We start from the raw sequence: 144,179 nt of genomic DNA on the forward strand, positions 1-144,179 counted from the left end.
CCATATCCAACATCGGTTATATTTCAATATCAGAGGAAAATTTTTTGTTCAGTTCAAACTTCAGTCACCTAGTTTTCAATTTCAAACGCTTGTGAAAATGGGGTCTTATGGTATTCAATCCGATTTTATGACAAAAATATTGACATTAATATTATTGTTGATGATTATTTATACTTCAACTTCTTTTAATAATTTTATTAAATAACAATATTTAATTAAAAACAAAGAGCGTAATATACTTTTATTTTTTAGACGAGATTTGTTTTCTAATTTTATGTTTAATATAGTATTTTTTTTCTGAAATAGATATATTAACAATCAATTGCTACGAAAAAAATTTAAACTTTATGCATAATATTAAATAATTTATAATATATTAAAATTTATATGTTCGGAAAGATATTTTAATTATTTAAAGATGGTTTTATTTACACTATGATACTTAATATTAATTATTATTTAACATCGATGTATATTTATTTATGTATGAATATATAAACATATATATTTCTATTTAATGACTTATTTCCAAAATTTGGCGTATAAAAGTATAATTATAAAATGAATTCAGAGCTTTTTTAAATTATTTAAGAATGGTTTGATGTGCTTTAAATGTTTCCCTGTTATATATATAAATTTAATTCTACTTCACACTCATAAACAAAGTTTAAACTATATAGGTCTTAGTACATGTTCACACTCAACTTTAATCTTATAGTAGAAATATTTAAAATCCAAAATGAGTTTCAGTAATATTTTAAAAAGTGATTTATACCACTGTAAACTAGTTTTAAATACACATATGAATATAAACTTTACTAAAATATAGACGTATTTATAACCTTTATTTTTAATCCCGATATTTTTTATTATTATAAAAAATTCATTAGAAAGACTTTTGATAATTAATTTTTAATTTTACAAATAATATCGACTGAGTAAAGGCTTAATAGTCTAGTCATAAAATACATAAAATTAATAAAAAAAAAAAAATCGCATCATCATAAATTACTTAAATACATAATTTTCTTAAGAAATTTTTGTGAAAAAAAGATTCTAAATGTCTTCAGTTAATGGACTGGTAAGTTATTTATTTATAAATCACGAAACATTATATTTTTTGCTAGACATTTTGAGTGTAATATGTCACATTGTCACTAAATTAAAAATTTTAAATGAAAATTTAATAATAAATCATTACATGTAAAAAATATATTGTGAATGGAGACAGTGTGTTAGAAATTAGGAGTCGAACTCTAATTCTTAGAGTATTTTATTATATTCTATGTTACTATAATATATTGATACAGTATTATTTACAGTATATTGTTAATAATTATAATATTGTTATTCACTTACATAAGTGAATATAAATATTATGTAAATAGGTTTAAATTCCATATAATTATCATTGTATGTTAATTGTAGATGAAATAAAAAGTAAAGACGTTTTATATTTGTCATTAACTTCTAAAATGACAGAAAAAAGTTTGAAAACTACGATTAATATTGTTTTAAAACAATAAATTAAAACGTATTTTTCATTTTAAACTTTAAGTGCATATAAAATAATGTACCTATCTAAAATCGATATTATAAAAAATTTGCAAGAAGCTAGTATTAAATATTTAAAGCTTAAGTATTATAATTGTACACTTTATGCATTTTTAATTAAAAATAATTTACACAGTTTGTGATTTTGACGATACCATAAAAATTTAAACTTTAAAAGCTTATAAGAAAATTTTAATATTTTATTTCGATAATTTAAGTTTGTTAAGAGGACAGTTTATAAAAAACATTGTTTGACAATTTAAATTTAATGCTTTTTGACCAAGAAAAACATATCTTCCTTCAATCAATATCCCGGTTATGCCACTGTTAAGGAACGTATTCAATATATATATTTTAAATTGTGATTTAAATTAGTCAATTTCGGTAACAAAACAGCACTTTATTTAAATCAACTAACGATATTTTTTCACTAATGGTTCGTTACTGACAGATTTTTTTACGAAGTACAATTCTTTTTTGCTTTTGTATTTAATTTATATCTTTTATTTTGCAGTATTTATGTGATTTTAAATTTGATTTATTTCATAATTTTTAAAAATCAAGATAACCAACAATAATGTTATTTTTTTTTTTTATTTATTCTTTCATACCTTGTGTTTCTGTTTCAGAAGAAAAAAACAGCAAATAAATATACAAAAAATAAAATAAACACTTAACACAAGTACACAACGTCTTTTTTACATTATAGCTTAAGTATATAAAATTACTAAACACGATTTATTGCGTGCAAATTCGTCTTAGTTATTTTAATTTTGAACATATTTTTAAAATTTCGCTTCATTATTTAAGGTTAATGAACTTTACCAAATGTTTATTTTACTCAACACTGAGTTTAATAACATAACCATCCATTACTTAAATTTATATCTGCATATTTATTATAAGACTTTTAGATTCTGAGCAGATCAATTAAAGTATTAATTATACAATAATATATATAAATATTGTTTGTGTCTATTAATACTTTTTGAGACAGTAAAAATGATTTTATTTTCAAAAATAGAGGTGGCATGTAATAGAAGATTGAATATAGTTGGTATATTAGGGATTCTAAAGTACAAATAAAAAATAATCGGAGGAAAAAACACAAGTTAAGGAAAAATAGGGCTTTTTACGCAAATCCGATTTTAACAAAATCTAATTTTTTTTTTTTTTGGCAAAACTCAAAAACAAATAAATATATATTGTTTACTTGAAATTTTCACCAAATGTTTAAAATATAATTTTTGAAATATTTTAACTCTTTTTGAACTATTCATAATATTGATGAATTTTTTATTTATTTATAATTGTTAATACGTATAAAATATATTATATACCTTACTATACATACTGAAATTTTTGATTTTTTAAATATATTTTTACCTATTTATATTGTGAATCTAGTTTTACTGATTTACGATATTTACAGAACGAGGCTATTGAATTATGAATTATATAAGTTGAAAAATATGGTATAAATATATATTTTTTAAATACTAATAACATAATAATAAAATTCCAATACTTTTGGAAAAATGACATTGAATTACTGCAATAGTAATAATAATAAAAAAAATAAAAACTACATCAAACATATATGATAATGTTTATAGAACTATTAGTAAGATTTTTAAACGTTAAAAAAACCTCATCACAGTTTTACAAATATGCGTTTATAACAATTTATGCAAACAGAATATAATTTATATTAATATAGGATAATACTGGAAGGAAAATATGATATATTATGTGAGAATGTAGTTTTTAAGAATTTTTAAATCTTTACAATATTTATTATTGTAGGCTGTCGTTTTACAGAAAACATATAGAATTCGTCTTCCAGTAAATCATCATTTGGGGTCCTATGTTGATGTTGGAGCTAATTGAAAGTATGATGTTATGATGTAGTACATTGTGTTTTTTTTTTCATTTTCTAAACCTAAAGGAAGTTTAATAAAAAATAAATGCTAAGATTGAATAATATAGCGTAGGCATTTAACTTCATGTCATGGGTAATTGTCTCTTTTTAATACTGTGAATCGCATGCTAATATTTAGTCTAATATCAACTTTGTTATCATACACAAGGTTGGAAAAAACAGTTAATTTAAAAAAAAAAATAGGAGACAAACATTTTATTCATTTAAATTGTTGTTTCTTTAATTTATTTTGTTTTGTTTTTTTTTTTTTGAACCATTTAATAAATTTAAAACAATATTTTTTTTCAAGTGTGATATATTGGTTCTTTATAAAGTTATATTATTATTTACACTGTATATTTGCATATTATATTGTGATCTATTAACAAAATGTTTATTTTATAGAAAAAAATATGTTATGATTTTATGATTTTATGTTTTTTTTTCTTTTTTAACGTCAATTCAAACGTTTTAAACATGGTTTATTACATATTTTAAAACATTTATGTATAATACATTTTAAGCAAAACCACTTGTTTAATGTTTTTTTTAATAGACGTTTAAAACAATATATTTAAAAATTATTATAATTTTGATGTTATGGGTAACTATACATAATAAGATAGTACATATTTATTTACGGCTATTATTCTGCGAGCAAATGTAACGAATATGTGTTTCATTGAATATTTATATGTTTTGATATTTGTTAAATTAATTTCATTGGTAGAGTATAATTAATTTAAATTTTAAAGATTTTAATCAATTTTGTTATTGTCATTATTCACGATTAATTATTTTCACCAATTATTGGTGTAGTATAATTAATTTACAAACACATTTATTATATGCATTTTGATTATAGACATTTTAAAACGAACAAATTTGTAAGATTATATCGATTCTGCTAACTATAAACAATTATGCAGATTATTTGGATTATTAGGTTATATGTAAGTAAATTTATTGATAATGTTTATAATTCAGTATTGAATATTACATATAATAATTTAAAGTTATCAACATTATTATAGGTTAGACACATGTTTATTTTTTTTCATATGTGAAATCTATTTATTCTTTTTTGGATTTATTTTTTACAGAATTCGTAATACACTCGTACGCAGTGGTGTATTTTCAAATTTTTTGTGGGGAGAGTCTAAATATTAAGTACCTATAAGTTTATAATATAAAAAAAACACATACGAGTTATGATGTAGTTAAACCCAAGTTATTTATGACTTTTTAAATTTTTTTCTGGGGGGTCGAGACCCGGGACCCCCCCCCCCCACCGTAAATACGCCACTGCTCGTACGTAAATGAACATTTAAAATTAATATTCTTGTTATACAAATTCTATATAAATACAATCTCTTAAATGATCAGATTGATATCAATTCCTGTGTCTGTATTCCTAAATCCTAATGTTATTTTCTATTTACCTTGCAAATCTTTTCTCTTTACCTTTGTAAAGGAAGGACTTTATAAAGTATTTATTTTTTTACATAAATTACTAATAATATTATCTATGAAATGATTTTTTTACTCAATGTTCACACTTACTCATATAATAATACATAATATTATTCTAGAATCTAATTTATAGTTAATTTGTCATTACCATTTAATTTCTTTAGTGTTCTATACTTTTTATCTAATGACATTATATTTATTTCATCATTTATTTATTTTATTATATCCGTGTAATTAAAAGTGTAATGTATATACTATTTGGTATACAAATATTCTCACTAAAATGCATGATTTTTAATGTAATTATTAACTATTTCGGATCGCATAAGTAATTAAATATAATTGTTAAATAAATGATAGCTTTAAATTAGTAATAGAGTGGTTACCATATTTTAATACCATACATTTTTTAAAATTAAAATTTATATTTATTTATTTGTTACTATTTTAATTATTCTATAAAAACAATAGGAATATATTAAAAAGTAGTTAGAAAATGCGAATTTATGTTATGAAAACTAAAAATAAACCGGTATGAAACTCAATTGATTATTATCAAATACCTATTTAATACTTAGATTAGAGGAAAAAATATTATGGCAAAAAGTTATTATTTTTCTATCCAGATTTATAAAAATACTACGTTTCATTGTATCTTTTATTCGATCTTTTAAAATAATCGAAACACATCCGTAACCTTTTCAAAGTGCTACTTAAAAAAAAAAAAAAATCCTATGATCTGCATAATGCAAGGCGTTTTACAAAAAAATCGAGAAATATTCAGCAAAACCGTTTTTTATTATACACAAGAAGACAATAACATCCTTGTTTTTGTTTGGTAAATAGTGAAATAAAATGCAATATAACATACTTAGTTATATGTTATTTTTTAATAATTCATATGATTTGAAACTATTTTGACGAATTATTATCACGTATCACGTGATTATTTTATGCAAAGTATTTAAGTGTCACGTTAAAAAAAAAATTAAAATACGTTAAAACGGTATTCTATGTATTGGATATACCATCGTTTTTATATAATATGGTTTACGTGTATAATATATAATTTAATTCATATTATAAGTAAAAAATATTATTTATTGCAATTTTGGACATAAGAGTCGTGAAGAGATTTAAATCTCTTTAAGTAAACAACAAATCATTAGAATGTGCACATAAAAATATTAAAAATCACTTAAGTATGTTTACTCGGCAGATTGAACTTGGAATAGTGTGATAAATGTGATTTTCGTTTGTACTTGAAAGACGATGGCATACAAATATGCATACAACGAAACGTATCATTAATAACCATGTTTTGTGCTTAAGAAAACCTATACCTACTAAAAATAATATTTTTAATAAGGCCCATATATCAAAATGTATTTACATAAAAAGATAGTTAACAATGAGTTTAGATTAAATATAAAATATCATATAAAAAAGTATAATAACAACGATTCTGAAATATAGAATATATTATTGAAAATAAATCAATTTAAAATGAATTATGAATCATTTGGAAATAAAGTTTTGAAACAATTATTTCTAAACGAATTCGTCAAGATAATAATTTATATCTCTATCTAAAAAATCGTTTAAGTGAATAATCACTTTCATTTATCTTAACGATATTAAAGATAATTTCGTCATATAAACTGTCGAAGATTTAATTAAATAACTAATGTTTTTGAAGTTATTATATCAGACACTAATATTTAATGCTAACATAAATCTTCGTCTAAAATCTTTTTAATATTAGTTAAATTAATAACTAAAAGCTATTAAGTATTATTTTAAAGATTGAATTATTTGGACTAGTGTAATAATTTTGATCACTTGAAGAAAAAAAAAGTTTTACATGTATAAATATATACGGAATGTTTCACAACTAACTGACAATTGTAATAACTTTTGTTGTATTGAACATTTTGATTTTTTTTTTTTTTAATTGTCAATTGTCGTTTACACTATATTTAACATATTTTCGACTTTTTTCTAACGTTTTGTATGCAAAATTAAAAAAAATAAGACATTTTTTATTTGATATTTAAAAAAATCAAGATAGCCATTTTAAAAATTCAATATTTAAAAAAAAATTTACTAAGTTTAAGTTTAATAATTTTTAAACAATTTTTAAATTTTGCTTAAATTCAAATTTATTTTCTTGTTTATCAGTGTTACAGCAATAATCGATTTTGAATTATTTTTTTCCAAGAAATAATTTGTTATCACGAATAATTAACAAACATGATAAAAAAATAATATGAATGGTTATAAATTTATAAATAGAGTTTATAATCAATCATGACATGACTATTTCATGTATACACAATCGTATGACGTATGCCATATACCGTTATACCGATTCAGTTTCAGTAATACATGATTCATTTTTCAATGTTTGTCAAAAAATGTTTAGTGTTTGGTTTAATGGCAATTATAAGTATACAAAATGAACTTCGACAATGAATATTGTTAAAAATGACTGACCAGTGAACACTCACTAGTCTCCACCACCATTATATGTGTTGAACATTAATATTATTGTAATTATGACAGTTATTCATCTAGTAAGTAAATCATATTACCTACTTGAGTAATCCTAATAAAAAAGGCATAATTACGAACAATTCGAGAGAAAATGAAATCTTTTTAATGCATCGTATGCCAAGCAATTTTAACGAAAACAGTTGAGTATCTATACATTAATGTTTAACGGTAGCAATGTTGTATAATACAAAATTAACTTGAACTTGAAGAAATGTTTTTCAAAAATATCTCTTGAAAATTATAAAAAATATCAACTATCTAGATGATATAGTACTGTAATAAATTTAGTTAAATTAATTATTAAACCAAGAGTGATAACAAACATTGTATACTAATAAAAAAAAAAAATAAAAAATTAGTTTTAAAATGTAAGTATAGATTAATTAATCATTAATTTATTAATAATAATTAAATTGTATTTAATATTATAGGTAGCTTCATAAAATATGATATGGTCTAATTGGTTAATTCTTTAAGTACTGTACAACGGTTGTGGGCTATTGATTTGGTCCATTTCAGTAATGATAGTTATGTTTCATCAGTACATAATATTATTTTCATCAACTATTTTGTATTTGTAAATTAGATTATTAGAAAATAATAGTAAAATACCTTGTTATCTGTAAATTTAACCATCTAACCGATCTAACTTGTAACCTAGTTTTTTATAAATTTTAATATAAGTTTTAATACCATTCAATACCATTTCAGAACTTTGATCATAGTGTAAGACTAAGAATACAAAATATGATTGATACATTTTTATTAAATTAACTGCTGTATTCCAATCATTACATGAACGAAAATTAAATATGTACGTAAACATTTACATATTCTATTTTCATAATGAATTGTTTTAGTTAAAATTAATTGTTATTACACTAAGTACAAATAATACCAACATCAACATTCTAAAATGTAAGTTAATGCATTTAAATAATATTAATTTAATTTTAATATTTAATTATAATAGGTTTTAATTATTTTTAGTATATTAATTTTAATATTTGAAATAACTATGAATGTATTGATGTAATTATTCAAAAATCAATATATCGTCATCATTGAAAGTATTGATTTTGTTATACTGACAATTTAGTAAAATTAAGTAATTTTAACTAATAGGTATAGTTTTAGTTATTTTTATAGTTTATTAGGTTTTTTTTTTTTTTTAATTAATTATATTAAATTAATGTAGTGCCGTAGTGATTTAGTAATTCTAATCTAAATAGTTGAAGGGATAAATTTCGGTACTTAACTTAATTTATAGCAAAATATTTTTAAATTCTATCTTCTATACTTGAAAAAAATATCTCATTTATCCTTGTTATTTTGAGGTATAATAATAATACATGATTAATAATTTTAATTTGGCAAACCAAGACAAAAATATAGACATTCCAAAAAACTGAGGTTCCCAAATTCGAAGAAGAATAAGTAATTTATAATTTAAAATATTATTTTGAGGTTGTTTTTTTTTTTTTTGGTTTAATTAATATATACATATATACTTTATATTTAGTGAGTTATAGATTTATTTATTTGATTTATAAGTAAATTTTACATTTACACTAATACTCTGCTAATGCAATCCGTTAAGTAAACACTAATATTTGTTTAGTTTTTTTGAATAAATATAGTCAAATACTTGCAAAAAATACAAAACAATATTAATTAAACCAAAAATATCAAATATCAAAGGTAGGCAAAAGAAACAGTTTAGTAAAAATAATGCAATTTTATTAATCATTCTGTGGCCAGTATAATAAAAAAATTGTATAGTTAAAACTTTTTTATAAATAAACAATTTTTAAATATCAATATAGTTATGAATTAGTACCTACCTAGAAAAATATATAGGTATTTGATCATAAATATTTTTTACATACTTAGTAGGAAATTTTGCTAAGAATTAAAAAAAAATACTTCCGATTGGATTTAATTTATTAACCAACTCAAATTTCATATTGCCATTATTACCTACTAAAGTTTTAAATCGTATTAATTAATATAAAAAATAATAAAACAAAATAAATAACAGTTTTAAAAATAATACTCTTTAAAAGAATTATAAATAAATAATAACACCTATACATATGTATTTAAGTAAACAATTTTAAAATCTTATTTCATTTAAACTGATACAAATATATCTAATAAAATAAAATATTTACCTTTACGTATTCCACAAGGGTTGTTATGAAATAGTGAACTGTTTATTTTTTTTATGTCTAAGTATTACTAAGTATAATTTGTACTTTGTTAATTCAAAAATCATTTGAACTTTTATAATGTTTATGTTAGTTATAAAATATTTATTTTTTATTTTTATAAGTTGTAAACAATTCAGATTTAATTTTGTGTATACAATTTAATAAATTATTTGAAATTATGTTCTTGTTAATTATTGCCTCTATTTATTAATCTCGATTAAACATGAGTCTCATAGTAACATATTATCAAAAATTATCGATAGTTCTTCACCATATCTGTTGAATATTCGTATTGAATATTTCAGATTGATTACGGTATTATTTCAATATTATGCATAATAATATCACACAAACTTTATGGGTTTAATAATCAGTGATATTTTCTATTCGATATCTGGTCATAAAACGATGTACGGATATAGATAATACTACATGTAGCCGTGAATCGTGATACGATGAATTTTTTTTTTCATGGAAAACTCAAAATAGTAAATACCTAAGTCAGATCCATGAAATGTATTTGAAACAATACGAAATTCTGTAAAATTCAAAAATCGTAGAAAATAAGCAATTGAACATTTTTCGTTTTTTTTTTTTTGCAAACTTGTTTTGTAAATCATATCAACAAAATGGCTATTTTGGTTTTTTTTAAATATCAAATAGAAAATTTCCTAATTTTACAGACAAAATTAAAAAAAAAAAAAAAAAAAAAAAAAAAAAGTAGAAAATATTTTAAATGTAGCACATACGTTAATATTGTTAATTAAAAAAAAAAAAAAATTGAAAATATTCAATAGAACAAAAGTTATTGCAATTATCAGTTAGACGTAAAACACTCTGTTTATGTATATACAAATTCTGCTAGCTTTACTTTTTGATATATAAAACTGACTTAAAATTAATTTTCAACTACTTTTTGTATTTTGTATCAATACTTTCATCAAACAACTATATATATATATATATATATATATATATATTAAATGATGATATCCAAAACGACTTAACACAGCTCTATGGAAACTCAATATAATTTAACAGCTTATTTTAAACATAACACTTTTGTTTTAACGTCATTATCGATTTGTGTTTCGCTCTGGCATATTATCCTATTTATTTTTATCGTTGGAAATTGCTTAAACATAGTCTGTGCAAGAGTTGTAATCAGATGCATTTGACATTTTCTCAATATGTGAAAGCAGAATAACAATTTGACATGTGATACCCTACCCACACTCTACTAAGAAAATTCCTGATCTCCATAAAAGAGTCTCTTCTTCAATTCACCACAAAAATTTGTTTTTTTGCAATAGATTCTCCGGTTTTTCTTGGACCCACTTGCATTGTTATCATTGTTATTGCGTTTGATATATCACACTTACGTAGTAAGTTAACGCTGCGCTTTCGTAGCTGTATGATGCGTCGCTTTCGAGGCTCGTTGGTGCTGCACATTTGCGGTCAATAACCATATCTTAACCGTTTTGTCCAGTGACGCCTCAAAATCATAATTCAATATTCATTAGAGCCACCTCAGTTGCATGTACTTGGGAAAAATGGTTAATTTTAAGGTAAAAAAGAAAAACCTAATAAACAGTCGTCGTAACAAACTTGCGGAAATCATGTGTTGCAGTTCTCTCTGCGGAAATCTGGTCACGTGGTTTTATAACAGTGGCACGTCGATCGATAACCCTGTACTTTGAGATCTCTGAGAAACTGTCACGGGTCCTCGAGGGCGTCCGGATGGAAAAGCGCTATTTCATTTTAGAAAACGGCATAACGAGAATGTGAATGACTTGTGGGCGGAGTGTAATTTTTACCATTCAGGAAACGGCTGATACATTATAAAAAAAATTGAACTTTTTTTTAAATGGCTCCTTATATGTCATAAGTAATATATATTACAAGTTTGTCGACCATCCTGTGTCAATAGATCTTATTTTTTACATACAAAAGTGCTATATCATTATGGTAATTTTCTGTTTATTTTAAATAACAATTATTGTTTAATTATAATTTATGTATTATTTTTATAAACTTAGCAATGTAATGTGTTTTAATCTAAAATTAGGTAATAATATTAAAAATGTCTTTCTCATATAATGTTTATGCATGTTGATGTACATGTTATGGGCAAAGTAGAATATTGGGTAATCTTTTACATTGCCCAATAAATGTATACTTTGCCTAATGTTTTTGGAAAATGTATTAAAAATACAATTTTTGCCATATAGGGTTGTACTTTGATCGGTCTAAGTTACTTTTTCTGTACTAAATTGGGCATTGTAACTTAAGCTATAAACACAAACTTTAATTCTAAATACATTTTTTTTTTTTTTATGAGTTAAATAGTTAAGAAAGAGTAGATATAGTGAGGAAGATAGGTACTATGTTTTGGTCAATTTAGTAAGTATTATATACGCACTTTTATATTTATATTTTATAAAATAATTGGTATAAAAGTATAGAAGCAATGGTTAGATGTAGTGCAAAAATTATATTAAACGATGATTTTACATCATGATTGTATATCCAATATTAATAATTAATAAATTAAAAACTGAAGAAGATTTAGAAATGGCTATAACATCTATGATTTTTGAAAATCATTGTAAAGTTGAAGAAACATTGATTGAAGGAAAAATAGATAATAGAATAAATAAAATAATTACTGTAAGAACAGAGTCAGTTGTAAATTTAATACCTTAAGTGAATTGATTTACATTGGCCAACTTAGACTAGGCAATTCTATACAGCCCGGGCAAAGTATAATTTTGTCTACATTGTCCATCATATTGGGTAATACCATAATTCTCAGGAAATGTAAATATATTGTCCGATAGTCTACTTTTCCTCTAACATATATTATATACAGAAGCTATGTGTATTGGTATTCATTATACCACGTTTAAGTTAAGTAGGTATGTATATTTTTTTTTAAAACTGTGCAATAGATAATGTTGTATATAATGTATTCAACTCTCAACTACTATTATATCCAGTATACTATGTGTAATACGTAACTAAAAATAGAGCAGTAAGAATAAAATGCCATCATATAAAATATTTACATTTTTATACACTCATAAATATATGGTATATCCCAGACGTTTGTGTGATTTTACATTCGTTTATTTTTGATTACTTTACAAAATGTAAAATAACAATCCTTGGGCATGCTATATAATATATGTGAGCCGAAGAAGTTTCGTTTCATTGTTTGCCTTTTAAATTACTGCTATGTCACCAAAGAAATAAAATATTTTATCATATCAACATTTTATTTCACAGTATACATTAAATTGTACTCAGTATAACTAAGTATTTTGTTTAATTATTAACATCAAAATCTCGTCGTATTTTCCTATTTGCTATTTTTAATCTGTTACTATTACACTATATTATCAGAGATAAAATGTCAAATGAATTACAATACGTTAATAAGTTCCTATCTGTATAATAAAAATGTATTGTTTTTAATAAACAATAATTCGAGCAAGATTTAGCTTTGAGAAATTCAGTGAAATTTTCTAAAGGGAAACTTTCTCTAGTACTTTACGATATTTATACAGACACTGAATATGAATTATATGTCAAGGAGTCCAAAGTTGAATCACTAACACTTCACTTACGCGTTAGTGTAGAACAAAAAAAAAAAAAAAATAATTGTATAAAAAAAAAAAATAAAAAAAAAATACAGAACCAAAATATTATACCGAATGAATGTGGATACTCTCTTTTTCCGTACCGGTGTCACAGAAAATTAATACTCCCTTGATAATAATATAGGATAGTAATAATTACCTGTTACTGTAGGCGATTATTACTCCCCCTACTGATAATAATTTATGTGGGTATTAATTGCCTGCGACACTGGTGTAATATTATTGAACTTTTGAAAGGAAAAGATTATTGTACATTTTGAAAAATAAAATAATTTTCAATAATATTTACTAAAAACGAACCGAACCAAATTTAAACAAAAACTTTGAGATTATTTAACTAATTTAAACTCAATATTAGTTTGGTTTTTAAAAAAAAGTTTGCATTTCAAAAAAAAAAAAAAAAATTATGATATGTCAAACGTTGCAAAAAAAAAAAAAAAAATTGGTGTTTATTTTGCCTATTGACTATTTTATCGGCGAAAATGACATCTGTATTTTATGTTTGTTTATTACTTTTTAACAGACTCGATATTCACTATTTTTATTTGGTTTTTCCATTGAGAGGATACACCCCGTATTTAACACAGTAGGTAGTAGGTACCTTTTACTTATTCATATGTCTAAAAGAACAAGCACCGTGTTTAGAATGCTGTATCTACTATAAAATGTTTTAGTATCTAGATATTCGATAAAATTATAATACAATTTGCATTTATAATATTACAATACCGACAAATGAACAAAATATAAACAAATCATTTATAGATTATTTGATCTGGTTGTTCGTTAATCGTTACTCTATACTACTATAATATGTGACTACGATAATCATTATTTGTTTAATTTGTACATTTATTCATAGAAGTTTTTAATAATAAATAATGTATATGAATTTAAAACAAAAATGAGTAATAATAAATGTTTTACTGACAAGTTTTTTTTTTAACAAAAATCTGTGAAAAAAAATGTTTAAAATAAAACAGTTTATAAAATTATAAATATTATAATTTTCTTAAAATTAATTTTGTGCTTAAAATGAAATTAAATACTTTATACTCTTGGTTCAGAAGAAGTCTTAAAACTTTTATTTTTACTAAAATGTTTTATTAAGCCTATAATAATGAATTAATGAATATAAAATATATGAAAACACGTTAGACGATGAATTGTATTAATGAATATTATAGTGTAATTAAATTAAAAATGATAGTAAAATATTAATGACTCAATTGAGCAATAAAGTTATTTATTTATTTAATTGTTTTTGGTTTTACTATAAATTATTTAGTATACATTAAACATAACTTGTATTTATTTATACTTATTAGTCGCCATATAGTCCGTAAGTATAGGTTATTTTTATTTATTTTATTTTATACTTTCATAGTAATTTTGTTAGAACATATTCATTTGTTTAAATCGTTTTATTTATTTAAAAATAAATATTTTTATTTTCGATTGATTCGTCGAGGTCCTTAGTTATTCAATGATGTACTTGAGTTCTTTAAATGAATAAAAAGTGTTTACTTTATTTAATTTTAATATCATCATTTTTACGAACGAGGATATATTAATTATCACTATTTAGTCTATATATCAAGTGATTTCCAAGAACAATAATTTAACCTTTATTTAGATATTATAAGGTAATATATTAGGTACTAAATCATTATGTCATTACCATGCCTATATTAATATTATGGTGATTATTGATTGTTTTATTGTTTATGTCTGCAAAATGTTTAAGGTAATAATAATTTCACGAAAGTAACAATTTGTGATGATACTGTGCACATACAACAATTGTATTTTCTTTAAATTATTATTATATCTTCGTCCAGACAAACATTTAAGTTACGATTTTTATTTTATATACAAGTCAAACTGAACGTGTAAAAGAATATATTTATTTTTAATTACGGGTTTTTTAGTTTTTGATTCTTTATTATTTTTTTATTTTTTATATTATATAGTTGTGCATTTTTAGACTTAGTTAATTATTTTTTTATATTTCTTCATAAAAAATGACTGTTATCTCTCATCAATCACATATTTTTCCTTTGGAATTAAATTTGTTTAGTTTTTAATAACTATATATATATATTTTTTTTTTTATTTATTAAATAATATAAAATTTTTACCAAGTTTATCAAATGTAAATGAAGTTTTTACTCTCATGATATTTTATACTAAGTCATAGAATAACTAATAAGCTGCATTTAACGTTTTAATTACTGGTGTAATGTGGTAATTTATGGTGTTTTGATGTTTATCGAAAAATTCTTTTAAAGTTTGTCAGTTTATGATAAAGACCCGTTATATTATTATGTCAATAAAAATATCGCTCGATAATAAGTCTTTTTTTTTTCACTAATGCAATGGATGTTACAACGATAATTAGATATTTTTATATTGTAAGTCATCATTAGTCTGTGCTGACCTAAAAACGTGTACGAGAGTAAGACAACTTATAGAGTTGTGCAAACTATTCTATGAGGTTTCACAGTTTATTAGTGTCAATTAGGTGATATAAGATAAGATTTCGAGGGTAATATCAGTATACCTACTTGAAGTACTTGGTCTTATGTATATTACGAACAAAAACGTCAAACGTCTAAGTACTTACAGTGCAGGTTATAATGTACAACCATAGATCTACGTCACACTTTATACTTGGACAGACGCTATTTTATCAATGTTTACAGACATCAAATGTCAAAAAATAACGAACAATGGTAACTACAACAATCAACTATAGTATTAAGACTTGTTAAACGTTCTTTAGCAATTTGACAATCAACCCCGCTAATTACTTCTAATTGCGAGTCTTAGGTAACTTTAACACATAGCCACTTTGTAGTCAATTATAAGGATACGTTTCCCTATCTATGCTAAAATCACTACTCATTATATTATACAAACCATTTTGAAACATCCAATTCGCTTGTAAATATTGCAATACAGATAAATTTATTGTAATTATAACTAATTTTGCAGGTTTTAAAACTATAAAATAAAATTTTTATTTTTAGTTTAGAATATTGGTTTTTAGTAGATAACGATTGAGATTTACAATCGTTCTACTATGGAAATATAAACTCTCGGTTTAAAATCGGTGCTATTAAAATTCCCTTGAAAAATAATAATTTATTGATTTTGATCCATACTTAACTCGATAAGAATTAGCCATAACCTTACCTAACCTTGTAAATAAAAAGAGACGTTAATCTGATATGGCCTATTATATTTATTTAAATATTATGTATACGTCATATGAAATAAATTGGTTATTTTTTTATCAAACAACACTCTTTATTTCAAAATCTATTAACGTTTTTGAAAATATATTTTTTATTGTTATAATTTTTTTAGGTTTTTTATATTTTTAAATGAAACATTGTAAAGACATTTTTAATATTTATATTCTAAAACAGATTTTTTTTTAGAGTATTTCGATACATAAAAATCGAAATTCAGACGAGTAGTATATTAATTACTTATATCATAATTATTTAAAGCTTAAGTGACCAAAATAGTAGGTCAACATTTTTGGAGGTATCCTCATGTCACTCTACTTCGTTTTAAAGTTTAAATATTTATAACTCAAAAACTATTCGTTCTAATTTCGATTTTTTGTGAATTGAAATACCAAGAAAAATATTTCACTTCATAATATGAATTTAAAAATTTAAGTTTTCGTTCAGTTAAAAAACAATATTTAAAAAAAAAAACGTTAATATATTTTGAAATGATGATTCGATAAAATAATCACTCTTTATAATTGTGAAGCGTAATAGATAACGATAATATAGTTTAATACTTATTTTTATATAAATGTTACTTTAACAATTATCATCAATGAACTTGAATTTCTCAAACACTCAGTTAATTAAAAAATAACTTTATAAATAAATTTACCTATATCTTAACGTGTTTCAATTATTATGTGACATCTGTAGATATTAGTCAAACAAAATTAAAGCTGCATTTTTTCCATCATATTTTACAATTTATTTTAGTTAATAAAAAAGGCAAATTTATATAGATAGTTGTGCCTGTCAATAAATAAAATATATGTTCTACTAATATAGTATTAGTATCTTCACTTATTTGTTTATTAAATATTTTAAATTCTAAAATTATTGGTAGGAACCGAGTACATAATATTCCATTCAAAACATATTTGTTTATTATTTAATCTCATTTAATTTCACTACTTTGATGTTTTTTTTTTTTTTTTACTTGTCAACTCTGACGTCTAATGAATCACTTGCATATTGCGCTCTAGGCAGTCGATTACTAATTTTAACGAGTAAATATTGCATACACGCTGCGTAATTTGGGGTTGACCTGGAGATTGGAAGTATAATATTATTGTACAAAGCAGTTCAGGAAGTAACAAAATTAAAACTTACTCGTGGTTTGATTCATAAGTAATTCACTATAAATGTTGATGTTATGAAAACCGTTGTATAAGTATAAAATTGGGCGAAAACTTACTTTTGTAAATACAATCAGAAAATAAATTTATTGTAGCAATAAAACCCAAAATCACCTAATTATTACTTTGCATCATTATATTCCAATGTATTTTTATTAAAATTTTGCATTTTAAATTATTTGAACTAATTTATAATTATATCATGAATACATACGTATAAGAACTATAATATGACTAATAGGTGTTAGTAGATATAGTTAATTATAATTAATTGTATTTTGAATATGAGTGATTTCGTACATATTACCTAATCTAATTAACTGTAATTTAGCATTGCATAACTGCATAAAAGCTAGTATCATAATTAACAAAACTAATCTATTTGTATAAAATATAGTATAATACGTTCACTATTAAAAGATGAATTTGAAATCGCAATCAAATTCTCCAACGTATTTTATAAAACAGAACATTTTTTAATTTAAGATAAAAATAAAATTGTTTATGTAAAGTTTATTTTGTTTATATACGAGTATTATTTTGAGGAATTAGAGTGATTTATTGCACAATATATGTGATTTTCACAATATCTGTGTTAAAGGTAAAAAGAATGATTCACTATTTCCAACAGTGTATAAACATGGTTTACGTATTGGATCTAGGCGTATTTTTCGGAATCTATTTGACTAATTTTAAATTATCCTAACCTTACTGGTATTTTTACAAATTTTTCAAGCATTTTAAATTTCAAACTATGAAAAAAATAACAAAAAAAGTTAAAAATTATGAATATAAATTATAAAATATGTACAATCAATATAAGTTAACCAAAATAGTAACTCTTCTAGTTGAAAAAAAAAAAATAAATAGTTTAATATTCCTTTTTTTTTATATAATAGTTATATTAATTCTCATCTTATTGAAATGTAATGATACATTACTTAATCTTATTTATACATTTTTTAACATTGATGTTTTATTCATGTTGTCATCTTTGAAATTTTGTGATTGAAAGTGTTATTTTTATAGTTTAGTCTCGTGTATGATAAAATATACACGTAAAGTTATTAATTGTTTATCCCGATCATGGAAAGTTTTTCCATTAAATATATTACACCACGATGGAAAAAACAAATAATTCAAAGAAAATATAAATTTAAAAATAAATAAATAGCATGGTAAAGTTCAATTTAATTTGGAAGCGTCTATTTTTCACTACATAACTATATTATGTGCTAAATTAAAAGCACTTTACCTATATAATAATATTATTATATTACGTATTTTATAATACTTATTTGCTTTATCAGTACTGTATTAAGCGTTTTAAAATAACAATTTTCTAAGATAAGTATTTAAGTATACCATGCTTGTTCACTAATAAATGGATTACATTTTCCTTTAATAAAAAAACTTATTAAAATTTATTTTTTAAATCTTTAAGTAAATTTAAGAACCATTTTATTTTGAAATATATAGAAATTCAGAATTATATACAATTTAAGAAGTGTTACAGATGATATTAACTTAAATTTGTATATGATAATCAATATTTTTATTTATTTTATTTTGTAAATTATTAATTAGGTACCTAACTTTCTTAAAAATTCTAATTTATTCAAATTAAATTTTTGAATTATTTAAATTTTTTTACCAAGAATAATAAATTTAAATTATATAATAGATGTGATAATATAAAAATTGTAGTAATTTTCATTAATTTACTAAGTATTAACATTGTATAATTTGAAGAAAATTAGATAAGTTGACTAAGTACTAAATTCAATATTAAGCATATTTTACTTTAAAAAAAAAAAATATATATATATATATATTAAATACTATTAATTATTATAAGTATAAATATTTTAATAACTCGGAAACTATTTGTTAACATTTTGATTTAAATACAACAATATATTCAATAAATCATCTCCTTTACAATTGACTGTGAAAGATGTTTGAAAAAAAAGATGTTTAAACTACCACAGGACATTATTTAAAGTTAAAAATATAAATAAATCAAAGTATTTAGAATATAACATTTAAATTAACTTAAAAATATCACGAATCATATTTTGAGCAAAGTCATTATTAAATGAAAAATGAAGGGTGAGCGTGATTAGTAAATCAGCCAGTTTACAACATGACGTTAATATTATTGCGTTGGGTCTATAAAAAATCATCATAATTCATAGTTATCTTTATTCAAATAAATTTAATATCACCTATGTAACAGACTATTAGAGGTATACATATAAACATTGATAAATTATAATAAACTGCATGTGTCAGTTGCAATATGCTAAAATACCTACGATACATAAAATGATTGAATAATTAATTAAACTCCAATATTTATAAAAGTCATAAAAATAAGTATATATACCATTTGATATTTTCTTATAAATAAAAAAAATAATGAAATTTTACGACGTATTTTTTGTATGTACAAAATACAAAAAAAAAATTATCTATCAGAAATCAACATTAAATTAGTTTTTTTTTTATCAAAAAAATATTTTCAATCCATGCTTAAAGCATATCAAGAATATGAGATACATTATATATATATATAAAAGAAAGAAAGAAATAAAACGATAGTAAGCGTAGGAAAAATGCCTTTTAGTGACCCAAAAATAAATTAAATTTTAACATACATATTTTGTATTGTTCTTAAAAGTGACAACAAACACGCATACGCACATATACAAATACACAGACACACACTCACATACACAAAAGAAAAACACATATAGTTAATTGTATTGTCAAAATGAAAAAAAAAAAATTTTATTAAATATTCTTATAATCTTCTATACAATATGTTTTAATTATCAGGGTAAATATTTTATATACAAATAAGTACGTTTATTTATACAGATCACGTTTGCGATAAAATTTCAGTATTTTGTATGACGTATTTCTTATATCATCTCAGAGATAAATATGCGTAACGGATTTGTGGTGAACATTTAGATTTATTAGGTAATTAATTTACGTATATTTAAATCAAGAGCCAAGTGTATATTTTTAAAATTTCGTAATAGGTAATTTTTTTTATGAATTACGATTAATACTCGCATCATGTTAACAGTTTGCGATTAGCGTAAATCCAACAATATTGTCTTAATAATTACAAAATAACTAATAATTTACGTGTACTGTACGTCCTATATGTCAATATTAATTTGTCAAATTTAAATACGAATCAATCAATCATAAATGACGCGAATCACGAGCGTGCTGATTTCAAACGTGGAGACACGAGCCCCATCTGAATAATTGCACCCCTATTCGATTTGCAACGTAAAATAAAAGGTATAGTAATTATTATACTGCGCTAGCCTTTCTGAGGTTTTTCATTGAAAAAAAAAAAAAAAAATAAAACGTATGCATTATTGCATTATCACTATTTCTAGTCGCATATCCGTGTAACGAGTCGTATTCACAGTGGATAATTATAATATATATATATATATATATATGTGCGTGTGTGTGCTGTATGCGTGTATATATTATGACGTCTGGGAATGCGTGGACGATGAGCGGGATAATCGCACGACGATTCGCTATGTGTGCGGAATTATAGATATCGCAGTGGTAACGGTTAAGTAGGAACGGGGCAGTGGTCGGCGTTCGACGAAAACGATAATATTCGACGACGACGACGACGACGATGACTACGACAAAACAACGCGTGTCTGACGATTTAAATAATTAAATCTCTGGCCATCACCACCAACGCAGTATTATTAATAATATACCGCCTCCGTGTGATGGGGGGTCGGAGGTCGAGCCATAGCAGCTGCAGTTGTCTCGGTGTTTTAATGGTATTATTATTATTATTATTATTATTATTATTATTACGGTGGCGTGACGCCACGATGGTCATTTTCAGGACTCGCCCGCGGGGAGGCGCGCGCGAGATTTAACGTTGGCGGCGGGCGAGACTACGCGACTGTCACCGTTACCACACCGTTGCCGCCGCTTGTCCGTTCGTATCAGTCTTCGTTCATACGCCACCGTAAAACGACCAGTTTTTCCCGACCGGGGGGAGGGGTAACTCGCGCGTGTTCGTTGGCGGGCTCGTTATCCCCCGATCGCGGTGCATCTCTAATCGTGCGGAAACGTCTGTCGGTGGAAAATTTACGTTTAAAAGTTCAATAATTGCGGACCGTTCGAGTGTTTTGATCGCGTGTAAAATTGTTGGTGATTTCGAGCGGAGGAGTGTGCGTGTTTCTGCGATAGGCAAATATTAATAATAATAATAAAAAAAAAAAAAAAACAGAAAAAAAACCACCCTCGTCTCGTGATCGCAATATCATCAATTTACAATTGCAAAACATAAACTCGTTATCATTACACACACACAGTAATACAGTACACGTATACGGGTGGTGCTTTTCAGTATGTATCTATCGTTCTTGGACGAACAGTTTGCGGAGACTAGCCCCGTCTAGTAAGGATCGGCAGTCTTGAGCCTATTTGAGCGGTCAACCACGCCTCGGGTGAGTGGAACTCGATATTATACTATTATATTATGTAATTGTCACCACAACGCCGCCGCTAGACCTGTTACGGACACATGAAGATGCGTGTTTCTCCCCATTTTTTTTTTTTTTTTTTTTTTTAATTATTTATTATTGTCATTATTTGCTTAAATTTAATAACTGGTTCATTCATCACTCGAGCCTCCTCCAATGACTCGAAACGAAAACGTTTAATATAGGCACGTTGTGTATTAGAACGTTTTGAACGAACCGACCATATTTTGGTTGCTCGAGAAATCAGGATTTTTAAGACTGACCTACTTTGTAAATGTCTTTAAGAATATTTTGTGATAAATATATGCTATATTTATTTTATGGTAATTTTCTGTTTAATATTTTTCTAAGTTTTAATTTAAATATTTTAATCCCAGTATATTGTAAACAAAGGCCACGCTCGTAAACTTGTTGAAAATAAAATAAAATATGGTTATTTTTCTCAAAACGTTTTTAGTTGATTAATTAAAATTATAGGTAATTTCATTTTTAACATAATTATAGTATATGAAATATAAATACTATAAATGTTACAAAATGAGTAAAAGTTTATACTATGCATAGTTTAAATGTTTTCATGGTATTTAAACTTTTAATCTACATTAAAAATCATTTAATTCCTACAACGCGTTATAGTTTTGATAATTGTCAATTTCACGGTTGAAGAACAATCCAGTTACTATTTGTTTAGTTATAAAAATTATCATTTACATTAATGGATGTCACTGACGTATTAAAGAGGATAATTGTTAAAATATATTAAGTACTTGAGATCATACAGAAGAAAATAGTTAAACAATGAAATTGAAGTTTCTTTTTTTCATCGAAGTATATCTCTTATAATTATAACTTCTATTTCCATTCATTTTAATATAGTTCATTGAATAAGATTATTCATTATTCGTTATAAAAACTTTTAATTCAAGAAGTTATAATGTTTTAAATAATAAAAGTTTTACATATCGTTTTTAGTTATCTATAAAAAATGTATATTTTTTCTTTAGTTCATTTTCTAAATAAAATTACAATTTTTAAACTTTATATTAGTTTATCTATAAATTTATTGATATGGTGTTTAAATGAAAATTGAATGTATTGATCTATTAATAAAATAAAATATTGTTATTAACTAGGTTATTTTTTTAATAGAAATGGTTTTTAACTATTTTCTGTGCAGCATATTTTTTAGTCAGTAAAAAGTCAAAATAAAATACAATAAAAAATTAGGCATTTTATAAGATCCATATTCTAACAAGTTATTTGTAAAAATCCAATGTATATTTGTTATTAGTAACATTTCTTATCTTGTAACTATATTTATAACTAAAACTAAAATGTTATTAAAACATAAATCACATTTAATTTTGAAACGAGGAGAAAAAAAATTTAAATTTCGTGAAATTTAAATATATATATTCGAGTATGGTCTACATAACAAGAAATACATTAAGCCGCAATTCTAAATTAAAATTAAGTCTTGGAGACGATTATTCAAATGTAACGTTATGAATACCTGTATACAACGTATTCTATACGATTAATATCATATATGATTCTCATTTCGTATGTATGTGTTGTTTAATAATGTACATTAATATAATACATGAATAGTATTGTATTTATAATTCATTACAAAACCTTTAGATTATTTTAATCTGTATTTACAGTTTACTAATACAGAGTATGTAAATTTCCTCTTAAACATTTAATACCCGCTGTTGATATATTAAAATAAACATAGTTGAAATATCCACGAAGTGTATTTTTTTTTCTAAATAATTTAAATATGAAAAACATAATTATTGAATGTGAATGTATGTTCTACATGATTGGTTAAAATATTTCAAGTTTATGAATATTTACTCAGAAATATCCACAATATAATAATAATATAATTATTAATAAAATATTAAAACATTAACGCGGCGTATTGGATATGCAATATTGATGCATTCGTGCGTACGGGACCATGACACTATTAAAGTATAATCATACAATTTAAATAATAACATGAAATTTTACTAAAATAACATTATTGTGAAACGACATTTCTACTAACGACCAAAATAAGGTATATCAAAACATATATATTACGAAACAGATGATTTCTTTAAATTCCTACACTTATTATTTCAAAAAGCTGTAACATGTTTGAAAATATTTATTTTCATAATTTCAAATCATTTTAAAACAACATTTATAAGAAAAAAGTTATGATTTTTCTGTAATTTTATTGTTATAATCCATTAAGTTTTTTCCTTTTTAAATTATATCATATATATTTAATTTCATATTCCAAATTAAAATGCTAATTAGAGTATTTAAATCTATAAACAATTCGGACAAGTTTATTAACTTTATGCATTTAAAGTTTAAAACAATTAAGTAGACAAGAGTGAACCTATATGTTATGGAATTATACTTAACAAATTATTTTAAAATAAATTCCTATATATTGAAATACTCTAAAAATGTTATATTTTGGAACATTATATAGAAAATCTAATTTATGATTCGTTCAAAAAGTAACTACTTAAGATATAAATAGTTACTTTTTAAGATATAAATGATAACAATTTTAACAATATATTATTTTCAAAAATGACGATAGATTATGTAAAAAATTAAGTTTTTTAAATAATTGATGTACAAATTAAAAATTATTACTTTATATTATATAACATTTAATAGTAGTCATTATAATATTCAATTAATAATAATAATAAATACTAAATTGCACATACAATATCTATTATAAATAAAAATTATACATAATATTAATTTTCAAATTATTGCATTAATTAACTTTATTTAATTTTTTTAATTTATGACGCTGTAACATTTTTCTTTGATATACTTTTTTAATAATTCATAATTATTTGAAGTTTTATTTATATTTGTGTCATATTTGTTTTTTTATAAATAACAAGACTATAAATATTGTGGATACTTAAAAGGATATATAAAAAAAAAATTTATATTATTTTTTTTTTTTTTTTTAATTGTTTAATACTCAATTAAATTATAATATGTATTTTTGCATTGTGTTTATATAACATCTTATGAAATTTATAGGTTTAAAAATAGGCTAAAACTCTTATGGTTCGTAGAATGGTGTATCCTAACCAAAACTTTAAGTATAACTATCCACAGGATAAATATATCATTATAATATTTTCATATAGGAAAACCATACTTTTTTCACATAGCTTGAGATGTGTAAAATGTTTTCGTAAAAAAACTATACTGTCACATATACAGGAAGTTGACAAAAGTTTAGTTAGTGTGCAAAAGTTTCATAAAACAAAGTTATTATTTATAATATATTATAATTTAAAAAAAAAAAAGCAATCATTAACTTGAAAAGTATTTGAAGTTTGTAAGAAATATTATATTTTTTTGTATAACTTAAATTTTAAGTCAATAAATAATAACATTATATTTTTGACTGTTATTTTTTAAATATTTTATTCTTTTTAATTTAAACTTAGATTTTTAATTCAATTATTCATAGTGGGTTAAAATAATGTAAACAAGTATTTTTAAAACTTTATACTTTTCACGATGGTGTTGGTTACTAGGTAGTAATTATTAAAATCAGTGTACGCACATAAAATACATTTATTTTTGACATATTTTTTAAAATATATGATAGGTTTACGAGCGTGTAAAATATTGATTTACGGTTTCGTCGTTATTCATTAGAAAACTTTTGATAAAATTAACATTTTGTACGATACGTTGTCACATTTTCAGCTTTTATAAGTATCTGTTTCGAAACATAAATAACATTGAAACATATAACTTAAGAATATGTATACAGTAATTTTAAAGCTATTAATTTTGACTTTAAAACAATACTGTATTAGTGTATCCCATATAACAAACACGATTTAATGCAAAACTTAGATATATTATATGTCATGCATTTTGATGGCTGGTTAAGTGGGTCGCATAAAATAATGCATTTTTGAGTTAAAATATGTAAACCATTCGATCTCGTTAAGCTCATTTGATAAAAGCTTAGGTAATGTTATTTTTACTTCGACAATAAGAAGTATAATTTAATAATTAAACGCGTTATACAACTACACGATTTAAATACGTTTTGTTCAAAAAATTATACTATGCTCGGGTAATTATTCGTATATTGTTTTATGAAAACAGCGCTGAACGCTTTGAAGACGTTTTTTGTATAAGTTTCCGAGTTAAAGACAATATGGTTCATACAATATTCTCTCTACTACATTCTCAATTATAATATAGATCTTTCAATACAAGGATTTTCATAAAATCTATATAACCTTTTAAACAAGTATTCCCATTTTTACAAATTTACAACGAACGTTTTTCTCGTGACTACGGATCAATAGTGTACATAAATAAATTCGATTCTGAAGGGTTATAAATCTGCACCATACGGTCTACAACGGTGGAGGTAAAAATGAGTGTGCGACGGACATACTTATTTCCGTATAGCACTTAAAAATTTAAAATCTCCAATGCGTGATATTTCCGGTTACCAGCATTCTATCACACGCCCTTTAATCATATCACTGGTGCGGATTCGTTGTGGGTAGAATTTCACGGATTTATTGAAATAATATATTGATTTAAGTGAAAACAAATACAATCGTTATTTCTCATTCTCGCATACGTTTGAGATTTGTGCTTACAAAGTACAACGTAAATAAAAAATAAGTACTACAATACTGCATACATCTATAAGGTCTGTACATATATAAATATGTATGGATGTCAACACTAAGTTAGGAAAATACCTACCCATCCATATGCAAACTTATTCAAATGTTCATTCTTAATACTTTTTTTTCTTATTATTTTATGTGAGTGTGTTTAGTTCACGAAGAGTGATATAATTTTGTTTCACGTTTTCATCTGAGTCATGACCAGAATATTATAAACAATAAATAAAATAGCAGAGGATATATCACAGTGAATACAGTACGTGCTATTGGTAAACGCTACGGTGCTTTAGTAGTGTAAACGTAAAATAAATTACAACTACTATCGTGGGTTACACCCTATTTACGTTAAATCTGTAGTATATTGTACTAGAAACCCGACCAGTAGTTGTATGTGTTATATTTAAATCGAAATAGATTGTGCATTTCTATATTTACTATTTTGTATATATTTTATAGCAAATACTATCAATTATACTTTTGATAAATCCATCAACAAACATTTAATAATTAAACCACTTAAAATATATAATTTTTTAATTATCGTTCTTGATTTTCCAAAAATACAATTACAATTTTTATAGAATATTATTCGAAGATAAAAAAATGTATAACTTTTGTTTTAACTATTATCATTAAATTTCAGTGTTTATTTTAAACTATGTGAGAATATGTTGAAGCATACATTTATATGACAATATGATGTATAAATTATACTGTGAAAAATTAGTTCACTGCTAGAACATAAAAAACACACAAAAATCTATAACCACACAAAGTATTGCCTCTTAGAAAATTTAATATTGTCTATCTTATGTTTGTTTAAATCGTTGATTTTTAAATGTGAAATGTATTTCATATAAGGTACATATTATACCTAATGAAATATAATGTTACCATTTTTTTAATCTTAAACGTTTTTATAAGTATGCATTTAAAATTGTACAATGAGAGTTTTATGTTAAAATTATGATGATAACGAACATAATATTGTGTGTTTAAATTTCTACGAGATTTGCATAATATATACAAGGTAATTTATATAAAATGATCAATTTTCAACCTTTCCACTTTTTATCCCAAAATAATTTATTTTTTTAAATTATGGTTTTCAATTTTTTTTTTTTTTTGAATTTCAAAAAAACATACTTTTATATATTATACTTACATTTTTTTACCATAAAAAGAAACTTCTGTGGTTAGAAAAGTTTATTATTTTTTTTTACCATTTTACACTGTAAGTTGTTAGCCATGTTATGTTTTTGAAAATATTGATACGTCTAAATCAAAGTATAAACAAGGAGTTATTAAAATATTTATTTTTTTTTTATAGTCCTAAGAAATTAAATCAGTATACTTAAAATTCAAAAATCCAGAAAATGAATAAATCGACTATGAAAAAAAATCTCTTGGAATTTTACATTAATTCAAACAATATAAAGAACTGACTAACGCTAAAAACTGTACGATTCTATGATAGTATATTCTAGTGAATAAATAACAATGTAAATAAAACAGATAAGAAGTCATAAATGTAAAATATTTAAGATCGCCCATATGAAACGCAAATGTGAGATATTTATGTAGATATGTATAACTACTATTTCCCATTCAATATAAACGAAATTTGTGATTTATGAAAAGTATAAAATTAATCATAATATTGTACTTATTTGCGAAAAATAGCGCTAAAAATCTAAAATACTTTAAATATACAAAAATATAGCAAAATACAATATTATATTTAGAGACTTTTTGCATAAAACAAATTTATAGTTCACTCTGCTATTTTTATCTGTTTATCATATAATAATTAGCAAATACTATAAAATCCAAACCTTAGTCATTATTATTACGAAATACAATATATTAAGTCTTATAAATTATATAGCATAATTTAAATTATAAACACATGTTTTTTTATTGATTTTCAACATAAACGTTAATATTGTTATGACGCTATAAACTCAAAGGTTAGGTTAGGTTTTATAATATGTTTTATTTTTTTTTTGTTTTTTTTTTTTTCACAAGTTCCATAGGTAATAATTAAACGGATAAACCGTATTTTATAACACGTGTACTCGATATGCGTTTAAGCTTTTCCGTCAAAAAACCATTTAATAATACATTCGACAAATAAATCATAACAAAGTTTATTTCCTGAAACAACTAAACGGTCATTTTGATATTAAAAAGGGTTTTGAAATAACAATGAAAAAAAAAAAAAATTATAAACAATATTGCAATGATAAAGTACTACATGCATGATATAATAATACTAGTAATATATTGGCATATTATTATTTATGGAGCATACCATTCAATGGCATTGTAGTATATTATGTACTATAATAATAATATTAGCATATGTATATTGTTATGTTTACAAAATATTTGTTTGAGGAAATTTTAGGCAAGTGCATATTGAAAATAATTAGGCACAGAGAACCAAACCCCATTCTTGATCGGTTAAAATGCGAGCAGAATCTTGGGTCCTGAGTTTTTTAGTAGAAACAATTTTTCATCCGTGGAAATACCTTTAGGATAAATCGCATACATGATGACAACTTTATACGGTCTGTTGATGTCCATACCACTATAACGACGATTTTGAAAAACGAAATATGTCTATCATTATTCGTTTTACCTTATTTTTTTTTTTATGATTTCAATTTAACCTAACCAAACAATACCCTAGACTATTCCTATAACGCTCGACCTGTACACGCGCGTATAGTGCATTTTTATGAGGGATCGGATTTATATGCAAATGCATATATATTGTATTGGAATAAGGTTTTTGAAATCTGATGAGAATTTTCCATGATTTAGATTATTCTTATTAAAATAACACAAATTGTATTTTGCATATTTTGCATATTTCAACGATTTTACCTATGCAATGCATATTTAATACATATTAGTAATTTTATAGTGCATATTATTATTTATAGCACATATATTTGTTTTTCATAGTATTTTTACGTTCACAGCCACATTATATCGATAAAATTACGACCAGTCGTTGTTGCTAATTATACGATGACATGCGTTTAACACACACACACACACATATATAATATATTAATATAGATCAATTTTTGTATTAATTTTTTATTAATGTGGGCTAATATATTGAAGATAAAGAATGTTAAATAGCAAAGATGACAAAATACTATTTTTAATTTTAAAACTTTTTTATACTTTTTTTAATGATTAATTAATATTTATTTTTTTACATACATTTAAATAACATATTTTCGATTCAATTTTTAGTGCATATTTTGTAGAATATTACAGCATTTTTAAAGCATATTTTGAGGATTTTTTGTGCATATAAATATGGATCTTATTATTATTATTATTATTATTATTATTATTATTTTGGAAACAAAAATCATTGTCGTTCGATATGACGTGTTTGATATTACTTTATCGTTATAGATTATAGCGTAGTATAAACATAGTCGTTAAATTACCCGATCCTCGTTGCTAAAACGTCCAAATCGTCATCTACCATAAATTATGGCCAATCCGAATTAGTATTTTTGTACAGGTATGATTGCTCTCGACTAATTATTGTTGAATATACCATACATACTATATAATGGCATATGCATGTTTATTGCAATACTACGATCGCGTACATAGTTTTTGAATACAGTATTGTGTGCAGTATTAATAATTTAATAGGTTTTCAAAATTATTATTCTGCCTGCGTTATACCTACAGCTGATAGTGAATCGATAGGAAATCGATAACGTATAATTATTAATAATTATACGATTATTTATTCTAATTATTTGAAAACGTGGTATATTAATACAATAATTACTATATGTATATTTATTTTTATTTTTATTTTTTTACTTAGAGATTAAAACACTTTCCAAACATTTTTTCATTTTTTTTATCGTAGTCAGCGGTGCATTTATTATTTAAAATATTACGTACACGTACCAAATCAATGTTAATGTTCTATAGGTAACAATAAAAAAATGATTGACACGGTAGTTCTTGTGAGAAAAAAAATTTATAACGAAATATACACATAAACTTCTTATAAACACAATATATTATCCAATAAGATTAATATTATATAACCTGTAAGACGTGTTTTTCATACTTATTTGAAAAGTTGAGATAAATAACACGTACGCCATCGCAATCGCTTTAATGCATAATAATTTCTTTTAAATTTAAATAATATTGGACAATATGCTACTGTATCATATGCAAAACAATATTATTGTTGTTTCCCGTTCGCGTATAAATTACTAATCACCTAAATGATGTAGATTCTGAGTGAAACAATGAAAACTGTGTACCTATTAATTAATTTTACGACAATGTGTTTTTAATTTAATTATATGTATGTCATCGCCTTTTGGAGCAGTTAAACTGCTTTAATCTTTAAATTTGAGAGCGGTACTCAATAGAACAATCGATACAGTGTAGAGCGAGGGGACAATATATCTCTGTAATTTTTTTAATAATAGATAAAAACTGAAAATTATTAGAAATAGTTACAAAACATACATTTTTGACTGAAATGATTTTTGTATTTGATTGACATTTAAAAAGAGTGATTTTGGGATACTTGAAACATTTTACCAAACGACATTAGTGATTTATATAATTGTATAATATTCAAAGTATGTTAGATTGGTTTAGAGATATTTTAAATGTTTTTTCTATAAAAATTGGCATTTTTATGCTTAATTGAAAAACTGGACTATTTAACATAAGACTTTTTTTAAAGTATTTTTTATAAAAAAATTTACATAAAAAATGCTTAATATGCAAAATTTTTTATTAAAAGACATCAACAAATGTTAAATAAAAAGTAACGGTTTTAGTTGTTTCATTGCAATTCAAAAAATATAATGTATATAAACCTAAAACTTTTCACTATTAGGCTTATTATTATTATTATTATTATTATTTATAATACACAATATTACTTTCAAATTATTTTCATTAATATTGGACTTTTTATACAATGAACATATTCACACCGTTCTGTGGTATATAAGTATGAAATTAAAAAATGAAAACAATAATAATAAATTACGATGTAAATTAATATATAACATTGTAATAAATAGTATTATTATAAATGTGAAGCTTTAGGTAAAAATAAATTTAATTTCTACATTACGAATACATAATAATATAAATAAATTATAAAATACCCTATGTAGAGACCGAATTTATATGCAAATGCATAAATGTATTGGAATAAGATTTTTGAAATCTAATAAAAATTGTCCCCGATTCAGATCATTTTTATTAAAATAATACTAATTGTATTTTACATATTTTAACGATTTTACCTATAAAATTTATATTAGTAGTTTTATAGTGCATATTATTATTTAACGCACATATATTTGTTTTTCATTGTATTTTTACGTTCACAGCCTCATAATATCGATACAATTATGACCAGTCCTAGTTGCTAATTATAGGATGACATGCGTTTAACACACACACATATATATATATATTATATATATATAATATTAATATAGATCAATTTTTGTATTAATTTTTTATTAATGTGGGCTAATATATTGAAGATAAAGAATGTTAAATAGCAAAGATGACAAAATACTTTTTTATACTTTTAAAACCTTTATCCTTTTTTAATAATCAGTCAATATTTATATTTTACATAAATTTAAATAACATATTTTCGATTCAATTTTTAATGCATATTTTATAACGTATAATAGTATTTTTAAAGCATATTTTGAGGATTTTTTGTGCATATAAATCAGGTCTCTAATCCTAAGAAATAACACTTGATACATTGTTTCCACTCACAATCGTTTCATTGTGTAATAATGATTTAACATAGAACTCAAATTTAATAAGTTTATTACAGTGATCAGTACAATTATAAGGTACATTCAACACCTACTTTACAAAAATACTACCTGCTAATTTTTTTCAAATATTTTTATTTGTGGTTTATGCACTTTTTTATGTATATAATATTATATTACCTAATATTTTGTATTCACATTCACAAAGAGAATTGTATATTATTTATCTGTGGTAAATATGTTGCGATATGCAATTACGTTTAAAAATTATAAAACTCATTATTTTTCATATTTGACTAATAAAAAAAAAAAAAAAAAAACAATAATTTTTCATTATTTTACTCATCAGGTGTAATAATTTTAATGGATTGCTAATCGATGATTAGTAATTACAAACGATGGTTTTTATTCATTGTGACAATTTACATGTATAACTTCATATTAAAAATTGAAAATTGTGTATAAACATTTATACATAATAATAAAATCAAAAAAATAAATAAATATATTATTCGAATTATTTCCAAGAATTCGAATTTATGAACGGTATGAATCATTTTTTTTATTTATTTAAAAAAAAAAAATAGGTAAATAAATTTCGATAAATTGTAATATTTAAATAACTAATAATTTTAAAACAACACAGATGTGTTATAATTTTATGACATTTTAATACACTTCTTAGTCAAATTTAAATAAGTATTAGTTTTATATTATGTCATTTTGTATAAAGATTGATTACCAACAAGAAAGTTGTGTAAGAATTCTTTTTCATCCAAATCATCTTGATTTCATCAAAAGGTTTTAGTCCGGTAAATTTTATGTATTTTAGATTTATATATTGGATAATATTTTATATTTATATTTTGGATTTCTATATTTGTTGTTTTTAACTAAATTTATGAACTAAGAAGACATTTTTTTTTAAATAGGAAAAACAGAAATTACTTCTTTATATTTTTCATCTATGCCAGTTTAGTGTAATTTGATTTTAAAATAAACTTCTAATGTGGGATAAAAATTAATAATAAAAATAAATTGAAATATATATATTTATTTTTTTTAATTAATTTAAAAAAAAATAATTGTTACACTAGTAATAAGATTTGAAACTACGGAGCTTCCCAGTAAATAACCAAGGTATAAAATGTATTCAGAATTGTACTATAAAAATATTGTAAACATAAAGTCTATATTTTTATATTTTTTTATATAATATAATTACATCCAATTTTTGATTTATTTTTACAAACTGAATTCACTTTAATAAAGATATATCGTTTGGTGCTATAACAATAATAATAATAATATTGTAAAAAACTATTAATCATAACATTTTTATTTTTATTTGTTATTATTATTATTATTTTGTATAAGAATATCTGGTAAAATAATTTTATCAATAACAAGAACTTTTCGCATTTTTTTATGTTTTCCATTTCCCAATTATTCTTATTATTTTTATTTTAACATACATTAATATGTATAACTCTTGAACACAAATACTTGTGCTACTTATATGTATGAAAAAAATCAAAAAAAAAAAAAACAAATAATCGTTTTGTTGTTTTACAACATACAGCAAAAAGAAAACACAATAATACGAATTTATTTTAGTTATATATTTCAAATAGGTTTCCTATCCTCGGATCACTGATAAATGTAAATGAATTACAACTAATTTTTTATGTCAATATAATGATATTTAATTACTTTTATAAAGTCATTACAGTTTTATCACGTCTCACAAGACATTATAGGAAATTATATATCGACCTGTTAATACGTTTATAGTGTTTAATTTTGTAATAATATTGTTGGGGTTTAATGTTTAATATACTGAATAATGGTAAATTTACTAATCGTTAAAAAGGTGACACGGACAAATCACATTTTGTCTTAATTTTACAAGCGCAAACATTGCAAACTTTATATCCTCAATAACCCATTTTACTCTATATTATTTTAAAAATAGAGTGAATTAATCTATTATACATTTTAAAAATACTGTAATTTATTTAAAAATTAAAATATTTATAAAAGCCTCTGATATGCTCTAAATCATAATCTCGCTTAGAGATTAAACACTAAGTTAATTCAATAAATGTTTTACGTTATACATATCAAGACGAAGATAACATATATCTAATATTTTTACACAATTTAATAAAATAATATTCAGCACGTTTTCATAACAATACATTTACGACTTAACTGTTTTTGTTTTTATTTTGTTTTAGATGAGTCTTGAAAAAGTAATAACTTAAACACAGAAGTAATTATAAGTTCATGATACATTATAAATATCAATTATATCATTACAAGTTCATGTTATAGTGAATGTTCGTTGCGTATAGAATCTCACCTTTTGTTATTTATTTTACTCCATTATATGTATTATTTGTTTTATTATTAAATTAAACGATATTAAAATATGTCGTGCAGTGCATAATATGAGACACAAGCATTACCAAGTCTGGACATTTTTCGAATGTTGTACGAGTATTATACTATATTATGCTATATTTAATGATTTTTCATAATGTTGTCATATGAAATTTCTCTCTAAAATACATATTTTTTAATTATAGAAATTTTAAAAACATACGTGACTAGAAATTCAACAAGTCTTAGTAATATTAGTATCGACGACGGATGCCCTAGAAAAGTCATTCATTAAGAAAAAATTATTAACGAACTCAAATAAATTATTATTTATAAATAATGAATACTTGCATGTTACACCCAGAAAATAGAATAATCATGTTTACTTGAGATGAAATGTTTAAAGTGTTCTAGTTTGTTATTTTATTAAGAATAAAAAGTACGATGACGATCTTAAATTATGTATATAAATACTTCCCAACATTTTAACTATCCGATTTGTTGTTCTACATGAGTAATAATATTGAAATATGTTACATTGTTTCATAGTAAAATGTAATAAATCTATAAAAAAATAAAGTCGAAATCTCAACTAAAAATGTAAAAAAAAAAAAAAAACTAACATATCATTATTAAGGGAATTTTAATAACATAACAATCCATATTATTATAAGTGACACTATATTAATAACTTTGAAATGGTAAAAATAAAAAATAAAAATATTTTATGAAATTCAAATAATGTATATTTTATATAACCCTGCAATCACTCACCTATGTAGTTTAATCATACGTGAAATCTTTATCATGTTTTATTAAATTTTGACACGCGAAATCCATTTAAGCGAGATAAAAACTATTTTAACATTATAAAGATAATAATGAAATAAAGAAAAAAATGAAAAAAAATATTATATTGAGTCATGATTATAATATACAAATTATTTATTTGTTTGAATTTTTAATGATGTTTTGTAAGCAACATTTTTGAAATTTGGCAATTCAATAATGATCGTTTTAAAAATATTTAGGTAACCGAATGTTATCTAAAAAAAGATAAACCAAATAAATCAAGATTAATCAAATGTATATGATACATAAAAATATACGAGTATAACATAAAGAATAATGTAATATACTAAAAAAAAATATATTATTACATAATAAATGTATTAAGTGAATTTAAATGCATTTAAATGCATTGATAAACTATAATGGTGTTTAAAAAATGATATGAGTAACGTGTGTTGTAGGGATTATTCGTATACATTATGTGTTCTTATTTTTATATTGAAAATGCTCGTAAAAATAATTCATGAGTAAAAATATTTAAATAAATTGGAATACTACTTAGATAAATCTTATAATTTTAGCTTATTTTAAAATGGAAGTTATTTTTACACTATAGCATAAGCTATAAGTAATATAATATCCTATCGTTATTTATAATCATAAAAATGAAAACATAATTAAAATTTAAAATTTAATTGACGATAATAAAAAAAAAAATCAATAATTTGAGGTGTTTCATACGTAGTTAAGCTTAGTAAAATTAAATTCATATTGAAATTTAAAGACTTAAGTAACATAAAAATTAGATACATATTTTATTTTATTATCATGTGAAGAAAAATTGTTAAATAATAAATAGTTTTAGGAAACAGTCCAGACACGCTGTGACATCCTAACTTATGTTCTTGCTGACAAATTTTTAAAATATTTCAACAGCTACCCACATTTTTTTTCTAATATGATCGATAAAAACAACATAGGAAAAATACTTCACTGAAATACCAACGAAACTCAATTTTTAACCGATCAATAATAGGTACTTGAAACTTTTAAAGTCCGATGTTCTAACAGCTGGGATAAGAATTCACATAGATCTAAAATATAGTTTTAAAGTCAATACGATGTTATCTCATAAATTAGAATATAAAATATTATACAGAAAGTTCACAAATAAATATTATTTAATTTAACATTATTACCGATATTGTATCTAAAGGAAAAATACTTAAGATGTATTTCAAATATTAAATTAAACATTTTCATCGACATTTATCTATTTATTAAATAACTATACTCAGTTTTAAATAACATTGTTTTTACCATTATTTTAAATATATTAATATAATAAATGTCTATCAAATTGATTTTCACTTTTAATCATACTTTATTAAAATTTCAAAATTTTAAAATAATATAAGCACGATTAATTTAAATCGTGCCAAATTTTACATAATTAATTTTTAAAAAATACAATATAAATATTGCTTAATAGCACAATATCCTCACTAACTCGTATATTAATTTATTATTTATAGTACAGTGGATAATTATATAAAAAAATGTTTTGATCACGAAAAAAAAAATTATATAATTTTAATTTATTATAAAAAAAAAATTACATATGATAATTACTTGTTTAAAACATTTTTTTATTAATATAAACTAAAGTATAAAATGAAACCTAATATGCAACTTAAAAATTTCAAACTTTAAAAATATAATAACAATATGAAATAATTAAAAAATATAGTTGTTTTTCAAAAATACTATTGTATTATGTCTTGATATTAAGCAAAAACCGTTTTTTTTTAGAGATAATGTATATGTAAACTGTTAAAAAAATCATCTTGTTTATATCTTGCACGGATTCAAATAATTTGCAGAGCACTTATTATATTATATTCTTTTTTAAAAAAAAATAAATAAATAATAACATAACCACTGTTGTCTAATTCGCATGTTTTCCTCTTCTCAAGTTTTTATTGAATTTTCTTTTTGTTTTCAGGACTATTTCTTTGTTACATTGTCCTTGCTTTTATTATGTCTCACGCCATAAGTGGTTTATACAAGCTACAGTACGAGTATTAATGGGAATTGTTGTTTGTTTGTTTTTTTTTTTTTTTTTTGTTTTGTGAAAAATAGATAGTTTATTTTTAATATGACAATGTGTACTTTTAATAATCTAATCTAAGTAGTTTATTTGAAGATCGACTCCACATGTGAAACATATAAGGTTTTTTTATTTATCATTTTTCTACGTATGTAAAAACGAAAATGGCTAAAATCCAAGCAACAGGTACCAACACACATTTTGGTTGTCATTATTGGATTAAATTAGAGTATAATATTATAAATCTGTGTAAAATAATTTTTTAAATTATGAAATCCGAAAAAACACCGTATAAATGAATAAAAGTTTTTAATTTATATTTAATTACTTGACATAATTAATTTAGCATTGGTTTACATTTCTATACTAAAACAACGTTATAATATATATTATATGAACTACAATACTTGTAATATCACTAGGTATTTTTAAAATTCAAATGTATAATTTTTGTATGCTAATGATGTCGATAAACTATCTAAAACATATAATATTATTATAACAATCGTAATAACGTTGTGAATTATAATAATATGAAATAATTTGATAATTGTAGACAATTTTACTATTTACTTAAATATAAAAATTTAAAACTATAATAATTGTAATTACAACATGTTAGATTTAAGATAATTGATTAATTAATAAATTCTAATTTTATTAAAATAATTAAAATAGAAAATGTATTGATCAATTATTCCTTTGGGAACGGTTTGTGTTAGTACCTATACAGTTTTCAATTAACTTAACTTTTTAACTTAAATTCAGTTCGTGGTACAACGATGAATAATATATTTATATATATATATATATATATATATAATATTGCATTGAAATTTAAAGACTGAATATCAATTAATATTTAACATTATCGATATATTTATTTGTATTATTATTGTTAGATTTTGAAACGCAAAATTGCTCACGTTTAGCAAATTGTTTGGCCTTTGATCGTTTCATCGAAACAATTGAGTACAGTGTACCATATGGACTCGAAAGCGGATTCTACCGAAAATCGTTTAAGAAATTTTCATCCGATCGAACGCGACTTAGGTTCACCGCATATTTATATAAAAAATATATTACATACAAATACACAAATATAACGATTTCGACGACGATTTAACGTACAATATAAAGACCAACTCGACAACGAATTGAATTACATATTTCAGCAGCGCTTCGAGATCGTATATAATATCGAACAGCTCCCGTCGGCACGTGCCACACGATTTGTCAACGTCTACCACAAGTTTATACATATAATAATATGTTATGTAAAAAAATATTATATTCAGGTAGTGGTGCTGTAATGTACCGCGTCATATATAGAGCCGCAATAATGAATGTTTTTTTTTTCATACTTTTTTATTTTTTTTTTTTACACCAGCAACGCTTAAAAAACGTACGAATTTAAAAATGTTGTATTGAATGATGGTTTGTAAATGTCACAACCACGACGGTACATGATTCGTATTAAAGATGTGACGAGCACTTCAAGTATAATGTATCGTAGATGTTCAATTAAAACAGTTTCAGAGAAGCCACATTTTCCGGGAGATCAGCAACAGGATTAAATTTTACACGGTTTCTAATATTTTTATCTCATCTATTAATATATTATTGTTGCAACACTATAGTAGCTTAAAATAAATTACTAATATTTTACGATTAAAAACGTACTGATCACTAAAACAGTGTCTGTAGACAGATGCGGAAACGCGTTACAGCATTATTATTTAATACTCTAGTGCCAGATAGTCCTCGACCTATATCGCGGGTATGTCTGTTGGTCACGTAGGTAGTCGAATTGCAGAGGCTTTTAGTAATTTTGCGTCGAATAATTCTCCAATTATTTAGAAGTAGTCCTACCATTGGCACGGTGTCAAAGATATAACACAATTGAACTCAACAATCGAGTTATGTCGGTCTCTGTTTGGAATTCGGGATTTTAAATATTTGTGGTGTTCAATGTTACCGAACAATTGTGTATTTATATAGTAATGCGTGGTAAACGAATCGTCACATTGAGGTTATGACTTTAATTTATAAATGGTAGACTGTTATAGAAGCACTATTCCAGTTATCCGAGCGTGTAATAATTTCACTGTTCATTGCCTGAGAGTTTCATACGTTGTCGATCATAATAACATGTATCGGTGAATTGTCAGAAGAAAATCTGTCGAAATGTATTGACGTAATCAGAAATCTAGAGGCAAGGGAGTAGCACACAGATATTCGACGAGCTAATTGTTAGCTCCGTTACACTTGTTAAAAGTGTTTGATCAATTTATTTTTTATAAAGCTTTAATTGTTTTCACTAAAATTACACTTTGGCTAAAACCATTGAAATTTCGATAAACTTAACTATTCTATATTTTAGTATTTAAAAAATAAAAAATAATAAAGATATGTTTTTTTTTTTTTTTTTTTATTATTCATATTTATATTTTAATAAATTAATTTTATTAGACAAATATCCTTCACTTTCCTCTCTTACGGCAAACAAAAGCCTTCTGGTCTGGTAAGGCAATAGTAGTACTGGATAGAATTCACCAACTATAATTATTTCTAAGATTCGGCACTGGTGCTTATTTACACAAAACTAATGCGGGGGGTCTACATATACCTATATAATATTATGTATATTGTGTAAAAACCGTTAGGTAAAATACATTTATACGTCACCGGTTTAAAACAATATATTTTATAATTATTACGTCATGCTTAGAAATAGAAAAGACAAAGGGTGTGTTTACTCGGTGTATTTCTCTCAGACGGAGGTGGTTCGCTTTGTCCTTTGACCAGCGTTACTAAAATTATACTCGGTTACCCACAAAGAATATAACCATCATGCTAAAAGCGACTTGCTTCAATTTTTCTAAACTTGGCGAATAGTTCGATAACTACCTACACATAAGATTTTGCAAATACCGACGTGTATCTCATTAAAAAAATAATAATAACTATAATAATTAAATGTTAACCCCACGAGACTTTATACAATCTATTCCCATAAACATATATCTTATATTTTAGTTAGTTTTTATTTTCCGTGATAATATTCTAATAAGTGGTTTTGTGTGTGAATTAGTCTATTGATAAGCAATCTAAACTATACGCACAGTCATAAAAGCTAGTATTATTCAAAATTGTCTGCTTAGATTATTTACGTACATTTCAGAATCTATTGTTATTTTAATTGCAGTTAGATTTCAAATTTTGACTGTAGTAACGACGAAATTTATTATTTTGTTCCTAATCGTTATACCAATTTACCTTTTTTTCTATTTATGAAACCACTCTGTACCAAAAAAAAAAAACCTTTAAATGTCGAATAACTTATAAAAGTATGAACCAAACGAAAGCCAGTGTAAAATTCTTATTATTTTAAACTATATAAATATTTATAGCCCGATATTTGTTATTGTTCATAATATATTTTGTAATATAAATATCTTATAAATATTTTATTTTTTATTATAACTTTATATTTTTGATGCTGAATTAATTACAAAAAAAAAAGTTTATATTTTTTTCTGTTTGAAATACATTCACACAACATTTATTATTATAAATTCTTGCTATGATTGTCAAAAATTGCTTATAAAAATTATAATTTATTATTATATTATTAAATATAAAATTATGATATTATTTGACAACTTACAAGGTGGGGTGGAAATCAAGACTGCCACATACCTGCAAGTATCTGATCATATCAGCTATACGTAAGTACTCATTTTGTGTATTTTGTTTTTCTTTATATACGTACATATACCGTTATAATACATAATTTTCAATATTAAAATATGTTATCAGAATTTATACAAATAGTCTTTACATTGTACATTTGTACGTCCATATATTTCAATAATGAATTGCAAGTCATAATGTCACAATTATATAAATACAACTGTATTCTAACACCATATCCTATTTAACTGACACTTAACCAATCTACTGACTTAAATTTAAAATTTAAATGTCATACATGACCGATTAATTGAAATATGGTATTCTTTTTAAATTTTAATAGCAATTAAATAATAGACTAATTACAAAAAAAAAAAAAAATTAACATTTTATAATGTTTTTAAAGTACATTATTATGCATTGTTAATTACGTAGTAATAAATCGTTACGTCAACAGATGACTTAGTCATGTGTATTATATTAATTTATAGTGGAAAAGAATTTAACTATCTTTACCTAATCTATTTTGTAAAAATGTTTTGTCTTTTTTAGATACTAAAACTTTTAGAAAAAAAAATTGACAATAATGGAACTCTAAACTATTAAAATTTTTATACAAGTAAAAATTATATTATGTTTTCACTAAAGAAATTAAATAAAATATGATTTTTATCCAGAAATAATAATAAGTCCAATATGAAACTTAGACAACTTGGAAATTTTAATTTATAATATATTTTATATTTAATTGATTTTCATACATTTGATAACTGAACACACTTATTTTTCATAGTTTAATATTTTATCAAAACCCCTATTCCTTTGTTGAATAAATCATGACATTTTAAATAAATGTTAAATTTATTTTTAAATCCGCTAAAATTCTGCAACTTTAATTTGATTAATTTTAATAGATATCAAACGCTTTAAATTACCTATTACAGCGCAATTTAACTAATTAATGCGTTTAACAAACATATTTTTCTCGATTGAGCTTTTTAATATACATTATACATATATTGCCTATGTTAACATATTATTATTATTATTATTATTATTGCTATTATCTAAAATTTGACGTTGGTGAAAAGTGCCAATCTCGTGTATTAAGGGTTCGGACCTAGAGGTAATAGCTCTACTTAATAAAAATGCAGTGCTCAAGACATCAAGACACAACTTGAACTGTGGCGTTAAGCATTTTAAATTGGAACATTCAAATATTGGCTTTACATTTTGGGATTTGGAATGCACGGACTTTGCTTAAACTCCCGAAGCTGTAGTAATGGTTATTAAAAAACTAGAGAATTATGGACTAATAGTAGTAGAATTACAGAAAATGATATAGCAAAACACCAGTCAATAGAAGTGTACAACACGACCATCTTCGCAGCATATTATAAATGGACCAATGATTTTTCAGTAAATACCTTTTATTGCTAATTTCAATGGTCGACTTTAAAGTAATAAACCTCAAAATAATATTATTAACTATGAAAAAAAAAAAAAAATGGTTTTTAATTAGGGTTCATTAATATAAATGCACCTACAGAAGTAAATTATAAGAATGAAAAATATAAATTTTTTACGCGTCTTGATAATACATTGAACGCTAGAAAGAGGAATACAAATTATTTTAGGAGATTGTAACGCCAAAATTGAACATGAAATCTGTTTTAAACTCATAATAGAATGATATACGAATGATTGTAGTACTTAAACATGTAATCTAAGTAGTACAGGAAGAAACCTAAATATTAAAAGCACTATGTCTTCGTTTAAGAAAATACATGAAGGTACGTTGTATATCTATGAATAACTAACATATAAATAAAAAAAACATATTTTGGTAAATTTAAAATTAAGTAACAGTATTTTGGATTTAAGAACGGTACGTGGAGCAAACAGTGACTCAAACTACTTTCTAGTAATAAGTAAAAACGTGTGATCTTAGAAGAAAAAAGCAAAAGAGAATATAACAAAAATAAGTTTGACATAGTAAACTTGGTAAGCTAATAGTTATTTATTATTATTATTATTATTATCGTATGGCCTTTATTGAATGCAAAATCATTAAAAATATAATATACTTTTATTGCTACTTCTAGTTAACATGAAAATTCCTAATGGTAGAGAACTTTCAAAAACGAGTACTTAGGAGAAGAAATTATAAAAGTTCGTTGGAATTGGAACAGAAAATAAAAAAATAATTGGCTTTACACAGTATGCATTTATATAAAAAAAAGCTATAGAAAAAATAAAAAGGCAATCAAACACAAAAATACATAGACAATTTAGCAAAATATAAAATAAAATAGACAAAAAAAAGTAATATATTAATGTGTGAAAAAAGAAAATATTTAAAAAAAATGCTTAGGAAAACAAACCAAGACTAAAATAACCACAGAACAAGAGACTTATTTAAAAAAATGTAACTCATAATGTCATAGTTATAAGTAATTTGAAATATTTTTAAAAAATAAAAATGGAACAACCAAGAAAAAAATCACATCCAAATAGAAGAAATATCTCAGTAGACTTTTAAATTGTAAACTATAATGAACCAAAAATAAATTTCAATCGCAAGGTTAGGAAAAAAATAATGCGAAGTGCTAGCCCCAAGCAGTAAGGAAATCAATCGCTAATAAATTACCTAAAAATTCATAAGGCTTCGGAAAAAGATGAAATTCCTAGTGAAATAGTGAATAATTAAATGATAGATTATGTTCATAATTTGTCAAAGAGAATCTGGTAAAAAAAAAAAAAAAAAAAAAAAAAAATGGAAGGAGTGGAAAACGACATTGTATCTAGTATACAAATAAAGAGATACACAAGTTTGTAGTAACTTCAGAACGATTGCTCTACTGAATGTTATCTATAAAATTCTATCTAATTGTTTATTGAATAGAATTCAATCGTGAACATGTGAACATAAGAGCTTTTAGGAGATACAATGAATTTTTATTAATTGATAAAATACATTTTCTGAGGTGGAAATTATTTTGAGTGTGTGCAATCGATCAAAAATAAACAAACTGTTTAAACAATGAATGTTGGGAACGAATAATTATTTCAAAGACATGCCATATTTTAAAATCGATCGACGATCTATAAAAATTATGTTTTTATCCTTCGAGAAGAACTTACATATTCTCATATGCATATATTATAATGATAATAAATAACCGTTGTAATAACCGTAGCACATGCGTCTTGATATTTCAAATATATTCAATTAGTTCTGAAAAACGTTAAGACATTTACGATAAGAAAATTTGCCTTGTCCTGTATAATTATAGTATATTATTATATAGTTACTAAAATGATAAATTATACTTTGAATCTTTTTTTTTTTTTTTTTGATTTTTAATAACTACTTATCAAATTTTAGAATGAAAAAAAATGTTTTTCATCATAATTAATGTTTAAATGACAATTAATATAATATAAATTACAATGTCATTATAGGCTAGGTTAGGTTTATAATTTATTATAATATATCATGGTATGGATAGAAAATAAGACTAATAATAAAATGGAAATTGTAATACAATATAGATTATTATATATTTTATGATTATTTTTAAAATTATACAAAATTATTGTTGACAAAAAAATATAAACGTAATTCTTATTAAAATTATTTTGAGATTAACGTACACACGAAAGTATTGTTCGCCACCCCCCAGTGCCCGGTACAAAATATATCCTTGAATTATATTAAGTCGATTTATGTATTACACATTGAGGTGCTCAGGCGATTCGAAATAGTTTATTTAAATTAACGGTACTAACAATAATTTTATTATCTTAAAAATTAATAATAGTAATAATAATGTAACGTCGACAGCGGTTCTGGCAAAGGTGCCGTGTGGTTGACGAGACCGACAACCATACCGGTAATAATCGGTCGTAGTTTCGCGAACATCAAAACAGTGTGTTGTGATAATGTCCACGAAAGATAATTTTTAAATTACTCGAGACATATGGAAGATAGTGGATTAACCAGCTGTATTCTTTGTATGTATATAACTCTGTTGCGAATAGCCAAATCATTCATGCGAAGATTATCTACAATAATATTATATAATTTCGACGTCAAAGGTAAATAATATTTATTGTATATTATGAACAACGAATAGATGACCAATTGTAAAACCATTTAAGTTTTCGGATATCATGTTAAACCTTATGTGCTTTCGTTTTAATTCTAAAATCCTCAACATTGCATGCTTAATGTTGTTAATTAAAGTTTTCTCGAAACCGACAAAATTACTACAATAAAAACAGATTTTTAAAAAAATCCAAAGAAATCATTAGAATAATATGTTATATTATGACGTGTAAACGTAACGCTTAGGAAAATTATTTTGAAAACTTTTCGTTTTTCATACTATATTTTCCATTTTTATTTTCATAAAAATTAATTTTCAATAAAAAAAATAATTCATAATAGTAATATTATTAACTATATACAAATACATAGCTATTTATAAACAACACATTTGTACCAATGATGAATCAAAAACACATTTACGTACATTAAATTTGGATTTTACTTTACTGTGAACAGGGTATTAGTTCATTTGATATATACTAATGTAATAGTTTTGTGATTCCTATCTTTATTCGATACATGATGCTACCATAATAATATATTCAATATGATCGCACCATACTTCTAGAGTTTCTAAATTGTAAAGATATAATCTATATTTGTAAATTATGCATATTATGACTTTATTTTGTATGCAGATATTAATAAAAAAAAAAAATACCAAATAAAATATTATAGTTAGGTAGTTAAAATATTGACTTTTCACATTCAAAATAACCGATCTTTTTTTACTATAAATGTTTATTGTAATCCGTTGATGAGCTAAGCAATTCATACAAAAGTATAAATAAAATATTCCTACCATGATTTATTAGTGTCACTAGAAGGTTCGCTGAACGACTCGAAAATGTAAGATGGTTGTAGACCATCGATTACAGTGATTGGAACTATAATATAGAAGCGACACATCTAGAATTGAAAGTTGTATTTTAAAAAAGTGCAGAATATTGTATGAACGGAGACACAAATACAAGGTACAGTTTTTTTTGTCAATCATAAACGTTAATAGGTCACGCAGAAATTGTAATTTCCTTTTAACTTACGATGTGCATCACAATAGATTGTCGTTCTGATAATATGCGTATTGTATTAGTGTATTGTGATGATTCCTAATACATAATACATTATTATTTAATCTTTTTTTAGAAGATATATTTCGACAATAATATTACATTTTTGAATTTATATTGGTTATTGTGTAATGACTGTAGTAATATTTTTATTTTTTTTTTTTTTTAACTCTATATACTGAGATTATATTATGAAATTTCAAATTGCTATACACCGGAATACGATCAATGGTCTATTTAATCATTTAAATATTTAATTTGTGTGCAATCTGTTAGTTTACCATAAATAATTTTCAAATTATAATACATTTTAAGATAGTTCATTAAAAAATCGATCGATTTGAATTTGCAGCCAAATATTACGTATGTTTATATTAGGTACTATTTACTGTCCATTAATAACAAAATATTTAAGTTATCTTACTAAACACGAATGTTAATTTATTGTTCTATATTACGTAAACAATAATAAACATTTTATAGTCCATACTGTAATATGGATGTATAGATGTGAGCGTGTATGTGTTAGTTAATTATAGTTATAAAATATCGTAAAGTCTGCAAGAGATTTTTCAATAGGAAAAAATAATTATTTATAAAAACGGTTTACACCCAAATGGTTTAAGATATTATTACAGGCCATTTCACCACTAATGATGATAGTTCATTTATTTTGTAGTCGACTGAAAAAAAAAAAAATAAGTAAAATCATTATGCTTTTTTTTTTTTATTTGCTTATTTGATAACATTTATAATATCATATTCATCTTAAAATTTATGAATGGCCTTTTCAAAGATATTTAATGAATTTGAATTTGTGTGCCAGAAAACCTTTCGATATGGACGCAAAGGCCAAACAAATAATGTTTACGAATTCTTCGTCGACACATCCACCGCGTCGGATTAATATTGATATACAACGCATTACACCGACCTGCGGGTAAAACGAATCACTCTGTATACACAACAGGAAAATCGAAACACCTTCCGTCAAGGAATCTCATAACCTTAACGATTTAAGATCACGTATAATTCTATGCGGTTATAGCACGGATGATACAATCTTAGCAACCGCACCTAACACCGTTTTTCGCGCATAATATTCTCTTCTGCGGGAGACAGTACATCGTGCACCGACATGCAATCAATCCTCTTCTCATTCTCTCTATCTCTCTCTTTCTTTCTCTCTCTCTCTTGCACACACGTTTACACGCCATATAAATGTTTTATAAACCAGGTATATTTTATAAGCCTGCAACGAGTTGCGACGTTTACCTACGTGATTAAATATCAATTTTACCCTCTGCCAATCAATTCTGTTGAATACAATCGAAAAGGTTTTATTTTGCATTATAACGTTAAGTTTGATTTCTTGGTAAATTAATAAATCATAACCCCTTAGCCGTGTATAGGTGGATTGAATTCACTGCACGAATAAATGATACGAGGATTTACACACATATATATATATAGAAAAGAAAAATTATGACGTGTTGATAACAAAACGATATATTTCGTATTGAATGCAACTCAAAATATTATACATCAAAATAGAAATTTTAATTGCATAAAGTTTATGTATCGTAAAATTCTAAATCGTTTTGATGAAAATTAAATTAATGTGTATTTTATCATTGATATTTAAGAAGATATTATTTACACTATAATTTCCTCATTCGTTATTCGAAAATAAATTATCTATTTTTACTATTTACTTTTTAGGGATATTATAGGTAAATCAACAGTTATAGTATTAAAATTAAAATTTCATTATTTTTTTTAATTGTTTAAATAATTCAATGTTCTGTAATTTTATTCCGTTGATGTAATATATATAATTTATTTAATTTATTTAATTTATTTAATAGTTTACCTAACTGTTAACACGTATAATTGTATAAATGTATAAATAATAATAACAATAAACATAGACAATTATAAGCCATAGTATATGTAAAAATAAACATAATATAGCATAAAACTAAAATAAATTCCTTATTCTTCTTTGACAATACGTATTCGAATAATTAATGTGAATAAAAAAAAAAAAAAAATGAATCAAACTACAGATTATCAAGGCGTTCAATTATGGAAATTTGATAATATGATTATTTAAGTACTTCTAATTTTAAAGTTAATTATGCTAATTTACATTTTACAACTTTATCTAAGGCATTATTAATTAAAATAATTTCATCATATAATAATGAAATACATCACAGTGGATACAAAAAAAAAAAAAAAAACTATATTTGGATATCAAAAAGGCTTAAGCTGATATTATTAAAAGTTATACACAGTTACATATTCAATTATAACTCCTGTTGAATGAAAAAAATCCAACGAATTGAATATAAGAAATTAATTTTATTTGCATAAATATAAGCTTTTTTAAACCTTTATACGCAAATAAAATTAATAAGATAAAATTTTAAAATTATTTTCGAAAAATGACATCTAAATCATTTTTTGACATCGAAGCTAAAGACACGATAAGTTAGTACAAAATAAAATTATAAAAATTTTTATAAAAATTGAAATACCTATTACTTATAAGCAAATATTATTAGTTTTTTAAGTCAGAATTCGATGAATTTTTACAAATTCAATATTTTTCAATTTATTTATCAAGTTACTAAAATTTCAAAATTTAAAACTCTAAAATAGATATATAAACATGAATTTCTATTCACTAAAATATTTATAATCGTTGTCCTATAAACACAATAAAAATAAAAATAAAATCTTATTTTTATCCATTTTATTTTTTAACATAGATATGTTTTTGGAATGGTTACAAGTTTTTTTATTTTTTGACCATAACCGATGTCACATAAAGCAATATATTGAAATACATTACTATAACAACTCAATATCCATCATTCTTAGAAGCGATCTAAACATCGATTTGAAATCTACTAGTAACCAAGAATTCATATGGTTTAAACCGAAAATAAATGTGTGATTTCCCAATTTTCCTTTCAGAAGAAATAACTTAATGCTATTTTTATTTATTCTTATTAAAAACTATAATATAAATAATTATTTACTTACATTTCTAAAGTTAAACTGTTTTATTTGATAATTTTTGATATTCATTAAATCAATAGTATAATTTACTTTTAATGTACACTTTTTTCTGTTATTTTATAAGCTACTATTGAAGATATCGAGAATATTAATAGTATATTATAATTATATTAAGTTTAAAATGTAATTATTTTTTTTTTTTTTTACATTCATTGCTATAACTTACTTTTACACATTTATATTTCATTTGAGAATTCGTTAATAAATCTTCATTTTATTACATAAATTGATTTATTGATGTTTTTAGCAATAATTAAGAAGCTAGTTCGTTTAATAAATTAACGTAAACTTCAGTCTTATGAATGTAAATCGTTTTTCTAGATAAGCTATAGGTATAGGTATAGTAAAGAATCACCAGAATAAAAATTTGCCATGTCCATCATATTTTGTAAATAGGAGAATAAATCAACACGCAATACATAACAATACAAGGCCCGTTTAATAACAAGACTCGGTTCTAGGGGTTAATTTTTTTTTTTTTTTTATGCGCGTGCAATCGGTTAAATTTTTTTCCCGCGATAAATTGAGCACATTCACGAACATGGCACAGTTGTGCCTTCGTATTATAAAAGAACCTTTTTTTTTTACCTACCTCTATTTCTTTATTCTCACGTATTCTCATCCCCGACTTCTTTCCCTCACACTTTTTCTTTACCCTTCTCTCTCTTTCTCATACATACGCATTGTCTCTCAGTTGCACTCACTCATACCTATTGTCGATTCTTCTATATACCAACTACCAAATTTTTTTTATACATTTACACATACCCACGTTACTATAAATAAATACTTTTATATGTGGTTTCTGTTGTATTACAGTCATTGTGGTATAATATAATATTCATATATATGATATATATTGTAAAACAAATCTTAAGGAAGCTGATCCCATTACTCCAAATAGTAATTCAAGATTATAGTTTTTTTTTCTTTTAAAACCCTCGTGAACGCTTGACTAAGTTTTATGATAACTTGTTCCTTAAAATTTAGAAATAACCTTATTTTTGCTTCAAGTTTTAGATTCTTACCTACGCTATCAAAAAAGTGTATTTAATAATGATGAGATTATTTACATAGGTATTTGATTGGCTTATGGTTACTTTATACTATGAAAGTGCCACTCCAAAGTAGTATACTGCAAAACGTCCGGTAAAATTATGATAGAATTGCGAAAATCCAATATTTCTTTTAGATTTTTCATAAATTATTATGCAATTATCATGATATTTATTATTACCATGAAGATTTAGATAAAATATAACAATTCATTAAATTAAATTATAAAAATTTATAATTGATCATAATGCTCGTAAAAGCGCTTTGCTGATCACCTAAACACATAAATTGAGAATAATAATAATAATAATAACTATGCTATTAAAAATAATAACTAAAATATAATAAATTGCTTTTAACACAATTTATCCATGAACTTTTAATGTGCAATGAATTTAGATAGGTGACGACGGCAGGGCGATATTTTAACTAAACGAGTGTTTTCAACTTTTTAAATAAATTATTACTTGATAACATTATATATATATGATATAAACACAATAAATAGGAAGCTACTTGTACGATTTAATGATTACAGCAATAGTTTATAAAGATAACGGCAGTGTAATAATATCATGGTGTATATTCAATCATACCAAATAAACATTTAATTACAAAAAGACGATAAATATAAATTAGTGATAATACAATGCAAACATTGATAATGATAAAATTAATAGTTAAGGTTCAGAAATTACTAGGGAATCGTTATAATTTAATCAATTTTCATTTTTCAATTTAGTATATTATATTTTTGTATAAGTTCTATATATTTTCCTTATACTACCTATCATACGAAGTTAAATAAATAATGATAGTGTTAAAGTGTATAATTAATAGAATTTACACGTATACCTACTTAGATTTTAAAACAGCTTTTTTTAATATTTTTTTTTTACAAACGAATATAAATATATGGAATTTTAAAATTTTAATAGATATAAATTATATTTATAATAAAAATATCATATTGTTATTTTTTTTTATTTTTATTTTCAATACTAGTTCTAAGTTAAACCCGGTTTTATTAATTTTTACTTGGTATCGATTCGAATTTCCTTAAACAAATTTCATAATATGTTATATGTAACAGTTGATGTTTTATACAATTATAAGAAAATAATATTACAGCTCAAAAATATAAGAAATATTTACTATTCTTTTGACGAGTAAAATTGGTACAATTGGTAGTAATGGTACACATAAGTCTTTATTTCAATATTAATAATATATCTTTGCATTCAATGATATTTGAAATGTATGTTTAAAGCATAGATTTATTTGATCTATTTTCTAGTTAACAACGTACATCGCATTTACAACTATGGTAAAATTTATCGATTTTTCAATTAATGGCATAACACATTACCATTTTTGATATAATTAATGCACTAGTGCATTTCCATTAACTGTTAAGTACTTAATTTAGAGTAACATAATATGCATTTCGAATTTAATTGATAAATATTTCGAATTTCTAATAAATACTAAAATATGACAATAATTATTATAAATCACATTCTTTTTAATTATTGAGTTTTTCATACACTTTTTAAAAATAAAAAATTTAATATAAAGGTCAAAAAAAAAAAAAAAAAAAAAAAAAAAAAAAATGAGAAACTTTTACCCAACGTGAGTATATGGCTATTCAAATTACAATCCCATCTGTAATAGACAGGGGATGGTGCAAAAATGATTATAGCCATTAACAGAAGCATTATTGTTATGCTTTTTACAATATAATATGATGTACATGATGTAATATTTATTTATTTTTTGACTTTTATTTGTAATTAAACAATATACAAACACTGTGTATAATAATCTTAATTGATTATAAGAAGGATTTTACAGAAGATTTGATAGAAGTAACCCACTGACAACACTTCAAGATTGAAACTATTGACTCAAATAAGAGTCATAAAACTATATTTTTTAATCTTTGGGGTAGATTACAGACATTGATTTAGATAGGTTTATACTAAAATGTTTGGATAGTTGAAAAGTGAGATTTGGTAACGTAAATATGATTTAATAGTAGTTTTAGTTACTGTGTTGATTTTAAAATCTATGTACAATGTTTTATTAAATCCATAGAAGGAGGTTTTGGTTTTTAATGAAATATTTTGTTTTTGGTTATTGATATTTTATTTAATATGATTTTTTAGTAGAGTCTCATATTTAGTACTAAATAAGTTTCATAAGGAATTTGTTTAGTGTGGGTTTAACGTTTTTATTTTGCAATAAGGAAATATTCAAGGATATATAGTCGGGAGCTTAGCTTAGATTTTATATAATAAACATGATGGGTCCAATTCAACTTTTTGTAAAAATGCATTTCCATGTTTTTTATACTTAATGAAGTTGGATTTTAATATTATTGAATGTAATTTAGAGATAAATTTTGAGTTTGAGAATAAAAGTTATTTGTCTGGATTTATTTTAACTTAACAATTTTGACACTAAGTTTCCATTCAAGAAAAGTAAGACTGTAGTTTGTTATATTCGGTGAATGGATTTTCATTAACTGAAAGAATTGCTTTATTGCCAGCGCATTCAACGACAAAAGTGTTGGGAGAAGTAAGTTGATCTGCAATTTAGATGTTAAACAATATAGAGTCAGTTGTTGTCTCTTGAGGAACGCTTATTTGTAAAACGGAGATCGAAGTTAGTCTAAAGTGGGATTGGATAAGAAGTTGACCTTCGTCAAAGTAGAATTTAAAAAAAAAAAAAATAGTAAAAACGATGGAGTAAGATTGTTTTTGATCCATGTATTGTATTCTGCCAAATGCCTGCGCTACGTTAAGAAAAACTCCTCTATAGATTTGTTTTTTTTCTGTAGGCTGAGGTAACTGTGTTTGTTATACAGTTCATATGGTTAACTATGGAGTGGCAGTTGCGAAAGTCAAATTAAATGTTAGACAAAATCTTAGAGCTGCTTGTTATTGGACAATAAATTCAATGACGTTTGAAAACAAATTTCTTGAGTACTTTAAAAAAAAAAGAAAGTAGCATGCTTATTTTTTTTGTATAATGAGGGATGATTGGGAATTTTCCCAAATCTTGGTGTGACTATTATAGTTGAGAATTTCCAGTAAAGCTAAAAGTTATTAGCTGATTGAATAATAACATTAAGATTATCTAAATTATTATTATTATTTTTTTTTTTTTTTGGTGAAGAGTATTATAGCTTTTCTTGAGTGGCATACGGCTATTCCGTATGTTGTTTGATAAATCCAAGAATTTTTTTTTTCTAAATATAGAGATACAATGTTGCAATTAAGCTACAGATAATTCTTTTGAATATAGAGTCATTTGCAATGGGGATAATAAAAAAAAATTTCATTTCATTGCAGAATACTGAGTTAATAATCTTGTTATGACGTGGCTTAAGAACTTCAGTAAAGTGGGTTTTAAAAGTTCTGTTTTTCTTAGCCCACGTTATGCCGGGTTTTCATTTAACAGTTTTTTTTATGATTTTGTAGATTAAACCATCTTGGAATAATATTTTTAAATGTTTAAGTAGATTGTTAAGATGAATTTTATCCATGTAATATTAGATGTGTTTTCATCAGGCCTGTACTGACTCACTGCAAGGATACCCAGAGACTTTTCGGTGCACTCCGCGAAAATATAAACATTATTTCGGCCTCTCAAGAAAAATTGAAATTTAGAAATTAATATTTATTATATTGGATATTGTTAAAATTAAACTTGATATTTATTATAATTTAATAATTGGAACACAAATATTTATATTTTGAGAGTGAGAGCGAGAGAGAGGGGGGGAAGGGAAGTGTATCAAATTTCTAATTTATTTTGAAGAAAACTATTTTTATTGTATATACATCGTATCATATTTGACATTAATTTTTGTAATCATTCCCGCTGCCGCGTACATTAATGGACAGCTTCTAAAAATAAATAGCTTTAAGATAACGAAAGTGTTTCGTCAATTATCGTAGTCGTTAATAATTTAGTACCCCATTTTATTATATTATATTTTATCTTTTACAGTATATACAACTCGTTGACCACTGCACAGTTCACTCAAATTTTCAATATTTTCAACATTTGGCTTTTAGGTATGTAGTTTTTAATGTAAAAATATAGAATAGATTAATCAACAACAATATTTAGGATGATCGATAATATAATTTGTTATAATTTAAATAGTTAAGTATTTTAAACTTTTAAGTGATTAAATTGAAATGCACTTGACGAATATATGTAGAATTATTAAAAATATTTTATGAACGAAAAAATAAATTAACTTTTAAAAATCATTAGGGTACTATAAAAATTAAATTGTTTTTAAGACGCTATAGATTTATAGAAGTATAGAGTTAGTTTTTAAATAATAATCTTTTGAACTATAAATTACGTCCCTGTTTTATTTTTAGATATATAATTTATATTCAAAATAATGATTGAAAATACTCAAAATTATAAATGTTCTGTTTGTTTTTTTTTTTTTTGTTAGTGCCTACAATTATTATAAAAATATTATTTTTATCAACCTCTTATTTTTGTTTCCGTTCTCTCAAATTGTAGCCAATACGGGCCTGGTTGCCATAATGTTTTTGTGCTTCATTTTTAATTTGTCAAAGAATGTATATGAATAGGAAGGGTTAGGGAGAAACATGGAGTGATTTGTGATATTATGGATAATGCAGACTATGATAATATGTAGTTTTACTAACCGGCTTGTTCATATGTTGATATTTCAACAATATGAAAAACGTTTGGTTTCATAGAATTGTGTTAAGTATACACACGTATAGTTGGTACTTCATTCGATATTTTGGTATGCGTTTTGACGGAAAAAATATGAAAAGCAAAAATGATCAATGATAATGAAACGGCGATCACATATGTACACATGGTAACTGTTCGACAAAAAGTTATTTAATACTTAAACAATAAAAAATTTAAGCTCAAACAAAACTATTTTATTTTTATAAACAAAAAAAGTAGGTAGATCTATTATTACTGTTTAAAATTTTAATTAATTCTTCATCAGTGTGTTGGGGTATATTAAACCCCATTTTATACAATTTTTCATGATACTACTAGGGATTGAACTAGATCAAATTTTTACCTTCATGAAATCCTTTTTTATATATTACCCTATGATGCAAACAAGTTGTATAGTTAAAAGTAAAATTAATTTTCCTTGTAAAATGTTAATGAAAATTGTAATTTTTTTTTTATATGATATTATTTATATGTTAACAATTTGTTATTCAATTCAATTTTAATAAAAATGAATATTGATTTTATGTGATTTTAAATTTTTTTTTTTTTTTTTGGGGGGGGGGGGGGTAATAAAATCCGACACACTAAAGATGTAAAAAAAACGTCTACACACTAACGAAGGGTTAATACTATGTCTTATATCGTCTCTCCATATCGTTTCCTCTTTTTTGTTCATAACTTTAAAATTATTAGTAGATAATATCTTCACGTGAATATTGTGAATATTGTGTTACTTTCATAGTTTTGCTATCTGGTGTAATACTTTAAGTTTAAATCCTAATATAATTTAATGTAAAGTTATATCTTTTTATCAAATACAGGTGAAATATATGTACAACTACAGTCTAAACGGCTTACCTATTCAACTAATTAATTTTTTTGTTCAGATTCAAGTCTTGGAGATCTTTTACTTGCTATATTTCTCGGTTTTGGCCCCCATATGAGTTATCGTTGACGAATAATTTCTACGTGTTCTGGGTTTCATTTAACAAAAAATTACAAATTTCCATTCGCTTATAAAGCTTCAATTCTCGTGGTTCTTGAATATGTAGTTTGATTTCTTTATATTACCACTGAAACAATAAAATATTATTGAGTACTCGTACAAAACTATTTTGTCTTTTGTAAGTTACTACCTACTTTAAGATTTCTCACCCCATACACGTTTATAGTCCTATAAGCAACATACTTAAACTTAATATTCTAGATGAATGGTGTAAGAAATATAATAATAAATTTATCTTAGGAATTATTGGGAGTCAAATTGATGCCCCAAGATAAAGTATTTGGATACGTCATAGCACCACAATAAATATCGATATTTTTTATCTGTTGTGAACTTTTATTTTTCTATGAATGATTAAAATAATACGTAATTATGATTTATTTAAATCTCGTAGTTTTTATACTTTGGCATGCCTATAATATTTTCAATTGATATATTTTTTTAATATTTGTTAATTTATATATGTTTTTTTTTTATACTTATAATTAACTACCTACTTGAATATTTTTACCTAAAACTTATTAATTTACTTTATTTCATTTTTTAAACTTTATTTCGTTATCTCCTATAAATTATATCATGCATGTCATTTCATTAAATTATTTTTTAAAGGCGTACGGTGTTAATTATATTAAATAAGCAAAATAAATATATAAATAAAATTTGTTAAAATGTTTACTGGTTTACTATACATATATTAATAGAACTTTACAAACATTCTTTAAGTTTCTTAAAAGTATTAATCTGTGCCTGTTACTTGTATTATCAAAATACATGTACACTCATCACTGAGCTCGAAATGCTTGGAAAGTCCACCTCATGATTCTATTTTTATGAAAGCTGTGTTATAATAATATTATCTTATAACTCGTGGTGAATTTTATGCAAGTAAAATTCAATGTATCATCATGTAATATACACGTATAATAACATTATTTTCAAATAAAAAATACATTAGGTATACATTATATTTTTTGAAAACAAATATGAGTTACATACAAATATGTATGCTACTAAGATAAGTAAAATTTAAGAGGAATGTAAAAATCTGTTTTGTTTTGTTTTTATTTTATTTTACAGTTATATTATATTTATTAAATTTCAGAAAATCAAATTTTACCTATTCTCATATTAATAATTATAAAAAGTGTAAAAATTAAAAGAATACGTATCTAAACATTTTTATTCTTATGTTTTCGAATTGATTTTCAGTCAAAATGATTTTTATTATACATCCATTGATATATGCTAGTAAATTTAATAATATTTTAGCAATTAAATTTAGTTCAGCTTTAACGGGTCACGTTAACATGTATCCGATGCACAAGCCATATTAAATAAAGATTTTCTATAGACATAATATGATTGATGACTTTCATGGGAATTCAGCTTATAAACAGATTTAGAAGTGTTAACATCTTGTCTGAGATTCAATTAATCTAACATCTGTTCATAACTTTGAATTCTTAAAAATTGAATTTTAAAGAACAGTTAGAGATATTGTCCCAGTTTAATGTAAATGGATTTTGAAGGTTCATAGAAATACAAAACTGACAGCTTATTAATTTACTTTATTTTATTGACATAAATAAAGCAACGTTCCAACATCGGTTTTTAAATAAATAATATGCTGTAATATTTTGCTGAAATTCCTATCATTGTTTTATATATATATATATATATATATATATATATTTATTTTTGTTTTTACTTTATAAATAAATAAAATAACCGATGCGATATTAGATTTTAGAACCTCAGTATCTTTTTAAAATTCTTATAGTTTGTTAAGAAATGGTTTAATAATTATTTTAAATCGTTCCTAGGAAAAAAAAAAATGAAAATTACGGGTATTGAACAGACATAATATTATATAATTAAATGTTCCTATGTACCAAGTAAAACTCAATTGATTCACGTATGTTTATATTTCGTTAAATTAATTTCAGCGATCTATTTTATTGCTACTTAGAGAATATGATATTTTTTTTTGGAAAAAAAATCATTTTATGGGTGGTGAATACTACAAGATCGTATGATAAAATTATACAACTTTAAATTACTATGATGAAGATGTGATGTGAATATTAATTATTAATCAATTGTGTTAATTTTATATTTATATTATATTGTGATAATACAAATCAATAACATAGAAACAAATAACAAAAAAAAAAATAAAAAAAAAATAAATAAATAATAACTATAAGGTACCTATTTTTTTCTTTTCCAAATAGATACTATTAGACACTATTACCATAACACATTATTTTGGCTGAGTCGTGTCGGTATGTATTTTGTGAGACCGCGAAACTTCAGTTTAGCATTAGATGTTGTAACACGGCGATAGTCTTTTGCGGTCATAATACTCACATTTTACCATTGTCGTTCAAGTCGTGAACATAATAATAATAATAATAATGTGTTGTGGAGTCCTCCGAAAAGAGTTATAGACTTTGTTGGTAGCATGCGATTCCTATGGTTCGTTAAATATACTTGGTGAAAAATAACCTCGATCCCATGTCCGACGGATGTGATGGATCAATCACCCGCTGCAATCGGTATACTGTATGAGCTATGAATAGAGTGGAATGGTATTTGGCCGTCAAATTCTTATACCGCGTAACGCAACTGAATTTATGAGCAAATTTAAAGTGACTTTATTAGAATGCTTGAAAAATGTGTATAATAATATAAAATTTTCAACGAAATAACGGATAAGCAGTTAATAACTATATCTAGGTATCTGTAGTGATAGACAGTTGCTAACAGACATTAAGTTAATTTAGGTAAATGTGTATTGAACGGGAGTCGAATTTTACCGTCATCGTCCATACACATAGTATACGTACGGATATCAAATAAACTCATAGTCGGATTTAATTCTTACGAAAAGGTTTTTTATCGAGTTTGTATTTAAATTATTGCTATAAAGTATACAAAATAAATATTAGCTGGTTTCGAGGTAACCAATAAAATGATAAACCCCAAACGATTAATGAGCCTAAAACACGTTTTCGTCTCACGCGAAGTACGTCGACCTGTTTATAATGTAAGCATTTATATTTTATAATGTACGTAAAATAAATCACGATACACGTTATTAGGCCGCTCAACGTTCGTATGGTACGTTAAACTAACTACGTTTACCGAAAATAGAGGGAAAATGGATTATCGTTTGTACGAAACCTTTCTTTTTTTTTTTTTATTATCAATGTAAATATTTTAAGAACAGTTGATAATCGTATTCAAAATGATGTAATCTTCTGTTTGCATTTTTCGCATTACAACGTGGTAAGTGAAGAACGATTTAGTATGTCGCACGCCAGCTTCCGGGTATAAATGTTTTATTATCATTATTTACTACCTGCGATGTAAACATCATCGGGAAGACTATGATATTTATTATCATCAAAGAAACGACGAAAGAAATTATGTTGCGTGTAAAATACATTTTATTTATTTACTATTAAAATTTATAACCTAGATTGTACTTACCTATGTCCAAATTTAATGTACAACATCTTTCATGAAGGACACACTATTATTTTAGCAATGTTATTATCATTTCATGAAGCACTGGAACGTTAATATATATATGTATTCGAACATGATTCATTGTAGTAATTGTATACGTGGCAAGGTATTACAAAAATAGTGATTATCAGAAAATATTGATTAAAGTAGGTTATATATAGTGGATATAAAATAATTGTTAAGGATGGGCATGCGTAGACTTCATTTAATACTCAATGACGTAGTATGGTATTTTTTTTTTTTCATAATTTTAATATAATTTAACAAGCATTCACAAGAAATTTCATCTAAACATCCCTTTTATCATGTAAAAATAATAAATATGTTCATACATTTCAATGAAACAAAAAGTAACATATATATATATAAAATCAATTTAAAAATTTATATTTGATTTCTTCTTAAAATACTTTATGAATTGGTTTATTAATTAGTATCAAATTATGTAAACAGCATTGAACATTTTTTTATGTATAGTAATACTCTTAGTATTTGCTCAATTCAACGGACATTTTAACGAGTTAGTAAAAAAGAGTTTTTGTATAAATGTTTGTATGCATCTACTGATGAAAAAATATTACGTTTATATAATTATACGCGAATTATTAGCTATTAAATGATTCACAAAAATTTTAAAAACATAGTAACACGCTTTTTATTTTTAAAAGTGTAAAAAATATGTAATAGGTATTAAATTTTATCAATTTAGTCATTACTCATAAGGATTGGATGTAATTGTTTATTTTAGTTAATACAAATATATTTACGCATAAAAATCGATTTCAACAAATTAGTATTGTACACAGTATTGTACTACGTAGTATAACTGAAATGTATGCTTACGATAAAGTTAATTTAAATCAAAATTAAATTAATCCATTTTTGATGTAACCAACAGACGACTGACGAAGTTATATCTTGTCCTAAAAATCAAACTAACGCGCGATTAAGGTATTAGTTATTTGAAATACAGTAATATTTGTTTTATTTATAATCCATTAAAACACTGTAAATGTGATTTTCGATATTACGATAACATTAACGACATAAATAATATTGCAGTCTTTGTGAATCATAAATCGTTTCTGAATTTTCAATAATTTAATATATTTCTGCTAGTTAAACTTATGATACTAATATATCGTAGATACCGCACGCTTATATTTTTAGTCGAGACTTTATTTTCGGTTCTAAGAGAGAGGGCAAAATCCCTAACGCTCCCTGCGAATATACGCCATTGATAATAATAAATATGTGATATAATCATAATCTTAAATGACATTTATTAAATTTGTTTCCATTAAAATTAATTGTAACTGTAATAGCACACTATGTGCTGAAACGTTTTAAGAAATAATAAATAAAATTGTTTTCATTATTTGCACAAACATTTTTTCAAGACTTCGGTATATTATGATGGTATTTTTTTCCTTGAAAAAAATACTGTTTAGAATAATATTGTATATTCAGAGCTGATGATTCAACCTGACGTTTGATTCTAAACGTACACAGTAGTATGGAATATTTCTGCCACGGTTTATTCCATTGTTTAGCACTTGATAAGAAGTTTGAACTTATAATGATTTGAAAAGCATCGGTAGAGATGAAAGAACGATGCTGAGTAAGACGGGTTGCGACACCGTCATTACTGACACCACTGCGTTTGTGTCCATGACGCCGTGTACCGTATTAATAACTAAACGTTTCAATGAAAAAAGCATGATGAAACTGAAATTAAAAAGTATTTATTATATTCTACGTTATTATAATTTTGAAACATAATATAATACATATTATACTTTTCTCAGTACGCATTCAAAATGTTGAAATGAAATCAGATGGAGTGTACAATTGTTGTTAATTAAAATAATATTAAGTGTAAAATAAGTGGGAGAACATGAACTTACCATATTTTGAATTATTTGTTAGGTATAGCAAAGTAAGTCAGTAAGACGGGGACGAGTTAATGAGGAAAAACTTGATCAAATTTGGAATTCTAATTATTCGTCTTATTAAATTCATAAGTTCAGCTATCTGTTGTTTTTGTATATTAAAATATATTCTTAAATACTATTCTATGGAATCTATTATTTTTGAAATATTTTATATATATATATATATATATATATATATATTCCTGTTAACATTTATTAAACGAATAAAAATTATTCTTTAATTTATGTATAACTGATGTTTTTTTATTATTTTTTTGAATTAACTAGTTATTAATGATCAATAATTTAAAATTAATTTAATTTCTATAAAATCATAAACATGTCAATAATTGTACTATTTCTAAACTGTAAGAGAATATATTAGATTGATATTTTTAAAATGATTTGACATACATAATCACACATCCTAAAAAAATATTATAACATCGCTTACGAGTATGCGTGTACAAAATCGTGGTATTTTCATTATATTTGACATATTTACTTTTATAATCTATAATATTTGTAAATTAAAATTTGTGTGGTTTTATTCTTTATATTTTAAACAAATGTATTTCTATTATACATTAAAATTAGTTTATTTTATCCGTCGTGTGGTACACGCAAAATTTAATAATTTTAGTAATTGCCATCTAATTTTTTCTTTTACATAATATTACATGTTTAAACAAAATAAATTTAATTAATTCAATAACAACTACTTTATGTTAACATGTAATTATTGTAATTACTACTACTACTACTCTACTGGAAGTTATTTGCTTAAATTATTATTATATACAAAATGAATAACAAAAAGAATAATTAAAATAAAGAATACCTATTACATTATTTTAATGGTAACCCAAAGGGTTATTTTAACGGTAACGTATTGGTCGAACGTCATTAAAATCGTATAATACTTGTCGAAAACGTGTAACGAAAACACAATTTCGTTTTCGTATAATTTATCGGTTATCGTGTTTTATAATAAAAATATGATATCACTTAAAATAATAGAAATAATAATTTTTAATATACACTAACGCGCCACCAGAAATAATGAAACTGAAAACATGTTTCTGACACGTGTATTTGACGTAGGTTAAAGGTGTACGGTACGGTAGTTCGTGAACTCCGTTTATCAATAAATTAATTTTACATCAAACAGTCATTCAAAGAAAACCTTTCAAAGCTACTCTCCGCGGAGCACAACACATAACATAGTACTATATTTTATACGGGCATGTGGTATATTATGTTTATGGTTATATAGCAGTAGGTTTCTTTTGGAAATCGTCTCCACGGAAGTACGCATGACATTTTTTTGTATTTTGTGGACGAGAAATTTACATACATCATAAAATATATTGTAACTGTGAAAGTGCATAACAATAACGTTATATTTCCTCGTCACCGCGTTATGTGTACGGATAAAATGCGTTTCAAGACATGCGCACCTTCAATAATAGTAACACTAATAATAATAATAATAATAATAATAATAATAATAGTAATAATAATAATAATTGGATTAAACTACAGTATAAATATTATGGAATTTCTGGCAAACGCATAATTCTATCACAATCATTGCCACTATTAACACTAAAAATTAATGTCTAATATATTATTGAAATTACGGCGAACAATAAGCTAAAGGAAATGGTTTTAACTGTGCGATCAAAATATAATTTAACCAAGGATTTTTTTTATTGCCCGTGTCAAAAGTAGCGCGTATAAAATGGACACATATCGCCGCATAACATAACTTAAGTTTTTATTAGGCACTCGACAGAACACCATAAATATTTATACTTTGAATTTTCACTCAAATCTCCCAACACATAATAAATAACATTAACTTGTTATTTTCTTGTTGAATTTCTCGGTTTTAGGATACTAATAAGCAAATCTATACTTTTACTTGTTATAACAATTGGTAATCTATCAGAAAAGTCCTTAACATTTAACGTTAGTAGTATTTTTTTTCCAATCTCATCGTAATATAATATGAAGCAGGGCTTTAAAAAATTATTATGATTTAATGGTGTGTCCAATATTAAAGTATAATGACATCGATGTATAGATGATTTATTTATAGCTAGACTATTAACGTTGTGACCTAAATCTTCGGCTGTTGCTTAAATAATATAAACTGATTTTCATACACTTAATTTTCATCGATCTAATGCAGTAAAAATCTGAGGAAAAATTTTTTTTTGACATTGGTATGCACTCGCTTTGCATGTATTCAGAATAAAATGATGATGATGGTGACTTATTAAATATACATCAGATGATTAACTTTAAGTTTTTGTTAAACTACAATTTGATGTAGATTTTATATTTTATTTTTTTATTTTTCACTAAATTTACGGTTTTTTTTTCTCTTTTTCTAATAATTTTTTGTCTCTAACACCAAGACAACCGATTCGCTTCATAAGCCCTTAACTAATTAAAAACTATCTGTCACTTTTTATTTATATTATATTTAAAGCATTAATTGCATGTCCAATATCAAATAAATCGTCAAGTTTATTAATTAATTTAAATGAATCCCCTACTTTTTGTATATTTTCTTGTAGATTATACCACTCTTCGTACAAATTTAAAAATTAATTTACACAATATTGAGTTTTTTAGAAAAACTTTAAACGTTTTCTCAATAATGATTGTTTCCCTGAATGGTTTCTCTTTGTGAGCTTTTACTGTTTTCACATCATAAAAAAGTACCGAAAACAATCAAAAATATACAATAATAAAAGTAATAAAATCTCAAAATAAACAACATAATCATGCACCGCCATAAACACGACTATCACAATATTATAATATATTTTATATTAAACTCGTTAGTCGTAATCCATAGCAATTTTTTTAGAAACAATAAGATAATATTTTACAGTGCGATATTGATAATATTCTAATTTTCTTTAGTTTTATAGCAATTATGTGTAATGTGTTTATGTGTATATATGGACATTCATAATAACAATTTAAGAAAACAACGTTTTTGTATAATATTTAAGTCAGTATTTCTTGTAAATTATTAAAAATAAAAACTAAAGAGAAGTATGCAAGGAAACAATTTATAGGAAATTTAATTTAATTTATATACATAAAAGAACAAATTACAATTTTCCTGTCCGTTAATGTGAGATATTCATAAAAATGTTAAACGTATCAATACAACGAGTAAATAAATGCACTCAAATTTAAAATTCAAATCGGAAAGGTAAACTTTGATAGATCGATCCAATAATGTTCATAGTTTATTTATTTATGCTAATAGACAAATTTAAGAGATTCAACTAAAAAAAATTCCTCCAAAAAAAAAAAAAAAACTCTCACAAAATAAGAGACACCCTGACGTAAATGTGCATATATTCATTATTTTTTTTTTTACTATGCTTAACGAAGTGCTTTGAAAGTTCTCAAGTTTTTTATTCTATATAAGTTTAAGATTAAAAAATATCATAAAACACGTCAATTTTGGTTTATTTTTTGAACTTTTAAATCATTTAGGTACACATTGAACGATTGAATTCAAACAGTTATCAACAAAAACGACAATGAATTATTATTTCGTCGTATTTTATTTCGTTACTAGGAAAATTAAAAATAGCGTACACGACTGCATACCAGGTATGCATTTTCTGAGTGAATACCTTCCGAGAACAATTAATGTAACCTTTGTGAAAATATAACATTTGGATTTCATTGGACGAGGTGGTGCGTATTTGCAAACATTAGGAAGCAATAAACAATAATCATCCACAATTATTATACGTAGGCATGTGAAAATATTATCGAATAATACGTAAATCTTAACAAATCATAATGTCTATGCGCACTCTCAGACGTATTTCTATATTTTTACTTGTTCATTATTGTTGAACATTTTATCCCTCTACCCCATCAATCAGCGTTTACTGCATTGTTTTGATGGGCGAGAAAAATGTATTTTCCCGAAATGTATGATATTATTAAAAAAAAAAAAAAAAAATTAAGTTTTCAATTATCGAAACAAACCGAAAATATTTGACTGACTCTCGCGCCATCGCTTCGTATATCGAGTCGAAGAGTTATTATATTATTGTCACCCGACGGGGTTTAGATTTATCGAAAATTGTCGGGTATATCCCCATGGCGCAGTCGCTTATTATATTATTATTATACAATGTATAGCATACTCGTAAATTTAATCCTCTCTCCGGGAGTCTGATAACACTCAACGTTTATGGATACCTCGACGACGTTGTCCGACAGTTCATACATCTCGTACGGAGGCAGCGAAGCAGCGGTGGCTGTTACTGTTGATCACGCAAGCCTTTAACGTGCAATGTATGTTGCTATTATTATTATTAGTTGTTATCGAGTATACGAGGCTATTATAATAACAGTAATAGGCCATAATAATAATAATAATATAATATATTAAATGCGTTACGTACTGATATGAGAGGCGAAAACCATTCATTTTAACTGCGTTTAATCTCCCACCGTCCACCAAAGTTCAAACTTTAAGGCAGTTTGTAGAGTTATAAATAATAGTTAAATCATTAAACGAGTATTTCATATACTTTATTAGAAATATTATATCGATTTACAAAATATTATATGTTTTAATATTTTATATGACAAGTTTAAGCGTATACCACATCATCACGTGCCATGTATTTATACCGGAGTGACCACAACTGACAATTGATTATTATTATTATATATATATATTTGTTCACTTTTCATTCTGCTCACTAATGATTTGTCCATTTTTGGTGGTAATTCTCATAAAAATATATTTCGTGTATATAACGACATAATCTAACGAGAAATACAAAACACGGTGGTCTTATTATAATATACAATAAAATGTACTCAAAACGATATCTTGATGTTCCATTATTGTTGTTATGCGTACACAAATTATAATTTTTACAAACCAACATCGCTAACTATGTAAAAATGCAATTACTACAGTTAAGGCAGATAGGTGAAATATAGAAATAATTTCAACCATACATTGGTTTGGTCCTTTGAATAAAAAATCTTAATTATTTTATGTTATTAGTCGTATGATTAAGTAATATACTATAATACTTACTAAAAATTTGAGTATGTTTAAAATTAATGTACAATTTTAAAATTTCGTTTTTATGAAACTATACACACTTTTAATAAATAGTAAAATAATTTAGTTAATAGTGTTGGTTTTTGAGAAATTTAATGGTTAACTAAACTTTACTAAACATACACAATACACGTCATAATAAATAAACATATACACACACACATATAAATATATATATATTATGTGTAATTTTATTTGAACGAAATTAACTACAAAATGCATAATTAAATTCATATTTTTATTTGTAATAATCAATAATATTATATAAATCATATTAATTAAATGTTCACTATTTCCTTAATATATTGTATAACACTTGCAGTACGTAAAATATATTTCGATAAATTTAAATTATTATTTATTTTGAAAATAAAGTATTTCTCATAAAATTGATATAAATTATTATTCACGTATGGATATGCGATACATAAATCATTTTTAATTTAACTCTAGGTATATTGTAGAATGGTTAAATTAACTTTTTTCTGATATTCATAATAGATTGACCTACTTTAAATTTGGCTACTTAATAATCAGTTTAAAATTGTTTATATTATCACCCATAAAAAACTAACGATTAGCAAAAATAAAATAACCAGATTACATATTATTGATCAATTGATTTGTACTGACTTATCAGTTAAGTAAATTTAATTTGTGTCCTTATGATGTATTTGAGATTATTATTAATAGAAAACTGCTGTCTGATATGTGTGATAATTCTATAAAAGTATTTGTAACTTTGTTTAAATTTCCCGAGAATTAATAACTCCTTTATTAATATAAATACCTAAGATATTGTAAACGTTATTAATGGAGAAAAAATAGTTAAGTAACAAATCAAAAGTTTAAAAAATAAACATAAAGTAGGAGGTAACGAGTTCTCGTTTTCAAAATGCCGTGTAGTCAATATTAAAAGAAAGTATAATTATATACTAGGAGTATTATATTTTTGAAAAAATAATTGTGATACTAAATTTAATTGTTTTCCTTACAACAGAGTTAGCTTGTAATACTAAAATTGTTAACGTATACTTAAGTATTTTTCGACACCGGAGGTTCAATAATGAAAAAAAAAAAAATATTAAAAAAATAAACATTAAATCCCCGAATATCTAATGAGAAATTCTTGATTTAGAATGTATAATAGCTTTATACTATAGACTTTAAAACGTATTATAGAACTTTGTTTAAGTTAAAACTTAAATAATATTATACGAAATATTATTATTATTATTATTATTATTATTATTATTATTATTATTATTATTATATATTATATATTATTATCAATTCTTGAAGTAAAGTTCTTTAATGACATGTATGGTTACAATGCGATCTAGTAGGACAAAATTAAAATAAAAACGCCTACTTTGAATTCGTTCTCAAAACTAAAATAATATTGCCCATTTTGGTAGTCTCATTGACTTGATGACGATAATAATATTATATCACGCAATTCGTTTTACGACAGTTTGTGTGCTTGGCGCACAGTCAAATTCGAGCGAATCAAACGTTATTATGCTATATCGTAAATTAAATGCAGTCACAGAGATTCGATTCTCGCCGGATAAATCTGTTGATAGTATTTTATTGTAGTACCTATATCGCAAACGGCAGAGTGATGACGGCATAGCGGAAATGTAACAAAATAAACATATTCGATGACAGTTTTTTTTCATTTCTCTTAATAAGTATAAGCGTCTTGTTATTCGTAAATATTTTACTACTTTTAGCGATATAATAATATACGTCAAATATTTATACCATAGGCACTTTTATTGTTTCATATTTTAAAAAAAATGATGTACATTTTTATGATGCTATAAATATCGAATATTTGTCACCGGTAAAATGATAATTCTGTCTTTATATCATTTTCATCGTAATAATTCTGTTATACCGGCTGAACATTTATTATTCTATACAGAAAACCATACGAGTTTTTGCTAAGAATAAATTCTAAAATATATATAACTAGTCAATTAGTCAATTATCTGGATACCAGCTGTCTGTATTTATATTAAATTTATTAAATAATTTTCTATTGCTTTTTTTTTTTTTTTAATAAATTCTATATGCTTTTATATATTGTTGTAATTTGACTCGCTTTTTTAAATAAAATTAAATAAAAATAATTCTGTGTAAGTAATAATTATATAACCATTTACGCTGCCACCATTTAATCGTTTTCACAACACGGTGTTCTAATTTATAAATTACAATTTATAATATTCAGAAGAATTTCGGTTTTTAACTACTAACCAAAACTTAAATTCATTGCAATTTTATATACTTTTTGAATTTTTGAAATTCAGCAATCTCTCTCTCTCTCTATATATATATATATGCATTGTACACTATTAAGTGTAAAAACTTTTAAGTATTTAAATTTATTTATTCGTTTAATTGCATACATTAAAAAAGTGAATATGTGGAGGAAGAACCATCTAGTATAGTCAGTGTGAATTTATGTTGTTTTATTATTTATTAAATTACGTATCGAGGGTACTGTTATTTTAACGTCTTGGTTGTTATTATGATTTATAATAAATATCTCTTACTCAATGTTTAATAATTTTTATTCGGTTACTTTTTGTAGTTTTTTTTACAGTTAAAGTACTGGGAATAAAGGTTCATTGTTAATAAAACCGAGTTTTGAAGTATAACAAATATTAAAATGTTTTTGCAAATAACTCCGAGTGAAGTCTTCTATGAATTAAACATACATGGATACAGATATTTATAGTTACAGTGATAGTGGAGGATTAAACAGACGTGGGCAAATAGTGAACACGTCCGACTGACCAACCCATAAGCGCCACGGATGATCCCTTATTCGCTATTCGAATAATTTAGCAAGATTCTTCCGTAACAGTCTGCATACAAAGAATAATTTGCATAATAACGTATCCTAAATAAATTGAGATTCCCGGAACTCCAAATTCATGTATTACATAACTCACAAGATTCAATTTTTGAAGGTTTTGAGTTTAAAAATATATATTTACAAAACATACTAAATTTATGATAAAATATTTTTACTTTCTTAAAATCCTTTGAGTACCAAAATACCAATAATACCGTATTAGTGATGGACGTATTTATATCAATTATAACATATTTAAAATTCATAATATATTACATATAGTAGGTAAACGTTCGCTAAACACTATATAGAACCTATACAAAATCAATTTATCGAAAAAATAATCTTATAGAGTAATAATATATCTTACGTATATTTGAAACGAATTAACAAATTATTATCCAATTTCATTCCGAGAATAAACTATCAGGTTTATCCTAGTACTGAAGTCTAACAAACGAGTACTGTAAAACGTTGAGTGGATTGAGAAAAGTGGTTAAAAATGTTACTGTACGATCTTACAAACAAAACAGAAAAGAGCAAACACATATTGAATGAAAAATGAAATACACTATACATTACAACCACATATGTGAATAGAGTAAATACTAACTCAAAATATCACAAAAATGCTGAAAAAACTTTCAATCATTTCTCAAATCAATTTCATTTTTGAAATAAAAAATTAAATATATAGAGTTATAATATATTAGATTAATATAATTAAATCTTGCAATAACTACAAAATACCATCTTACAATAACGTTTCTTTTTTATATACCTACTCATATATATTATACGTAAATGTTATATTAAATAGATTTTTTTTTTTTTAGATGCAATAAATATTTATTTCTGCCCTAAGTTATTATTATATCCATCTAATAGAAAATATAATCTAAAGCAATAATAATAATATTTATATTTACCGTATAGTTAAAATATTATGTTTTAAGTAATATATGTATACATTTAAATAAATTATTTTACTCCAAATAAATATCCTTTTACGTTTCGAACCATTTAAACATCTTATTATAATTATTATCACATAATTCTCTTCCGAGAGCAGAGTATTATTTTTTTCACTATTCGCAAAAAACGCATTTTTATGTAAAATATAACACTGCCTGTTTTATATTCCTGTTGAATATTAACAATTTAGATGATAATTTGAATAAGGCTCAATACATAACTTAGATAGCTAAGTATAAATAAACAGGATGAATATGAAAAAGAAGTAAAAACAAAATATTTAAACATTTATCTAAAATAAATCAAGTACTTATTTTGTGCAAAAAATATATTATTTAATGTATGTTATCAATAATTTTAGTTAATTTATTAACATTTAGCATTATAACCACTTCCGTCTAGATAATCTTGAAAATTTGTTTGAAACGATTAAAAGAAAAGCAATTAAGGATAAAGTATTCAGATCCCATAAAATATTATGAGTCTGGCTTTGATATGAAGTACGTTTTACATACTATATGTGTAGTACTTTATATTTTAGAACTAATACGAATATATTACAGTTTAAAAGTTTATATTGATTTTTAGTAATTCATAGTTATAGTGTTTTTTGAAAGCAATGATGTTTTTCTAAAATATTATTTAAAATTAGATTACAAATTTATAAATGCAATCGAAAAATCAAATCTAAAATTTGATGTCAGGTTTATATTTATTTCAAAAAATAATATTTTTATTTATTAATTAACATTGTATAACAAATTAATCTTAAAATATAAAGTATACATATATATCTATAAAATTAAAACATGTTTCATAAGTCATTAATTATGTAATAGTGTATTATTATATTTTGAGTGCGTGTATAGAAAATACTTTTAAACGCTAAAAAAAATATGTTGTTGTTTGGTTAACGTTTTGAAAAAAAAAATAAAAAATAAAATCCCCCGATAAAAACGAAAGTTATTATGGCTGTGTGATGTATACTTAATTGTTGTGATACCTGAAGTTTTAAAATTCACAACACGAATACTGCTAAATGAGCCCATCGTGCACTGTAAAAATCAAAATACCAAAGAGTAGAGACATAATATAATCTGGTCAGCACACTCAAAAAAGTTAATATATGTATGAGCATTTTACTTTAAAATATTATTTATCAATTTTTAGTTATTTAAATTATTATTATTTTTTTTTATTTTTACATGTAACGAATAAATATAATAATAATACAAAGCATTTTTTAGTTTCTTCAATGTTTATTGGTAAATATTCAGATATAAGTTACTAGGCCCTTGTATTGATACTTTTGGTGTTATATTTGTTAGTGCGTTTCTATATAATATTAAATTTCACGTTTGAAATCTCTAACATTTAATATTATTAATAAAATTTAAGTTATAATATTATTTACGCAACTTTTGAAAATGATTAACTATTTCTTAAACGAGTAAGGCACTACAATTGATGACACCTACCAATACTTTATTACGATGGTCGCGTAAAATCAAATCACATAGCAAGCAATACAAAGCACATTTTTATTATTTGAAAAAAATCTTATAATTTGCTGTTTCCTGCATATAACACCTATTCTGTTCATTAAAATATAACCTAACACACGTTTGTATATTATTGAATACGAATTCAAAAAGCTTTATATCCTACTCCTTACCTGAAATAATTGTCCTCTTTGATATAATTTAATACCCTTCGAGAGGATTAGCAAAACGTGTCAGTTGCAAGCGTTTTCCGGCAAGAATATCATCGAACGTCTCAAAAAGATGATCACTTCTTAGATATATACTTTCGAAACAATACTGCTGATAATAATAATAATAATAATAATGATATGTATTATTACTATTCACTAAATCACTATAGTTTCAAGTACAATATACTGATGAATATAAAGTTGTCTTACGCAGGTTCCAATGAAATTTATTATAGTTAATTATATTGGGTACACTTTAAAAAAAAATAAATAAAAACAAAAAAAAATGGACATTATATAATAGTTTTTATATTGATATTGATTTATTATTGTATGCCAATTCTGAAATGTCTTCATTGAAAATGTTGTTTATAATCCAAGAATAAACAATATGAAGATTGTCATTTTTAAGTTAAAAATATATACATTTATTTACATATTGAGTCTAAAATAGTATTTATAATTAAACTTGTGTTACAGAGATCAAATATAAAAATTTTTATGTGAAATATTTGAATTACGATATTTTTGCTTTGTTAAATATTTTATTAATTGCTTGAAAATTTCATTATGGTTATAGAAAGTACTACAGTCCTAAAAATCGTATTTATACAGAACCATTAGTTAAATTTGTAATATCGATTCCGGGAATCCGTATTCGAAGAAGTTTACAATAAAAGTTAAAACCAATTACTTTTTCACGCATGTAAGTACCAATCGTTCATACACCTTTTTTTTTATTCTATATTCATATAAAATTTACAAACCATTATTATACTGTACGTATTAGTATTCCCTTAACCTTTTTGAAAACGAATTTAGGTTTAATTTTCCGCACAATAAAAATAATAATTATTATTATTCATTTATTCAAATAAATAAACAAGTTACATATATTTCTTAAGCAAAATAACAAAAAAATGAAAGTACAAATTCAGCCTATTTTAATAATAGTAGATGTAAAATGAATGTAAATTAACTTATTTTTTTATATAAGTGTAGGAACAAAAAATAAAAACAAAGTATTATATTAATTAAGTATATCGAATAAAAAATAATAGCATTAAATAAAATACAACGATACTATAAAGGAATAATAAAAAAAAAATTACACACTTTCGTTGGTTTTACGAGCACATTAGGTCAAATATCTCGCTTATAATTTAAAATAAGCCTAAACGCACATAAACTGAACGAAAAAAATTAACATTATGTATTATTGTAAAACATAACAGGAAAACGGTTGTAGTAAAACTATTAAAATACATTAAAACGTAAGTTATAAAATTATATAAAATGAGGTTACAAAAAATTTAGTATAAATTACGAGTGTTTCAAATGATAAATGTTTAAAATATAACATGAAACAAAAATGAACTATTTCATATTATAAAATATTCTTTCATAAATTTTATGTTATGTCTATTATTGATGTATATTCTGTACACAAAGTTTAACATAGACAATTTGACATCGAGAATAATCGATTTTAATTTATTATTTTCGTTAAAGGAATAATTTGACGTTAACATAATTTAAAAGAAAAAATTAACAATACTATCTTAGGCACCAATCAAATGAAACAATAATTATAATTTATTTTAAATAATACTTTACAAAGGTATAAGTATAAAAAACTAAGTTTATTGTTGACTAGAATCGATAGAATTTAGATAATATTCTTATCTTTAAATTTGATAGAAAATACACAGTGTATTTAAAACAACAATGCTAAATGTATTATTTTGAACATGAAGTTAGCTAAATTGCGTCATTTTAAGATTAAGAAGATACATATGGATTTTAAATCCTCTTAAATAATTAATTTATCAACATTAATCTCTTTATTTTCAAATTAATTGAACATAAATTAGTATTTAATTAGTTTTTTTTTTTTTTTTTTAAACAAACAATAGTTAAAATTTAAAATAATCGAATAAATTGAATTTAAATTTAATATATATTTAAAAATAGATTAAATGTGTGTTGTTTGATAATTGGTATTTATTAATAGTTATTGGTGAATATTCATAAGATTTTCGTAAAAATAAGTTAATTATAAACAAATTTGAATTTGAATCATATATACAGTGTAACGCTAATCCACAACTTCAAACAATGTATTATTCATTGACTAGATAATAAATGGATTTGTTCCTAAAATTCAGCATTACAATTATTATTATATTATGTTTAATATATTTATTAAAATGGACCTATAGATTAGTAGTATTAAATACAATATTATTTTTAAATTTTAAAAAGTTTTTATCACCAAAAATGGATTGATGTATTTTATAGTAAACATATGTTCTAAAAATTACATTAATTTAGTATTATTATTATTTTGGTATAAATAATATAAAAATTATAAATATACTCTAATAACAAACTACGAAATATTTTTTTTTATATAAAAAGAAATACCTTATTAGTTATAGAATGGTCTACTTTATAATTTAATGAAATAAACGTAGCATAAAATATAAGACTTTTTTTTTATTTTAAATGATTTTTATTTTGCATGGTTTCTTAAGTTTTATTTATTGAAAATATAAAATGGTTTCAATGTTTTTAGTCGATCCAAACATTTTGCTTGAGAATAATTAAAGTAAAATTTTGATTTAAACAAAACATATCTATGTAGAGATTTTATATTTTAATCAATATATAACTTTTTTTTTCAGTGTATTAAAAATAGGTAGGTCATTGCTTTTGATTAAAATCAATTTATTTTAATGTTGAATAGAAAATTATACGATATATTTAAACATTGAGTTTTTATCATTTATAAAATCTTTTAAAGAGGTATATACCTATTAGTTTTATTAAATATTAAATTTTAAAGTTTGATACGTCAAATAAATATCAAAATAATTATTTCAACATTTTTATCAAGTAAATAAAAAGAATATTATGTTATACAATTCATATACTCATTTAATCTAGATATAAGAATACTTTTTTTAAAAACATTAAAATTAAAAAAATTATGGTTTTAAAATAACTTTTAAAAAATTAAATAATCCAGCACATTTTGTTTTTTCCTTCAATATTTTTTTTTTATATTAAATATGACCTGACAAATGTTATATATACATATTATCATAAGTTAATACAAAAATTCCATCGAAAAATGCACTTTTAGTCCTAGCATTTCATTAATACATATATATATATATATATATACACACATAAAAAACATTTTGATAAGAATGCATTAAATAAACTAAAATATAAAAACGAAGTTTTCATTTTTAAAACAAACGGTATCGAAGAATTAAAATTAATACTAAGAAATATATTATTTAGATGTTTAGAATATTGGGATGCATATGAGCACAATACAAATGATAGATGTGAAAACTATTTCTTATTTTAAATTTTCTAATCGTTCTAAACAAATTATAGATGTTGTACAAAATGCATTAGAGCTTAATTATAAAAAATAAAATAAATAAATTGTTATTTTTAAATCGCCCAATATTTTTAGATTTTTCACTTTTTAAATAGTAAAAATGTATTGATCTAAAAAATTGAAAAACATATAAACACTATGTATGTATTATATATATATATATATATTTTAAGTCGAAATTTCGAGGAAACTAGATATTTAAACAAAGAATAATTATTTTAATAAATATATTAAATATTATTATATTTTATACAAAGAATAATATTTTAAAGTACAAAAGTTTCGGTTAAAATTAATTCAAGTGTAACAAATAGTAAAAAAAAGTTATTTTAATAGGAATTTAAATAAATCATAAAGACAATTTAGTAATATAAGCTGAAAGATTACCTTCGCTCAAAATCGTTAAAGGTATAAACTATAAAATATTATTAGTAAGTATTATTTTTATTCATGTTTAAAGATTTATTGTTGAATTCATATACAAGTATACTTAACACATCAATTTTAGTGATTTCTCCTTAATAACAAGATATACTTGACAACTACTGTACAGTAGAATAGTTGCCTACTTTTCTTCTTCTTCTTTTTTTTTACCATATAATAATGAGCAACAACAAGAAAAATAAATGTGATAATATACGCTTTACTTTTCGGGAAATGGGTTTTTTTCAGAAAAATGTCTGGGTCACTCACCTGTCATCCCAAATCTAGGTATATAAATGTATTTTTTACTTAAAAATTATTTCATTTGTTATATTGTGTTACAATTTGTAATAAATAAGTACCAAAGTTTGTTACAAAAACATTAAAAAAAAAAAAAAAAGAATGACGGAAATTCCTTGTAAAAGAGTTCAAATTTTAGTAACTATGATTTCAAGTTTCAAAACAAAAACAAATAATGTTGGTGTACATATAAGGTTCTACGTAAACTTGTGGACATTTTTTATTGTTATCTATGTGTTTATTTATTTTTTTTAATACATCTAAGTACGTAATAATCAATTTAATATTATGTTTAAATTCTCACTGTATGAAATATTTTTAAATTCTAATGAGATGTAAAAATAAACAGTTTTTTTTTAATCTAAAATAATTTCAGTGATAAAAATCTACGTATAGTTGATTTTAACTTAGACGTTATAGTATTGAAATATACACAGATAATATGTACAGTTCGAAATTTTGTTTGTATGGGTTATTTACAACGATACAGATAGTATAATAATAATTATGATGATAAATATTCAGTTATTTCCTATAAATACAAATCAAATAAATAGGTGTTAATTATTATGCAAAAACATTCGATTTTGGCTTTATTAGGAAAATGTGCTGGCATTATAGTCTCTTCAAATTTGCATAGATTTATAAGCTTACAATACATAATTATGTATACAACTTGAACTTTTATTTCTTCAAAAAAATGTAGTCATTAATGAATGTGACTAATTTGCTTTATTAATAAAAATAATAAAATAGATGTCAAATAATATAATATATATAGTATATATGCGTGCGTATACATTATTTTAGCATTCATTTAGTGGTTGAAATATCACTATGTAAAGTATCAGGCTTTAATATTATTTGGTAGGTATACTACTTACGTTTAAGTTAATTTATTAAAAATCTCTTGGATAATAAAAGTATGTGCGGTGAATAAATAATAATCAATAAAACATATTTATTTACTTCATTAAATACATTTTTTATATGTTTTTTAAAATAATATAATGTTGTTTTATTTTCAATGGGTATAGATATTATAGTAAAGTAGTTTACATTGTATGTAAAATAATAATCACAGACTATACTATAAAGTCATAAAATATTTGGTTAGTTACATCTGTTATAATATTGTGATGATTATTTTATATTCTCCTTTGAAAATTAAGGTCCTGCGTGATATGTTGTATGAATAGATGATTATTTTTAAGTAATTTATTGAAATAGACATGTTTATAAAGTAAATAAATTAAATAAGTTGCAAACTTGTTTGTGTATTTTATATATTTTCAATACATATAAAAATGTATTTAAAAAACAATCATTTCAATATCACTTTAAACATAAAACCCGATTAGTATTAAGTAAAAACTGTGGTAGCATTACAAATGAATATCTAATTGATTGAAATAATACACAAAGCAAATTACATTCGATATGTATGTATCCTAAATCCGTTAAAAAAAAAAAAAAATAATTTTATATTGTATAAGTATGTATTTTTTTTTACGTATTACATTTTGTTTTATTAAAATATTAAATTATAATATTATATTTTACTGCTAATATCCATTTACTGGCGCGGTGAATAGGCAATTCCGGTACATTATCGTAAAGGTGGCTTTCGAGCGACATCCCATGCTGTCGTCAACAAACGAATTTAAAATGAGAATACTATTATTTTGTTACGATGACAATAATACAGACCAACCAACCGTGTGGATCCGCGTGACTTCTTGTTTATTAAACAAATAAACCGATTGAAAAACTCGCGAATTTAAAATGGTGTGACAACGGGGTGACTGTTATTTCAGTTTCGTTACGGTTAAGTTTTCATAATAATGAATCTTTTATGTCACTGTTATGAGCACAAATCTTTTGTTATGTATTAGAAACACCATATCTTTGATATTGAATGAATCATAATTAAAAAAAATTAATAAAACCTAGTAAGAAGATAAATCCTATAATTTCTATTCGTTTTTATTAACTGACAGAGAACAAAATAAACTATTTCATTATTATGAACAATGTTTGGTTCTTATTATTTTTTTTTTTTTTTTTTTTTTTTTTAGTTGTATGTTCATGTTCAAGTAGTGTGATAAATATATCACCTTACCAGAAAATATTACCAGAATTGCCACTGATATCTTTATACCTTCTTAAAGCTCTTAATGTAAAATATAAAAAAAAAGACTATTGTATTGCCAATTTAAAAAAAAAAAAATGAGTTACTCTATTCGTTTTATAGTAGAACGTATTTCGCAGACACGTACAAAATTGTATTTACGTTAAACATAAGCACACTTCAAGTAAAAAAAAAAAAACCCGTATAAAAAATAAATCAATAAGATGGTTCCAAACATCGACTATTCGTATATTTTACGTATTTTATAAAGATGCAGTAAAATATAATATTATGGTATGCGATACCCTGTTAATGAAAAGAAATGATAAGCGACATAATAATCTGTAGTTTTAATTTGAAAGGTGAAAAATTCCAGTGAAATAATATTAAAACATTTATATTATTAATTATTATTTGTATAATAAAATTACGATTATTTTCTATTATTCACCGAGCACTTAACCCGTGAGGCGAGGGCTCAGTTTTATAAATTATCAATTAATTTATGATTCCACTTTTAATAATTTAACTGTGTACGTTAAATTTAATTTGTCAAACCAATTTGATTTCGGGGATTATAACATAGTTGTAGTGCGATTTACTCCAATTTTGACATATACAGTTTAAAAGGATCGTAAATACATAATGTAGTTTATCATTATACAATATACACATATTAATTATTTAATTTATTATATGCATTTTGATTTAATTATTTATTAGATACTGTATATTACAGAATATTAAATTGGAGCTAAATATGATATTTTGTTTAGAGTAGCTTTATTTTATAATGGAGTGTTCATAATAAAATCTGAGAAATACTAAAGACAATAAATATTACATATATGTATATAATTTAATACTTTAAGAAAATTCATAAAATTTAAAAATATCATAATTGATTTTAAAAAAAGTATTTTTTTCCCAAAATTATAGAAAAAAATATTTTCACTAATTATGATACATAATAATACTAACCATTGAATATGTACATGTGAAGATTTTACTTCTACTAAAATTAAATGATATGTAGATGAATAGATAATATTTTGTATAGTTACCATGGCATAATACCAACTTCTGCGTTGATTTTTGACGAATTAAAAATTATTTTAAAATGTCTTACACAAATTTGTTTATTCATGTAAGTAATTATATTTTTACAGAGATTGCTACAAATAAAGAAGTTATGTCGTTTTAAATAATGTATGAAATGCTTATCATGAAAACAATTCTACTACAAAGTCTCTAGAATCTCCACCAAGTTCCTTAAGTAAGGTTAGTATGTATCTATGTAGTGTTAATAATATTAAAATATGATTAATTTTCAAAAATACTATATTGATATGATATGTAAATAATATATTTCGTGTTTTATTCCTATTATATTAACAAGAATTCATTATTGTTAAACTATAATTTTTTTTTTTCTATAAACTATGTAATGATAAGTGTAACAAGTTATTTTATTTAAGCCATAATATATATAATATACATGTATTTGACGTTGAATTTCGTTAGTTTTACGAATAAATAATCCTTAAGCATTTATTCAAGAACATTTTATTAAAAGATAATATTAAAAATATTTCAAATAAAATTAACTATATATATTGGTCATTGTAAATAAAAATATAATAGTTTATTCAAATCACATATGATATCAATATATGTACATATATGTATTAAAATATGTATATTCAATAGTTATATGCATATAGTATGAATTGAATACTTGGTACATAATTAAAGATTATGTAAAAATAAAATTTAGAAATGGATCGTTTCATATTTAATTTCGTGAATTATTCAAAAATTATAGTGATTACTTTTTGAGCTCTCTTATAAAAATAATAAATGTATTGTGGTATTATATGATATTAATTTTCAAACAATAATAAATTATCAATAATTTATTACAGTCTTACTTAAGAAAATGATGAAGGGAAAAAAAGTTGCTTCAATCATAATATTTATTATTTTTAATTAAATTTTTTTAAATTTTATTAAAAATTAGTTATATACAATATATTTTGGTCAAAGTATTAAATGAATAATATTAAATATTAAAAAAAAAATATTACGTTATTAGATAACGTTAACTGATTCAATTTTATTTTATTTGCTATTTTATTGCGAATTTTGTAACCAAGAGCGATAATTAATTAAAATATGTCAAACTTATGACAAAAAAATTAAATAAATATTATATGAAGTATATGAAAAGCCATAATATTATCTATTTTTAAAGTATGAAGAAATTAAGTATATGTACTCGTATTATCTACTAGCTAATTTATAATTATTACTATAACTTCCCTCGAGAATGTGATAACCACACGCGTATGATATGCATAACAATTTATATTTGCTAATAAATGAAGCTATGAACAGAATATATGTTAGCTAATTACGTTCACTAAGATATTATGTTTGATTTCAGTAAAAGCTATGAGATCTCCTCAAGTCATGCATATTATATGGTATCTATGGTAATAATAATTATTATACTATAGTTGTGTGATGTTATTATTATAAAATATAAGTTAAATTGACGGTGACGCTATACATATTTCAGAAAATCCACTAATATATATGTATATATAAATATATATGCAATATATTCACAGATAGAAAAATATTGCTTGCACAATACTAAAAAAAAACGTTTGTATGATACGATTGTTTATGAAATTTCACAATATTAATTTTACTTAGTCAAAAAATTAATCAATACTTTTATTTAAATATATAAAAACATTTAACATAAAATATAATATAATTTACATAATAGAAAAATCACCCGATTTGAGTAGGTTAATGTTCTAAGTCTCTAAATATCTGTAATTGATTGAATAAAATAATGAGCTAAGAAATTAATACTATAAATTAAAATTCACATTTCTCTTTTTCATTAATATTTCACTAAGTAAAAATGTATGTATAATCGTTATTTTAAGTAAACGAAACCGTTCTATTAAAATTCTTTTTTTTTTTTAATCGGTTTTCATGAATAAATAAAATGATAATACAGATAAAATATATTCTTGTGAAATGATTATTTTTAAATTTTGATTATAATTCATATTTTTTTGTAAAATCTTTATTGTAGAGAGAATGAAACTAATAGCTATACGTTACATTGTATTTATTTGTTTGTTTATTTATTTATTTTATTTATTAACGCCCATTTGGGCAAAAAATATACATAAATGTTAAAGTAAACAAAACAGAAAAGAAATATTTTAGAATATTAAAAACAATAATCATGGATATTTAGGAAATTAATAATTATTGAGTATTAAAATTAAATGTTGTATAACATTTATTTATCCAAAACCTAGACATAAACAACAAAATTTAACTTTGCTATCAAAATTTAAGTCAAAAGGAACATTATTGCATTCTCTTAATATACGTCTTAAAGGCTTATTAAAACTATATAGTTGAGAGTGAAAAGACATGTAAAAAATGTATATTAAACACATTACAACTTAATCGTTATTTTTATTTAAAATAACTGAATACTATTTCAGTTTTGACTTAATTAATTTCCAGTGAGTATTATTTTTAATACTAAGCATAGTATACACTAAATCAACTATAAAAATCTGTATCTTTTTTAAATTAATATATTGAATATTTACTTAATATAATCATAATACAATAGATTAAGTAATTAATAATAGAAAAATATTATGGACTCTCATAATTATTGTAAAACTCATTTAGATACAGTTTATAAGTGTAAAATTTCAATAAATTTACTTGATTTATGTTTAAGCTGAAGTAATATAAATTTATGCTACGCTATATTTAACATATTGAATTAAAAATAGTTTTAACTTGGATTTCATATATTTAAGATCATAATTATTTTTAACAATAGGTACAATTTTATAAATAAAAATATATTAAATTTAAATAATATAAACTATTATCAAAAAACGGAAATTTTAGTTATCTTTAATAAATATATTTTTATTATCTATATTGTACTTCCATTTATGAATAAAATAAAGTTTAATGCAATTGTTGATTGAATTTGCGATTGTTCTAATTGATAATTGTTTTTTTGTATTTTACTTTGAAATTACGTATTTAAATACAATTAGTTTAGTTTTAATATGTTTATAGGTTTACTTAAAATAAAATCGCATTTAACAACGTTTTGAATATGCAATTTTACTCGATTATAATTGTTATATGCTGTGATAAAAGTTTAATGTTATAAACTTATTATAAGTTATAAAACTATATTTATAATTAATTCTTCTTGTCAATAGTTGTATTCTAAATTTTAAAATATAGTTTTTTTTTTTTTAAAAACTAAAGATTGAGGAATTAATTTTTTTAATAAAAAAAAAAAAAAAAAAAACATATTTAAATTATTTAATATCTAATAAGCATTGGATCAAGTGAACATGGATTTACCATATTTTGAATACATCAGGAATGAATAGAAAAGGGGGAGAGAATTTATCTGCCCTACTGTATTAAATATTACAAGTGTACATCGTTATAATTGTTGCCACTATAATTTATGTTTACAATTTGAGTTCAATGATAAAATATTATTGCATACGAAAAATAATTCTGATCAAAGATGATTTTTCAGTGGATTTTTTGTTTTAGACATAAATATATTATGTTTAATTTGTTCAGAGTTTTATATAATTAATTCATCAAAAATTTGAAACCAATAAAAGATAGTATTTATTATTGTATATGAAAAGTTGACACAAACTCTAATAATTTAAACTTCAAATGTAGCATATTGAAAAATCAACAAATTAAACAAGGCCGAAGTAAAATAAGTTTTTTGTTTTTGTGATTAACTTAAAATTGAACAGATACAAAAACTTTAACAAACTTCTAGCAATTTCAAACTTTTTCTCGTTGATATAAACAAATACCTACATAATTTCTATTTTAACTTTTGGTCTATTTGTATTTATTTTATACTTGCAGTTATAATCATAGTTTCTTTAAAAGGCTTAAAATTATTTTCAATCAGTAACTAACCGTTTTGACTTAAAATTTCTTAAAAACTGTTGGTACACAATAATGTACCAAGTCTATGAAATAAATTATATAATATATTATGTTAATTTAAAATTGCTAAACATATCAAATAATATATAAAAACTAGTGCATAAATATGGTGGAATTATTTTAATAAAAATAAAAATATTTCACCCAGAAATGAAAAATATTTCATTAATCACAATAATTTAGGTATTGGATTTTTTTTTTTTTTTTTTTAATGTATTGACTAAAAAAATGGTTTTTTAAATACCACAGATATTTTATAAAATTAATAAAATCTATTATAATATTATCAGAAACTTGTGTCTTCGTCTTGTTATACCGCCAACATTCATAGTCGTAGCAAAGATTAAAATTACCTACCTTCTAAGTAACATTAAATGAAATAAAATCTTTGGAGAATACTGAAAAATATAGGTATTATGTTTTGAACATCTCTAGATTTCTTGATTTCATTATAATAAATGGTTGTTAGAAAATTCAAATTATTTATAGTGAAGATTGGTCCGGAAATTAAAAAATAACCATTTCTTATTATCAAATAACATAAAACACGAATTTGAGCTCTTTGTAATTTAATCGTTTTCTATATATAAGAAAATAACCATTTTACATACCATCCTATTTATTTTTAATAGTAACAGTTAAAAATAATAACCTTTAAAACATAATAATATACAGTAGATTTAAGATAAATGAGAGTAATTATATATATTTATACCCGTATTTTCAACATCAAACTACCTGATTGGTTCAATATTAAATTTCAATAATTTTTGGTCTTATTTCAATACTAATTATTACATCTCGTAAAATTGTTATTATAGGCATATCCTCAATTGTCAAAAATCATTTTTTTTTTTTTTTTTTCATAACTCTAAACGAATATAGATATTTTTTTTGTTTAAAATTTAAACTTTAAATATCATGTTTACCCATAATATTATATTATAGTAAAAGTTATTAGAAATAGTGAAATGGAAAATGTTTTATATATAAAATTGTTGAATGTTGAGATTTTACAGTATTGCATTTATTTTTGATCTTCAGTATCAATTTCCTTCTTGTTGTAATAACTTATCAATAGTCTAAGTTTACTTGATGAAAATCTTCATTTTTTTTTATATAAATACTAAAGTTCAATATTTTTTAATGGTTGAGGAATGATCATTTTTAATACTTTCGATTATAGCGAAATCTAGGAGTACCTTATTGTAAAATAATAAAAAAAAAAAGTTAAAATTAAAATACTTTCGATAATATTAGAATAAAATTATATATTACATAATACAAAATAATATTAATTTATTTTTTGTACGTAGTAAAACAGATTTGTTGTATCAGTCTTGTTTTTTCAATAAATTAAAAATTAATTTCTATACTTGTTTCAAACGGCGAGAATAAAACTCATGAAACAAATACAATTTTACGTAAAAAAATCGAATATACATGCTAAACAAACGAAACAAATAATTTCTTAAGCTATAATATTATGATATTTTATATAGATGGTAAAATATATTTATTATATATTATTGAAGGAAATTAACAAGATATTTTTAAGCTACAACAGTTTTTCGTTTAGTAAAAAAGCTCAATTGTTTTACGAAATACACCAATTTATCGATTAAAGGCTTTGTAATCAAACTAAGTAAGCACTCCATTAATGAAATATTTCTTATTTACAGTACAGGTAATATCATAATATTGGGAAATACGTAATTAATAATTTCAGCAAAATAAATTGAGTGAAACCAGAAAAAGTGTCAAGTAATATTAGTATATGAGGTTTTAGATAGCTGATACAGAAGATAATAGTGTATTAGTAAACTGAATTAGTGTCAACGACAAATGACTAAGGTATTTTTTTTTTAGTATTTAAAATAAATATATTTAATAAAAAAATATAACTCAAACGCTATATTATTACGTGCAACGTTACGTTTATCCATATTACGACGATAGCGCTAGTTTGAGTATGCAATAATGTAATATAGTTGGGTAAGTGTCATTCGAAACTCTTCTTGTAATTGATGAGTGGTGGGTACCACCGATGACACCGCAAACCTATGCGGGTGCTCACGATAATCAATTTCCAGAATACAATGAACTTATTTGGATAATTTGACTTTTTTTTTCTTTTAGGGATTTTAATAAAACTCGTTAAAATATTGAGCACTTAATTTTATTTGACTACGTCACAATCTATTTAAATAAAACGCCAAAAAAAAGAAGCATTTATTGAATATTTTATACGCGTTACTGATAATATTTAATATATCAGTGACGAAGCTATGGTGGAGGGGGTTGAGGGGGCTGAAACCCCTCCAAAATAAAAATATATTATTGGGCTAAGCTTTTTTTTATCTAATGATCTATTGTAATTTTTTTAGGAACCCCCCCTCCAAAAAAAAAAAAAAAAAAAAATCCTAGTTAAGCCACTGATATATCATATGGTTACAACATCAAAAATGTACTAATAGTCATCATTGCTATATAATAATTAAAAATAAACTTTTCTATTCATTAGCATGCAGTATCTAAATTTTTTTTTTGTTATTATTATTATTATAATTCAATTTTTTAAATTTTATAATAATCAATCAAATAGGATAAGAAATATGAATATTTAGTAAATTCTTGAGTTCGATATTTTTATTCTCAACTTTAAAGCCAAACCTTCCTTGATACTTTAAATTTGATTTAATTCATTTTCAACATGTAATTTTTACGTAAATGTGTACAAAAAATTAACAAATTTTTATCAAAATCTAATATATTACATTTAATGTTAGAAATTTATTTTCACTAAAAATAGATAGTACGAAATTATTCCAATTAATAAATGAAATTTAAAATCAATTATATTAAATTAAACAAGGGTTAAGTAATGTTTCACTTTTCAAACGCTGATGTGCAATAAATTGTATTGAATATATGATTAATAGAATACTATGTGAAATGTTCTTGAAATAGTTATAGACAAATAGACTAATATTGGTATTCGAATATATCAAATTGAATTTCTCATCGTGATTGTTCAGACAAATCGTTTGTATTTATTTTTCACTTCTTTATATAGGTACAATTTTTCAATTATATAACAAAACATTTTATAGTCTAAATGTTCACTAAAAATAAATAATACCTGTATTATATACATCATATATGATACTTGATAATACATTTAATATAATTTAACTATTTAATTTTTATTATTAAGAATTATTAGAAATTAGACACATTCATATTTAGCATCTCAAATGTGAATAAGACTCATTAATCATTATAAACATAAATATGTATATATATTAAACATAATAATAATGAAGGTGGTTATAAAAAAAAAAATATACATATTATATATATAATTTAAATATCGATAAAAATTGCGTAATTGCAGTGGCAAATAACATAATTTTATAATATAAATTTTAAACTATTCTATTTCATTTAATATTGTAAAAACTTATTTTCACTCAGTATTTACTATTATTATAAAAATAAATGTAATCATAGAATATGAATATAACGTTAAATTAATATCAATGCTCTCTAAACTTCATTTTTACAAAAGCATCAACTTAGATTAAACTTATAATTCAGCATTTGTATATGTCTGATAACAATAACAATAAGATACATAAATACTATTATTATTATTATTATTATTATTATTATTATTATAACAACAACTAATAACAATATACTAGTCAACTAGCTTAAGGAAGAACTAATACATAACTATATTACGTGGGTTATTCAGCCAAAAATGAACTTATTGAAATTTGACAATTGAGATTCTATTAGTCCTAAATATACTTAAGAGTCACATTTAAGAAAATTGTCACCGTCCCATAAACGTACAAAATATATTCAATTTGAATTCAACAAAACTTGTTTTGTGTTATCAGGCTTAATATTAGAGTGAATTACATCATTTTCCAATTAACTGTACTGAATGGAAAATTTTAAGACAAAGACAACAATAGAGGGTATGGCGTCCTTTCTTGGATTCGAATTACGACAAAATAAATTAAACGTAGGCCTCTTAATGCAAAATAGTTTTGCCATCATCTGTTTACCTTATACTTCAAGAAGAAAACGTATATTAATACCTATTACATAAAAAAAAAATACAAATAAGTCTAAAATTTAAACTTAAATCTTCGTAAAGAATAACAAGAGTATAAACTCACCAATATTAATCTATTAATCAGTTCCATTTATAAATACGAATTATAAATAAATTACAAATACAATATTTAAAATGTATATTTTTAAATTGATCTAATTGTATGCTATTAGTAACTGTCTGTTCTAATTTTTTATTTTATTTGCTCAATATGTATTCTTTTTAGATAACTTGTATTTCAAATTTGATTTTAAAATAATTTAAATTAACATTTTTTACGCGAGCAGTTTTATTAACTTATGATAAATACATATTTCGTATTGTACACATAAGTATAATAGAATACCTACAGTACTATAATGTTTTTATTTTAAATGAAACAAACAGTTAAATCTTTGGTGAAATTACCAAAATCTATAAAACATTAATAAGCAATTTTTAGACAATAAGTTTATAAGTTTTATCATCAACATGTTATAAATTATTCTGATGTTAACGATTTGACTGCAAATTTCAGACACGGTTCTGTAACTTATCCTGGATTCCAGATATTTCTTGTTCGTCAGTATCCGATTTCACTGAAGGGATTCAAATAAACAGAAATTTAAAATTATAACTATGGTATCTGGCGTATGTTGTAATCTCATACATAATTTCGATTATTATTGAATTTTGTATTTTTTTTATAAGTATATTTTATGTTAACTTATCAAAATAATATATTCAACAACACTTAATTAATGAACTGCAAAAATTGAAAATTAATTATTATCATAAACGTTATCATGTACCTATTATGAACACAATTGCTAATTAATTTTATGTATATAATATATTTTGACTAAAAAAACGCATATAATATTGTATTTCATTTAATTCATTTTATACACGTATAAATGCTATTTTTCTTTCTAAAATATGATTTTACTCAGTTTGAGGACAGCATATATTAAATCAAATTATATAATATAATAAGAGGCTTATGTACAAGTGTTACTCAACGTCATGAAAGTTATCAGTATCGACAAATAGAAGTACATATTGTGACAACTTGAGCCATAAGCGTATATTTTTGTTCCGTATCCTTAAAGTTGTTATTCGATTACAAATAACACAATAATGCAAAACAAGTAAAAAGTAATTTATTTCATTTTGATTACATTTTTAAGATTTAAAGTGAATAACTTACGTACATCTACTATGATGTTTATGGCTTTAAAATAATTTGATATTCAGGTATTAAAACTTTCAAGAAGTTATTTATAGATATTTCTTAAAGCGTAATAGCCAGAATTGCAAATCAAATTATAAAGTAGAAATATGAATAGTAGTTAAAACGAGAGAAATAAGTTACACAAATAGAAGATTTGTAGCGTTACAATTTCAACATAATAATACTAAGAAGACGTCTTAGTAAGCTCTAATAGTAGTCTTTTATGTGGTATTATTTATATATTTTTAAGATTAGGTAATAAACATTAACTTCACAATATATTATTTTGTTAAAATAATTAGATAATTATAAGAAATAAAGTACAATTTTAACTGAGGTAAAATACATTTGGCTGTGAACATAAAATATAATATTTTGAACAAAAAATTAAAATAAAATATTATTATTATTATTATTATTATTATTTTAATAATAAAACTAGTTTGTTTCTACCTAAAGAAAAAAAAAACCGAAAATTTTAATCAATTATTTTTAGAGTTTATATTATTTTATTCTGCTTGTTGAAAACTTTATATTAGGGCTTATAAGAAGAACATATATCAATAGAATTCTCTACGTCGTAGTTGTCTTTTATTTTACAACTTGATACATTAGATAGGTACTTATATTTGACAAAAGAAAGCTATTTTAACGTTACCAAGTTCGTCTTATATAGCACACCATACGTCAAAGTAATCTATGGGCACTCCAAAATAATCAGTAGCGCCACATTGACAATAATTTCGAGCGATAATCGATTATTTAGATATTATAATATCAATGCAAAGATATGAGAATTACAAAATAGATTTATAAACTCCGTAATAAAGGTATATAAAATAACACATCTGAACGTCATTACGTTGTCTTAAAAAGTATCCTTGAAAATATTTTATTAGCCTGTTATGCTTGATAGTATTGAACTATTTTTTACAGAGATCATTATTAATTACAGATTATTGTTCATCAATTACTCATTGTTTAAAAATATTTCAGTTTATCCTCGAAAAACCATAAATATTGGAATTTATATTGTTAGCAATACTAGATAAAAGAAGGATCGGAATTCCATTCACAAGTTATTTGAATCTGAGAACGGTTGCAGTTACACATATTGACCACTTGGAATTCAATAATATTAAGTTCAACAATAATTTTAAACATATTAACAAATATATAAATCAAAAATTCAATGAATATTATTTAATTTATATACGTATAAAATACCTAATATATGTAATATGTACGATCATTAGTTTGTTATATGTGAATTATTTATTACATAATATAGAGTTTAAATTCGGAATCAATCAAGTTATGGTCGGTTGTCTGTCTCCGTCCTTCTCTCTCTTTCTCTCAATTCTTGCCGTGGGCAAATTATGAAGAGGCTCGCAGTATACATTTTTATATCAGAAAATCCAACATTAATCGTTGATTGATCGACTGTGTTTCTGAAATATTTCTAATTGCTAAAGTTCTTAACAGAATATGCAAACCCCGGCGGTGCTGTACAAGAGGAAATTATATGTTCATTGTGCATCTTCCTTTAACCTCGACTTCCAGAAACGAAAAACTACCTGAATATTTAAACGAAAATACTATATGGATGATTTTTTTTTCAAACCCTAGTATCACTCTCGTTATAAAATAACACTGAAAAATTCACAATGATGGTTGCTGATTTATCTGCCACATAGATCAACATTAATTTAAATGAACCATTTCAAGCTGCTAAAATTATTAATGGCAATTTATCTTCCTGCGTATACGTTTGAACAGTACCATCAATTAATGTTAAAGTTCAATATTGATATCAAATAAAATGAATTCCTGAAAATAAACGTATCATACGTTGATCATATTTATTATTTTAATAATCAAAAATAACTGATTACATTACCTGTAATACCTAATCATATTTTATTACTAAAGAAAGTTTACAAAAGGAAAATTACGTATTGGTTTAGCGTAGATTACATATATTTAACTGTATGATAATATATTTTAAAGTTATATTAAATTATATTAATGTTCTATACGTATAGGTATATAAATTAGAAAATTCATGATTATTATTCATAATTTTAAGAACCCGCCGTATATTGAAAATACAAAAAAAATCGATAAATCAAAATTATAAGTTATTTAGGTTATTAAATATGTTTTAATGTTGTATAATTGCTTATACTAAAATTTATTTAAATCACTTCCATTCAAGTATATATTTTTAAATTAATATAAAAATTTTAATTTAGATTAATATATAGCATTGTTCATTATTGAATATAGTAGTATACTTTCAGTAATAACTTTATCTAATATCGAGTATGGAACTTAAGTTCAGTACTTTTTTTTTTATTTAATCAATCCTTTATAATAATCGTATAATTCATTTAAATAATAAAACTATAATCAATATATTGATTTATAGACCAATATTATCTATAGAAAGGTAAATTATACAGATACATTAGTGTTATAAGTACAATTATCGGGTATTTTAGAAGTATGGTTACTTAAAATACATCAAAGTACTACATAATTGAGTGAATATAAGTTATAAGATGAAGTAATTATATTGAATATAACATGACTTGTAACGACTGAAAATTTCAAATTTAAATTAATGAAATGCTGGTTATGTATAAAATAGTTTTTAATAATAATTTTTAACAATGATAATCACTTATTACAATATGGCCTAAAATTTGGTGTATTATTTTATCGATAAAAAAAAATTAAAATACATCAGATATCACGTTAAATTATTTTATTAAACTTATAAGTTATAAGTATTCAAGGTTTGAATAAGCAGAGAAGTAGATCAATATTTTTTGGAGTATCTTTGTAGTACTACTCTATTACACAAAACGCAAAAATACTTTCAACTAATTAACTGCTTAACTGCTCGTTCGAATTTTTATTTATGAATCGAAACATTTTAAAAACTATTCTGCTTCAAATATGAAATTAAAAACTATTGCTGTCATTCAGAAAAGTAAAAGCTTAGAAAATGATAACAAGAATGGATAGGTAGCAAAAATATAATAATTTAAATGTTGGTATGCAAAGATACAAAACTATAAAAAAAAACGTAAATAAATCTTAAGCTCTTTGAAATAAGCAATAAATTCAGATATTTAAATAAATTTTTATTGTGTATTAAGTAAAACCTATTTTAATTATTCAAATTTATTGAAAATCATCCATTTAAAAACAGAGAATAAATAGTATTATTAAAACAGCTTTACTAAAAAATTGCGTTCCTCATTAAATTTATACACATTACCTTACTCAGAAATTACCAAAATGCAAAGTACGTAAACTAATGAACTCTCATAATTAGTATCCTTTTCAAATATTTTTCACTTTAAAATCTCCCTTATTTTTTTAAATAATAAGTTACTCTAAATTCATTTATTCTATATTCAGAAAATAATTTAACCATATTATTGCGGTATACTTACATTTTTAGCAAATTACCAAAATTATTAGAGTTGAATAAGTCGAATCGAAATCTAAATGGATCCAAATGCAACTTGATTTAATGGTTCACCGACATAAAAAGTGCATTATCGTGGCATTGAAATCATCAATTTGCGATGGTTTTACTTTAAATTAAATTTATACTATACTTTATGTCGGTGAATGATTATAATATAATGCTAAGCTGATATTCAAATGGATACAGTTTACTTCAAAACCGCAAATCAACAATAGCCATCATCATATTATACGTTACCTATATGTGCACTTATTTTATTCAAACGAACTGATCACATCAAACCAAGTACGTACGTGCGTCCTTGAAGACAATAACATAGTTGCAGAGTTCATACTTTGCATCTTAGTCTCCACCGAAAATAAAATACTGTAGCATAGTTTCCATTATAATTTTATTTACCAAAAATAGTTTTATCTTTTCAAACATAATTTAATAAGATTACCTAGTTAGTTATTATGCTATCTGGAACATTTATAAAGAATATAATGAGAATGAAAGTTTTTTAAAGCGTTATTCGAATTTAAACTTAGATGCACAATTTATCAATTAACACTTTTCAAATAAGTAAATAACTAATTACTATACATTTGCATTAAAATAAATGTTTTGTCTTTCATTTTAAATAGTTAACTCTGAATAATTACGGAATTTAAATGTGACAAAGTGTGTACTGTAGACAGTTAATTTGTTATATATTGTCATACTTGAGAGTGTTTTTTTTTTTTTGTTTTAATATATTTTTTTTTGTGTGTATTGGAGGATTCTAAGAAATTTTACATTATTCCAAGTAGCCCTGTTATTTATTTTCACAACTGGAAGACTGAGAACTTTAATACAAATATCTGTACTTATATATTTAATGTAACAAAATAAGTTTTTGTACTTTAGCCCCAGTGGTCATTAAATCAAAACTAATCCATTAGGATTCACTGCAAAAATCTACAATCATCCTCACAACCATTAGTTTTAACAGTTATTTATATATATATAAAGTTATATGTTTATATATTTATATGTGTGTGTGTGTTTGTATTACAAACGCTTTATATAAATATCAGTAAATTTGTAATAAATAGCGAACTTTTATACTTAAAACGTCTGTTTCAACTTGGTTTATAACAAACTTAAACTTTTTTCATTTGTTTGGAATAAAAGAGCTATATATTCGCATAAGGATTTGAATAGAGTAAAATACAAAATTCAAACATCTACTACAGGTAAATTTTAAAATTATAACAATGATTATAATAGACTAGTCGTTAAGCTCAAAACATAGTTTCTAAGTACCAAATTTTTACAAAACTTAAGAATATAATTTCTATTGATTTTTTTTTTTTTTTTGAAAATTAGACATATTTCAATTGTTTCAAAATTAAGTGGTCAGTTATCATTTGAATTAATAAGATCCTCATTTTAATTTATGTCACACGCAACATCAATAATATTGTATAAATTGTACGACATACTTTTTAAAGTGACATTCAATTGAAAATGAATCTCTTAAGTGGTGGATTTATAAAGACTTTTGTTGGATTATACTGTATAGATTAGGTAAAGTTATTTTTGCTACTTACTTTTTGTTATCTGCGTCACCGAGCCGTGTACGATTTATCGACTAACCATCAGACGACAGTCCATTGTAATCAGTCATTTTATATATACCGTAAACGAAACTTTTAAATCAAAAAAATTAGTAATATAGTTATAACATGATATTTACAATTTATTGAATATCAGCTTAATGATTCAATTTTTATAGTTGTACGTAATTCAACATAAAAAATAAATCAATTTCCTAAAACTGTTAGACGCAATTGTCATACATTCCATTTGGTTTCACAATTCAGTGATGCTGTAAAATTTAAAAGTCAATATTAAATGATTCTAAGAGTAAAAAGGTTTTTAATAGTATCTATTTTAAAATATTGGTTATTTATCTCTCATTTTTTATAAAATGTTACACTCTTATGTATGAGTGAAAAAAAAAGAAAAAAATTATCATAGTTAATCATACTATGATAGTATATTATAATTAATCATTTTTTTTGGAAAATCTAAAATTTTTTTATAGTAGAAAAATATAGATAATTATAATTTGAAATATCTTAAAAACTATTTCGCATAACCATACAAAACATGCATTTTGATTTACACTTTAAATCTATGTGCAACAACTTTAATTAAAATACAAGTTTAACATTTGTTTTAAATTACTTTTTTTTTTTTTTTAAACAACTACACAAAATTTTAAGTTTCTTGGAAAATAACAATTGCAGTCATAACTTTCATACAAATGACTTAAATAAATTATAAATAATAAAAAAAAAAAAATATTTATTCAGTTTGTTACTAATGTTTATAAACTAACTATTAACTTGTTTCCAAGTACAATAATTTTTCATTTCAATTCTCAGTGATATTTTTATGACACGATCGCTTACTCAACGAGCGCTACATATGCATACTATAATTATTCAAATAATATCACAAACGCACGTGATAAATTATTAAAACGTATTCTCAATGTGTGAAATCAAAAATTTCAATTAACTTTGAATAAATTTAAGAAGAAGAAATTATAGTAAATATTTGATTGATTATAAGATATTATACTAACCAATTATATAAGCCATTCCATATCGAATCATTTGAAAAAAATTTCGAAAATATAACAAACTATTTCAGTTTACCCTAAGTCTATGTAAAATATGAATAATGTCGGTTATATATCGTAAAATCCTATTATTGGAACCACTAAAATTAAATAAAGCGAGTAAAATTAATTGCAATATTCATATATGTAACCACTATTCATGAAAATAAAAATATAACGATATCAATCACTAATTAAATTTCGAAATTTAATTTCTTAGCGTCACTAACATTAAAGATCATGAGAGGCAAAAGCTGAGCTCTTTAAATGTAATGTATCAATTCATGGGTTATATAAATCTACGCAAAGCGGTGAACGCCCTTTGAAACCATTTCAATTTGCATGCTGGTTACACACATAGAGTATTTTCGATAATTGGATGACTCCCGATTTTATTTTCACGTTGATTGGATAATTACTTCAAGTTTTGGCGCTCTATATTCAAACAGTAGAATACTAAGTACTACCAATTTAAGTTATATGATTATACAGATAATTACAAGTTACTAAGTTTATTATTTTAAGGACATAAACAGGATGGTACAGGAATTAAAGTCAAATTGTTGCAATTAAATAAGAAATCATATAAGGTCATTTATATTAGTATTAAACTCCAAAGACGGAAGGAGTTACGCGTAAACAAATTTAAATTGGTTCAAATATTAATTAAGTTTATCTCTGCTAAATATTATTAGTTAACAAAATTTGTTTTAATAGGATTGTAAACAAAATATGTAGGTAGGTAAGTAGGTAGTTAGGTTTTTTGCAATATTATAAATCTATATAATATTTTTCTTTTTTTTTAATATGATATAGTGAAATAATATAAATTACATAACATCTAATAGTTAAAAATATATAATATTTTGTAATATTTGAGTTCAAATTTTTTTATCTGAGGTTTTTATTTGTGCAAAAATATCATACAAATTATTACAATTTTAGTTAAATAAATTGTTTTAATCGTTTATACAAATATTACAGCCACGCCGTATAAAGTGTAAAAAAAAAATATTATAGGAATCGTATTTAATTTAACGTTTCATACATAAATATTTATCTTAAATGTATTTTTATGACCTTATAGCAGTCAATACAAATGGAAATATAATAACCGTATCGCATGTATTTTATATTATTAAAGTAACATATGTACTGGAATATTTAAATCGCAGAAGTAAAATATATAAATTTAAAACAAATTTTTTTAATTCGTAAAAAATCATATTAGTTACTTTTCAAACCAATTCCAAGCGTTTAGTATACAATTTAAACGTGAGAAGAATATCAAAAACAAAATATTCAAACTGCTTTTATTGTAAATGACTACAATAATCACAATACGTACATTATCGCACAGTGCTAATGCTATGGCAATGTTAGACTATCAGTAAGACTTGTAGCCAAACTACTAATAATTATAGTTTCGGTTAAGAATGACATCTACACGTCTTGTCATTATAAAATTGACTTAAGAAAAATATTAAACTATAATAACGTTACATAAATTTGAAAATGTTTTTCGACAATTGTTAGTTTGTTTAATGTTTATACATAATACATAATATATTATACTATTTCGACAAAATAATTATGAGAACCCTTGTTCTCTCTTGTTTATCTGACTCATACTTTACTACCTGTACACGCTGCGGGTATCAAGCATAGACCTTTTTACTCAAAAGTATAAAATAAATTATAACAACGAGCCAACAATTTATGATCAAACATAATATTAATACGTACAGAGCCGGTAAACTATACACACAAAAAAGGTCACATTTACATAATATTATATTGCGGATAGGATATTATTGAAATGTACGTACATTTTGTCCCGGGATACGGTTTTCATTATCAGTCGGCAAAACGAGTTAAAGATGAGTGATATTCCAGGACTTTCACTGATCAAATACAACAAGTACGTATTTGATCGTGGCTCGAGTGCGACGAATGTTAATACTGAAACGCAACTGATACTTTTCAAGACGTATAAACTTATTCGCGAGTGATTTATACGGTGTCCGAGCTTCTATCCTACCAGGGTAATTAACAGCCCCGTTTTCTAAATCGCCTCGTACGCGATCTGACAATGTTGTAGGATTCAAAACAAAATATAATTAAAACACGATAAAACCGTTCGTTAGCTGATATACAGGTACACATTAAAAAAATAAGATATCTAGTACCTAGGTCTGTCGACGGGAGTCAAAAATACATCCTTAGTACGGAGACGGGATTCGAGTGCGAATAAAAAATAAAATATTTACGTAGCAATTTACACGGCGGTGCAGGTCTATACGAAACGTCGTACCAGATCTGCGACTTACGCGCGCATAATAAAATACGCCCGAATAGCGGTGTTAAAAAAAAATTAAAAAAGAAATTAAAAAATTCGACACGATTATTGATGAAGTTTGTGTTGTTATGTTACAGAAATCAGCGGTGGCGGCGGCGACGACGACGACAGATTCGATGTTCAACAAAACGTCGGCGGCGGCGGTGGCCGCGACGGCGGCGATGGACGTGGCCGCCGCGGCGGCCGCGGACGGCTGCGGGACGGCCGGCAACAACGGCACACAGTCCGGGCCGGCCGCCATGGTGACGGTGATCGCGGTGATCGCGGTGACCACGGCGCTGATCGTGGTCACCGTGTTCGGCAACATACTGGTCATCATGAGCGTGGTGCAGTACCCGCCGCTCCGGTCCGTGCCGAACATATTCATCGTGTCGCTGGCCGTGGCCGACCTGACCGTGGCCATCGGCGTGCTGCCGCTGAACGTCGTGTACAACGTGACGGGCGTGTGGCTGTTCGGCGGCGTCGTGTGCAAGCTGTGGCTGACGTGCGACGTGCTGTGCTGCACCGCGTCCATACTGAACCTGTGCGCCATAGCGCTGGACAGGTACCGGGCCATCACGCAGCCGATAGCGTACGCGCAGAAGCGCACCGTGTCCCGGGTCATGTGGACGGTGGCGCTGGTGTGGATCGCCAGCGCGGTGATCAGCTCGCCGCCGCTGATCGGCTGGAACGACTGGCCGGACGTGTTCGACGAGAGCACGCCGTGCGCGCTCACCACGCACCCCGGTTACGTGGTGTACTCGTCGATGGGATCGTTTTACATACCGCTGGTGGTGATGAGCATCACGTACCTGAGGATATACGTGGCCACCAGGCGGCGGCTGAGGCGCCGGGCCAAGCAACAGGTGGCCGTGTCGCAGGACAACCGGCCGCGGCGCTCGAAGGAGGCCGCCGCCAAGACGGGCAAGCCGAAGGACGGGGACGTGGACGCGGACGGCGGCAGCGGCAGCGGCAACGCCAAGATGATCGCGGACGCGGCCACCGCCGACTCGGCGAGCAGCAGCGACGAGGTGGACGCGGCCACCAACGGCACGGGCGGCAGCGGCGGCGGCGACAAGCAGCGGACGGGCCGGGGCGCGTCGGCGGCCGTGCGGGCGACGCCGTCCGTGGGCAAGCACGTCGACCAGCTGCTGGAGCACAAGCAGCGCATCTCGCTGTCCAAGGAACGCAAGCGGCCAAGACGCTGGGGCGTCATCATGGCGTGTTCGTCGTCAGCTGGCTGCCGTTCTTCGTCATCTACCTGTTCTTCCCGTTCTGCAAGTCGTGCTGTCCGCCGTCCAAGGTGCTCGTCAACGTGGTCACGTGGCTCGGCTACCTCAACTCCACCGTCAACCCGATCATCTACACCCGGTGCAACATGGACTTCCGGCGGTCGTTCAAGAAGATCCTGCACATGGACGGCCAACACAACCACCAACACTTGCGACAGCAGCACCGCCGCTGAACCGACGCGCCGCGGCGGCCCTCGGGGGCGGTGCGCCGTCCCGATACCTCCCCCGCAGCGGTTTACCGATCGCGTCCTGCTCAACCGCCATCACCTCCACCGGTTACGTAATCACGTTTTCGCGGTCCTCGGGCTACTCCGGCCAAAAGCGTTCCCGGGAAACGGTGTTTTTTACTTCGGGGGCCGCCGTAGTCGGAAGCGAACCACCGTGCTAGGCCGGAAACGGTTCGATCGATCCGTTTCCCTGTGGTTTTAGAATATTGTATTGCACGACACGAGCGAGCGTGTCAACGTTTGTTTAAATATATTTTATGTGTGGTGGATGTGTGCACGGGTGTACATAATAATATTTTATCGTTGTGTTTTGTAATCGGTTTTTATAAATTGTTTTGTTTCGTCGTCGTTGTTCGTGAAAATGACGATACGTCATCGTCACTACTGGCATTCCGCGTTGCCGATGTACCTGCATTTAAGGTACGTTCGACTGGACGTGCGGAGTATAAACTATAAACAACCGCGTTGTTTTTGATGTGAGACCATCGAGTTACTTTTTGTATAATTTAGGTATTTTTACTTTTGAGATTCCGTTTTACAAAATATAAATATAGGCGTTGTTGTACATTTCGCTCAAAAATCGTTTCTCTTTTCGTCCGCGTTCCCGCAATATAGCACTTCAAGGATTGCGTATTTTCCCATAACAGTTTTACTATTACATTTTTGAGTTACGAAATATTTAAAAATGTTTAAAACCGTTGAATAATGAATGCCATCAGAAAGTAAGAAGGTCGCATTAAATAAAAATTTGATATTTATTTTTTTTTAATTTATATTTTTTTTTTGTACAATTATGAAATATTTTATATTATGTGTTCATGTTTTGAATAATCATGTGTGAAAAAAAATACAACCCTTAACCACAGATAATAATGAATCCTGCTGAAACTATAAATTAGCATTTATAAATAACTAATGTTTTTACTAAACACATATTAATATAACTATTGTTCTTGGAGGTGAACTTTGGTTAGTTCCGTATAATATAACATTTCATTTGAGCGCCGTAACTAAATAATCTATAACTTAAATTGAATATGTATATTTTTTGAAATAGTACCCCTAAGTGTTTCCAAAAATATCGATTGTAGTTAAGCGGGCGGTAAAGAAAGCATAAAATTTATCATATCTGAGCGAACAGTGTCTCGTTCTTAACATCAAATACCATAAATATAATATTATGATAGGTACGTATACATTTATAATAATATTATACTATTATCAGCACCAAACTGAATTGATGACGGGAAATACACATCAATTGTGTTTTATGTAGAGGTTTAGCATGGCATTTAAAATAGAAAATCTATGTATTGTGAATTATTACGTTTAGATTAAACGCGATTTCAAACCAATATTTGAATAGAATTGTCAACCAACTAAACAACACTTTATCTATGTCATATTTATAAAAATTGGCTTCGTCATATTTATAAAAACATACTTATCACAAAAATATATTTATATCAGAACACTATGAAATTTTTTTTAAAAAAGCTACATCGTTACAACTGCAACGTTATTGTTTCAATAGGTTTCTAATAAAAAAAAAAATAGAAAAACTTAACCTATAATATATTATATTTTAAATTATTTATTGGGTCGAGTTTTTGAGAAAATGAAATTTATTATGTTATTATTTTCTCCGAAGTACATAATTATTATTATAATAATATATTCAATTTGTTCGTGATAAAAAAGAATATGGTCGTCTGCACAAAAAAAAATTATATTTCTCTTCATACTAGTATACTACAATACAATACACAATTGTTTTATTCATTTATTTATAATTGTTCAACAATGAATACGTACCGATATATATCTACAGTATTATTACGAGTATATTTTGTTTTGTTGAAATAATGTTTGTTAATTGTTTACATTATTATACCTATACAAGATAATAATAAAATCATGTGCTTAAAAAAATATTTATTCAATAAAATATATTATTAGAGATGTTAAAATATTGTATTTTATTAGTATTATTATTATTTTTTTTTTTATAATACCGTATTATACCAGTGATTATCAGAAATTTCACACAGGTTATAAAACCATTGTTAACTATGAAATATGAATCATTTTAAAATTAGCTAATTGAAAAATGGCTTAAAGGTCAGAAAACATTAAAAAAAAAATACATAATACAAGAATTATTTTAGACCAAATTTACCAATTATAATGTACCAAACATTCGTATACCTAGTGACTAGAAATGATTTAAATTTAAAAAATTTTAATTACAATTCATATTTTATACTTAACTATATTCTTAAAATATCAAATAATCAGTTTCAAAATAAATTAGGATTTAAATTATCATATTATCTGCCAGTAATATAGCTACTAATTTTTTAGTTCCACATTTTACTCCTTGTAAGTACTAAATACTTATATATTAGAAATTGAATAAAAAAATTATTTCTTACTTAAAAAGTTTAAATCGAAATTTGCTGATTACTTATTTTCAAGTCAAACCTAATGGTTAATTTGGAATATCAAAACAAATATAAAATAGCCAATAATCAAATAAGCAGTAGAAACCACAAGAAGAAATTAAGTATTGAATACTGGTAAGTGATTATAACTAATTAAATTAATATCTAAAATATAAAAATATACATTAACATCAATAACAATATATAGTTCGATTAAGTCGATAAGAATAAAATTAACCTGCTATGGATATTTTTAAAATGATAACGCGACGGAAATTTAACATGTCCCAATTATAAATGTTAATAATAAATAATGAAAATATTATTTATGACAATAATTACTAAATTTAACGCCTCAATTTTTTTTTTTTTTTTTTTTTATCATCTGTGTAAAATTATTTTATACCACAAGTTTAATACCTTGTATAATACAGTATTATACCATGTGTGTAATATCTTGTAAAATACAGTATTATACCGTGTGTGTAATACCTTGTAAAATACAGTATTATAGCATGTGTGTAATACCTTGTATAATACAAACTTACATTTCTATACATTATACATTATATACAAGTTATGATTTATGTCACTTTGTAATTTTTATCATATTATATAAATGATAATGAATATAAAAAAAATTTAAAAAAATGTTGTCTTTTTGTTTTATAAAAATAAGGCTAAATTTGTACAAATTTATTTATATTCTATGTTTATAGTGTTTTATGTAAAATAATTTTATTCAAAAGTTGTTTCTAGCTCAATTTCGAAAAAAAAAATTATGCAAATTTAGTCATATTTTTAGTTGTACATACAATCAATGACATTTTTGTTTTTTAATAAAGTTATTTAAAGTTGATAATTCAGGTACAGATTTTTTTGATTTTTTTTTTCAACACTAGACACTATTTATTGTCGCGTCTAATTTATGATCTGTCGTTAACACATTACCTAATGTTTTGAAATTTTTCAACTATATCCCTTTGGCCGGTTTCTAACTAACCTGGCTTAAAAAAAGCTAATAGAATTAATATAATATAATATAGTCGTTATGTACATCCATTTCATAAATTATTTCATAATGATTAAATGCCATTAAGTTCCTATACGATAAAAAATATTTATTTTTTTTTTTACTATCTACATTAGTATATACACTGTAAAAACCTATTATACTATAGATACTATAGAATACTGATTTAAATGTTATTTCGAACATCAAATGCATGGTGATACAAAATATCACGTGCATATTATAATATATTCCATATTTTGATTAAGGAATGATTATGTAATCAGAGAGACGATAGTGCGCTATTTTGTTGTACTAACGACGCCATTCGAAAGAACTGATGTTCCGAAGCAACCCTACGTGTTGTCGACAAGTTATCTTGTTATAATTTAGTATCAGATATAAATGAAAATAAAATGATATATCCGTACTGCATTTTTGATTACTTGACCCTGACAAAACACGACAAACTCTATTCTAAAGTTAAAACGTGCGATATCTGGTTTAAGTTGGAACGGTCTAACAATCGATTTTATGCACACAATACCTTTTAAAAGTTAGAAGAGACTTAGAGCATACCATTATTAACTAGTTTGCAAACAAACACAGACTGACCGATCACAAATCTTAACCTAAATCACACGAGCTTATCTTGATTTATATGTATAACGTTCTTGTATTTTAACTTATAAAATATTATCATCAAAAAATAGATAAATCGTTTAAAATCTGTCATTTAGGATACATTTAAAATGTAATATACTCCTTAGTTTCTAGTTAGAAAAGTTAGTCTGTAAAATATTTATAAAAAAAAAAAAAACTATTTTACAAAAAAAACAAATTATAAATCGGAAAAAATCTTAGATGGCTTCAAATTTGCATGGGCTTCACTGAAGAATAACATAAGAATTCAAAGAGAAACCATGAAAAAAAAAATAGAAACATATAATTTACCAAGAATAAAATAAGACCAAACGTGAAAATATTAAGCACTTAAAAGGTTTTTTTTCTTAGTTCATAATTCAAGCTATTAAATTAAATTTTAAATTTAGGTAATATTTCAAGAAAAAATAATAAAGTGCAACATTTTCACATCGTTTCTTTTCTCACCGTGTGTAATTTTTTCGTAAGTCAAATCTATTATTTATGTTCACATAAATCAGTCAAATGTTTGTATAATCTGTTACCTCATAAGATACTTATCGGCCTCTGCAATATGATCCTCTACATTGCCTACTATAAATCTCCTAGAATTTGAAGCAAGTAGCCATAAATATTGATGAAGTCTAGTGATTAGTGATGTAGGAAGTTTTATAGCACGTATCTTTAAAACATCTGGATATTTACCAAAACAAATAATTTGTTTTTAAAACACATACTTACCATTAAAATTTAATAATTATTATTCACTGTCAAAAATGTTGTTCAATTTCATCTATAACTCTGAGTAAATCTACGGAAAATGAGTGTTATGCGTGTACGATAAAAGTAAGTAATCACATTTTATATTTAATAGATGATAAAATTAAAATAATAATATCATTTAAGTTACAGAAACCTGTTAAGCAACAAAAACATAAATATAAATTAAAAATCAATTTGAGTTGCTATTAATGAACGGTTTCCACACTTAAATTTTTGATATTTATTTTATCTTCAAATGTATTGAATGTGCTCGGTTTTTATATCTTATGAATATATTTGTTTAATTTAAATAATAAAAAACTAAAAAAATATTTAACACAATTAGAATAATAGGTATCTATAAATATCAGCTATAAAAGTTGCAGTTTATAATTGAACACCCATTAACACGGCAAAATTCAAACCAAATACATCGAATGTTCTAAAAATCAGTAGAATATAATTACTTGTATATCTTTTTACCATAAATTAATAGACATAGCTATTTTAAGATGTTGAATGATTACGCACAAACATGGTTACGCTTTAAAATTAAAAAAAAAAAACATGGCTTACAAGACCTATTCACTATTCATCGTGGTAATAAAATATTTGCAAACAATATTTTCCAATACAAAGCAAATAAGCTTACAAAGGCCACTGAATAAATTTTGATTTTAATCCACATCCTAATTATTATACTACAATGTAAAAATAAAAATATAATTAAATTATATTTAAATATTTTGAAGTAGATACTTATTATTTTTTTTTATTTAAGTTTTAAATCATTATATTTTGCATTTTTAATTAAGCAAATTAATTATTTATGGTTCAATAGCAAATGACATTTTAATTTACAAACATTTTAGATAGGTAAATAATAACAATTTAAGATAGCACATAATATACAAATCACGGGCTTGTATATTTTCATGACAGTATTCATGTAAATTCCAAGTTTGTAATTTGTTAAGTTTTTTATTGTTCTCAAAAAGTTACTGAATTCTTTTGACTTAAAATACAATAAAGATGTCTAGCAATAGTCTTGTGATAAACAACAATAGTAAAAAAATCATTAGATTTCTCCAATTTCGGATTAACAGAACATTTTTTAAATATACAATTATTTCGAGCATTAGTCACTGGAAATTATTAAATATTAATGAATTTGAAGTTATATCTCAATAACGATATAAAAACTCAAAATCACAAAGTTTTTAATATTTCTTGTAAAAATTAAAAAAAAAATATCATAAGAATATCATCAGGTTGTTATTTTCCATTTCAATAAAAACATTTTATATTACAAACAATTTCCTTGAATTCTAATTCTATTTAACAAGTATATTATAATATGTCAACACTTAAACACAGATGATCTATATCTTGTTATGCATAAAAATTGGAAAATCTTCATCTTATTATAAGCACTTTTTCATGTGAAAATTTAAAAATATTTCTTCCTACCTAACCTAGAATCAATATTCTAGTATAACTAAGTCCCTTCTGAAATATTTTAAAAGGTTTTTGGTTTATCCATACAAAACATATAGAACACGCTATAGTGACCTATCTGACATTACACTTGAATTACCACGCGAACGCAAATAACGTTTCATTTCGTAAATAATATTAATTATGTCACAACATATTATTCTATATTTAGAATATATTATGTTAATGCCGTATTCCTATCAAATTTAAGTTTTTTACGAAAACTAACAGTTTCGGTGATGTGATTTTTTTTAAATGCGATAAATTATTGCAAAAAGTAATTGATTCAATATATTTAAATTATAATATAACAAATTGTTGAAATAAAAGCGAATACATTTACATAAAAAAATCAATAATTAATGTAATGCAATTAATGTTAATAAATAGCTTAAAATATAACTTTGAAATATTTGAACAGAAAAACGTTATCGTGATAATTACTTTCAAATTAAATTTAATACTTGAATCTGATACACCACGTGGCAGTGAAAATATATATATTGTATGCATTTAATATTTAGTAATTCGATGTCGAATACTCATATTTACTAAACATTTTGTATTTGTTTAATTATATAATGTGTTTAATGGAATTTAATATTGTTTAAACTAAATACAATATTTAATAACCTAATACCAACTAATTCAAGTGCAACGTTGATCATTTAACTCTCTAGCTACTTATATTCGTTTAATATTACAATAAAAGAATTAAAACATTTTAAAAATATATACATATGCTCAAAATGGCTAAAAATTATTAATTTTAATGTTATACTCGAACTGGTGCATAAAAATAATGGATGGAATATTAGGCGTGAAAAAAATTCGAGTGGCAATCTTCTATAAAAAAATAATAATATGCTTAAACATGTTTTTAAATACAAACTTTGCCAGACATGACACCACAATATAGACGCACAGCTGTGATTTTAATTGATAAAAACACCCACAACGAGTTCAATAATACACGAGCACGACGTGACGATCAAGAGAGTATTCTGCTACATCCGTATAACAGTAGTATTATTAAATCCACAGTGTATTGTACAAACTGTTATCTTTTTTTATTTAAACATAAACTCTGTTTGCTCTGTATCAGACCAGATTTAGCCTTCAGCACTTGTACCAAACATTTTAAGACAGAATCTAATTTTCAGTATTTTTTTTTTTTTTTAATAATGGTTTAGTATCTTTTATGTAACAAATGAAAGTATGAAAATTATGATGAAATAGTTTTTTTCGAAGATCTGGCTTACTTTGATGCTCATGGCAAAGGGACTAATAATAGTAAGACTCTTAGAAAAATTTCAATAATATGTTTCTGTTTAAGTTTAAACAATTAAATATATAAATATATTTATAAATTTAATACAACAAATAATTTAAATAAGTATGATTATATTGCATTAAGTTTTAATTTATTTTATTGCAATTAAAGCGATATAAAACTATTAACTAAGTATGTAAAATTTGTTTATATTCTGAAACTGTAATTATTATGTTTTATATATATATATATAATTTATTTATTTATATTTATGTTCTCTTTACTTACTTTACTTTACTTTAACTACTTTACTTTGTAAACTAAAATAATTATTACTCACGTAATATCAACGGCTATACTACCTATATTTTTAAACACATACCTAGTTAAACAAAATTAATTAATTATTTTTTAATTACTGTCGCAGTGGTTAAAAAAAAAAACTTATTGGTTTTATTTGTAATTTTGTATTTTTTTTTTTCTAATGCAAAATGTTTTGGCAAATTTATAACTAATTTACTTTGTTATTATAATAATGTTATTTTTTGTAACACTCAGATTCACAAAGTACATTTTTTTTTTTTCTAACATATGGTATAAGCTATAATAATAATGCATATTATGTGTAATAAATTATAAAATAACTTATTAATGTAAATATCTCTATTTGGAGTAAATAAATCAAAACTTGATAAAAAAATAAACAATAATTGATATTTATTATCCAAACTTTTCAGAAACCATAAATATCATCAGTATCTTTGCAATCATTTTAAGAGTGTAAAAGTTGGTACTTCATAAAACATCAAATAAATAATAATTCGATAATTTAAAATATATTCATAAGAGACCGAATTTTAAAAATTAATACTAGTGTAAACAACTCAGTAGTAATGTAGGTTGAGAAGTGAGGACCACAAACTTACTCTGGTTTGGAGGCAGTTATTAGCGTATTATTTAAGTTAAATTTTAAACAATTATTGCAACTATTTCCAGGAGGTCATGCCCTTGGAAAATATTTTATGTATAGTTATCACATATATATATATACTTAATGCAATATACAATATCATTATACACAACTCTGTTTAGGCCGGAAGCGAGAACGGAAACTCAATTTTCTCGGGGTGACAATACGAATCGGTCGGCGACCGGCTATAATATACAATTCTATAGGGATAATCAAAACGTCTGCGTTTCGCGTTATGTCGGTCTGCGCACGCCAATAGCATAATAGTATTAAGCACACAGCAAACAAATCGAATTCGTCGTACAAGAAAATAAACTCACGAGCCGGCACGTTTGAATAATACCACCGCGAAATAACGTAATAGACATATAAATAATAATAATACGCCTTTGAATTTTATGAGCAGGTAATAAAAATATTATAACGACGGTTGTTATAATATCAATAATATTATAAATTCGAATTATGAACCGACGTTGCATAGTGGGCGCAATCAAAAACAAAACGAATTACGGGTAATCTACGGACTGTGATGACAAACACGCGGAGCCATATTATAATTATTTAGGTGTAGACTGGTATTAATTGCGCATCGATTTTAAATCGCAAACAGACGAGCAGAGGACGTGATAAAAAAAAAAAAAAATTCAACCTTTTTTATTTCGCCATTTGGTAAAATATTATGATGGTAAAATTTAAATTGAATATGGGTATATTAATACTTAATAGGTATGTTGGTGAACAACAACAAGGTATAAAAATTAGTTAATTAAAAATAATTTTTTCTATACAGCTTTATCATATGCTCCACAGTAATATCTTGACAATAGTACGAGTGTTTTATCAAAATGATTCACAAAATATATTATGTTACTCAACATTTTTCATGAGTATGATTTACTAGGCGTATTTATACACACTAGCGTCTTTTTCATTATCCCCGAAACAAGATAATATTATTCAACCAGTCATGATAATTGAATGGTTTTTCCATAAGAAGAAACAATATGGTGTTATACATGCTTCGTGTGTTGTATAACTCGAAAGATATCTAAATCGAATGATAAAAATTCAAACACAAAGTTTAATATTCAATAAATAATATTTTTTTAGAGTTTTCGCATTACCAGTATAGTTGAGTCATTTAAAATTGTTCACTTCCAGTATTTCTGATATAAAGATATTGAATAATGCACTGAACCATACATTATATATATATATTAGTTTATAAGAGCGAGATCTTCATATCAACCGAGCGAATAATCCTTCATGCCGTCAACGATATTGCAAAGAACGGAATTTCGTCCTTTCCTTCATCTCCAAATGGTGAAGTATTTCTAATACCATAGATTTTCTGAGAATATTCACATAATTGGAAGAATTGCTTATGAATTCCATAAACGTTTAAGAAACACGAAATGAATAGTTAGTAATAAAAATTAGAATCTAGAAACATTCAAATATGATAGTATGATAAAAACTGAAAATATTTTAATACATGCATGTACATAATATTATACTTGTATTTCATTAACATTCTAAATCATGATATACACTAATAATGTATAGATTGAATAATATTGAATACATGTAATTCAATGTTTTTATAATTTATTTTTAATATTAAATAAAAAAAAAAAAAAATTAATTGAAAACAAGACAAGTTCTAATAATAATACATGTATTATTGTGTATGATGTTAGCAACTATTTTTAATAACAAAGCAAATATAATTTATTAATCGATTTAAAAATATATATTTGTATAAATTAAATAATTATAAGTTGCTTTATTAAATATATACTACTAATGTATTAAACTTGAAATTAAAAAAAACAGCAAATTTAAATATCAAAAATCAATAAGTTTTCTTTATTTATTCTCGTACATCATCATTGGTCTTGTAACATTAATTTTACTTAAATATTACTTAAAGTTAAAATATGCACCAATAAATAATTCATTACATGGTATTACTGTTTTAAGTGGAGTTAAATAACTGTAAATTGATTCACATATTCATTATTTATTTATTTGCCACATGATTAAAATGTAATAATATGTAATTCCATACAAAAACTATAGGTTAAAAAAAAATTTAAAAACAATATGTTCTTTATGTGCATACGTTCAACTAAAGTTATTTTTGAGCACAAACCTACAATATATGTAAATATATATATGTATGTGTGTGTGTATTATTAAAATTAAAATGTACAGGTTTACCACTTTTTTTTTTTACACTCTATAACAGGACTTTAATTTACAACGTTGCACACAACAGTCACAATATAGTCTTGATATAATATAAATAAATACTTAGAGATGCAGTAAATATAGTATTTTACCGGGCGTAGGATGATTCACAGAAAAAAGAAAGACGTAAAGAGGTTTATTCTGAGTAAAAAATATGATAATGCAAGGTTGAATACGAAGAAAATATATAATATTTTAGAGAATTTATTGGATAGTGAATGTTAAGGACTAGAGTGACCACCGACAGGATATAGAAAAAAGTGACAGAAAAGTTAAACATATATTTTAACGCTACGTATATTTTATGGAACAGAATAAATTTCTTTAACCGAAATCTTTAATATAAATTGTATATAATCAGCATAAAGCATTTTTTTTCTGTTTACGTTATAATTTAATTCAGAAATACTCAGAAAAAAAGTATAGCTCTAAAATTGTCTTTGTATTAACTAGTTTTTAAAGACAAAGAAAATAAATCTCATACATCTACATTAACACACGTCAGACAAAAACCAAAAAAAAAAATAAAAAAATACTATTAACTATACCAAATAAAGTAAAAAGATTTACGTTATTTTGATTTGAATAATCTAGCAATAGGTAACATTTTTTACTCAACTTAAGAAGTTGAAATCATCAGCAAAAAGTTTTAAAATTTCGCCGATTATATTAACGAAAACAATAAATTAAAAGGTAAAACATAGCTTTATTTTATAAATCACCAGTTACAATTTTTTAATGTCAAATAAATTGTATCTTTATACCTAACGTTTAATATTAAAATGAAATCATCAAAATACAGAGATAAGTAGGTATTTATCAACATTTTCGAATGAGACATCTTCAATTCTGGATTTAAATTAATTTAACAAACAATAAAAATAAAACAATTTTAATATTGTTCGATGCACGTTATTAATATACTCGTATTACACGTGGATCTTAATGATGTGTTGTTTTGTATTTATTGGAGAATGATGTAATTTAATATTTTCTTGATTAATCATAATCGAGTTACGGTCGATAATTTTTTTTTTAAATTTCTGTTGTCATACAAGAAGGGACACAGTTAATTGTTATAGCGGTATTATTCGTATACAGAGGCTGTAAGACTATTAATTTAGTAAATAATAATCGTATTGGACTATTGTAGATATTTTATAATGCATCACACATATTTTATTATATTTAAAATATCATAAATCTTATTTTAAAATATTAAGAAAACATATTATAGTTTTGTTTGTATTGAAAAATAAAATCTTAAACTATTTACACGCTACTACGTCATTCTTACTTAGTATTTCGTAATAAGATTAATTAAAATATTTTATGTACACAGAGTATGCTATTATATTTTTGCGATTATTATATTTAATCTCATAATATATTTATACAATAGTTTAATAAATAAAAAAAAAAAAATAACACGGATTTATTATAATACTTACATTAGATAACTTAGTTTGCAGATTTTCACATAAAACAATTTAATTTTAATTGCATTTTTTTATTTTTATTTTACTTTATCTTCTTTTCAAACTATTGTAACATTGTGTATGACACACATATAATTTCAACCAAGAATAGTTGTACGATTTGAATGGAAATATATTATGGTTTAGAAATATGAAGGTGTCTTCATTTTCTATAGACATTTCTGCTTATAAATTATCGTTTATTTCACTAGCGTTTTGGATTCTGAGTGTCAGGACCTTTTTCGGGTCTTTTGGCCTTTTTGCATCAAAACATAAAGTTCATGTATATCAATTTTTGACATTCCTGGTAAGGTTAAAGTTTTAGTTTATATATTTTTTTTTTTTTTTTTTGAAAAGTGACGTTTTGTCTTTGGCATAATAACACCATGTTTTTTATATTATTAATTTATACGTCACTAGTCAGAAACAAAAATTATTAAAATAACAAGTAAACAATTTTCCATATAACATATCCAAAGATAATTTTCTAGTAAATTTTAGCAATTGAAATATTAATATACATAATTAAAACTTTTCTGGAAATATTACATTATCATGTACAAATATTATATCATAAAATTTAACAATTTAATAGTTAATTAATTCATTATACAAATAAAAAAAATACTAGTGTTCCTAATTGATAAGTTAAATGCGTAAATGATTTAACCAAACATAAAATAGACTTAAAACTGGTTTCCATTGGATGATTTTTATCAAAGGTAGTGATCATAAAAGTCTTTCCATTTTTATTTACGGCCCACACATCATTAGATCGTTAAGGAGGGTTTTGTTACCTACGTTATTGAATTATAATACAGCTTTGAAGACTGGAACTGATTACATTTTCAAAGTACGTGTTTAGCATTGATCACATTTTAATCGTTATATTTTGTATACATATGTGTAAATACGTGAATTTAGTAGATAAAATATTTTTTTTGAAGTTATTCATCTACCAAGAATTTTATTAGTCGACGCCGATTATTTTGTTTTTTTTTTTTTTTGTAATTCTTATGAAAACTATTTGATGACACGAACATTGTGTTTAGTACAGACACTTTCCGGAAGCTACATAAATAGGATAAATAATAAGAGCTGATAAATTTATTTAACTGTATTTTTATTATAACTATCTATATACAATATGTATTTTATTCTTATCATTTTTTTTTTTTTTTTTTTTTTTTTTTTTTATGATTTTTGTTAGTTGTATATACATGTATATTAAAAATATATATTAATAAGAACCGAATTAATTATACGGTAATTGCATTATATTTGTTAGTTATTTCTGTTATTTATGGTTCATCCGCTGCGTGTGAATCTGTCCTATATTTACCATTTGATCACCAAACTCTTGGAAGTCACTAACAGTAATAAATATAATATATTGCATCGGCGGTATATATGATGCATTAGTTCTCCTGATATAATATTTTTATATATTGATATAGGAATATATATATATATTTTTAAGTTGAAATTAAAAACATTAAACTATACGTATATATATATACATTATAATAGCATAAATTGTGTGTGATTTGAATAAATAAATAAATATATTTTGTAGTTTTTACTTTTATAGTAGATGTATATCAAAATTTATGAATAATTTGTTGTGATTTATGTTTTTTATTTAGTCACTAAATCATATTAAAACTTTAAACTCACGTTAAGTTTTTATTTAATAATTTTATAAATGTGATATAAAATTATAAAACTATTAAAAACTATCTTTAACGATTATATTATATTATAGTCCTAAATTCTTTTTTCAACATCTTCATAACATAATCATAATATCACTATACATTATTATTGAAGTACATTTGGCTGAGCTAATTATTTAGTTGTATTACGAAAAGTAAAATAAATATTTTTATTTGAGTTGTTAAAAGGCGACAATATTTAATCATTTTATATTTTTATACAATATTTTTGTTTAACCCTTAAATTGATACTACATAAATTAAACGTGTCAAAATATTCAAATAATATTTTTATAATTAAAAAAAAAGTCCATAAATCTAATTAAAAAAAAAAAAAAAATTAATAAACCGTTTTTGAAATATAAGCTGTATTTTTAGGAATATATTGTCAATATACCCTCATATTATATATATGTATTTAGCAAGATGCATCTACAAGATTAAGATGAAATATGGAATAGATTCTTAAATAATTTAAAAAAACTGACTGTTTATTTTATTTTCATAACTTTTATTTTATTTTGAAAAATTACTAAAATTATAAATATTTAATTAATTTTATTTTAATGTAATTATTTTTTAATTCATAATATTTTAGATCACATATATTTTTAAGTAACCAAATAATAAAATAAACTATTAATATTCGCACATTATAATAACTAATAACAGCCTTTGTAATTATCTATTACAAACCAGCCCTTTGTTTAAATTAAAATATTTAAAACCTTTAACATTTAAAAAAACAAAACATTTTCAGCAAATCATCTTTCTATGGTTTCCTTTCATATATCTAAAGCTTTATTATAAATCTTCACGATGTATTGTTTTTTCTTTTTAATTTCCCTGTAAAAATGTATATTTAAAGCTAACTTTTTGATTAAATTTAAAATTTATTTAAACTTTTTCTGTCCACCTGCTATTAACTTTCGAGTTCTAAATTTTTTTATGGTTATTTTTATTGCACATCACTTTAAATTTGAAAGTTAAATCTTAAACTATATTATGTTTAAATTAAATATTTCAAAATATTAATTTATACATATATACTATTGTAATAATGACGTAAGTGAAAAATAAAGCGTTAAATATTTTTTATTAAATAAAAAAAAAAAAAATGCTTTATATATTAAAAGAATATGCATGGAAACGTATATCTAGAAAAAGCAACTTGTCAATTGTATCGCCTGTTATTTTCTTCTCATTAATTTATCATACCGTAATGACTTATATTCCGGGTTTCTCTAACCATTTTTTTTTTTTTAAAGCAAATTCAATTGAAAAACATTTCTACATGAAAAAGATAAGAATCAATTTATTGATAATTTATTATTATATTTCAACATTATTTTATAAAAAAAAAAAACAAATTTTTTTTTTTTGTTTTTTTGCAGAATTTGATTGATTTTTTTACGATTAAAACTTAGATACATAATATATAGCTAGAACTTAAGAGCTCAAGATCAAAAAATAATAAACTTGTTAATTATTTGAAAAAATTTAAAGAGCTTAAAAATCTATGAAATGGAGACCATTGACTTATATCACTTAATACACTTATAAAATCAGTTAATTTAAATAAACCATTTGCTGAATATCTCAACAGTACAATGTATTAAGTATACTATTGTTATCAGTTTTATATTGTTTTTATCTAAAAAAATATGTTTAAGCCATAAACTTTATAATTAAAATGTATAGATGGTACTATGATTATAATAATACAAAATTGTTAACATTTTTTGTTAAATCGACTATTCAGTTAAATCAATTTAAATAAATGTAAAAAAGTTATTATATTATGACATTAATATATATATTTAAATAATAATAATCAAGCTAAAAACATTTGTGATAAACAATAGCTATTTAAAAATAGTTTGATATTTTCTTTGGTACAACCTAAATGGCTCCCATCCATTGTTTTTTAGTACCCAAACGGCCCCAGTTAAAAAATGTTTAACAAATACGTTAATTCCCAAACAACTCCGGTATTATACAGTGAAAATATTAAATCTAAAATCGATAGTGTATGTGGTGAGCTAAATAAGCGTTGACGCTTAATTGACTACAATAATAAAATAAATAATTCATTGAACAGTTCTTCATTACAAATCGCATCAAATTTAAATCAATACAATTAATCATTCATGTTAATTTTAAAAATTTTTTTTATACTTAATATTAAAATAACTTAAATTCTTAAAATCTTGAAACTTAATTTTGTGAAAATTATTTACTATTATTATGAACAATAAAATTATGTCAATAATAGTATGAACAAAACGTATGTCAGATGAAATATTATACGCAAGTGTTGTTTGTTGATAAGGACGTTTCTGCTATTAATGTAATTTAATATAATTATCACTAAAGTGACGTTTAAAACTAACTTTAAAATAATACGTACATGATCAAACATTTCTTTATATAACCACACTTTTGCGGAAATATTTTAAGTAGAGGTACTATTGTACACTATCACTGAATTTCATATGGACTGGGTATTACCTTGTAATTCAAAAAATAAAATAAAATAATATACGTAGGTACGTTTTTACTTTTCATTGTATAACCGCATTTAATAATCATCTAATTTCGCAGCAAAGTAGTTGAATATTTTCAACTATTTGCTATGTTTTATTAATGTGAAATATGGTGACAGTGAAATATGATTATAAAATTACAGTAAACAGTAACATACTCGTAATAATATGTGAAGTGGTTTTAAATGACACTTTGTCGTAACAACATAACTTAATAGCACGCAATAACGTATAAAACTATTATTACTATTCATAAAGTATGGTTAATATGAATTGTAAGTGTTCATTTTTTTAAATTTTATTTATAAACACAAATAGATTAAGATGTAAAAATTGTGGTTCTCGTTAAAAATAATAACTCCATTTAAAATATAATAGGTACTATATAAATAATAACAAACCACTAGTCTTAATGATCATAGTAAAACGATTTTATTTAGTCAATTTCGAAATTATTACTAAATTCATTAAATATATAATTGTCTATTAAAATCTATTGTACCATAATATAGTAAGTTTAAACAAGAATCTGATCAAGTTGCAAGTTTTATTTTATATACCAGCGAGCATTTTTACGGTTGAACGATAGCGATATTATGACAGCCGACGAGTGCTGCGACAATAAGTACTTAACAATTTTACACTAAGTTTAAATTTAATACATACCTACCTATTATATATTATTATTGTTGCTCGCAGTTTATTTTCATCAACATTGATTTTACATTAATATAATATTTATTGGATATCCAATTATTTAAGACTAAAGATTTGTAAATAAGTTTCGTTAATAATTACAATATTTATAGTCTTCACTCTTATACTAACATTTTAATTATATTTTAACATTTAGCATGATATAGCAATATCTTTTTTTTCTTATTATTATTTTAAATTGTATTCACACAATTATTTATTAAAACCATTTATATTACCTTAAACCTTGGTGGGCGGGGAGGAATAATTACAAACTTAACTTCACGTTATTATAATACATAAAATATTACAAACATTACAAAATTAAATAAAATAAAAAAATATATTTATACGAACCAAAAATTAAATCAACGTAGACAACCTGCACTATGAATTACATTAATAAAAATGATACAGTAAAACCTGTATTATACGGACCCTTGATAAGACGGAATTCTGTTCTGTGCGGAACTTGTCTAACGTTAAACAGAAAGCTTTTTTTTGTCCCGTAAGTCATACGTACCTTTAACAAATGGGAAAACGTATCATAAAATGAACAAAAATATTTTCGATACCCACATTTATTTTATTATTAAACAATTATTAAGGTCAGGAATATTAATACGTGTTGATAGATAACTACATTTTATCTTGAATCTATATCATCAGTGCTCATTATTATCACACCGTATAGTCGTAGTTTTCCTGTCTTTTGTCTCGCCTTAATTGTTTTTCCAATGTCTTCAAAGATTTGTTTGTTAAATGAAAAAATGAAAGTTATAGAAGAAAGTTGTTAATTGTTAAAGAAAAAACTTGATGAAAACTTTACAAGAATTTTGGAATTTTTAATTGTATTTTAATCTGTTTATTTTATTTTATTATATTATTATTTGATTAATACCTACTAAATATTATGTTCTTCAAATTTCGGGATGAAAATTTATTATTATTTTGAAATATCTAGTTAATACATATTACGTAATTATTTACCTACTAAAAATTAAAATGTATTGTAGCCTATGATATTTATTAATTTTTAGCATTTAAATTTGTATTATTGGCCGGAAAATGTTATAACCTTAAATCTTAACCATGCAGAATATTGTAACTCTATAGTACGGAATTTTCCTTTTTATTCAGTTACTTGGAAACCTGCTTAAAACGGAAATCTTTATTGGTCCCGTGTAATTCCGCACAGGACAGGTTTTACTGTATTTTGGAAAACTGTAACGTTAAGTAAGTATAATATAAATCGATCGTATTAGATAATTAACCATTATATTACAATAATTGTTTTACTCACCGAGAGTGTGAATTACAATTTTACGATATTTCAAAATTTTAAATAAAGTTTCACGCCAAATTGTTATAATTTTTCTCGGAAAAATAAGTAGGTACCCGACTCGTGCAAAAACATTAGCGATAATAATAACAGTACCTAATATTTGTTTTACGTTTTTTTTTTTTTTTTTTGGTATCTATGTTTGTGTTGATGTTTCCACGTACATTTAATTAAAGTACACATTTGTCGACATTCGATATTTCGACTAAGTTTTCTCTTTTTCCACTCAGATGATTTAGCCGGTAACATACCAATCATAACCTTTTGCCATTTAATCATACCATAACCCATGGGATATAAAAGAAATTCCGGTAGATTTGTACTTATCGTATATAACTAGTATAAATGAGTCGAATCATACATACAGTGCAAATAAGTATTCGTGTTTATATAGTGTGTATAATTAACGGAAGACCTACTTTATGCCGTTCGTAACGAGTATGTAGTGTTTATATATCATACCTTTTACTTACGATCAAAATTCAATCAGCTTTTATTTATTTTTCTAACACAGCTCGATTATTAAAATAACAAAACACGTGTTGTTTTTGGTTTTCGTGTTGATGCTGACGTATAGTCACAGTATTAACATGTCTAGTAAGTACCTCCACACGTCCTAAGCAATCGATAAAATATTCAATTTTTTGACACAGTTATAATAAAACGAATGAAAATTTCATGAAGTTAAGTACGTTTGTATAGATATAATTTATTTTAAAATTCTATTTTTTCCCCATAATTATAATATTATAATACTATAATAGTAATTGGTAATACTATACCTATACACGGTTCCAAAAAAATATTCCTGATTTATAACGTGACAGTATAGTAAGAATAGTAACTCATAAAGTTAATAATAAAATTATTTTAACACATTGAGTTTTAATTAGCTATAAAATACACAAACATTTTAATGCATGGACAAAAATATTATTTCAATGTCAAAGACAGTCATCTTCGTATGCACGAACTATTAAGTATATAGAACGCGTTAAAGACCGATAATTTTTCCCCACTATCGGACAGTGCGGATATCAATTATGTTTTTATTATGGCGAATCATAAGGAATAATACATAGACTCATTATTACAAAGAATTTTATTTTTTTTAATACGATTCCAGTAAAAATTACTGTAATCGATTCAAAACGGTGGTTTTCAAAAAAGGACACTTTTCAATACACGAATTATTTAGTACGCGTTTCTTATTAACAAGTCAATAGTGGTATGTTTAAAAATATACTATAAATAAAAAATTCAAAACTCCTGCAAGGTTGATGGTACATTTCCTTCAAATTTTAAAGTTTATTAAGAATTTAAATTTAGATTTTCTGGTTGAATAGTTGATAATGTTTGCGTAAAACGATGAAGGTACAGCGGAGACTAACTTAACCGGACGGATAGTATCATTAGCCATTTACCCATTTCATATAAACGTCATTAAAACTGAATTTAGAATTTAACTACGATTTATCATTAAATATAATGTATGGTATTATGATAATTGATAGCGCGTTAGTGTGGTAAACATTATTTTGTAAGACCTCCGAGATTCCTCTTTATTCCTTCCACTGACAATCGTGCAACTACATTATAATGGAAAATCACTATAACCCTTGTGGTTATACTAACCACGATGGTCCCATATTTGTATAAACACACTCGTTTCTCTCTGGGCTTTTAAAATATATTATGTTTACACGTAATATTTTGTTCGTAATTAGTATTATAATATTTCTAACAATAAAGAACAGCGAAAAACCATTTTTTTTGTATTTTTTGGTTACCCGAAAAACCATAATTTACAGTTTTTTTTCTCGAAAATATATTTAATTATTAGGTTCTTTTTTTAATACCTCAACCAAACGTCTACCATTATATAATAGTTGCGTGTCGGCTAAGTAGGCGTCTGTTTCTTTTCCTAAAATTCCCGAACTATAATTTAATTTTGTTCACGATACACCAAAATTAAATGGTACAAAATAACTTTGTACAAGCTGAAACCAGACAAACTACATTAATATATTTCAATTGAGTACATCGCTTCAAGCATTATGTCCGTTCTACTTACAGAAATTATAATTTGTCTTAGAAACTCGCGTCTTTGTGTATTTTATGAACGTGAGATATCATGAGATAGTAGCATCCCCAAAATATACTAAACTGATGTTAAATTATTGAAAAATTTGAATTTAAATAAAACACCCGTCCCTGTAATGTCATAATTTGTAAAGAATATGGATACTGTACATGTATAAACTGTCTTACAAAAAAAAATAACATGAACGGAATTTTTAAGAATAAATTTAAAACTTAAATCAACTGATATCATAATTCATACAATATACCATTAACATAAAATCTAGTGCGCTAAAAACATGATACCACGGACATATCATGATTTCATATACAATTATCACTTTTTGGTTTTCTTTTGTTTAACACGAAACAATTGAATGCAATTGGCTACATTAGCGTCCGAAATATTTTAGCTACGAATCGAACAACGTCAATTTTGTACAATGGATAATCGATTATCAATGTAAATATTATTTAAGGTTTAGTTTTAATATCAACTTATAATTCTTCAAATATCTAATTGTTTGAAAAATATGGTTTCATTAAAAAAAAAAAAAAAAAAATAATTATTATTCACAAATCATAAATCACAACACATCTTGAAGTATTTTAATCAAGTAAATGGATTTTTTTTCGTATCTTAGTTTAATCATTAAATTGAATTTGAGTGAAAATACTAATGTTTATTAATTACTTTTATTTTCTTATACATATGTTATATTTTAATTGAATCTGATGTATTCTATAATATTTATGTATTGATTAATCTACTTGTGATTAAATTAAAACTTAAATGTAGTATAAAATGAAATAGATATATATAAATTAATTTCAGATACAGATCCTATCATAAAGAAACACGATAATCCTCATTATTTATAGTATAATATTTTTCATTTATCTACTTACATTTAGGACGTAAAGTATGATTTGTATTATTCTAAGACCAATACAATTTCATTGATATTTAAATGAAAGATAATACAGTTAAGTTAAAGTAAAAACTATATAATATCTATCAAAAATCAATTTAAATGGACGAATTTATCGCACATATATTTTGATTTTTCGTAATAAAAGTCCAGTTGAAATCTAAAATCGATCTTTTATGTGTAGGCAAAATGTTAGGTGCGTTTTACAATAGCCGTTTATCACAATGATTAAATTTGGATATAATTTACAATAGTAAAAATGTATATGTACTAGCATGCTTTGATTGTGTAGAATTTATTGCAGTTGGTAATAGTATATAATCGACCAAAATATTTCGTTTAAAAATCTACAACGTACAATACTGAACTAACGTCACAAATCTTCTAATATTATTACTTACTAACATAAAATTACATTTTTCTCACTCAATTAGATTAATCTTTTTTTTTTTTTTACCGAGCAGAGTAATTTTAAAAGTTTTATTGTTTAGTTGCAATAAACACTCACTCAAGTATTATAAGTACCCATTACTCTATGATCTCTACAGGAGGGATGACGATCCACAGCAGATCCAAACGAAACTTCGAGCGCTCCAGTTAGATCACTTAGATTTTTAGTATTGTTTTATAAAAAATAATCATAAGACAAAATAAAAGGTTTTTATTATTACAAATAAATTATGCTAATACAATATGAGTAACATTTTATATTAAACGACATCGTTATGGTAGAAATAATAATAACACAGTTCCACCAGTTAGGTTAGGTATAGTATTATGAAAATAGGTACCTCTACAGTTAATTTGAGTGTAAAGTAAATGTTAGTAATACATGAAATCAATTGTAATCTCAATTAGAGGAATTAGGTTTCGTTAATCAATGCTAAATTTATATCATTGCAGTCACGTTAAGCACACAAAACGAGTGATGCTGGACTGTAATTTGAAATATTAAAATCTATCTGAACGAACGGTCATGTAGTTATATTCGTAATTCAAATATCGGTCAACGACATACACTATATATTAGTTTGGCAAAAATTATAATTTATACCAACAAACGTTGACACATTGTGATATTGGGATCTGAATATACACCAACGTTTAGTACCTACGTGCTAACACATTATTATCGAGTAATCGCGATCAAGATATAAAGGGCATTTGATTTGTCTAAAATTTAAAACCATAATGTCAATCGCAATTTCTTGATTAGAAGCAAACGTATACGCACAAAAATGTGACCGAAAATCTAATGCATTATTTTTTTACGCACTTTGACATCGAAATTGTTGAGGATTGCTTTCAGCAATACCTATCAATTTACACTTTATCCCCGGCAGGCGTTTAAAATTAATCACGTCGTAATCGAATTTTCCGTGTGTTCAGCGTATCGTAATAGATTTATGTTATAATTAGTAGAATATATTATTAACCACCACGTACACAACGACTATATAATATCGCCAATACACATATATCATAACACAACATAATATTATGTTGATAAGTTGTACAATACGCAACCGCTATGTAGCACAGACAATAATCGATAATATTTAAATATTTTAAACTAGTCTTTGCGATACTTTATTATAATATGCCTATTATCTATAAAAAACAAGCCACATTCAATTATATTACAGAAACTTAAATAAAATATGTGTAAGCGAAAAAACGTTGCGGAAACCAAATTTATAATAATATGAGAGTATATAATTGTTATGATGTTGTTATGGTTGTATGCAGTATCTACATATATATGCTATTCCTAGGGGTAGATAGATAGATTGTATTATATACGAAGAGAGCTACCAAATTTTTTATTGGTAAAAATTACTGTGTTTGTGTAAGAAAAATAGATACTTCAAATTACCTCGAGTTACCATTCTACAGAAAATATTACGATTATTATTATTATTATTATTATTATTGTTTTATATAAACTCAAAATAAATTTTTTTTTTTTTATAATATCATAGTATAAACCTCGTGTGTTTTTTAAAACATAGAGTGTGGTATTTCATCTTATTGTTTTTGCAAACGTTAAAAGGACATTCAAACAGTGCGAGTTGTAAAATCTACATGTTATTGCAATAAATACGGTTCATCGCAACAGCAAAATTATGACGTCACAAGCAGACTTTAAATGTCTGTAGCTAAGTAGTTTACTATAATGAAAAGTCGTAAAGAAGTTTTAATGGTATTTAATATTTGTCTTATCCCAGTCAATAATTTTATTCAAAAATAATTATAATAGTATGTTATTGGCTCAGTTTTATAGTTCATTCCTTTTCAAAGAAAAAGTTTTAATCGTAAGAAAAAAAAATAATTATTAAAAAAACTATTACATTATAACTTTTATTTTTATTAAATTTAATTAATAATAAAATATCTATTTATTAAAAATTTAATATACGATCTTATTTTAAAAATTAATTATAAAATTAAATAATCGGGGAAATAACTCTTTATGTGCGATGTTCAGTCATTATATTATTACCTATAATATTATGTTTCACAAGGTATTTCCACCAAGTACTTCAATCACAATTTAGTAGCTAAGATTAATTAGGCCCGTAAGATTTTCAGTTACTCAGAATTCAAATAACAATATGTCATTAATCCACTAAATGTTCGACTATCGTTTACGAATATTTCATCATTACAACATTATACGTAAGCCAGTCACTCCTTGCAGGTAAACTTATGAACAACTTAATTACAAATTGTCATGGCATCAACTATTTTATTTAAACATTTATACAACCAAACTTTATATTATTACAAACACTTTAACGAAAATAGCAACTCTTAATTAACACTACATAGTGGAACGTTTAAGCCAAAACGACTTAAATGTCTAAAATAATTATAATATAATAATAAACTTTTCTATAAATAACTTTTAATTTCTCAACTATTGTTTCTAACACATTTTTCAGGAATCTTGCGACTTTATAGACAACTCTATCAAGACTAGTTAATAATTGAAGTTAAAAGAGTCAAAATTGTATAATTTATGTAAAATGTACTATTATTAAGCCTTAAATCACCGGAATTAAGTATTCAAAGTTTTATAATAAAATAGTTATTTTTAACTATGTAAATCCAATAAATAGTGCATGAGCTTTATTCAAATTCGGAATTCTGATCAAACTTCAAAGAGCACTCACAGGTCATGCCCGAATATCTAAAGACCGAAACACGCTCTTAATACTAAGGCACCTTTGAATTCCAATTGAATTCCTAGGAGGTCTTACGATTGCTTCAAGTGAACCCTAATATTAGAGTTTGTAATTAAAAAAGCATTATATTATTTATTACTTATACCTGAGAGAGAAAGATAGAACAATATTTTTATTTAAAAAAAAAAATATAAAACATACTGCCAATCATCCATAGTTATAAAGTAAACTGACGCGGACTGCAATGACTTTGATAATTATTTATAGTTGTTCGGTCAAAATTGGTGTAAGAAAGTAAAAATGTTATAGGATCGAAATATTGATATAAATTACACTTTGGCACTGATAATGGTTGGTGGTCGTTGTCGTTATAGACCTTAATGTCGTCCAAGGTAAGTCGTGGCCTTTGTCTCCAGCTCGTAATAATGCGTACAGCTAACTCGATCACACGTCCTATCACTGCCGTAATAAGGTAGGTGATTTCAATAAGTCATCATACTCTTTATGTCTCTAAGTAGTAAGTAATAAAATCGAGAGTCGATGGTATGGTTTGATGATTGTATATTATCATTCAGCTGCTTAAGACCGCATCAATATTTTAATTATAATATATTTTATAATAATATTAAAATATACAAACTAGAATGAATTGGATTAAGTTAAATATTAAGATAAGACAACCTTATATTATAATTCGAATTTTGATTTTGATACATCAACATTTTTAGAAAAATATTCACTTAATAGTTTACAGAGGAAAAATAGTTGTATCGCCCTAGAACACTTCTTAAGTATTACAAAAAACTTGAAAATTTTAAAAACAATATTTATCTGTACGTAATACGTATTGCGTAGGTATTTAAAAATTCAATTTATCGAAATTTGAATAAAATGCATTATTAAATAAAGTGCGATTCGACAATTTATATGGGAAATTGGATTACAATTTAGAATAATAAATAAACATTTAACACCTAACACATTTTATTACTAATATCTAATATGTCATACAGCAGTTCATTATTAACGATAGCTATCTTTTAATTTATTTATATTATAATATATTATAGGTACCTAGTGCTATACATATAATTATACAAACACAAACTATTACCTAATTATGCATTCTTCACAATAACTCCATGGACAGGAATTAATAATAATATTCATACATTAAATATGTGTATACAATAGCTATCTATCCTGTATATTATGAATATTAGACGCGTAAAAGATAGTGGGTATTCCATATAAATAAATATTATATTATTATGTAGATATGTATTATTGTATATGTGTATGCGCTTAGGGTACACGATGAAAGGTCTGATATATTTCACATTGTTCTATTTAATTCATTGTGTATAAACCGTCTATGACTCGACTGACTTTGCGCGGCTAATTAAAATTGCCTTGATTTATGAATTTTATACGAACTAATATTTTTTAAACGGTCTACAATACGTTTTAATAATATAATATAATAATTTAGGCGCATATATGGTTTGTGGTCTACAATGCGCGCGAGCGTTTAAATTTTCAGGGATATTTCATTCAACCTAACCTATGCCTATTGTTAAAATATGCTGCAGTCAGCTTAAATGTAAAAAAATCACACACACACACACGAAAGTAATTTTTTGTTTTCTACGTGGAAATAAAAATAATATCTATAAATCGTATTATTATATATTTTACTATTTTACACGGACTGTTTAATATACTATAATATTTTTTTATTTCATTAATAACATAACATGTTTCTGAAATAATTAACTATGAACTTAATATTAAAAAGATAAAATTTCTTTGACATTTCATATCAATAGATAGAATTAATAATCACAAATGAAACCCTAGGAGAACTTAAAATAAATTAATACCGATGTGAAGATAATGATTACAATCGCTATTATTGATTATTATATAATTTATATTATAACATAATACTCTTTGGTGATTTTCGTTTTTTTTTTTTTTTTTATTATTATTAACCTATAGTGACATATTACACTTCCCCACCCCCTAACAACACCACACACCATACTTTAAAACGAATGAAATATCTGAAAACGTTTTACGTAACCTGTCCGGCGTGGTGGGTTGTATGGCGTACATTTATTATGGGTCGTAGTTAAATCCTTACGGTGGAAGTCGCTTGCTAGTAGATAGGCTATAGATAGGCAGGCAGGCAGGCAAGCAAGTGGGTAGGTGCGCTCGCGGAGACAATTTCGTCGGGACGACCCATCAATTGTACACGCACGTCTTGCGGACGACAACGCTATTGAGACAGAATACGTAACATTTGTCAAGATTAGAGGAAATGCGAGTGAATTTGTATCCTGATAAATCTCGACGCTGACCATCGCCACCGACTACGACGACGAGTATGCATTTACGTGTAGAACGTTGAACGCGACCTTCTCGAATATATTATTTCGTACAGAAAATAGGACTACCGTGCGACGCGCGTTTGTTTTACGGAAACTTTAACAATGATCGATGTAGTGCCCGTGGTCTCGGTGGTCGTATATTATTATGATCACGTTAAAAATGGCGACTCTCGCCGCTTCCCCTCCCCATCAAACAACCATATTACTACATGGTACGTTCAAATATCGTTAACACTCTCTATGCCGAATGACATTATTTATTGCTATTTATCTTATTCGGACGTGACGCAGGCGAAAAATCACGTTAGTTCAAGATGAAATGTTGCCAGTAATGTGGCGTTACACTTGTATCGTGAATAACAATACAGTCATAAATTGATAAATATAATATATTATTAAACAATGTATGGGTATCTATAAATAATGGCAACGATGGAAAACCATATGTTCTCGACAGCAATCGATATACTCAACATTCCGTCTCAATCCAATTTCACTTTTAGTTCTGTGTTATTTATTCGTTATTAGTGTAATATCCCGGTAAATACATTTGTAGGTATTGTAACATACCATATACCTGAGAAAGTTTAAAATGGTTTAAAGATAACACTCCGAGTATCGTAATATGCCATATTTTATAGTTTTTAATTGTTATAGCGACAAACAGGACGTTTTTTCCTATATTTTTAGACGATCCGATCCCGACTAGATTAAACTGATATTCAAGTAAAACGTATTTATACTATACGAATCAAATACAAAATATTGTTATTAAAATTGTATATGAAAACTGACGTGGTAATATTATGGAGAGTTTTGAGGAACAAACCTTAAGTATCAACGTACAAAATTTTATGTTAACTATAAACTTGATACATGTCATGTATTTCTCAGTGGAACTAATATGAACCCGCATAATCGCCATCCTTACCAACATTATATTTTGGTGAACTAGACACACAGGCTGTAATCTTCGTGGTATCTTTAAAATATAAAAGCTATTAAGGTTTTTTTTTTTTTATTAGAGCTAAGTCAGAATATTTTATCCCCTTTTTTATTATACTATATAATATATATATATATATATTATATATTTATATAAATAGTCACCTTATTTTATGCAAAAGCTATAAAACGATCAGATAATTTAATGATAAAAAATACAAAATGAAACTGAGTAACTGAACTATGTACAAGTATCTCCCTTAAACAGACTCTATACTCTCCAAACAAACATTATACTATATTATTACATACATTTTGATATGAAAATCATATGCGAGTTATGGCATTATTCAAATATATAAAAGGGTAACAATAATAAAACTACAATAAATATAAAAATTCAATAAAATCATGTTCGATGCAATAATAGTGATTAAAATAATAAATAAATATATGAAAAAATGTATTATTTTCTATTAGTAAACTTCAAAAAAAAAAAAAAAAAATAGAGGAATAATTAAAATTGTTAACTATAAATTAATTTCATTTTAGTTTCATGTAAAATAATTAGGCATAAAATTACATTTAAAATAATTTTAAATGTAAAAATAAAATCTAGTTATTTTTCTAAAAAAAACTGTTGTAAGTTCATATGTAATTTAGGCCAAGAATTTAATCAAAACTTATATTATTAGAAATAAATATGTTTAGTTTACAATATATTGATAAAAACCCAGCTTTAAATTATTTGAACCACAGTCATTGATCTAAATAATATTGTTTAGAAAAAAATACTTAAAAAATTTAATTTAATATACATTATTGTAAATAAAAACCATACTACATTTGTAGTATAAAATGACATGCATTTAAATATTTTCATTTTAAAATATTAACAAATAGAATTTAACTGTAGTATTCAAACAAATATTTCTGCTAATGATATAACCAAGTAACTTTTAAGAAATCGAGTAAATATTATTATTCAATAATGTTACTTTATTATAAAATAACAAAAAATATCTATTATTTTTAATTAAATATTCTTTTACTGAATAATGAAATATTTGCTTTTAATTCTTAACTCAAATAAAGATAATCAAAATAATATTTAAAAAACATTGTATCAAAACTATTGTATAATCTTTAAAATTAAAAATAGCATAATCAGTGACAAAATACTTTTTACATTTTTATAAGACGGCACATTATATATGCAATTTAAATACAGTATACGTATACGAGTATATGCTACAAAAAATAGTAATAATATTGTATTATAATGTTATATAAATGTATTATAAATTATTAAAATATAATAACAATTAACAATTAATGATTCTTGACAAAATTAAGATTTTAACTTTATTACAAATGCATAAAATTAAATTCCAACATAGATACACTAATTTTATATTTATCCTACAGCAACACCTCTATTATTACCTCATGACTGAATAATAATACATATTATTATGGTTGTTAACTATTTTAACGTACTGATATTCATCAAAGTCTTTAATAAATATGGGTAGAATTTACTAAAATAATAATAATAATAATAATAAATTGTATTCTTCCACTTGAAACTCAAATTCTTTTATGATTTTTAATAAAATAAAAACAAAAAAAAAACAATTTATATCTAAACGAAAAACACTATTCAATATAAAAAAACTTTTGTGTTCTATTAAAAATGCGTGAAAAAAATATTAATATTCAATTTATTTAAGTTGTGGTTTCATTTACTTTTAAATATACTTAATGAACTTTCAAGTAATTGTTGTGATTTTTAATAACTAAACATAATATATAAGAACCAAATTATTTCTATTACATTCATTTTCATTAAAATTATAATAAAATACTATGAACTTTTTGTTATAAATTTTAAATTTTAAAAGTTTATAAATGTTATAATATAAAACATAATTTAATATCATAATTTCGTATACAGTGAATAAATAAATAAATTTAAAACTTCAAATAACTAGAACAAAAAAATCATTTAAAATAAAAAAAAATTGTAGAATAAAGAAAAACCTTTCTTAAAATTGGTTTTCGTCCAAAATACGAGTTATTGACATTATTTATGCAGTTTTATAGAAAAAAATAAAACTTCTATAAATTTCCAACAATTACGTGATATTTATTTCAAGTCCGTGCTACAGACTTTAAATACCTAATCTTTAGGTAAACTATTTAACGAAACACATGGAGTATTTTATTTACCCACCAATCTATTGATTTAAAAATAAATACTATTTCTTATTATAATCTAAAATATTAATAGGTAATAGATTTCAATATTTCTATGTCTTATTGAAGATTATTACTTATTAACGTACATAAGCAACAAGCAAGACATGAATAAAACTTACTGGTATGTTATACAAACGTCGTGTTTGATAAATTATTAATATTTTATACAATCTTTTTATAAATTTCTTAGACACATCACTTAACCGTTTATAAGAACTCTAAAATAATACTGAAAAATAACGTAACTATATTATAAGTACGGCATAACGAAACTTTCAAACTAAAATAACGAAAGCCTGTTAGAAAAATTTAAAGCGTTTTATTAAAATTACAGTCCATAAAAATTAAAATTGAAATTCGTCGTTGTAAAATCATCAGATGACTTTAATATCTCACCGAGAAACTAAAATGTCTACAATTGTTGTCGGTGCCGTAGCTGTAGGTACTACAATACGTACGGATGAAGAATATAAATTTAATTGTCCAGGAATATGTAAAAAAAAAAAAATAAAATCACGACCAAACGATAAAATAAAGTTAGCCAAATCTTCGAGACGACTCGATTGTCTGAAGTTAAGTTGACAAATGTTTTAACCAGCATCGAGACACGATGCGTCCGAGAATTTTGAAAACTGCAGTGCGCCACTGATGCAGCGGCGGCGGCAGCAGATTGCACTGCAACGTCATTCATTGCATTGGTAATACACATAATGTGTAATACCGTTTAAATCATAAAAAATGATTGTTTTATTCCTTCGGTACGTCGAATTGCATACGTACTGTGCTGCCACTCCGCAACGACTTAACAATAATCTGGTTTACTCGTCTCTCTCGGCTGCACCAGTCAGTCACCGGTCTTTCCGCTACCCGCAGACGCGTATCAATCGATGTCTCCTCGCGCCGCCGTAGCACGGGTGGTACACCGGCCCGACCTCGTCATCGTCTAACGTTATCTCGACACACTGTAATATATTATAACGTAATAATATACATTATATTTTACGAAATGATATAATATACGGTGCATTGTATGTAGGCAGTCCGTCGGCGACGTTTTACCGCAAGCATCGGTCGTCCCGGCGGGCGTAACCCATTTTCCTTCACAGTATAATATTATTATTATTATTATTATTATTATTATTATTATTATATTATGTAGTGTATTTATAATATTACAGCTAGCCAGCGTAGCATATTGACGAGCAGATTAATAATTTGATACGTGGTCAAATCGACTTAATCGACTTTCAGTTTTTTTTCCATTTAATTTATTAGTAATTATTGGTATTAAAAAAAAAAAAAAAATAAAATGGTGAACACAATTATTATTCTACATATTATCAGATTGTATAGGTCTGTGCATTTACAAATCGACTTTGCCAAATCATACTACATAGACCGATTCATCTAGAACGCCCACTCTTTCTTTTTTTAATAATTTTAGTTGTTCAAAATATGATTTTTAAATTTTTAAATTCACCTGAAGACCATATTTTTTTATTATTTGAATTTTTTTTTTTTGTATTTTCTTAAGAATTATCTTATGCCAATATAAACTTCAGCTTTATAGATGAGAACCTACCTTTTGTTTCTGCGAAGTGTTGGTCAAACATTTTTTTTTTCCATATATTTGAAGTACCCATCTAAAACAAAATACAAACGAGTGGTTCCCTTGTTATATAACTTTTAGTATAAAGGATTATAGAGACCGTATCTATAATATAGCCTGGATGCACAACATCCGTTACAATATTTTTAATATACTTACGAAATAGGTTAGATAAAAGATTCAGAACCCTAGATATAAACACTGACTATATTATCCTTTATATTTAAAGTTTAATCACTCAGAAACCACTTGTTCGAATCCTGATTTTCAATCAATTTCGATTAGTTTTTTTTTTTTTAAGAGGTTTCCATTTCAAAAGCAGAAACGTTTATCCCATAGAACTATTCTTAAGTAGTACGAAAAATCTCAGTTATTCAAAAATATGGTATTCAAATGTATTTAAAAGTTTCCAAAATCAGATTTTGAACATCTCCATTATTGAAGAAAAAAGGAGTGTAATGTGTATGTAACCTTGATTACCATTATATACCATTATATACAATATTTATAAATTTGTTTCAAAAGCATCAATTTCAGTATTCAAAGTATACTGTATATTTTTAAACAAATTTTCAACATGTTTAACACAACATTTGATCACAGTTATACATCAATTCTTTTTTTTTATGTAAAGAGCATTTAAAATTAATTTGATTTGTATATATTTATTGTTTACGCATTGTTAATAGTATTGATGAATATACTGATTTTTAAAAGTCTAAAAAAAAATAAATTTCATAATTATTGTCTATATTTTATAACATTTAAAATCAATATATTCGCAGCCAAATGATTGAATATTATAATGGTGAACACTCATGTCAATAAAAATGATTATAAACCCATGCACGAATAAAAAAGAATTTATTTATTTATACCAGTTTGAAAAAAAGGATAATATTATGTTTTGTTTATATATTATAAAAAAAAATTGAAAATTTCTATTTTCATATTTATAAATGTTATTGCATACAAAAAGTTGTTTGTTGTATGTTTTAGCATTTTTATAAAACATAGTTGCATTGAAGCGTATTTTAGTTAACGAATTTACAATCGCTACAATTTATTAACTTATATAGATAATAATATAATGATTTAAGCATTGAAATTTATCTTTACAGTAACATTTCTTAATGTCACATCTGCTAATTTGTGTTATTATTAATAACAAAAATTGACCAATATAGTGACATGTAAAAATATACAGTTGATTGAAATATTATTGCGTTATGACATTTATGTGATTTAGCTTTAGAGAGGAATAAAATTATTAAAAAATTGGAAAATAGACGAAAAGTATTATAGATATATTAAATACTAAAATTACAGTTGCTAATTTTAGTTCAATACAATACGTATTAAAATCTCCGATTTTGATTGAAGAAGGAGTGATCTACGTTAAACAATTGCAGTTGTATTAAAATTAATAGACGATGGGTTTTATCAACTTATAATTAATTCAGCTTAAAATAATTATTAATATATTTTAAATTTAAATGTATTCTATACTTTAACAGAAATCAAAATAAATCGTTTAGATTAATTAAATAGTTTATGAAATGACTAACTAATAAAAAACTTTTTTTATAATAAATGGTTTTTTCCGCGCATTATTTGATACTTAAACTGACATTTGCAGTTAATTTATACCTAAGCTATTAGTTTTTTTAAAAAATAATATTTCAACATATGTATCAACAAATCGTCATAATAACCTAGATAGTTATTGACCGAATTTTTTTTTTTTTTTTTTGTTAATTTCTTTTGTAAATATATAAATATTAGTGACTAATGAGATGATCAAATCATATGTTGTACATGTTATACTATATCACGGCAGTAATATCCAAAACGTACATTGGTCATAGTTCTAACTTCTAGCCTTAATGATAATTAAAATCATAATATTGAACAATATTCTTAGTTTATACTTTTAATATTATTATGTATTTTCAATACTAAATTAAATAAACTTGAATCATATGGTTTGATGCATAATTCGATTTAACAAATATAATCAATTTATATTAAAAATAAACTTTCGTATAATATAAATGTATATTATGCATTTTTTTTAATAAGAAAAATAATATATTATTAAATTATGTATTCTTGTATTTATTTTTATTTTATTCGTAGACAATCAAAATGATTGATTGTGAAAGATAAATGTTTTTAATACAAATGATAACACGGACAGTGTTAAAAAAAAATAAATAAATAAATTTCTTACACAAGAAATATTCAGGTTTATTTTGATAAATTGGTTTTTTTCTTAAGCATACCAATAAATGGTTGATTTTCATTAATGCCACTTGCAAATATAGAATTTCAAATGTTTTTATAATTAATATGTTTAATGCATCATTGGAATGTGTATTTATTTTCTATTTGTGTTTTTATGATAATATTGCCATAGACAAATGTTAAATATTTTATTATAATATTCGAATACTTGTTTATAATTCTCTTTATGTTTTTTCTATTTTACCAACGTTATAAACAGTCAAAAGAACCATTTGAAAAATATGATCGTGTATGATAGAATGCCCGTTAAATTATTTATCTTTAGCGCTTCTGCATGAAACATATTAATCATTATTTTTTCCTACCCTGAAAACTGTTAACCCAAAAATAGCATAAAAAATCGTCATCGTAAATCCATAATAATTTCTTTGTCACACCACTTTTGTCTAAAAAAAAAAAAAAAAAAATAATGCACGATAATTGTATCTGTTAATTTAGTATTTATGATTTCAATTGTTAAATAACTATTAATTACATGTATTATGAAAATTTTAACAACATCTTATATAACAGTGATGACAGTTATAATTTACATCGCATATATTTTTGATTTCATAAACTTTTAAAAATTATAGAACTAAACTCCTGATCAATTTTTTAACATGAAATATATATGAATGTATAACTAATTCTTTGTCTAATCATGTCTATGACACAAAATTATAAATAAATCTTATACCAAAATATATTTTTTATCGTTTTGTCATATTGTATTAAACAATAAAATATGCTATTGTTAAAAGCATAATGCAGCGATTCTTAATCTGTAATATCTGTGCAATGTTAGCTAATAGCTCATTATCGAAACATACAGGAAATCTAGCTTGATAAAAACAACTGATATTATTATTAACATTCAACATTTATATAATTTATACTAGGAGTAGAGTTTTTATTAATTTATTTATTTTTAACATTATTTTAACATAAACTATTATGTTTAAACTATTTTTATTTAACCATAATTATAAATATTATAAAATTAACATAAGTAAATACATATCATATAATGCTCATTTAGTTACATTTTTATAGCAGTCTGAGAATAAAATAAAAAATGGCTCTTATCATGAAAAAATTTTAGAGAGAAAATATTAATGAAGGAAAAGATCACGAAAGGAAAAGTTATTTAAATAAAATATATCTCGTGAAATTGAGAGATAATTAATTAGTTATTATTGAAAGTCACATAGATCCTATTCATACTTAGGTACGATACATTGGGTATAGTACGAGTATGGACTGTTATTGAGCTCGAATTTGTAGGAGTGGCGCAATAGCAAGTTGCCGTAACCTAAATATTTTACTATGATAGTGAACTCATCTTCAGAGATAAAATCTACGGTTGGAGAGGAATATTTTAGGATACAATTTTATATCTAGAAGTGAAGGTTTCTGGAAGAGTATCTCATTCTATACCATGCACAATTCATGGGAAAATTTTTAATATTTTTGTGTCTATGAATTTCTACGAAAAAAAAAATAGTTTTTAACTTTAAATATACAAAAAATAATATAGAAATAAATTGATCGTAGAAAGTAATTAAAAACTTAAAATTATATGAAGCCTGCGTTTGAAGTATCTATACATTTGAAAGAACACAAATAGTTTCATTAAAGTATTTAAACCATAATTATTATTATTAGTAAATTGTAATTATTAATTTTTAGATTCTAAATTTTGAATTTATTAAAAAACTTCTAAAATATATCAAAAATCTAGGAAAATCTAGTCACATTTTTTTTTAAGCACTAAAAAATAAAATTTTAACAATATTTGTCAAACCCTCAAAAATATACAAATTATTTTGTAATTAAAAATTTATAAACTATTTTTATTTCAAACTTAAAATTTGAAAATTTTATAAAAGATTTTTTATAAGTTTTTTAACTCATACAGAAAAAAACAAAATATTAACAATATATACTTGAAACGAATATTTATATTTTCATTTTCATTATATAATAAAATGTTCAACATTTTAATACTATATAAGCATGATGGATTTTCCGTTTTTTTTTTATAAATGTCGATAAAAAATTACTCGCATAATTTATTCTTATATCTGTATAAAAATATTAAAAATACGTAGACCCAATTTTTTTTTTTTTGTGCTTTTTAAGTTAGAATTTTTACGAAATTCATTAAAAATATCAAAAAATGCAAACTATTTTGTATTTACAAATTCATAAAAATTTTATTTTTTATTTAAACTTTGAAAATCGTTTACAAGATTCCTGATAAGAAGTAGATACTGAAATCATAAAATCTAAAAAAATTACGAAAACGATTTTTTTTTACAGATATTTTAGTTAAAATTTGTATAATATTACTTATTTAAGCAATAAATATCGACGTTAATATTTTATTATAATTTAAACACATTATTCACGGAAACTTTAAATAACTCTTAGGTGTATTATATTAATATGAATTGTATTATACGGAATGACTTTTTTTTATTTATTTTGGGAAATTATATTTATTTTTACTATTTTACAGTATTTACATAAATATGTTATTAAACTTTGAGTTATATCAATTGATATAATATGGTATAAATACATATTATTTTTATAATGAAATACAAATAATTTAATGAAACTAATATATCCAGAAATAATTATATCACCATACTTTTTTTTTTTATTTATTTATAAAGTTTTCCTGACAAAATCATCTAAAATTAGGTATAATGTACAACATTTTTAGCTATTTATAAAAACGATATTAACATAATATATAGTAAATAATATGAAGATAAGCTAATTTAAGACGTCATGAGGACGACCACGTTTTAGTCTTCGATTGATGGGGCCGACATTTAACCTGAAATGTGTCACCATGCCGTAATACTAAAAGTTAAATAAATAAATGACTTTAAAAATATATCATGAAATATACTTAGTACTATAAAATAACAGTCCATCTCCGCTTAAAACCGTTATTCGTAAACAATTATATCTCATTGAATTAAAATTTAACACCCATAAATTATAATAATAACCCACTTGATACCTAATGCACAGCAGGGTGGTACTCACTTGCATACCTTATTACTTTATTATGTGTTAAATTATTAAAAAAAATACTCTTTACTTATAGAATAATAATTACTAAATTAGTTGCTATACAATAAAAAGTAAGGTTTTTATATCAAGTGGTATGTGAACATTTTTAAAATGCGTCACACTACTTCGGATATAAAAAAAGTTTAAAACTGCTAGACTTTAATGGAAAACAAGTAATACGGTTTTAATATACTATTATGTAACTAATAATATAATAATATCTATAAAACAATGTGAACAACATCTTAATTGTTTTGTTTTGTTGCTCTTGGTATTAAATCTAGGAGATTAGTTATAGAGCACCGATATAATACATAACTACACACCAACGTACAATATAAATTATAATGAGCCATATCTCAAACGGAGTAGAAGTAAATCGGATCTTATACTGCACAACAACACTAATCGATTTTTAAACCGGGTCATTAGATCAATAATACATAAAAGTTTCTTATGTTGCTAAATCAAATATGTCCAAATAACAAATGACTATTACATTCAAACACTAAGTGAACAGAAATTTAGCAAACTAAGCTTAATTCGCATTTACCGCAAGTAGTAATTATTTTATAAAATACACTAAACAAGAGGGTAGTTATGGCTTATTGAATAAACTAAAAGTATGAAAAGAACGGTGAATGTTGGTATTGTATAAAATCCAATAACCGTAAGTTATAACAATCAATTCAATCACGATGGATTCATGAACAATTGACGAATTATTATACTATTGTATTTAGTTTGCTCACGATATAATTCGATTTTTTAAATTTCGTCTAATTATTATTATTATTATTTATTTATTTATTGTTTCTTGAAGTGAGTATTAGTATGCGAGCACAAAAAATATTTAAAAGTCAAGTCTCATACACATTACTATGTACCAAAATCCTAAGCAATAATAACGCATTCAGTACATTTTCATTATTATTTTAATAACTTGTAAACGTACCAAAATGTATGCATCTAAACATTGTATAATTTTTATATCATAATATAAGTACCTACCACATTATTATAAACTATAAATTATGTATGAGCTTTTGATTCAATTTATACTTTATAATATAAAGTGATTCGCCAACCATGCTCAGTTCTCACTACTATAATATTTTCCTATTATAATATATTTATTTATCTTTTTGATTCTCAAAATTTTTAAATATATTTAAATATTATTTTCCAATTTAGCGAGATCATTTTTTATACTTAAGAAGTAACTTGTAATTATAAAAACTTTTAATTTTCAAATAAGAATCCTTTTTTTATTGGAAACTAGTTGATAAATATTTTATGAAAAAATGTTATGTAGGTACCAAAATCAACATTCGAACGATTAGTTTTTAAAATGTTTATACTTAAGATTATTATATTTTTTATTCTTAAAAATTATTAAACAAAAATATAAAATATCAGTAATATTAGATTTAAGTATTTATCGTGCTTGGGAATTTTTATAAATTATAAATGTTGATGGATTAAAATAAATTACTAAGATTTTCTAATCACCACATACCATTCTAAGTTTAATATTATAAACATTGATCATAAGGTTAACAAATAACTCAACTACTAACTGTTTGAATTTAAATTTTAACTCATCAACATTTTTAGAAAATTATCTGCTAAATACTAAGCTCGATAGATGAAACTCGATCTAAATAACACATTCAAATTGAATGATAAATTAAAATTTTCGTTAACTAAAAGTGTCAAGAATTACATAAATGACTAATTACTTATAATGATACAACTAATTTATAATTGAAAGTTAGGATTAAAAGTTTTGATTGCTCATGATTCGCATAATTATTTTATAGGGTTATTTTTATTCGTTTGTTTTCAATAAGAAATTTTCAAATGTTCATTAAGGTCATTTTTGAACTTTCAAAACTTGTCGTCCAACTCTTACCCTTTGTACATGATGATAATCTTTTATTATGTAGCATTCGAGCTCTTCAAATGCGATTACTTATTTATTATTATAATCTCATGAAAAGTAATTAACCGTCGTACGTCGTAAAAGTTATAGAAAAAAAATTAAAAAAATTAAGCAATACAATTATCATTGTTACTAACTTTTGTTTCATTAAATATTTATCTTTAAGAGAACGTTAGAGAAAAATTGTATATACATTTATATGCATACATAATAATTATATCAAATTAAAATATTATTGAAAATAGTATCACGATACATTTTCTGGCAGTAAATAAGGCATACCTACTTTCCCACCCATGAACACCAATAGACATAAATACACACATCAATTAATTAAATGTAGCGGTTAATTAATTTGCTTAAAATAACTTTAAAATTTAGTTTCTACATCGAAAATGGTCAGTATATACCTACTACAAAATAAACAACACAAAAGTTTAGTTAAAAATATTATTTTTTTTTCGATTAAGTCATGTCAATAGTGTTCTTTTTATTATTTTATTACTAAAAAAATCAAATGGATTATAATATTTGTACACGTTTTAAATAAAAATATTTTAAGCATACATACAACAAACAATATTGTTATAATATTATAATGTACAATAATTTAACGCGTTGGAATGAAAAATAAAAGCGTTCAGTGACACTTTATCGAAGATTCAATCTTAATGGAAGGTAATTTATTATTTTAATTACAAAGCGATGATATTTCATGGCCAATTTCTTTTATGACAAATATTAAAATTATCTTAAAACACATACAAAAAATGAAATTTAAAATAAGATTTAAATGATTGAAGGCATTTTCATGGAACTTCGTGTAGTAATTGGATGTGAGTATAGGTAACGCTTGAACGTTGAAATTATGGTATAAGGTGTGTTTTTTACGTACTAAAAAATAGAGTTTACTATTAATTAAATATTTATAAATTAAAAAGGTTGGAAAATTGTTAAACTAAATGTTTTGAGAAAGTAAACGAATTCCATAGTTTTTCATTAAGAATGAATAAATTGTTTATAAATTATAATTTTACTTTTTAGAAGGATCAAAAGAACCTAATTATAACAGTTTATCAATAGGTACTATAAATATTATATTAAAAATTGTTCTTTACATAAAGAGACATAGCTATAATATTGCCAAACTATTACATTTAAAATATTAACAATAAAAAATAATTTGGATTTAAATTATCTATATTTTAATATTTTGTACAATCTTAATTCTTAAAAGTTAAATCATAGTACCATTATAGATAATAAAGATTACTTCCTTACACCAAGTTATATTTCTAGCATGCTATATTATTCGCTACAGCTGAATTATAACGAAAAACAATTAATCACATGAAATACATTAAAAAAATCTGACATGATCTTTACGCATTAACAACAAATTAAGTCAAGTATAGTGTACTCATTAAACAAAGTAATAAATTGTATTTTTACCTGTAAGAAAATCATTCGTAAGGCTCATATTGGTTTAAAAAGTACGGACTTTGTTTAATGTTAATCCGTTGATAACTTGTCACCAGGCGTAAGCCCACCTAACGAATTATTATCACTGTGCGATATACATTTTGTAACACCATTCAACAACGACGAAACTCGTTTTTCCTTTATTTAACGACGATGGTGGTAATAATAATAATCCCAAAGCAATTTAATATCAAGTATAAATAATAAAATAATATTTTAATATTCCAAAACAAATTATTATCATGTAGAATACTATTTAGATAACCATATTTTTATGATTAATAACACTATACTAATTAATATTAAACTTAATAAAACAAAGAATATAATGACGCTGAGATTATGTCTCAAAGTTAAATACCTTTATCGTATACATCATTATTATATTCGCCCCATGCGTTTGTATACGTTCTTGTTGTCATAACCATATAATATGTCAGGTCATAGAATATTGCAAACTATATTCGTGTAGGCCTTAGGGTAATGTACATGAAACAATAAGTCACGTCAAACGGCCAGGGCAAATAGAGGATATGCTATCTGACAAAAGATCTGAACTATGAGCTTTACGAAGAATGGCTATTTACAATGCTATGCTCTTTTCGTATCGAGATGGTAAAATAAAACCAAAAGTCTTTGATGATTTAAAACGACTATAGCTACTAAAAACAAATCTACCTGCTTTATATTTGTAAGTATAAATGGTGTTTACATACTAAAATATGTAGGTATTTTGCCGTATGGATAAATAAATATTTACGATCTAGTAGTCCATTAGACATTAATTTAATCCGTGAATCACTCGTTTCTATTGCTACCACTACTGTCGAAGCTAGACGATTTCAAATCAAAAAAAAAAATTAATAAATATTTTGATTTACGTTGACTATCGTTTAAATTGTTATAATTATAGGTTTTTTTCCGATAACTTAATACAACTTAAAATTAATATAACATTCTATATTAATTCTATAATTTACTATCCAAAACGTTTTACTTTTTGATTATTATAAGTGTAAATTCAGATTGTATTTAAGGATTACTGTGAGAAAAAATTAGATCAAATCTCTTCGGGTACCTCCCATAAAAACTTAATTATGTATTGTACAAAAATTCCTATAATTCTTTAAAGTTTCGAAGCTTCTTATTTTAGTTGAGTGATATAATTTTCTGGTGAGTATCCACCAGAATCAATTCTGTGGCTATATAATGAAATTTTTCATATGTTGTTAATAGTAATTAATAAACCGCATTCAATAATATTAGAAAGTAACTTTTACTAATGTTTACAATAATATATATATATCTAAATATAGTTAATGGTGATAATAAATAAATAATATTCAACATTCACATTTCTTATTATATATAATGACATATGTGTTTGATTATTTCATTTTGATAATTCAAATTTAAATTTAAGTTAAAGGTATAAAATATAAACATGCAGTTAAATAGTTAAAGATATAATAGAACTTATAATTAAGTGTTATATACTTACCAAAACTTTTTATACTTGATCAAATACTAAACCTCAGTTTAGATATCCAGTTTTAGTCTTAGACGTTCCTAAAAACATAGGTAGGAATAATTAATAAGAATGACAAAAAGATAAAAGTACATGAAAATACACAAATTATCAATAATATATCGTAATTCATTAATTAAACTAATACCTATATAGTCTATATAGAATATAGATTCAAAGCTTATCAACCATTTTAGAATTACATTTTCCCATTTTAGCCTCTAGAGCAGTGTTTGTACACATTAAATGATTTTATTTACAACATAATTGTTTATTATTAAACATAAAAATATATTAAGATAATTAAGTTAAATATAAATAAATAGTTTAACAACGGGTTCAGTTAAAAATTATAGTTTATAAAAGTTGTTAAAGGTTGTAAAAAATTATTTTCAACGTAATGTTATGAATATCGACAATTACATTTATTTATGAGAGTTTGCCATTCTTCAAACTTAAATTAAACATAGATATATAAGTCCATTAATCATAAGTAGACTACCTTGACATTTTCAATGTCCAAACAACTCATTTACAATAGTTTTTTTATTATCTTAATTTATATTAATTTCCTAGAATTCAATTACCAGTATTCTATTTGAATTCCACTCTAGCTTATTGCACAATACTATATTCATTGTAACGTTGAAAGTTTAAATTGTAACTTACGATTGAAATTTGTTCCTAAGCACGATTTAAAGTAAATAAACCACATTTCTATTCAAATAGAATATTCACTTTCTATAATACATTCAACACAAACGTTTTTGTTCCATTTTTATCAAACAATATCTAAACAAAACATTATTTCAAATAGAACCATTGATATTCAATGCAATACAATATATTTTATAGTATGTTTAATATTATAGAACTTATTTCTTAGAATGATAATAATATATTCAACCTCAAAAGATATACACTTTTACGAATTTTGATCACAAATATATATTATTCTGAAAATATGTACCGTTAAGTTATATTAAAATCATTTAATCGTTTAGTCACCAAACCTGTCCACGACTGATCCTCAACAATAACCAGCTCCTTGTTCAAATATATCTAAGATATCATTTTTCATAATCCGTATAATATGTAATTATAGATTAATTTAAATATTTAAAACTTTTACAACTATGAGAGTTTTTTTTTTGTATCCTCCAAAGTTTAATGAAAAACAAAAGCAAATATTTAAAATAAAAATTACTAACGATATAATTAATTTGTGTTCTTCGTTACACATGAAAATTAAAAAGTCTGTTTTAACGACAATGCAATATGATTAAATTTTAACAAAGACATTAAATTAAGTTATACAAATAGCTTATAATGTTTATTAGTGTATTAAATATAAACGATTTTCTTAAAAAAAATAATAATAACCTTCCAACTGTAAATTGTTAATTTCTAAAAAAAAAAATTTTTAATCAACTTGATTGAAAAAGCCACATTAATATAATAATATATTCAAAGTGATTGGTTTTATCTATTATTACACATATACATACACTCACTATGTAAATGTAACAACATTGTGCTTTACAGTTGAAAATATTATTAACGGCTTGATCCACAATTTAGTATTACAAATTCATAAAATAAAAATAATAACGATAAACCCAAAGCCATACTTTTGTGTACAACAGGATTTTATTATTTTTTCATTGGCAAAACAATTACTGTAAAATCGAACAAACTATTGAAAATACAATAATAAAAAAAATGGTTCGGTTATGACCTTTTCTTAAAATATTCATAAAAATACAAATATTGTAATAAAAGTCCAATATTTTGTTTAAATGGTTATTTATAAGTAGAGCCGAAGCACAAAAAAATGTATGGAATTTATTTTTCAACCTGATTTACTATAAATCTAACCTATATATTTTTAGAAGGTTCTTTTTTTTTTTTATTCTATTTAGGTTATACCACTTGTGTAAGAGAACTATATTCTATCATACATAAGAATT

The 144,179-nt window shown here is 24.4% G+C and overlaps 1 protein-coding gene and 1 long non-coding RNA gene across 2 annotated transcripts; both read left to right on the forward strand.

Moving 5' to 3' along the window:
* The first annotated feature begins 21,802 nt into the window (after positions 1-21,802).
* LOC112594067 lies at positions 21,803-98,497 on the forward strand. The gene is made up of 4 exons (XR_003114636.1): positions 21,803-22,331; positions 55,235-55,302; positions 80,586-80,697; positions 98,411-98,497. It is a non-coding gene; the product is annotated as an uncharacterized LOC112594067 (long non-coding RNA).
* A 15-nt stretch (positions 98,498-98,512) lies between these two features.
* Positions 98,513-99,864, forward strand: LOC112594066 (probable G-protein coupled receptor No18). The gene is given in 2 exon segments (XM_025338683.1): positions 98,513-99,500; positions 99,503-99,864. Coding segments are annotated over 2 exon segments (1,203 nt in total). The 5' UTR covers positions 98,513-98,572; the 3' UTR covers positions 99,778-99,864.
* Positions 99,865-144,179: the final 44,315 nt, after the last annotated feature.

Source organism: Melanaphis sacchari, unplaced genomic scaffold (assembly GCF_002803265.2).
Source record: "Melanaphis sacchari strain LSU unplaced genomic scaffold, SCAv2.0 Contig21_pilon_pilon, whole genome shotgun sequence".
NCBI lineage: Eukaryota > Metazoa > Arthropoda > Insecta > Hemiptera > Aphididae > Melanaphis > Melanaphis sacchari.